The 112,707-nt window shown below is 69.4% G+C and overlaps 13 protein-coding genes across 25 annotated transcripts; 7 read left to right on the forward strand and 6 right to left on the reverse strand.

Annotated features, from left to right (window-relative positions):
* Nucleotides 1-10,451: 10,451 nt before the first annotated feature.
* On the forward strand, nt 10,452-16,002 carry ZNF710 (zinc finger protein 710). 3 transcript variants are annotated; one of them, XM_075431327.1, is made up of 5 exons: nt 10,452-10,707; nt 11,400-12,816; nt 13,835-14,026; nt 14,441-14,615; nt 15,733-16,002. In XM_075431327.1, exons 2-5 carry the CDS (start codon nt 11,428-11,430, stop codon nt 15,903-15,905), a joined length of 1,929 nt encoding a protein of 642 aa, XP_075287442.1. In that variant the 5' UTR covers nt 10,452-10,707; nt 11,400-11,427; the 3' UTR covers nt 15,906-16,002. The 3 variants fall into 3 exon arrangements, with proteins under 3 accessions (XP_075287442.1, XP_075287444.1, XP_075287443.1); XM_075431329.1 differs by lacking the exon at nt 10,452-10,707 and having other exon boundaries at nt 10,847-12,552; nt 12,649-12,816; XM_075431328.1 differs by lacking the exon at nt 10,452-10,707 and adding an exon at nt 10,862-10,939.
* Nucleotides 16,003-17,849: 1,847 nt separating this feature from the next.
* On the reverse strand, nt 17,850-22,040 carry IDH2 (isocitrate dehydrogenase (NADP(+)) 2). 2 transcript variants are annotated; one of them, XM_075431330.1, is made up of 11 exons: nt 21,932-22,040; nt 20,762-20,853; nt 20,237-20,402; nt 19,680-19,840; nt 19,449-19,592; nt 19,196-19,332; nt 18,910-19,061; nt 18,728-18,840; nt 18,553-18,650; nt 18,333-18,425; nt 17,850-18,140 (listed from the first exon to the last, which is right to left on the reverse strand). In XM_075431330.1, the coding sequence occupies exons 2-11, from the start codon at nt 20,810-20,812 to the stop codon at nt 18,053-18,055; spliced, it is 1,203 nt and encodes a 400-aa protein (XP_075287445.1). In that variant the 5' UTR covers nt 20,813-20,853; nt 21,932-22,040; the 3' UTR covers nt 17,850-18,052. The 2 variants fall into 2 exon arrangements, with proteins under 2 accessions (XP_075287445.1, XP_075287447.1); XM_075431332.1 differs by lacking the exon at nt 21,932-22,040 and adding an exon at nt 21,794-21,810.
* An 8,384-nt stretch (nt 22,041-30,424) lies between these two features.
* SEMA4B (semaphorin 4B) lies at nt 30,425-38,415 on the forward strand. The gene is made up of 14 exons (XM_075431591.1): nt 30,425-30,542; nt 33,329-33,489; nt 33,828-33,890; nt 33,992-34,090; nt 34,209-34,320; nt 34,449-34,565; nt 34,675-34,832; nt 35,312-35,493; nt 35,620-35,770; nt 35,902-36,112; nt 36,200-36,315; nt 36,499-36,662; nt 36,735-36,829; nt 36,987-38,415. The coding sequence occupies exons 1-14, from the start codon at nt 30,440-30,442 to the stop codon at nt 37,760-37,762; spliced, it is 2,508 nt and encodes an 835-aa protein (XP_075287706.1). The 5' UTR covers nt 30,425-30,439; the 3' UTR covers nt 37,763-38,415.
* A 1,718-nt stretch (nt 38,416-40,133) lies between these two features.
* Nucleotides 40,134-43,721, reverse strand: CIB1 (calcium and integrin binding 1). Of its 2 annotated transcripts, XM_075431601.1 has the most exons (7): nt 43,646-43,721; nt 43,519-43,553; nt 42,414-42,516; nt 42,031-42,184; nt 41,620-41,738; nt 41,451-41,539; nt 40,134-41,196 (listed from the first exon to the last, which is right to left on the reverse strand). In XM_075431601.1, the coding sequence occupies exons 1-7, from the start codon at nt 43,694-43,696 to the stop codon at nt 41,175-41,177; spliced, it is 573 nt and encodes a 190-aa protein (XP_075287716.1). In that variant the 5' UTR covers nt 43,697-43,721; the 3' UTR covers nt 40,134-41,174. The 2 variants fall into 2 exon arrangements, with proteins under 2 accessions (XP_075287716.1, XP_075287715.1); XM_075431600.1 differs by lacking the exons at nt 43,519-43,553; nt 43,646-43,721 and having other exon boundaries at nt 42,414-42,656.
* Nucleotides 43,722-43,834: 113 nt separating this feature from the next.
* Nucleotides 43,835-44,932, forward strand: GDPGP1 (GDP-D-glucose phosphorylase 1). The gene has a single exon (XM_075431310.1). The coding sequence runs from the start codon at nt 43,835-43,837 to the stop codon at nt 44,930-44,932; it is 1,098 nt and encodes a 365-aa protein (XP_075287425.1).
* TTLL13 (tubulin tyrosine ligase like 13) lies at nt 44,896-62,411 on the forward strand. Of its 3 annotated transcripts, XM_075431867.1 has the most exons (16): nt 44,896-45,304; nt 45,621-45,661; nt 46,866-46,984; nt 47,521-47,651; nt 50,575-50,731; nt 51,002-51,148; nt 52,273-52,358; nt 52,500-52,725; nt 53,243-53,427; nt 54,319-54,507; nt 54,959-55,142; nt 55,449-55,646; nt 60,468-60,825; nt 61,442-61,756; nt 62,146-62,247; nt 62,322-62,411. In XM_075431867.1, exons 1-15 carry the CDS (start codon nt 44,976-44,978, stop codon nt 62,220-62,222), a joined length of 2,742 nt encoding a protein of 913 aa, XP_075287982.1. In that variant the 5' UTR covers nt 44,896-44,975; the 3' UTR covers nt 62,223-62,247; nt 62,322-62,411. The 3 variants fall into 3 exon arrangements, with proteins under 3 accessions (XP_075287982.1, XP_075287979.1, XP_075287980.1); XM_075431864.1 differs by lacking the exons at nt 50,575-50,731; nt 51,002-51,148; nt 52,273-52,358; XM_075431865.1 differs by lacking the exons at nt 50,575-50,731; nt 51,002-51,148; nt 52,273-52,358 and having other exon boundaries at nt 61,472-61,756.
* Nucleotides 62,412-62,587: 176 nt separating this feature from the next.
* On the forward strand, nt 62,588-63,803 carry HDDC3 (HD domain containing 3). 2 transcript variants are annotated; one of them, XM_075431869.1, is made up of 4 exons: nt 62,588-62,790; nt 63,107-63,162; nt 63,289-63,478; nt 63,657-63,803. In XM_075431869.1, the coding sequence occupies exons 1-4, from the start codon at nt 62,679-62,681 to the stop codon at nt 63,785-63,787; spliced, it is 489 nt and encodes a 162-aa protein (XP_075287984.1). In that variant the 5' UTR covers nt 62,588-62,678; the 3' UTR covers nt 63,788-63,803. The 2 variants fall into 2 exon arrangements, with proteins under 2 accessions (XP_075287984.1, XP_075287983.1); XM_075431868.1 differs by having other exon boundaries at nt 62,592-62,790; nt 63,238-63,478.
* Nucleotides 63,804-63,857: 54 nt separating this feature from the next.
* Nucleotides 63,858-71,647, forward strand: VPS33B (VPS33B late endosome and lysosome associated). The gene is made up of 23 exons (XM_075432043.1): nt 63,858-64,055; nt 64,195-64,275; nt 65,222-65,283; nt 65,440-65,489; nt 65,776-65,843; nt 66,066-66,111; nt 66,466-66,560; nt 66,952-67,056; nt 67,515-67,611; nt 67,769-67,846; nt 68,107-68,180; nt 68,596-68,682; nt 68,764-68,854; nt 69,079-69,153; nt 69,490-69,554; nt 69,636-69,690; nt 69,773-69,819; nt 70,052-70,184; nt 70,511-70,584; nt 70,877-70,978; nt 71,132-71,207; nt 71,278-71,394; nt 71,492-71,647. Exons 1-23 carry the CDS (start codon nt 63,960-63,962, stop codon nt 71,569-71,571), a joined length of 1,854 nt encoding a protein of 617 aa, XP_075288158.1. The 5' UTR covers nt 63,858-63,959; the 3' UTR covers nt 71,572-71,647.
* Nucleotides 71,648-71,903: 256 nt separating this feature from the next.
* PRC1 (protein regulator of cytokinesis 1) lies at nt 71,904-78,283 on the forward strand. Of its 3 annotated transcripts, none has more exons than XM_075431322.1 (14): nt 71,904-72,152; nt 72,296-72,428; nt 72,756-72,878; nt 73,235-73,468; nt 73,548-73,718; nt 73,956-74,105; nt 74,269-74,416; nt 74,552-74,688; nt 74,978-75,073; nt 75,236-75,382; nt 75,698-75,808; nt 76,148-76,258; nt 76,700-76,885; nt 78,196-78,283. In XM_075431322.1, exons 1-14 carry the CDS (start codon nt 72,142-72,144, stop codon nt 78,271-78,273), a joined length of 1,836 nt encoding a protein of 611 aa, XP_075287437.1. In that variant the 5' UTR covers nt 71,904-72,141; the 3' UTR covers nt 78,274-78,283. The 3 variants fall into 3 exon arrangements, with proteins under 3 accessions (XP_075287437.1, XP_075287436.1, XP_075287435.1); XM_075431321.1 differs by having other exon boundaries at nt 72,062-72,152; nt 76,700-76,808; XM_075431320.1 differs by having other exon boundaries at nt 72,062-72,152; nt 75,698-75,799.
* Nucleotides 78,284-79,071: 788 nt separating this feature from the next.
* RCCD1 (RCC1 domain containing 1) lies at nt 79,072-84,627 on the reverse strand. The gene is made up of 7 exons (XM_075431323.1): nt 84,392-84,627; nt 83,639-83,993; nt 80,393-80,514; nt 80,153-80,257; nt 79,894-80,046; nt 79,752-79,781; nt 79,072-79,566 (listed from the first exon to the last, which is right to left on the reverse strand). Exons 1-7 carry the CDS (start codon nt 84,552-84,554, stop codon nt 79,289-79,291), a joined length of 1,206 nt encoding a protein of 401 aa, XP_075287438.1. The 5' UTR covers nt 84,555-84,627; the 3' UTR covers nt 79,072-79,288.
* A 102-nt stretch (nt 84,628-84,729) lies between these two features.
* On the reverse strand, nt 84,730-91,513 carry UNC45A (unc-45 myosin chaperone A). 2 transcript variants are annotated; one of them, XM_075431317.1, is made up of 20 exons: nt 91,434-91,513; nt 90,853-91,011; nt 90,646-90,682; nt 90,367-90,542; nt 90,167-90,259; nt 89,708-89,875; nt 89,264-89,432; nt 88,832-89,002; nt 88,530-88,701; nt 88,009-88,309; nt 87,760-87,854; nt 87,540-87,681; nt 87,207-87,347; nt 86,881-87,008; nt 86,617-86,683; nt 86,342-86,455; nt 85,714-85,829; nt 85,508-85,625; nt 85,254-85,409; nt 84,730-85,061 (listed from the first exon to the last, which is right to left on the reverse strand). In XM_075431317.1, the coding sequence occupies exons 1-20, from the start codon at nt 91,443-91,445 to the stop codon at nt 84,801-84,803; spliced, it is 2,796 nt and encodes a 931-aa protein (XP_075287432.1). In that variant the 5' UTR covers nt 91,446-91,513; the 3' UTR covers nt 84,730-84,800. The 2 variants fall into 2 exon arrangements, with proteins under 2 accessions (XP_075287432.1, XP_075287434.1); XM_075431319.1 differs by lacking the exon at nt 91,434-91,513 and adding an exon at nt 91,389-91,396.
* Nucleotides 91,514-94,788: 3,275 nt separating this feature from the next.
* Nucleotides 94,789-103,397, reverse strand: MAN2A2 (mannosidase alpha class 2A member 2). 2 transcript variants are annotated; one of them, XM_075431970.1, is made up of 22 exons: nt 103,183-103,397; nt 102,810-103,043; nt 102,517-102,661; nt 102,238-102,409; nt 101,402-101,529; nt 101,085-101,258; nt 100,596-100,782; nt 100,333-100,510; nt 99,963-100,165; nt 99,459-99,641; nt 99,161-99,275; nt 98,889-98,956; nt 98,576-98,741; nt 98,026-98,262; nt 97,801-97,923; nt 97,589-97,703; nt 97,360-97,493; nt 97,111-97,252; nt 96,761-96,894; nt 95,879-96,073; nt 95,641-95,751; nt 94,789-95,185 (listed from the first exon to the last, which is right to left on the reverse strand). In XM_075431970.1, the coding sequence occupies exons 1-22, from the start codon at nt 103,312-103,314 to the stop codon at nt 95,033-95,035; spliced, it is 3,429 nt and encodes a 1,142-aa protein (XP_075288085.1). In that variant the 5' UTR covers nt 103,315-103,397; the 3' UTR covers nt 94,789-95,032. The 2 variants fall into 2 exon arrangements, with proteins under 2 accessions (XP_075288085.1, XP_075288083.1); XM_075431968.1 differs by having other exon boundaries at nt 102,810-103,064.
* Nucleotides 103,398-104,908: 1,511 nt separating this feature from the next.
* Nucleotides 104,909-111,773, reverse strand: FES (FES proto-oncogene, tyrosine kinase). Of its 2 annotated transcripts, none has more exons than XM_075431275.1 (19): nt 111,686-111,773; nt 110,729-110,979; nt 110,453-110,626; nt 110,284-110,380; nt 109,684-109,867; nt 108,891-109,028; nt 108,663-108,782; nt 108,461-108,583; nt 108,209-108,395; nt 108,033-108,110; nt 107,600-107,809; nt 107,032-107,154; nt 106,724-106,777; nt 106,485-106,603; nt 106,176-106,270; nt 105,938-106,061; nt 105,647-105,804; nt 105,312-105,434; nt 104,909-105,147 (listed from the first exon to the last, which is right to left on the reverse strand). In XM_075431275.1, the coding sequence occupies exons 2-19, from the start codon at nt 110,951-110,953 to the stop codon at nt 105,005-105,007; spliced, it is 2,475 nt and encodes an 824-aa protein (XP_075287390.1). In that variant the 5' UTR covers nt 110,954-110,979; nt 111,686-111,773; the 3' UTR covers nt 104,909-105,004. The 2 variants fall into 2 exon arrangements, with proteins under 2 accessions (XP_075287390.1, XP_075287388.1); XM_075431273.1 differs by having other exon boundaries at nt 105,647-105,813.
* Between the last annotated feature and the right edge of the window lie 934 nt (nt 111,774-112,707).

Below are 112,707 nucleotides of genomic sequence, written 5' to 3' on the forward strand. Positions count from 1 at the left end.
GCCGTCCCCTGGGCCGCGGAGCCACGTGTCCTTCCCGGGTGGCTCTCGTCCTTCCGCCACCCCCATGGCCAAACTGATGCAGCTGGGGCTCTGGCTTTCAGAAAGCATCTTTTCCCCATCAGTTTTAGTCTCCCCTGGTTGCTTTGAAACAAAGTCAAAGTTGAGGGCTGATCTAAGGCACGCGAACAGGCGTTGGGCTGGAGCCGCCGGCTTGGGTCTTGGCTGTGTTGGAGGGGGCTGGAGGACGGGGCTCGGGACCAGCTTCGCCCAGCACCCCGCAGCCGGGTCCTGCTGTGGGACGCGAGACCGAGAGCGTGGGTGTGTGCCCGGGGCTGCTCCTCTCCGGCGAGAACGGCGGTGCTGGGTGAATAGCGTCTGCACGGAAAACGCGGCGGAGCGGGCGCCCCGGCACGGCAGCCCCGGCGGCAGAGCGCGGGCCGGTGAGCCCCGCGGGCAGCTCGGGACGGGGGTCTGCCTGCCCCATCCTGAGCGTGGTGCGGTGCCAGAGGAGAACTCTGCTTCCCCTTGCTTCGGCGGGCCGTGGAGGAAGGTGGGCACGGCCCTGCCGAGGCACGGTGACTTTACCGTCCTCTGGCAGAGGGGCACATCGGGGCGCGGGCTGGGCAGGGGTCCGGGGCCGCGCGGGTGGGCTGTGGGAGGAGCGGGAGCCGAGCTGCTGGCACGGCGGTTAATGAAGTAGATGATTTTTTTTCAAGTGAGATTCAAATAATTGTAACCCCGAGATAGAGAAGACATTGGAGGAGATGAAAAGGGAGAGAGAAAGAAAGGAAGCAGAGGACAGAGGTTTGGAATAGAGAGGGAGATTAGGAGATAGATGAAAGAGAAAGGAGAAAGATAAGAGGGAGAGAGGGGACAGATCTCTGGCGCGAGATGGGCGTTGCCAGGGAAACGGGAAGAATGAGGGAGCGACGATGGAGGGATGGAGGAGGGATGGAGGAGCGGAGGATGCTGGGGGCGGGGAGCGGCGGAGGGATGGAGGCTGCGTCTCTGGTGGAGGAGGAAAGTGGGTTCTCAGCAGAAAGGGAAGCGGGAGCAGGACGTCCCGGGTCGGCGTGGGCGCGTGTCTGCTGGGAGCATGGCTCTGTGCCTCCGCGGTGAACGGCTGCGGCGCCCGCTGCTGCTCCGGGCTGACCGCGCTCGCCCCGCGTGTCCGTCGGCCGAAACCTGCTGTGCCCAGCGCCGGGAGGCTTTGCTCAGCAACGGGACACCGCGCTGCACCCATGCCAGACCAGCAGCTGGATCTTCTGCAGGGCTGGTGGGAGGTGGGAGAGCATCCGACCTGGGAGGGAGAGCCCTCGCCTCTGCCCTGGCCCCCGTTTCTATATTCCACTGCCAGGTGGGGCGGCTGCGTTTCAAAGATTAAAAAAGGTAGAGTGTGGCGGTGAGGCCGAGAGGGCAGAGCAGTGACGCGCTCGCAGGGCAGACGGGCACCGAGGAGCTGCGCACGCGGTGCCGCCAGGCGAGAGCAGCGCCGGAGCTCGGCCAGAGCCGCCTGCACCGGTGCCAGCCCGGCCGCCGCGCGTGCCGGCTCCGGGCCGGTGCTGGGCGGGCAGGAGCAGCCGAGCGTCCCCCGCCTCGCCGGCAGCGGGACGGTGGCTTCCCGGCGCTGCCACCCTCCTCGCTGAGCAGAGCAGTGCCGAGTCCCGTCCCGTGGAGCGGAGGCTGCCCAGCAGAAATCGAGTGCTGGAGCCGGGTAAATCCCGGTGTGATTTATTGCGGTCGCGGGCAGCTCCCGCAGGCAGAGCCCAGCCCCGCGGCGGCGGTGACGCTTCCCTCGTGAGCAGGGCTCCGCAAAGCAGCACCCTCCTCCCGGGACCCCACGGGTGTCCTGTCAAGGCGCAGAGGGAGTTCGGTGCTCAGCAGCTTCGGCAGCTTCCTGGGAAGGTCCCGACGGTGCCGGCCGCTCTTGCGTCCCTGGGCTGGCGACGGCGGGGACCAGGCAGCTTCGTGTTCCGCACGCATTTATCCTGCAGAAATGGTAATCTCCAGTTATTTGAAAAACATCCCTTTTTCCCTTCCAGAGTTTGCCACTAGCCTGGTGGCTACAGACATAAATACTTACTTCTCACCGCTGAAGGCAATGGTTGGGGTAAGAGTCACTGAAAGAAACAGGAACGGGTCGGTCGGGGAAGGGTTCAACGAGACCTGGTGAGGCGGGTGCCGCTCCCTTCCCGGGACGTTGTCCGTCATACGGACCTGGAGTCGTCATTCCCCCCAGCCGTTTTCCCACCGAATCTAACTGAGAAACGTTATCTGTATCGTGCTGCAAATTTTAGGTTGCGTGCTTTTATTTAAAAATAAAATCAAAGCCCCAAAGACGAGAATTCCTCCACCCAGAACCACTCCACGTGACACACGTGCTGTCAGATGTGTCTTTCCGTGTCAGAAAGCGTACCCAGGGCTGCCGGCAGCGGTTCTGCTTTCCCACCAACCGACACGGCGCGGGTCCTCCCCGGCGGCGCGGGGCAGAGGAGACCCCCCCTCACCCGTCCCTCGCTCGCCCCAGCGCCGCGCGGAGTGAGACCGCGATGAGCTCCGCGTCCGCGGGCCTGCTACGGCACAAACGCTCTGCGTCAGTTTTATGAATAATTTTCGTTGTTGTGATTTTCAGGGAGAACAATCTTTCTGTGTAGAATTGTTGCGGGTGCTTTGAGCAGCTTTCTGTGAAAACTGCAGAAAAGATGAAAGGCTGATTTTTTCCTGTATTAAATTTAAATGAAAGCTTCTTTTAAGAAAGGAAGAAACGTAAAATCAAAGGTACTTTCACAAATATTACAGATCTGTTGATCAGCCATTTTCCATTAAAAACTGGTGAAAAGTTTTGCTGCTGCCTCCCCCTGCGAGATCTCCCCCAAACCCCCAACTTCACCAACTTGCTTTCAGCCCACATTCATGCCCGGGCTTGAGAGCTGCGGGGTGGGGGGGCTCCGCAGGGGGGTCCTGCACAGGACCCCACACAGGGGACCCCACAGAGGGTCCAGCAAGGGGGACCCCCCCCCAGAGGGTCCATCAAAGGGCTCCTGCACAGGACCCCACAAAGGGGACCCCACAAAGGGTCCCGCAAAGAGGCCTGGCAGCCGCCCACCCTGACGGCCCCTTCCGTGGGGCGGGAGCCCACCCGGGGCCGGCCGGCGCTGGGACGAGGGTTGGGGTCCCACAGCGCTGGGACCTGCGGCCGCACGGGGTGAAAGCCGAGGGGCTCTGAGGGAGGTGCTCTCTGCCGGGACAGCCCGGCTGCGTTGCTCAGGTTGCACCACTGGTTTTCTCTCAGCGGGGAACAGGTCCTGAAGGTCCTCCCGGATTGCTGTGGGGTTTGTCAGGCAGCCGGTAACCCCGAGCTCGGGCACGAGGCGAGTTAGGTGAGATAAGCTGCTGCTGGTACCAGCTGGGCCCTGGCACCTGCTCCTGTGCCCGCACTTACCCTCTGACGGGGCAGAGGTAGCACGGGGCGGCAGCCGGCGGTGGGAGGGCTCCTGCGTCCCCGCAGAAGGGGTCCCTGCTCCTGGGGAGGGCTGCGAACGGTAAATCTCGCAAACCCTTTGGATTTCGGGTGCCCTTGACGCCTGTTGCTGCAGGAAGGGCTGGGTGAAGGTTGGCGTTTGCAGCCCTGACCGAGCTGCCCCTGGGGCTCAGGCAGAGCAGTGGAGAGAAGGGCGTCGGGTCAGGAAGAGGAGCCGGGAAGAAAACAGGGGTTTTGCAATAATTCACCCCTCGGCAGAGCGCAGGGGTGCGGAGCGAGGCGGTCGGAAGCCGCGGTCCCTGCAGGGCACCTTCGTCGGGGGCTCCAGGCGGGCGAGCAGTCCGTGGGAGCGGGTGGTCTTACCCTGGTGTCCCCCGTCAGAGCTGGGGTGTGCCGGCAAACCTCCTCTGGGTGCACAGGCGAGGCCTTTGTGAATCAGACGTCGTGTTTTTAGGCTGCTTAATTTAGGATTACTGCGAGCGCGGTGTTCCGAGCGGTTGTGCTGGGTCTGCCGAGGCTCGGCTGCCCCTGGCGCTGGTGGGACGGCGGCGTGAGGTGGGGGAGCCGCTCGGGAGAGGCCAGCTGGGACCTGGGGGGTTAAAGCGGTGAAGGGAAGGGGAAGGTGTCCGGAGACGGACAGCTCTTAGTCTGCTGCAATGGCTGGAAAGTCTAGAACCCAGTACTGGGGGTGAAGCGGCTGCTGGGCAAAACGCTGTGCGGGAGGGGACCCGTCTGGGGTGAGCGGCCCCAGGTGAGCGTGAGGTGTTTGGGGGGCTAAAGGTGAAGCGAGGGAGGAGAACAGAAGTAAAATTACGTAAGGAAGTGAAAGCTATGTTAAAAAACCAGGCTGTCTTAGGTGGCTGAAGCCCGGGAGGTGAGCGAGGGGGTGGTGGGGGCTCTGGGCAGGCAGCCGGTCAGCCGGGGCGTGCAGGACCCGCGGGGATGTGCCGGGGCAGAGCCTGGCTCTTCCCAGCTGCGTTGGGAAAGACGGGAGCAGAGGAGAGATTGCACCGAGACAAAAACCTCCCAGGAGTGGGAGGAGAAACGCTGAAAGAAAAACCGAATTTCACAACCCCCCGAGGAGCAGGGACGGGCGCCGGGTGCCTCCTTCCCACGGGCGCCGGAGAAGGGACGCCGGCCGTGGCGGCCGGGGAGACGCGGACGAGGGCACCGGGAGCACGGCACGCGCGGCTTTCCCAGGGGACGCCGGCACGCGCGGTCGTGGAACCCCGCGGGCGGGAAAGGTGCGGGCGGGCGAGCGTCTCCATCAGCAGACGGGCTGGAGAGCCCCCAGCCCTGAAGTGAAGGTTGGCTTCAAGCCCGGAGCAGGGCTCGGTTCCCAGCCACGGCACGCGGGCGGGCACGGCTGGGTTCGGTGAGCAGGTACGGCCGCGGGAAGGGGCTGGAGACTCGAGCTGGGGAGGAAGAGGAGTTGCTCTTGGGTCGCTGCTGAGATCAATATGAAGACACATTGAATTTATTTTCTGTTTTTCTGATCTGAGGGGTGGGACAGAGGGATGAGCTGAACACACAACAGAGTAGTTGGAAAAGGGGATCGGGGAGGCCGGCGTGGAGAGGTGTAAAGGCGACGGACGGAGCGGAGGGCGGTGGGAGAGCAGACCCCTCCCCGGCGGCGCGTGGCACGGCACCCGGCAGAGGGGCTGTCCCCTTGGCAGGGCTGCAGAAGTGGTGTGATACCGCAAAACCAGGGGTGTTTGAAAAGTCGGTACCCACGGCAGAGCCGGGAGCCCAGCCTGCAGCACTGCTGTGCGTGGGCCTGTTGGCGGCAACACCTGCAGCCCTTCCTCGGAAATGGATCTCGGCGTTGCACGCAGCGGCGTCGATGGGGGCTTTGCCCCCAGAGGAGGGGCACTCGAGGGGCAGGACGGGGTGAGCAGGAGGGGACAGAGACGCCAGTGCCTTGCCGGAGCTGCTCTGTCGCTGCGGGGCGTCGGCAAGGCACGGGCGTGCTCCCAGAAGAGATCTGAAGAAATGGGTGCGGTAGCAGGTTTTTGCATGGAATTCTTTCCATGAAAAGTTGTGAATTTGTTGAAAAACAGGGTGATGAAATTTGTCATTGTCGGTGCGGTTGTTTGTCACCAAGCAAGGAGAGATGGGATGAGAAAGGGCTCAGAGAGCGAGCGGCCCGTGCCTGGTGGAGTCGAACGATGGGAGGGAGCAATAGCGGGGTGACAACGAGAAGTCAGCAGCACGGCCAGCGTCTTCCACCCGCCCGACGGGAGCAGGACGCTGCCAGCCAGCCCTGCACCGAATCCAACCGCGGAAGGGTTGGCAGCTGCTGAGAAGTTTGGTTTGTGGGCATGGAAAAGAAGGGCAGATCTGGGCTTGCACGAGAAGCTGGGGCGCGGGCGGGGGAGGCCAGCGGAGCAGCGTGTGGGATGGCGGGTGTGAAGGCAGGAGAAGAGGAGATGTTCGCAGGCCTGGGGCGGGGAGGGGAGGTGGTTCAGTTTCAGGCTCAGCCTGACATCCTGTGCTCTTCGTGGGGTGGAAGGTGGGGGGGGGGGTGGGAGGTGCCCGGCTCCTGCTCTTACCCCCCGCCTGCCAGCTTGCCCCTCGGGTGGTGTGCCCGTAGCCCACCTTCCCGCTCAGCTGCGCGGCCCCTCGGGCAGAGGGACGGGCACGTGCCGCTCGGCCCGTTGTAACGCTCGTGGTGGTCTCCTCTTCCTCAGAGGGGTGGAGTTCACGTGTTAAAGCTCCTGCAGACCCAGCCTGGTGCTCTGGCACTGGAGCGGTGCTGGGGCGGTGGTTTTGCTGGGACTGACTGGCAGAATCCTCTCCTGTCCGTGCCCCGCCGCGTCCCGGTGTGCCCGGTGGGGGATGCGTCTCTGTAACGGCTCGGCACCAGGAGATACCATGCGTTTGTGCTCATCTTCTGCCCCTGCCCGTTGTCGTGCAGCCGAGGTGGCTCGGCAGAGCGGGTGCTGCTGGGGTGAGCTCCCTCTGCCCCGGCCGGTGCCTGGGAGGGGGGAGCAGCAGCAGCCCCCAGCCCTGGGCTCCCCGGGCAGCTTGGTCGCTGCCGCGCAGGGCTGCGGAGGGCTCCTGCGCAGGGACCGCTCTGGGACCTCCCAGCAGGCCGAGCTCTCGGGCTGGGTGCTGGGTTCAGCTGCTCTGCCCGGCGCCTGCGTGCTCTGCGTGCTTCCGCCCCGGGCTCGCGTCGCCTTGCTTCACCCGGGAGCGGCGGCTTCACGCGGGGCGGGCCGCGGCAGGTCGGTGCTGAGCTGGGCGCTGGACCCGCGGCCGCCGCTGCGGCTGCTTGGGCGAGCTTGGAAGCGGCTCCCTGGAGAGCGGAGGTTTGGGCAGTGCTCTGCACCCCGGGGGTGTCGGGGTGGTTTCTGGGGGAGAGGAAATACGTGACCCAACCTCACTGGCCAGTGTGTTGGGAAACAGCGTTCCCAGCCTGCTCTGCCAGACCCCGGCCGCCCGAACAGGGAAGCGAGAGCGAGAAGTGAAACAAAAGCGTCTGTCCCGCACCCTGCTTCTCCCTGCGGCGTCTGCGCAGCGGCAGCGGCAGCGGCAGCGACAGCGACAGCTCTGCGTGCTCTGCGAGCCGCCCTGGCCTCTCTCGAGTAGCAGAGCTCCGTTTCCCAGGTACCAGGGCTCGCACGTTCGATAAAGTCTGCAGAGTGATTTGTGAAACACGAGGCTTTTATTTTCGTGCTGAGGGCCTGGAGGAGTGGAGCTCATCCCCTTTCTTGGAGCGCCCCGGAGCAGGAATCCACTGTTTACTTCTGAAAGCCTCTGGTTAAAGGTTGTTGTTCTTAAAGCGTGCGGTGCTGGTCTCGGGAGCGCGTGTGAGCGTGTCATTCTTCCACCATCCCTGTCTTCTGGTGCTCGTATCGGGGCAGAGACCTGGGGCTGTGCTGGGGGTCCAGGTGACCCCTCCGCAGGGCTGGAGACCTGGGGAGAACACTCGGGTCCCATCTCGGGTCCCCTCTCCTGCTCTGGAAGCCGCTGCGGGACCCCCCGTGCGGGGGGTGTGGGGCTGCCCGGGTCGCGTGCTGCCCACCGGCCCCTGCCGCGGGAGCAGCGTCCGGCGGTGCCGGGAGCGGGGTGACAGCACCGTGCCGCAGGACGAGGCGCGTGGGTGTTCATCGTCCTGCGTACGCGGCCGTGGGGGAACGCTTGGGAAAAGGAAGATCCGAGCTGGCCTGCAAGAGCCACGCGGTGCGTGTGGGAAGGGGAACGGCCAGGCCAAGGGGGACGGGCCAGGGGGACAGGCCAGAGGGACAGGCCAGAGGGACGGGCCAGAGGGACAGGCCAGAGGGACAGGCCAGAGGGACGGGCCAGAGGGACAGGCCAGAGGGACAGGCCAAGGGGGACAGGCCAGGGGGACGGGCCAGAGGGACAGGCCAGAGGGACAGGCCAGAGGGACAGGCCAGAGGGACGGGCCAGAGGGACAGGCCAGGGGGACAGGCCAGAGGGACAGGCCAGAGGGACGGGCCAGAGGGACAGGCCAGAGGGACAGGCCAGAGGGACGGGCCAGAGGGACAGGCCAGGGGGACAGGCCAGAGGGACAGGCCAAGGGGGACAGGCCAGAGGGACGGGCCAGAGGGACAGGCCAAGGGGGACAGGCCAGAGGGACAGGCCAGGGGGACGGGCCAGAGGGACAGGACAGATGGACAGGCCAGAGGGACAGGCCAGATGAGGGACGGGCCAGAGGGACAGGACAGATGAGGGACGGGCCTTCCCTGCTGCCCAGCCGCCGCCGGCCCCTCGCCGGGGAGAGCAGAGGGACCCCGGCGCCCTGCCTGGGCTCGCGCCCCGGCAGCGGGCTCGGCGTTTCGGGTTCCTCAGTTCCGGCAAGGGTTCGACTCGCAGATCCCCGGAGACGGCGGTGCTGCTCGCAGGCTCCTTCCAGGAAACCGTGGCACCGCCCGGCACCCGAGCTGCGTCCGGCGACCGGCCTTGGGACACAGGGCTGGGTGGGAGCGAGGACGGGGAGGAAGAAGAGGAGGGGGCAGCCGGGGAGTACTGGGCTGCTCCCTCCTCTTCTTCCTCCCCATTCTTCTTCCTACCCCTCCTCCTCCTCCTCCTCCTGCTGCTGCCCTCCCCCGCTCCTTGCTTTGTTTCGCTGCCTCCGCACTCCCCCTTCCTCTTCCTCTTCCTCTCCATCTCCTCCGTGCTGGGGGCTGGAGGTGTGAGGGCCTGGAGCCACCCCCTCCCCTCCGTTTCTTTTCCCCCTCCATTGCAGGGTGTGCCCGGCCCTGGGCTGGGGGTCCCCAATCCTGTTTCCGGACCCCGCGCGGGGGGATGCCGAGGAGGGACGCGGTGCCCCGGGTGCTGAGCCCGTGCTGCCGCTGTCCTCCCCTCTCTGGCTCCTCGTTCCCACCGCGGCGGCTGCCTCCTTCCCCGGGGGGCTGTGGCGTGGTGCTGGGGTGGGCGCAGAGCTGGCGTGGGGGACGCACAGGCCACGCTCCTCGGGGCCGTGCGGGGACCAGCGAGAGCGGGCAGCTGCCGGTGGCTCTGCCTGCGGGGCAGAGGCTGATGTCCCCTCGGCTGGGGCTGGTGGGACGTGGCGTGGAGGCCGTGTGGGTGCCGCGGTGAGAACCGTGGGCTCGGTAACCTGATGAAGCGGGGTCTCTGCGCTCGCGGTTATCTATCCCAGGATCGCCGCCCGCGCCGTGCGGGTGCTCCTGGGACTGCGACATAATCTGGTTTAGAGTTTATTCCTGTTTTACCTCCCCCATAGGATTTCTCTTTGTTGTAGCTGCAGAAATAATTATATTTAGGAGAACATTCTTCACCGCGGGAGGAAGCAGCGGCCTCCTTGCTCTCGTCGGGGGGTGGCTCTCCAAGCGCCGCACTGCCCGTCCTCACCGGCCGCACCAGGGCTGCTGCGGGGGGGCTGCTGGGGGTCCTGGGCTGCACCCCACCAAGGGGTCCTGGGCTGGCTCGGGCTGGGGGAGCCGGGCACCGCTGCTCCGGCTCTGCATCCCTCCGGGACCCTGCCCCATCCTCGCTGGGGCGGGCACGGGGCTGTCGGGTCCCTGGGCACCAGCGAGCCGGGCGCGAGCGCGTTCTCCGCGTGTTGCTTTAATCCTCACAAACCAAACTGCCCAGCGACCGGCGGGCTGCTCCGCTGGCAGCCCTGCCTGCGCCTGCGCAGCTCTCCCGCTCCTCGCCGCGCTCTGCTTGGCGTCGGCCGGTGGGCTCCCCTCCGTGTCCCACCCCGCATCGCCGAGGAACCCGCGGCCGCCAGCCGGAGGGGTCTGGGGCCGGAGGGCGAAGCAGCCTCCCCGAGGCCGGCAGCGCCTGCCCCGCTCCCCCTGCGCAGCTGCTCCGCCGCGCTCCGCCGTCCCGCATTCCCGGGCTGTTTATGGCAGCAATTCCTCGCCCGCTGGCCGGCTGCCCCTGCGCTCCCCAGAAAGGGCTGCTGGTGGGGCGGGCGCGGGCTCCGGCTGCCCGCTGAGGAACGCCGGCTCTTCCCAAGGGCCTCGTCCCTCTCCTGCTGGTCTCCATTGCTGTCGGGATGATTCGCTCGGGGGACCTGGCGGTGCCAGCACGCCCAGACGGGCTGTCCTGCCGGCGCGTCCCGCGGCGAGACGCTGCTGCTCGCACGAGTGAGCATCCGCACTGCGTGTCGTCCGTGAGCAGCTCGCGGGCTGTCTGCCTGCAAACAGCTGCAATAGTTAAATATCACGAGGTCAGGACCAGAGTCGCGCAGGGTCCCGTCACGAGCCCTCCCGGAGGGCGGTGGGGCTGTGGCTCTGGGTCCCAAGAGTCTGACCGGTGACAAACCCGTTGTGGTCCCTCCGCCGGGCGCCCCAGGGGGGCCTTGGCGTCGGGTCGTCCTGCTCTGACCCCGTCCGTGTCCTGCTCCTCTTCCCTGCGTACCTCGGGCACGCGGTGGCCCGGTGCCAGCGTGGGCATGAGCGCTCGGGGGGGGCTCAGAGCGGGGGGCTCAAGCCCTCACAGCGTGGGGGGCTTTGGCTGCTGCGCTGCCGTGTCTGCGCTGGGGCCCTGGGGGTCCGTGGCTGTTGCAGGGGTTTTCGCTGGCGCCGTAGCCCACTCCTGACAAGGGGCTTCGTAGCTCTGTGAGCAGGCTGGTAGTGCGGCCGCGGGAGGGAGACGGGAAAAGTGGGAACAAACCACTTATAAAACCCAAAGAAGCACTGCTGGCACCTGGCGTGCTCGCTGCTGGGACAAAACAGCACCGCTGCGAGGCGTTCGGAACAGCGGAGAGGAGAGCAGGCGCTTGCGTGGCGGTGAGGGGGCTGGAGACGAGAGGGGTGGGCCAGGCAGGGAGGGCAAAGCTGGAGCCCGGCAGGAGGGTTGGGGCAGCGGGGGGGGCTCATGGGGCACCAGCACGCCCGGACCCCGAGCTGCCTCCCGTGCTTGGGACCCCCAACGGCGCTGGCACCGAGCCGAGCAGAGCCTCGGCCGTGCGCGTCGCGGGCTGGCGAGCCTGGCAGTTTGGCCGCTTGCGAGACGTTCCCGGTGAGGAGTGGGTGGGCTTTGGTTCCTCGGGCCCCCCGCGCCCTCCGCTGCCGCTGCTCGCTCCTGCGAGGAGCTCAGAGCAGAGCGGCGCGTTTGCCTTCCATGAGTGGTCCCCAAACCGCACGGCACCCGTCCCCAGGAGTCGCTGCCGGGGGGCTCTGGGGCACGCGAGGAGCCAGACCTCGGGGGTTTGATAGCCTGGCCAGAAAAACTGGCAGCGGGCACAGAGCTGAGCTTCCCGTTCCCAGGCCCCTGCCCCTGCCGCGGAGACCCCCAGGGGCCCCCATCCTGCGATGCTGGGGACCCCCACTGTCAACACCCACATCGGGCTGGGGTTTGCTGGGGCTGGTGATAGGGAAGGGGGTGGCGGCTGGCACGAGCCCCTCGCGGAGCGGCGTCCCGGCGGCTGTGTGGTGCCGGGGCAGCGGGAGGGCTAACGGCCGACTCTCTCCCTCCCCAGCCATGACAGCGTAGGCAGGCGGCGAGAGATGGATCGCTTCACCGAGTGCGGGACGCAGACGGACGCGGTGGTGGTGCTGTCGCTGGCGCAGGCTGCGGTGCTGGGCTTGGTGTCGGAGAATGAGCTGCTTGGGGCCACCGTCAGCCCCGCCGGCTTCTTCCCGGGGCTGGGAGCGGAGCTGCCGGACGCCGCCGCGGCAGAGCCCGGGGAGCCGGAGGGCGAGGGGCAGGCGGCGGGGGACGGGCAGGAGGAGGACGCCTTGGAGGCAGAGAGCTCCCTGGAGAAGCACGCCCGGAGGAGGAAGCGGCCTCCGGTGAGGCTGGTGCCCAAGGTCAAGTGCGAGAAGGTGGAGGCGGAGGACGAGGTGCCGTGCCAAGCGCCCGTGCCCGGGGACAAGGAGAGCGAGCGGCAGTGCGGCCCCCCACCGCGGGAGCCCGGCCAGGAGCAGACCCTGCAGAGCAGTGCCGTGAAGATGATCGACCTCGGCGCCTTCGGCAGGAAGCCCCGGCGCCTGCGGCACCTGCGCCGGCACGCGCGCCGGGAGCCAGAGGTCACCGAGCCGGCGGGCGCAGCGCAGGGCGGCACGGCGGGGGCCCTGCGGACCGAGTGCCCCTTCGAGGTGGGCACCCCGTCCCCCGGCGAGGCAGAGCCCGCGGCGCCGGCGTCCCCCGAGGCGGTGAAGAGCGAGCAGGGCTTGGCGTGGCAGGAGCCGGGCGAGCTGGAGGCGGAGGCGGCGGGTGCCACCAGCGAGCGCAGCAGGAAGGCGCAGCTGGACCGGCTGGACATCAACGTGCAGATCGACGACTCCTACCTGGTGGAGGCGGGGGACCGGCAGAAGCGCTGGCAGTGCCGCATGTGCGAGAAGTCCTACACGTCCAAGTACAACCTGGTGACCCACATCCTGGGCCACAACGGCATCAAGCCGCACTCCTGCCCGCACTGCAGCAAGCTGTTCAAGCAGCCCAGCCACCTGCAGACCCACCTGCTGACCCACCAGGGCACGCGGCCCCACAAGTGCGAGGTCTGCAGCAAGGCCTTCACCCAGACCAGCCACCTGAAGCGGCACATGCTGCTGCACACCGACATCAAGCCCTACAGCTGCCGCTTCTGCGGCCGCGGCTTTGCCTACCCCAGCGAGCTGAAGGCGCACGAGGTGAAGCACGAGAGCGGCCGCTGCCACGTCTGCGTGGAGTGCGGGCTGGACTTCTCCACGCTCACCCAGCTGAAGCGGCACCTCTCCACGCACCAGGGCCCCACGCTCTACCAGTGCCTGGAGTGCAGCAAGTCCTTCCACTACCGCAGCCAGCTGCAGAACCACATGCTGAAGCACCAGAACGTCCGGCCCTTCGTTTGCACCGAGTGCGGGATGGAGTTCAGCCAGATCCACCACCTCAAGCAGCACTCGCTCACGCACAAGGTAGGGGCCGGGGCGCGTCGGGCGCCCGGGGGTGCTGCTCTTGCTGTGCCGGGAGGAGATGTGCCGGCTCTGGATGCGGGTGCTCGGGGTGTCCCGGTGTCCTGGAGTCCTGTCCAGCCCTGGGAGACGGTGTGGGTGGGCAGGGGTGTCCGCGCTTGGCGTTTGCTAGGGGCTGTTGATTATCATCGTTACGGGTGGGGGCCCTGGGCTGCCCAGGCTCCTTTCTCCCTGGGGGTTTCCATCCTCGGGGAGGGGGTTCAGACCTGCTGTGGGTACTGCAGTGGGGTGACTTGGGGGTCCCTGGCCACGCGCTGCCACAGCCCCTCCCAGCACGCTGTGAGTGAGGGGTTTGCCCTTATCCCGGGGGACCAATTGGCCTGAGCCAGCAGCAGAGCTGGGCTGGCAGCGCCCATCGAGCCACGCTGCCCGCAGCCCACCTCCCGCGCGCTGCGGGGCTGGGGCCGGGCTCGCGAAGGTGCCCTGTGCCAGGCCGCTGCCATGTGGCAGCCATGCTCCCCGCCAGCTCCTTCCCGCAGGCACCGCTGCCCGGGGCTGCCCTCGCTCCGGCAGCGCTGACCTGACACGGGGTTTTCCAGGCGCTGCGGATGCATTTCCAGGGTGAGCGAGAAGATGGTGCCCGCAGGCGAGGCAGGAGGCAGGGTCCTGCCCGCTGCAGGACCAGGCAGTGGGAATGGCCCCCAGGCAGTGCGGGGACAGCCCCAGGCTCTCGGTAGTGCCCACCCTGCACTTGCAGGAAGGGCAGGGAGAGGGGAGCAGGAGATGCTCTGAGGAAGGTGCAGCTGAGCTGATGAGGGTAAATCTCCCCCCAGTTCCTCTGGTCCCGTCTGATGACGGTCCCCGCAGTTCAGCCTGGCGACGAGGACCCTGTCCCGTGCCCCTCGGCTCTGCACTGTGCCCGGCCCCGCTGCGGGGTCCGTTGGGAGGCCCCGAGCGCGGCAGGCAGAGCCCTGCCCGCTGCTGCCCTGCCCGTGCTCACGGCTCTCCCAACCCCTGGCAGGGCGTGAAGGAGTTCAAGTGCGAGGTGTGCGGGCGGGAGTTCACGCTGCAGGCCAACATGAAGCGGCACATGCTGATCCACACCAGCGTCCGTCCCTACCAGTGCCACATCTGCTTCAAGACGTTCGTGCAGAAGCAGACGCTCAAGACCCACATGATTGTGCACTCGCCGGTGAAGCCGTTCAAATGCAAGGTACGGTCGGGGGTCCGGGGGGGTGAGTGGACGCCTGGGGGTCCCAGAGACACCCGGCCAGGCTGGGCTGGGTCCTTAGTCACAGGAAAGCAGTTTTGTGATGCCTCCCTCTGTTCGCTCGGGCAAACAGCTCGTCCTGAAGCCGCTGCCCAGAGCTGTGCGGCAGCAGGGCTAGACCTGCTGGGGTTCCCAGCAACACCAGTCCAGCCTCCCCGAGGCCTCCCGTCGCAGGGGAGGGGAGGGAAGCGGCCCCGTTGCTCGTGGAAGCTGGTGGGAGCAGCCGGGGACCCCAGGAGCAAGGTCTGCTCCGAAAAGCCCACTTCCCTGTGGAAGCACGGGCTGTCGTGGGCGAGCGCCTGCCGCTGTCCCCCTGCGCTGGAGAGCCCTTGCTGACCCCAGGAACGCTGCCCGCAGGTCTGCGGGAAGTCCTTCAACCGCATGTACAACCTGCTGGGCCACATGCACCTGCACGCGGGGAGCAAGCCCTTCAAGTGTCCCTACTGCTCCAGCAAGTTCAACCTGAAGGGCAACCTGAGCCGGCACATGAAGGTCAAGCACGGGGTGATGGACATCAGCCTGGACAGCCAAGGTGGGTGCAGGCTGTGGCCAGTCCCTGGCCCTGCCGGTCGCAGGCTGGGTGCCCCGGTCGTCCCGGCTGCGGGAGCGCCCGGCTGGTGGCTTCGGGAGCTGGGCCGTGCCGCAGCGGCTCCAGCAAGCGCCTTCTGGGGGGCTGTCCCCTGCGAGCTGCCCTCGGCTTGCTTGTCCTGCAGCACCGCGTGGTGACGCGTGCTGTCCCCCCAGCCTCCCCTGTCCTCAAGCTCCCATCCCCCGCAGAGGTACCGAGTGGGAGCTGGAGTAAGCGTAATAAACTTGGTACAAATACAAGTAAATAAACTTAATTAAAAAGTAAGTTAAAACAAACAGCTGCTCAAGGAGCCACAGGGGCTTCGGCGTCTGGGCAGGACGGTGCCCTTTGCTGATGCAGTGGCCGTGATCGTGGCCAAGGGCTTTGCAGGGTGGAGGGGTAAATGCTGCTGGTCTTGCCCCGGCTGCCCCCTCTGCAGCTGCCCAAAGGCACCCTGGGGGGACGGAGATGCCCCTGCCGCAGGTTTCTGCTCCATCAGCAGCCTCGTGGTGGGACCAACCCTGCTTCACACAGACAGAGCTGGAGACAAGCTCTGGCTGCCTCATCCCCTCCACTGCCTTAGCAGCTCGATGCCCACCTCGAGCGCATCCTGGGGGGCCCGGCAGGATCCCCTGTTCCTGCCGCCTTCTCGTCCTCCCCACCTCGGACAACTCTCACCCTGGCCTAGCTTCAGCCGGTGCCCAGCACCGTGGCGCGGGCAGGGAGTGCTGGGGCGGCGCGGGGAGGACGCCCGTCCCGCGCTGCCGTCCTGTCCTCATCCCCCGGCCCCCACGGCGCGATGGGTGCTGCGGACCCCCGTGTGCAGCACAGGCACTGGCCAGAGCCAGCACTCCCGTGCCAGCGCTCGGGTCCACCAGCGCTCTGCCAGCGACCTGTCCCTGCTGCGGCGTGTGGCTGGGCACCCAGTGGGCTGAGAGCCCCACGGGCAGCCCGGCTCGAGCAGGGCTGTAGCTCCTGGGGAGCCTTGGGCTCCAAAGCCGAGGTGCCCGGGGAGGAGGGTGCTGTTGGCCGTGGGCCTTCACGTGGGTCCATCATGGGGTGTCCATCTGCTGAATCCTAGATCCCATGATGGACCTGGCCGGGGCCGACCACGCCGAGCTGGACGGGCAGCAGGAGATGGACGACTTCGAGGAGGAGAACTCTTACGGCTATGGGGGGGTGGGCAACCCCCCGGACGAGCATGCCCTGACCGAGCAGGCCATGAAGGAGATGGCGTACTACAACATGTTGTAGCCGAGGCTGGAGGCTGCTGGAGGCCTGCGTGGGCTTTGCGTGGTAAGAGGCACCCGGCCGGACCCGCACCACCGCTCCGGAGAGGGGGGCTCCAGCTGAGCTTGGTGAAGGAGAAAACAGGGATGTCCGAAACCCTTTCCCGGGGCGAAGGCAGGAGCAGGGGCAGGAGGTGGCATGGGGCAGCGGTCACTGCCTGCCCCGGGCACGCGATGGAGCTGGGGCGGCGAGGGCTCGGCTCCAGGCGCCTGCCAGACCCCTGCCGAGCCCCGGTGGAGCTCTGGCCACCGCTGGGGTCCTCCCCTCCTTCCCCGCCAGCCGCGCAGAGCGATCGCCGGGCTGCACGCCGGTGCCTGCAGCTCCCCTGCCCGGTGCCGCCCTCCCTTCGCCCCGCTCCTGCCCGCCGTCGGGGCAGCCGGGGCCGCCGTCTTCTCCCTCGCCCGCGGCCCCGGCCGCTGAGCCTGCGGGCAGGGGAAGGCCCGTCCCAGAAGATGATGAGCATTACTGATAATTCTACCTCCTGGGTCCTTCCCCGCGGCTGTGCGGGGGCTGCAGCCCGGCCAGCCCCCCGCTCCCCCCGTGGGGCAGCAGCCCCTCTGCCCGCGGGAGCCGGGGGGCTGCGTTTCTCGCTCGCCCCTGTCTCCCAGGCAGGGACAGCCACCCCACTCGTGCTGGCACTGCCCGGGAGCTGGCGCGGGCAGAGCTGTGCCAGCCTGCGCCAGGCCCTGGGCGCATACAAAGCAGAATATTTTCTTACAAGCTAGCGGCAAAGCCCCGCGGAAGCAGCAGCTCTGGGGGCCGAGCGGCTGTAGCGAGCGCTGTGTTTAAAGGAAGGCAAACCCTGTTCCACTTGAGCAAATGATGGTATTTTGAAAGTAATTTATTTTTTTCAGATGTGCCGCGTGGTTGGATTTATCTTTTCACTGAGTTCGGTTTCCTTCAACCAACGTGCTTTGTAAACCTGTGTAACGTGTGTGGTCTGTGCGCGGGCAGCGGCGGGGGCTGCGATGGGGCGGGGGGTGCTGAGGACCAGAGGGGGGTCCTGCAGGGAGGGGCAGGGCCCTGCTACCGAACCGCAGCCCCTCCTCGCCCCCCGAGCTGCTCCGGGGCTCAGGAAGAGGCTGGTGCTGGGGCAGCGCAGCCCTGGGGAGGGGGCTTGCCTCCTCCTCCGCGCCCAGGTGCTGGGGGGGGGAAGGGGCTGGGGCCACACTGGGTCTGGGCTCGCCCCCCTGGCTGTCCCCCTTCCCTGCCGCGGGGCCGGGGCCCGGCATCGCTCCCCCCGGCATCGCCTGTGCCGGGCAGGGCCCTGGCAGGCACCGGTACCCCCCGCGCAGCTGCGACCGCGGCGCTGGCACAGGGTCCAGGACCCCCGAGCTGCCTCCCCCCACCCGACACCGGCCCCACCATGCTCCCCGGGACAGGGACCTGTCCCCAAACCCCAGGCTGGTGCTGAGAGGGGGGGAAAGGGGCATCCCAGCCCCCAGCAAGACAGAGTGCCCCCCACCCTTGCTGCCACCTTCCCACCCCCAGCTCCGGCCTCGGGGCAGGATGGAGACAGCCGCAGCGCTGGCCAGCCCGGACCCCCTCCCCACCGCCCCCCCACTCTACCTCACTCCTGTACCAAAAATCTGCGCGGTGTGGCCCCCCCGTGCTGAGCCGAGGGGTCTTGGCCGCTGCGGGAGGCAGCCCCGGGCTCTGTGCTGCAGGGCGAGGGGGGGTCACGCCGGTGGCAGCGGCCGGAGGCTCCCTGGCGTCCCCCCCCGCGTGCGCAGAGCGTCCAGCCCCCCTCGCGCAAAGCCCCGCTGCCTCGTGGTTCTCTCCGATCTCCTCGGTTGGAATTGCTGTTCAGCAATAGTTCTAATAAACGCGCATTCGTCAGCCGCTGGCTGCCTGCGGCGGCCGGCGCCCGCCCCGTGCCCGCGCCGCGAGCGCCGTGCCACCACCACGCGCGGGGCCGAGAGGCGTTTAATGGCACCGGGGGGGGGAGGGTACATGATGGGAGCGGGACGGGCCCCCCAGCCCTGCCAGAAAGGCTTTAAAAACACTGGTAAGAAAACTGCTTATGAAAATTACGGAACTGTTCCTGAGCTATGTCGGTGAGCTGGCGGCGGCGCGGGGGCCCCGTCCGTCCGGGTGGCCCCCCCACCCCGTTACTGCTTGCCCAGGGCCTTGTCCAGGTTGTTCTTGATGGCGTCCAGGAAGTCGGTGGTGTTCACAAAGTGCTCGTTCAGCTTCACGCTGCGGGGGACGGAGAGGGGCTGCAGGGGTCCTGCGCCGGCGGGGTCCCTGCCCACCCCCCACCGCGGGACGTGGCCCCTGCCCGGCTGCCCGTCCGCTGTAAAGAGACGCCCCGAGTCCCCAGGGACACCCCGCGGGCGCCCAGCCCGCCCGGCCGCCGCGGCTGCCCCCCGCCCCGCCAGCCACTCGTACTTGGGGAGGCCGTGGATGCAGCCGGCGAGGTCCTTCGTCATCGTCCCGCTCTCCACCGTCTGGACGCAGACCTTCTCCAGCGTCTGTGCGAACCTGGGGACGGCGGCGGCACGCGCGGCTCCAGCAAAGCCGGCACTGGACCGCGGACCCCGCCGCGGCCGGGACCGGGCTGGCTGCCAGCAGCGTCCCCCCCCGGGGTGCCCCGTCCCACCCCACTCACTTGATCAGGTCCGGGTTACTGTCCAGCTTGCCCCGGTGCTCCAGGCCACGCGTCCAGGCGAAGATGCTGGCGATGGGGTTGGTGCTGGTGGGTCGTCCCTGCGCGGGAAGAGCACTCAGCCGGCGGGCGCGGGCAGCACGCCGCGGGCAGCACGCCGCGGGCGAAGCGCACCCACCTTCTGGTGCTCCCGGTAGTGGCGGGTGACGGTGCCGTGGGCGGCCTCCGCCTCAATGGTCTTCCCGTCCGGACACACCAGGACGGAGGTCATCAGCCCCAGGGAGCCAAAGCCTGCGGCAGGAGGGGGTCAGGGCGGCCCCGGGAGGGCGACCGCGCGCAGCCCACCCCCCGCCGCCCCACCTTGGGCCAGGATGTCCGACTGGACGTCCCCGTCATAGTTCTTGCACGCCCAGACGAAGCCGCCGGAGGACTTCAGCACCTGGGCGACCATGTCGTCGATGAGCCGGTGCTCGTACCAGATCTTCAGCTTGTCGAACTCCGTCTTGTAGTGCCTGCCAGCCCCGGGCGGGCGTCAGCCGTCAGCCGTGCCCACCCCAGCCCGGGTCCCGCTGCCGTCCCTGGGCAGCGGCCCCCAGCCCCCCCGGGGCAGCTCCCCCCAGCAGCCCCAGCTCCTGTGAGTCCGTACTTATCGAAGATCTCCTGGAAGATGTCTTTGAAGCGGCCGTCGTAGGCCTTGAGGATGGTGTTCTTGGTGCTCATGTAGAGAGGCCACTTCTTCTGGATGGCGTACTGGAAGCAGCTGTGAGCGAAGCCCGAGATGGACTGCAAGGGAAGCGCACGGACCCCCGTGGGACCCCCGCCCCACCAGCCCGGCCAGGTCCACCCCGCGTGGCAGGGCGTGCTGCCCGCGGGGACGCTGCCCTGGCCCACGCCGCTACCTCATCGGTGTTGTACATGCCCATGCCCACGCCGCCGCCGGGGAAGTTGTACACCTCCCACTCCTTCGCCCCGCTGCCGTCCTTCGGCGTGAAGACCATCTTGAACGTCCCGGACTTGCCCACCACGAAGTCGGTGGCTTTGTACTGCGAGGGGCAGGGCAGGGCATCGGGCAGGGCCGGCAGGAGCTGCCGGAGGCCCCGCGCCGCGGGCAGCGGCTGCGCCGCGCTCACCTGGTCGCCGTGAGCGTGCCTGCCGATGGTGATGGGCTTGGTCCAGCCGGGCACCAGGCGCGGGATGTTCTTGCAGATGATGGGCTCCCGGAAGACCGTGCCCCCCAGGATGTTTCGGATGGTGCCGTTGGGGCTCTTCCACATCTTCTTCAGCTTGAACTCTGGGGGCGCGGAGGTGAGGCCCCCGAGGGACCCCCCCGCCAGGCACAGCCCGGCGCCCGGCCCCTGCCAGCCCCCCACTGCTCCGTGCCGTGGGCTGCTGCCGGAGCCCCGCTGCCGGGCCAGCCCAGGAGAGGGACAGCGGCGCGGGCTCCTGGCTGGCACTGGGCAGAGGCCAGTCTGTCCCCAGCCCCACGCCCGCAGGTCCCCACGGCACCCCAGGGCGGGGGGGACAGCACTGAGCACGGGGCCCCCAGCCCAGGCAGCTTTGCAGCCCCCAACCCACCAGAAACCTGAGCCGGTGGGGGGGGCACCGCTGACCCGGAGGGGCCGGGCACACACGGGGGGCTCAGCACCCCACGGGGCTGCCAGGACCACCACCCCCACCCCCGGCCCACCTTCCACCCGGGCTTCGTCCGGTGTGATGGTGGCACACTTCACGGCCACGCTGTACTTCTGGGTGGCCAGCGCCGAGTCGATGGTGACCTGGTCGTCCGTCTTGTCCCGGTGCGGCAGGCCCAGGTCAAAATACTTCAGCTGGATGTCCACGTTGGGCAGGATGAGCTGGGGGGGCCCACGAGAGTGTCGGAGCGGGGGGACGGTGTGGGGTGCCTGCGGCACGGCGAGCCCCGGTCCCCAGCCCAGCCCAGCCCTGGCTGCCTGCCCGAGATGGTCCCCCTGCCCGGGAGGGTCCCCCTATGCGGGAGCTCCTCGCTCCCAGGTCCTGCCGGAAGCCGTGCTCTGGTTTCACCACCTGCTTCCTGCGGACAGGCAGACAGACTGACAGACTGGCAGAGGACGGGAGGACAGGAGGGCAGCGCGCAGGGGCTGCTGTCCCCGGTACAACAGCCACCTGCCCCCCTGTGCAGCCCCCCCAGCCCGCTGGCGCGGCACCCGCCCGTTCCCCGGGCAGGACCCCCTACCTTCTCCTTGATGAAGGCCCAGATGATGCGCGTCATCTCGTCCCCATCCATCTCCACCACCGGGTTGGCCACCTTGATCCGCCTGTCGGCATCTGGGGAGCGGCGGCGCGGTGTTAGGGGTGCACCCCCCGCCCCGGCGCGGGACCGGGCGACGTGCCGCGGGGACCACGCACCAGACCCCACCCGGCAGGGCCGGCTGCGGGCCAGGGCACGGGACCTCAGGCGGGAGCGGGACGGGGAGCGGGCACACAGCCCTCTCGGGGCGGGACGTGGGTGCAGAGCCCCACGTGAGACCCGGACCGGGACCGGGTGCAAACCGGGTGCAGACCCCTCCGGGGCCAGACGCCCCGCGGGAGTGCAAAACCCTGCCTGGGACCGCGGCCGGGAGCAAACCCCGCTGAGACCCGGGCGGGAGCGAACCCCTCCGGGTGCCGAGCCGGGCTGCGGGGACCGGGACCGGGACCGGGACCAAGGGCAAAGCCCCGCTGGGGCGGGAGCTGGGCTGCAGGACTGTGTGGGACCGGGACTGGGACCAGTAGCCAGCCCTCCTGGGGGCCAAGCTGGGCTGCGGGTCGGGCTGCAAAGCCCCGCACAGGGCCGGGAGCGGAGCCCCCCGGGGCCAGCCCGGCTGCGGACCGGCAGCAGCACCCCGCGCCGGAGCGGGACCGGGACCGGGACCGGGACCCGGCCCGCCAGGGTCACGCCAAGTGCGAGCTCGGGGGAGAAACCCCGGGCGGGGCCGGGGCCCGCAGCAACCCCCGCCGGGGCCGGGCCGGGCTGCGGGACCCCACGTGGCACCGAGACCGGCAGCAGCACACACCCCCCCCCCCCCCCCCCCCGCCCCGGGACCGGACCCGGGGCAGAACCTCGCGCGGCTCCGCCACCGGCAGCGAAGCCCCCGGGACCGGCACTAAGCGGGGGGTGCGGGTCCGGCTGCCACCCCCCGTCGCCCCCCCCCACCCCGGGGGTGACCCCACTCACGGTGCCGGCGCGGCCCCGCACCCCCCCCCACCCCGGGGTGACCCCACTCACAGTGCCGGCGCGGCCCCGCACCCCCCCCCGGGGTGCACCCACTCACGGTGCCGGCGCGGCCCCGCACCCCCCCCCGGGGTGACCCCACTCACGGTGCCGGCGCGGCCCCGCACCCCCCCCCGGGGTGACCCCACTCACAGTGCCGGCGCGGCCCCGCGGCGATGGCGGGCAGGGGGCTGCGGGCCAGGCGGCCCAGCGCGGGGGCGGCGTGCGGGGGGCTGCGGGCCAGGCGGGCCAGCGCGGGGGCGGCGCGGAGGCAGCGGGCGGCCATGGCAGGGCGCGACGGGGCGGACGCGGCGGCAGCGCGGGGACGCGCTCGGGTGGCTCCGCCCCGGGGCGGCGCGTGCCCGCGCACCCCCCCCTCCCCCCCCCCACCCGTGGGGCCCCGGAGGGGCGCGATCGGGGCCCCACGGGGGGTCCCGGGCCGTTGCTTCATCCCTCCCCCGCCCCATCACGCAAATCCCCCCCGCAGAACACCCCCGGGGGGGGAGGGGATGCGCTGCCGGGGTGTCCCACGGGCGGGGGTGGCCCCGGGGGGGTGACCCGGGGCGGGGAGGTGCCGCTTGCCGGGCGCAGCCGGTGCCAAGGCACAAGGTGACCGCGGGCCCGGGATCGGCTTTCACCGGGGCCCTTGGGACGAGGTGCCAAGGGCGAGCGTGCGAGGCGTCGCCTGCGGCCCCCCCCGTCGCGGTGTGTGTCCCCCCTGTCGCGGTGTGTGTCCCCCCTGTCGCGGTGCGTGTCCCCACCGTCACAGTGTGCAGCCCCCCCGTCGCAGCGTGTGTCCCCCCCATCACGATATGTGTCCCCCCCGTCGCAGCGTGTGTCCCCCCCATCACGATGTGTGTCCCCCCTGTCGCAGCGTGTGTCCCCCCCATTGCGGCGTGTGTCCCCCCGGCTCTGCTCGGCGTGGGGCGCAAGGAGCAGGGGGTCTGTGGTGGCCCCTGTTCCTACCAAAGGGCCGTGGCCCCCCCGGGCACACCTGGGTGGGCGCACGCTGCCCGCGGGGCTGGGGTCCGGCTCAGGCCTTCCCCGCACCGCTGCGGGCGCTGGGGCATCGCCGGCGCGTGACCCGCGGCCGCGGGGCCCAGCGGGACGGGGGCTGCGGGGTGCGGCAGTGCCGCCACTTCCCGGGGGACCCTCACCTCGCCTGGCCCCAGTGTGGGGAGCGAGGGGGTGACGCGCCCCAGGGGCACCCCCAGACCGTGCTCGGGAGCCGGGAGCCGCGCTGGGGCGGCCGGGAGGCCGCTCGGCCGGGCACGGTGCCGTCCCTCCGCACGGGCCAAGCCGGTGGCTTTTTTTAGCTGCGGGGGACGGGCAGATGCCGCTGCGGGAGGGCAAACGGCCGGGTTCTGCCGGAGAAGGGGCCGGGGGGGCAGGGTCGGGCGCGCGGACGCCTGCCTGGCTTTAACAGCAACCAGAGCAGAACCCGCGGGGCTGCCCGCCACGGAGGGGCTGGCACCCGCTGCCCCCGCGTCGCCGCGGCCCCGCTCCCGCCGCCCTCCCCGTGGCACCCCGTCCCCCCGGCAGCCATGCGGCCGCTGCCACTGCTAGGGCTGCCCCGCAGCGGGGCGGGGGGCGGTGGGCAGCGTTGCCCCCCCCGGGGCAGGGCCTGGGGGTCTGCCCACCCAGCCGCAGCCGTGCCCCCCGGCCGCCCTCACCCCGGCCCTGCGGTCGGAGCCGCCCGGTGACCGCGGCTCGGGCAGGGCCGAGGTCCCGCCAGCGCGGCGGCCATGCCCCCGCGGAGCCCGGCCATGTGGCCCCGGCGCAGGGCAGGGCCGCCCGCAGACGAAGGAGCCCGTCCCTGGCCGCAGCCCAAGCCCCACGCCCCGGGCCGCTGCCAGGCCGGCCCCCCCCAGCGTGGCTGGCCCCGGGGGGGTCCGCGGGGCTGGCAGGGCCGGGGCCGAGCTCCGGGGAGTGACGCGTCCCGGGAGGGACCCGACTCTGGTGGCTTGTGGCACCGAGAGCCCAGCCAGGGGGAGGGCGGGGGGCTGGGGGGGGGGTCTGCCCATGCCGGCAGCCCCGTCTCTGCCCGTGGGCGGGGGGCACCCAGGGGGCTGCGGGGGGCTGCGGGGCACAGCTCCGCGGTCCCTTCTGCGAGCGGTGCTGCCCCCGGCCGTGGGCCTGCCTCGCTGGCACCGCTCCGAGCGTGGGCCAGGGCTGAGGCAGAGCGTGGGGCGGGGGCACAGCCCTGCCAGCAGCCCCCCCCCGCGCCCCCGGCCCAGGGGTGCAGGGAGCAGGCAGCTGCCCGCGGCACAGCCCTGCACGCGCCGCTGGCTCGGCCGCATCCTGCCCGTGTGCGGGGCGAGGTGGCACGGCCGCGTCGGTGACGCGGTGCGACGTCCGGGTGCCCGGGGGCTCGGAGGGCCAGCGGCAGCGCCCAGGGACAGGAGAGGCGGAAGGGGGGTGCAGGGCCACAGCTGGCTGGTGCTGGGACCCCCGCCCAGGACCCCTGCCCAGCCCAGCACCACCCGTGCCCACAGCACTGGCTCCGGCGGAGGGCTGGCACCACTGGGACCCCCACCCAGGACCCCTGCCCGGCCCAGCACCAGCAGTGCCCACGGCACTGGCTCCGGCGGAGGGCTGGCACCACTGGGACCCCCGCCCAGGACCCCTGCCCGGCCCAGCACCAGCAGTGCCCACGGCACTGGCTGCGGTGGAGGGCTGGCACCGCTGCCACCGCTGCGCTGGCAGCTTTGCTCCGGGGCAGGGGGCTCTGCCTGCCAGACCCCCCCCCGCCACACAGCAGTGTGTCCTGCCCAGCCCACCCGTCACCCCCTGCCCAGCGCACCCGTCACCCCCCCGCGGCACAGCCCCCTGCCCACTCCCCACTCTGTGCCCGGGGCACGGTCATCTCCAGCTCCCCCCCCTGCCCGGACCACCGGCACCCCCCGCACCCCGGGAGCGCAGCACGGCCGCCCCGGTGCCCCGCGCACCCCGACACCCGGCCAGCAGCCCCCGGCTCCGAGCGCGTCGCCGCGGGGGCACCTGGAGCCGCGGGCTGCCCCAGGACGGCGGGGCCGTGCGTCACCGCGCGGTGCCCGCAGCCACGAGCCGCCCCGCGTCGCCGCGAGGCCCTCGCCCCGACGCCCGCAGCCACGCGCGCCGCTGTCCCCGCGGCCGCCATGCTCCCGGGCTGCCGCCCCGCCGCCCCGCAGCAGCCCCCTGGCCCGGGCAGGGGTCCCGAAGCCCCCTCCCCGCTGTCCCCCGGCGGCGCCGAGCCCCTCGCTGGCGTGCGTGTGGGGGGGACAGCGTGGCCACCCCCCCACCCCAAGCCCCCCTCCAAGCCCCCCCCTCCCCCCCGCACCCCGTAACCGGGGCTGCCCCCCCCCGAGCCAGGAGCAGCCCCCCCGGCGGGGCACGCCCGGGGCGGTGCCGCTGCCGGTGCCGGTGCCGGTGCCGGTGGCGGTGCGGGAGCGGCGCGGGGGGGGGGGGGGCCGGGCGGGGCGGCCCTTTGTTGCGAGCGGCGGGCGGAGCAGCCGGAGCCGCCCGGAGCCGCCCCGCACCCCGCCGCGGGCGGGGACCCCGCAGCCGCCCCCGCCGCCGAGCTGGTGAGCAGCGGGCGGGCCGGGCGGGGGGGCGCGTGTGCGGGGGGGGCGCGTGTGCGGGGGGCGTGCGCGGGCGGGGGGGACGAGGGAGACGCGTGTGTGCGTGTGTGCGCGGTTCCTGCCAGGGTGCGTGTGCAGCGGGTGCGGGGTGCGGAGGGGGGGGTGCGGGGGTGTGCGGAGGTGCGCGGGGGGGTGCGGGGGTGCGCGGGAGTGTGCGTGCACAGGGGCTCTGCAAGGGGCGGTGTGTGCACGTGCACGGGGCTTCCCGCGGGGCGTGTGCGCGGGGGGGGGGGGTGGCGGGGAGCCTGGGGGTGCGGGGGGGGTGTGCGTGCGTGCGCGTGTGTGCACAGTGTGTGCGTGTGTCTGCGTGTGCGTGCGTGTGTGCGCACATGTGTCTGCGTGTGTGTGTGCACACTGTGTGCATGTGTCTGCGTGTGCGTGCGTGTGCGTGTGTGCACAGTGTGGGTGTGCACGTGTGCATGGGGTGTGTTTGTGCATGCGTGTGTGTCGGTGTGCGTGCATGCACGGTGTGTGTGTGAGGGTGTATCTGTGTGTGCATGCGTGCATGGGGTGTGTATCTGGGGGGGGGTGTACGGGTATCTCTGTGCGTGTATCCGTGTGCGTGTGTATCCGTGTGCGTGTATCTGCGTGTGCGTGCAGGCCGCGGGCGTGCTCGGGCGGGCCTGCGGCTGGCACCCCTCCCCGCAGCGCGGGGCTGTCCCCGCGGGGTGTTCCCAGGGGTGTGTTTGCCGCCGGGGTGTGCGCAGCCCGTCACCTCCCTGCGTGTGTTTACACGCGTGCTGGGTGTGAGCCGCGCGCGGTGCTCGGCGGAGGGTGCGGACGCGCACGCGGTGCTCTGCACGCGTGTTACGGGTCGCTCGGGGGGGGCATGCGCACGCTCAGCGCCAGGCCTGGGGCACGCGTGTGCGCTGCGTGTCCCGCGGGTGTGGCCGTGCCCTGGGCGCTTGCGTGCTGCACACGTGCTGCGTGTCCCCGGCACGCAGCCCCTGCCTGGTGCCGCGGGGCGAGTCGGGGCCGCGGGGGCTGCAGGACCCCCGCGCTGGTCCCGGGTGTCCGTTGCGGCTGGGGCTGCGGCTGCTTTTGGGGTCTGGCACCCCCTCCTCCCCCGGCGGCACCGCACCGTGCCGGGGCGAGCGGGGCCGAGGAGCGCGGCGCGGGTTTGGGCTCTGTGGGGCCGGGGGTGGCTGGGAGGGGATCGCGCGTCCGAGCCAGCCACCCTCAGTTCCTGCCGCCCGGGGTGCAGGAGTGCCTGCGCTCGGGGTCCGCCACGTCCCTGCCATCCAGGGGTGCTTGCTGTCCCCGTGTCACCCCGTGCCAGGGGTGCCCGACAAGCGGCGGGGCTGCGGGCTAGCGCTGAGCGGGGAGCTGGACCGCGGCGGGACCCCGAAGCCCTCAGAGCCGAGCCCAGCGTCACCCAGGAGTGTGGGAGCGCTGGGAGCGCTGGGACGGGTGCAGGTTGTGCCGTGGGGGACCCCCGCAGCACGCCCTGCCTGGGCGGAGGGGGGCTGCTGCGTGCCGCCGTCGGACGGGCACCGGCACCCCGGCCGAGGGAGCGGGGAGGCCCTGGCAGCGGGGTCAGAGCTGACCGGGGGGCAGGGTGGGTTGGGGGGCTGCTGGAGGGGCAGAGAGCAGAGCTGTGGCCCCGTGGGAGGCCCGCGGCCCGGGCAGGGTGGCATGGCCGCTGCCCATGGGACAGGGAGAGGCCCCGGGGTCCCCGGGCCCTGCGGGGACCCCGGGGTGCCCTGCCCGGCTGGCCGTGCCCCGCACCGGGGCCAGCGCCGGGCTCTGCCCTCCTGCACCGCAGACGCTGCCCCGGCCCCTGCTCCTTCCCCTCGCCCTGAGCGGGGCCTCTCCGGGGGCCGCGGCTGCCGGGGCGCAGCGAAGCAGAGCGTGGTGCCTGCGCCGCGCTGCTGCCTGCCCGCCGAGCGCGGCCGTGCCGCCCGGGCACCCCGGCTGCTGCCAGCTGCCGGCGCCGGGAGCGTGCGTGCGTGAATCAGCACGGCCGGAGCCTGCGCGGCTGCAGGTGTGCCCGCCAGCGTGCTCGCGCGCAGCGGCTGTGCGCGGCCCGGACGAGGCCGTGGGCGGGAGGGGGCTCGGGGGGAGCTGCCGCGGGGTCTGGCAGCCTCCGGGCGAGAGACGAGCCGGGGGCGTGCGGGAGAGTCCCGACACGTGGGGCGGGAGGAAGAGCCTGGGCGCGTGGGCTGTGTGCGAGACCGGTGCTGGGCTCTGAGCAGGGGACGTGCCTGCGCCGCTGCCTGTGCTGCTGCCTGCGCTGCTGCCTGCGCTGCTGCTGCTCCGTTGCTGCCTGCACCGCTGCCTGTGCTGCTGCTGCTCCGTTGCTGCCTGCACTGCTTCTCCGCTGCTGCCTGCGCTGCCTGCGCTGCTGCCTGCGCTGCTGCCTCCACTGCTGCCTCCACTGCTGCCTGCACAGGGACTGCTGCGGAGGGACGGGGCGAGCACGCAGGCAGCAGCAGCCGCCGCAGCAGCGGGGTGCAGGCAGCCCCGGCCGTGCTCCTCGCAGGCAGCAGCACCCATCTCCGTGGCCGACCTCCCAGGCGCCGGCCGCCCGCGGGGACAGGGCGGAGGGCGCTGGCATGGGAGTTCGGTGCAGAAACCACCGCCCCGCCTGCCCGGTGACCCCGGGCCGCAGGTTTTGGCGCTGCCGGGGCCCAGCACCCCGAGCAGTTTCCCCATCGGCAGCCGCCGTGGCGGGCGGAGGGTGGGCCGGGATGGCGGCCGCGCTGCGGCGGCCGGGCGTGCAGGTACCTGCAGCGCGGCGCAGGGCACGCCGATGCCGGCCCGGCCGGGCGCTGCGCCCGCGCGGGTGCGGGAGCAGGACAGGGTGCTGGCGGGTGCCCCCGGCGCTGCCCCGCGCTGGCAGCCTGCGTGGGCAGGCGGAGGAGAGAAATGGGAGTTTGTCGTAAACAGGCCTGGCTGCCAGCAGCGCCGGGGAGCGACTCGCGGGCTGCGCTTAAAGGCGCAGGCTCTGCCTTGGCTGCCCTGCCTGCGGTGGGGCTGCTGCCCCCCTGCCCCTCCTCGCTGCCCCCCTCGCTGCCCACCCCCCCTGCCCACCCCCAGCAGCTGGGCTCCCCGTGGGGGGCTCCCGTTGCCGCGTGCCGTCACACCGGGGCGTTGGCGTGACGCTCCCACGGCCGCGCGCCAGCGAGGGACGGGTCCCCAGAGCCCCCCCGGGACCCCCGAGGCGCGGTGGGGTGGGGGGCATGGCTGCGGGGGTGGGCGTCTGCTCCCACCCCACGCGGCGTGACACGCTCCGTGACGTAGAGCCGCGTCCCGTCTGCGGCACTTCCCGGGCAAAGGGTGCTGATAAGGCAGGTGGGGTGGAGCTGGGCCCCACGAAGGGACGGCGGCCGTGGCGAGCGCGGTGGGAGCGGGAAGGGAGCCGAGCCGAGCCGAGCCGAGCCGAGCCGAGCCGCGGAGGGAGGCAGGGGCACCGCCGCCACCCCAGCCCCTCGGTGCCAGGTACGGCCCGGGGAGCGGGCACCGTCCGGCAGCGCCGAGCGGGCAGAGCCGGGGAGCGTGGGCGCAGCCATGCCGGGGGCGTGGGGTGCGCTTCTCCCGGGCGAGGGGCTCACGGGGGGCCCACCGGCGGGGTGGCAACGGCCGGGGGCACCAGCGGAGCTGGGCGTCGTGGAGCCCTGCCCCGCGCGGGGAGGGCAGCAGCGGGGGCAGCCCCGGCCCCAGGATCACTGCCTGCTGCGAGGAGAGACCCTTTCCCCCCGTTGCCATGGCAAAATCAGCAGCTGTCATTAATAACACGTTGCCATGGCGGCCGCTGGACGAGCCGGCCGTTCTCTGGGGTCTGCAAATGCTTCTGCCGGGGGGCTGCGAGCAACCCCCGCACCCTGGCCGGGGTGCAGAGCCCACCGTGGGCCCGGGCAGCCGGTCCTGCCCAGCACTGCCCTCGGCGGCGTGCCCACGCCGCCCTGCCCGCACCGTGATCCCCACGCTGCCCTGCCCGCACCGTGATCCCCACGCTCCCCCCGGACCCCCAGGGACAGGCCGCTGGGGCTGGCAGGGACCGTGCCCCGAGCCGACACCGTGCCAGCGAGCTCTGCCCCCCGGGTGGGCTGGCATGGGCGTCCTGCTGCCCGCCGGGGCCGTGGGAGCCCATCGCTCCCCGGGGTGGGCAGGGAGCGCTGGGCTGTGCCGGGGCAGGGGCCACGGCCCCCCGCAGAGACCCCAGCCCCCAGCACTCGGGGCGGCCGGGGAGAGCCCCTGAGCGAGCGGGGACGGAGGGGAGCTTGAGCCGAGGGGCTGTGGGAGCCGGAGCAGCACCGCCAGCACGGCCACGGCGTCCGGCAGCAGCCTTCGGGCCAGGGTGTCCCCGGGACAGACACCCCCGGGACAGACAGACACCCCCGGGACAGACACCCCTGGGACACACGTCCATGGGACAGACACCCCCGGGACACATGTCCATGGGACAGACACCCCTGGGACAGACAGACACCCCCGGGACAGACACCCCTGGGACACATGTCCATGGGACAGACACCCCCAGGACAGACAGACACCCCTGGGACAGACACCCCTGGGACACATGTCCATGGGACAGACACCCCTGGGACAGACAGACACCCCGGGACAGACACCCCTGGGACACATGTCCATGGGACAGACACCCCCGGGACAGACAGACACCCCGGGACAGACACCCCTGGGACACATGTCCATGGGACAGATCCCCCCAGGACGGACACCCCCGGCACAGACACCCCCGGGACGGACAGACACCCCCGGCACAGCCGTTGCTCCCAGCTCGGCGGGGGGGGTGGTGTGTGGGTGCGGGGACCCCCGCGGCTGCCGGGGCCGGAGCACCGTGTCCCCCGGGCCGGGACCCGCGGCCGCTGCCCGGGGCGGGGCGGGGCGGGGCGGGGGCGGTCCCGGTGCCGGCGGGGAACCGGCCGCCTCCTCCTCCGAACCGCCCGCCCGCCCGGGGCTCCGGTGCGGCGGGGCCGGGCTCGGCGCGTGGCCCCTCCCCGCGGCCGCCCCGCTGAGCCGCTCTCTCCCCGCAGGTCGCAGCGCCCGGCGGGAGGCGGCGGGCCCGGCCCGGCCCGGGATGGCGGCTCGGCCGGCTCTGCCCGCCCTGGCGCAGGCGCTGCTGGCGGCGGTGCTGCTGGCGGCGGCGCAGGAGCCCGTCCCGAGGGTCAGCCTGCCCTACGGTGAGTGGCCGCGTCCCGCGGGACCCCCCCGGGACCCCCCCCGGGACCCCCCCCCGGGCTCCCCCGGGCTCCCCCGGGACCCCCGGACCCCCCCGGGCTCCCCCGGCCCCCCCAGAACCCCCCCCCGGGGCCCCCCTGCGACCCCCCAGGCCCTCCGGGACCCCCTCCGGGACCGCCTCCGGGCTTCCCCGGACGCCCCCGGGCTGCGCACGCCGTGGGACGGGGCGGCGGGGAAACGCCTGGGGAAAACTGGTGGTGGTGGGCTGCGCAGCCCACCCGGGCTGCAGCCGGGATCCGAGCCCTGCCGTGGGGCCGGGGTCCATGTCCCACCGTGGGGCTGGGGTCCAAGTCCTGCCGTGGGGCCAGAGCCTGAGTCCTGCCGTGGGGCCGGGGTCCGTGTCCCACCATGGGGCCGGGGTCCGTGTCCCGCCATGGGGCCGGGGTCCAAGTCCTGCCGTGGGGCTGGGGTCCATGTCCCACTATGGGGCCGGGGTCCGTGTCCCGCCGTGGGGCTGGGGTCCAAGTCCTCCCGTGGGGCCGGGGTCCGTGTCCCACCGTGGGGCTGGGGTCCGTGTCCCGCCGTGGGGCCAGGTCCAGGACAGCCGTGCTGCCCGGGGACGCAGGGCGCAGGGACACGCCGCTCGGAGCGGGCAGAGCCGCGGGTCGCTGCGGGGCTGTGCGCATGGCAGCTGGGGAGCAGGGGGTCACGCTTCCCCGCGTCAGGACCCGCGCCGGGGGCGTGAGCGGGGCTGGGGCGCCCGGGGGTTCTCGTGTCCCCGCACGCGGGGCAGCCGTGGCGGCCGCACCGTGTGCGAGCGTGGGATGCGGTGAGCCCTGCCCTGCTCTGCCGTGCGGTTTCACCCTCGTTGGGGCAGCCGGATGCCTGCGGACCCCCTCCCCTCTCAGCTGCAGCCCCTTGCTGCGCTGTGCCTGGCTCCGGGACCCCCGTCAGCAGCGTGGCCCTGGCAGCGCTCGGGGCTGCGCTGGGGCAGGGGGCTGCACTGGGGCAGGGGCTGCCCTTAGCCGGGAGGCTGCTCGGCCAGGCAGAGCCCCTCGTGGGGGGGGCTGGCCTGCAGACCCCCCCCGCCCTGCAGAGAGCCCCTGGCAGCTGGCGGGGGGTGGGGGAGCCGCAGGGCACGCTCCACGGGCAGCTCGGGCTCCGCACCAGCGGCTCCTGGGTCGGCTCCGTCACCCGGCGCCGGGGCGGTGGCGTGGTGGGGCTGCCCACGTGTGTCCGGGGAAGGTGGCTAAATCCAGCTGCCGCCGGCCAGCGGAGCCGGTCCCGTGCTGGCCGCCGGCGGGGCAGCCGGGGGGGTGCAGTGGTTTGGGCCGGGCCGGCCCTGGCAGCGGGCGCGGGCAGCTGGGAGCTCCCTGGCTCAGCGCGCTGCGGCTCGTCGGCGTGGACGTGGCCCCGCCACGTGCTCCCGTGACCACTGTCCGCGGCTGTGGTGGCACCAGCAGATGTGGGACCCGCCGAGCTGGGCAGGAGGCCCGCGAGCAGCAGGACGGCCCAGCGGGCGTCGTGCCACGCTGCGCCGCGCCGCATCGAGCCGCACGGCCCGGCCCTGCCTGCACAGACCGGTTCTGCCCGAGCTCTGCCCGCCCGCAGGGGCTGCTGCGGCCGCAGGGGCTGCGGCTCGCGGGCGGTGCCCGGGGGTCCCAGCCTGGACCCCCGCCGCTGCTGAGCGGGGGGCTTGGGCTGGGGGCGGCTTGCGCCCGGCGTTTGGTCCGGGGGAGCACGGCCGTGCGGGAGGGAGGAGCGGGCGGGCGGGCGAGCTGCTCCGCGGGAGCGCTGGCCGTGCCCGCAGCAGGTTTGTCTGGAAGAAGCAGGTCTTGTCCCAACAGGTCTGCTGGCACCCGGCACGGCCCTCGCAGCTCCCCGGGCCGGGACAGCTCTGCAGGGTGCAGGGCACCGGGCCGTGCCCGCCGCGGGCGGCATCACCCTGGGGCTGGGGCGTGGGGACCCTCCCAGGAGGGTGCCCTGGGGGTCGGCGTGCCCCCCCCACTGCTGCGGGAGAGCTGGTGCGGGGCGGTGCTGAGCGCCCGGGGACGGGGGAGATGCCAGGGCGGGGGGAGAGGAGCGGGGTCCAGCACCGCAGCACCTCGAGCCCTCGCGGCGACTTGCACCCAGCAGAGCTCGCTGGAGCCCCAGGGCCGTGCCGGCAGGGATCCAGGAGCGGGCAGGGGGTCGGGGAAGGTCGGGGCGTCCCCGGGGCGTGGGGGGTCAGGGGTGAGGGAGTTGGCAGCGTGAGTCAGCCCGACGTGTCCCGCTGACACAGCCGGGCCCGTCTGATTCAGAGCGGCTGCGGGAGAGGAAGGGCTTCCGGGGCCAAGCCACCCACGAGGGACGGCCATGACTCAGCCGGCGGCCGCTGCCCCGGCACCCAGCGTGGGCTGCCCCATGGGCCGGGGCACGCGGCCGCTCCCGGCACCCGGCTCACCCTGCCACGAGCTCGGGGTCCCCACGGGGCTGGGCTGGGCTGGGCCACCCACGCCGCAGGGCCGAGCCCCGGGGCCGTCCCCGGGGCCGGGACGGGGCAGTGGCTCATGCTGGCAGCAGCGTGGAGGCTGCCCTCGGGCACTCTCGCGGCCGTGCACGGTTCGCTGCGGTGCGGTGCTGCGTGCGTCTGACCGCACGGCGAGAGCCGGCTCCAGCCCGGGCAGCACGGCCGAGGTGCGAGGCCGGGCAGAGGGGCCGGAAGCGAGCGGTGGCGCGGGGCCCCGGGGGGTCCGGTGCAGACCCGTGCGGGCTGCGTCAGGCTGATGCCCGTCGCTCTCCCTCGCAGACTCCGCCGAGCGCGTCGTGCAGCGGTTCGAGGTGCCCGGCGTGTCCAACTACACGGCCCTGCTGCTGAGCCCGGACGGCGGCACGCTCTACCTGGGGGCACGCGAGCTGCTCCTCGCTGTCAACACCAGCCGCTTCCAGCCCGGCGCGCCGGCTCGCAGGGTGAGCCCCGGACGGGCCGAGCCCGGTGCGGGACCGCGGAGCCCCCGGGGCCGGGCTGCCCTCGGCGGGGAGGGGGGCACCGAGCCAGCTCTGGTGCAGGGGTCCCCTCCGCAGCACTCCCCGCAGCGGCCGGGGTCTGTGCGAGCCGCTGAACGCTCGGCGTCGCGTGGGACAGCGTGCGGCAGCTGCCTGGCCGTCCCCGCGCCGCGTGCTTGGCCCCAGCGGCCGCCTCACCAGCGCGGTCAGGGTGGGGAGGGCGTTGCTGCCGGGGGCCCGTGGGGTGGCGTGTGGGGAGCAGCCGGTGACGGGGGCTCCCGGTGACCGTCCCCTCTCTGCAGCTGCTGTGGAGCGCGGATGAGGAGAAGAAGAGGCAGTGCGTGTTCAAGGGCAAGGACCCCCAGGTGAGGCCGGCGGGCGTCGGGGGGCTGTGGCCACAGCGGGCAGTGCCCGTGCCGCGTGCGTGCCGGCAGGAGGGCTGAGCCGGGTCCCCTCGCCCCTGCAGAGAGACTGTCACAACTACATCAAGACGCTGCTGCGGCTGAACAGCACCCACCTCTACACCTGCGGGACCTGCGCCTTCAGCCCGGCCTGCGCCTACATCGTGAGCACGGGGAGCGGGGCTGGGGGCCGCAGATCCCGCCGGGGCCCTGCGGCGGGGGTCCCGGGCGCCGGGGCGGGCGCTGCTGGTGCTGGTGGCTCACAGCCCAGTCCCGTTGCAGAATGTGCAGCGCTTCAGCCTGGAGCGGGACGTGGCGGGGAAGGTGCTGCTGGAGGACGGGAAGGGACGCTGCCCCTTCGACCCCGAGTACCGGTCCACAGCCGTCATGGTCGGTAAGGCACGCGGCCCCGGGACCCTCGCCCGCTCTGCAGCGCGCGGCCGGGCTGGCTGGACCGTGGCGGGCGCGCGGGCTGTGCCGGGTGGCGTGTGCCGCGTCGCAGCGGGAGCGTCTCTTTGGCAGACGGCGAGCTCTACGCCGGGACTGTCAGCAACTTCCAGGGCAACGAGCCCACCATCTCCCGCAGCCAGGAGAGCCGCATCGCCCTCAAGACAGAGAACTCCCTCAGCTGGCTGCAGGGTGAGGGCCGGCACGCCGGGTCGGGGTCTCTGTCCCCCGGGATCGGGGGGTGTGGGGACAGGGGCCGGCCCGGGCGGCGCGGCGATGCTGAGCGTGCCCGTGTCCCCAGACCCCGTCTTCGTGGGCTCAGCCTACCTGCGGGAGAGCCTGCCCGCCGGCAACCCCGAGGGCGACGACGACAAGGTCTACTTCTTCTTCAGCGAGACCGGCAAGGAGTTCGACTACTTCGAGAACACCATCGTCTCCCGCATCGCGCGCGTGTGCAAGGTGGGCGCGGGGCAGCGGGGCTGCGCGCGGGGGCCGTGCCCAGGATGTCACTCCCCGGGTGGGAGGGGGCGTGGGACCACCCTGTGCATCTCGGACCCCCGTTCCTGGACACCCCGGAAGGGGACCGGTGCCCCTGGGAGACCCGTCTGGGGCAGTCACGGCTCCGAAGCACCCAGCCCAGGGCTGCGGCTCGAGCCTGCTGCTCCCGCCAGCCCCGCTGGTGCCAGCGACCCTTCCCCGTCCCCTTTGCCCCTCACCAGAGGGGACACGCGCCCCGTCCTCCTCTCGGGTTGTGTTTCCCTTCCCCTGGCTGCCTTGGACGCTGCTTCGCTTGCACCTTCCCGATGTCACGGCTGCTCTGCCGGGGTCCCGGGGCTGCTGCGCGGACAGACCGACCGCGGCTCCGCTCGCCGAGCCCGGTGGGACTCCCGCCCGCTGGGCAGCCGTGGCGGCGTGCCCTGACCCGCCGTGCCGCACAGGGCGACCAGGGCGGGGAGCGCGTCCTGCAGCGGCGCTGGACGACCTTCCTGAAGGCACAGCTGCTCTGCTCGCACCCCGAGGACGGCTTCCCCTTCAACGTGCTGCAGGACGTCTTCGTGCTCACCCCGGGGGAGCTGCGCTGGAGGGAGACGCTCTTCTACGGGGTCTTCACCTCGCAGTGGTGAGCGGGGTGGCGGGGGTCCCGGGAGCGCTCTCGGCGAGGTGCGGGTCGGTGCCGGCCACGCGCGGGGGGTTCGGCGGAGCCGGGCGCCTGACGGAGCTGCGGGTTCTGCCTCTCCCCGGGCAGGAACAAGGGTGGCCTGGGCAGCTCGGCCGTGTGCGCCTTCCCCATGCGCAGCGTGCAGCGAGCCTTCGGCGGGCTCTACAAGGAGGTGAACCGCGAGACGCAGCAGTGGTACACGGACACCGGCCCCGTGCCGGAGCCCCGGCCGGGCACGGTGAGTGCCTGCTCAGCACCTCCCGAGCGCAGGGCACAGCGCCGGCCCTCGCGCCCTCCTGGTCCTGGCGGCTGCCACGGCCGCCCGCCCGCTGCCCCGTGCCCCTGCCGAGCCCCTGCCTCTCTCCCTAGTGCATCACCAGCCACACACGGCACCTGAAGATCAACTCGTCCCTCCAGATGCCGGACCGGGTGCTGAACTTCATCAAGGACCACTTCCTGATGGACAGCCCCGTGCGCAGCCAGCCGCTGCTGCTGCAGAGCCGCCTGCGCTACCAGCAGATCGGCGTCCACCGCGCGCAGGGCCTCCACGGCACCTACGACGTCCTCTTCCTGGGCACGGGTGGGTGCAGCCGCGGGCTGCCGGCGGGGCGGGTGCCGGAGCGCGGGGTGCCCCCCGCCCCGCTCAGCACGGCCCCTCTGTTTGCAGACGACGGCCGGTTGCACAAGGCTGTGCGCGTGGACCACGGGGTGCACATCATCGAGGAGATCCGCCTGTTCCCCGCCGGCCAGCCCGTTCTCCGGCTGCTGCTGGACCCGGACCAGGCAGGAGCCGGGCATGGGGGCACCGGGGCGGGGGCGGGGAGCGCCGAGGGCTCAGCCTGCGTGGGGCAGGTCCTGCTCGTGGGTTGGGGACCCGGGGAGGAGGGGGGGGGTGCAGGAGCTGACCCCGCTGCGCGGCGCCGGGGCCAGGGCCGCCTGCTGACCCCGCTGTGCCCCCTCCCGCAGGGCCTGGTCTACGCAGCCACCTACACAGCGGTGGCCCAGGTGCCCTTCGCCAACTGCAGCCTGTACCGCAGCTGCGGGGAGTGCGTGCTGGCGCGGGACCCCTTCTGCGCCTGGAGCCGGGGCGCCTGCCGCAGGGCCACCCTGCACCCCCCGGCGCACCCCCAGTAAGTGCTGCACCCCTTGCACCCCCCGGCACCCCGCAGTGCCCTGCTGCCCTGACCCCTCTCTGTCCCCAGGCTCTGGGCGCAGGACATCGAGGACGCTGACACGGAGCGGCTCTGCCCGCTGCCCAACGCCTCCCAGCCCCGGCCCCGCATCCTCCTGCCCCCAGGTGAGCTCCTGCGCCTGCTGCCCCTGGGGCTGCAGCCGCTGCTGGCCTGGGGCGTCCGGGGGGTCCCACGCGCCCCAGGCACCCCCATCGCCGTCGTGCCCCCCGCCGCGGCCCCCACGGCCTCGCTGACGTCCCCACGGGTTTTGTGTCCCCGCAGCCTCGGGCACCCCGTGCCAGCGGATCCAGCTGCTGCCCAATGCAGTGCGGCCGCTGCCGTGCCGGCTCCTCTCCAACCTGGCCTCGCGGCGCTGGCTGCACGACGGGGCGCCCGTCAACGCGTCCTACCTGGTGCTGCCCGACGGGGCCCTCATCCTGGTGGGCAGCCCCGAGCGCGCGGGCACCTACGAGTGCTGGTCGCTGGAGGAGGGCTTCCGCAAGCTGATGGCCAGCTACTGCGTGGGCGTGCAGGAGCTGGCCCACGGGCCGCCGGACCCCGGCAGGAAGGTGCCCGCCGGCCGGGATGGCCTGGAGACCGTCAGCACATCCCGGAGCACCTCTGCGGTGGGCAGCGCCGCGGCGCGGCTGGACGGCAAGACCTACTGGACGGAGTTCCTGGTGATGTGCGTGCTCTTCGCCACCGCCGTCTTTGTGCTGGTCCTCTTCCTCCTGCACCGGCACCGCGACGGCATGAAAGCCTTGCTGGAGCCCGGCGACCCTGGCCGGCACCAGAAGCCGCCCCGCAAGCCGGTGGAGAGCCTTCCCCTGAACGGCAGCAGCCTGCCCAGCGCAGCGCCCGAGCACAAGGGCTACCAGGCCCTGCAGGACAACTACATCGTCAGCACCCCCGTGCACGAGCCCCCGGGCCCCCCGCGCGCCTTCTCCGAGTCGGAGAAGAGGCCCCTCCACATCCGGGACAGCTTCGTGGAGGTGTCCCCCGCCTGCCAAAGACCCCGGGTGCGCCTGGGCTCCGAGATCCAGGACTCGGTGGTGTGAGGGGGCCGAGAGCCGAGCCCTCGCCCACGACCGCCTCTGCTCTGCTGAGCCTTGCTGGACCACGGCACCGTGGCTGGGGTCCACGTCGTCTGTGTGTGCATGCCCGGAGCCCGTGCCTTGCTGCGGCACCCGCCTCGTCCTGTCGGGGCTCGGCTCCTCCGGGAGCCCCCCAGGCATCGCCTGGGCTGCTCCAGCCCCGCTCCTCGGGACGGTGCTGGTGGCTCCGGCTGCCGGGGGTGCTGCGTGCCTTCCAGGGACGTGCGGGACTCTTCCGCCAGCCCGGTGTCTGCACCGCAGGGATGGACATGGCACCTGGCTCAGGCCCCGGCTCCGCGGGGCCCCGGCCCGCTCTATGCAGGGGGCAGGAGGGGGCGGCCGCAGCCCCCTCGCGCCCCGACTCACTGTGACGTCGGCTGCGGGACCCGGAGCCACGCGTGCGGCCGGGCGGTGCCGGCGCAGCGGCCCCGCGGCATGTGCTGTGTGTCTGTGCTTGGTTCGTTTTTAATACGTTGGAAATGTGAATCGTGTCCCGGGGAGGGAGCGGGGAGCGGCGCTCGCCCCGCGCCGGGCTGGGCAGCGGCTTGCCCCCGCGTCCCCATGTGCGTGTGCAGAAACGTCTGTGGTTTTTATATAAAGTCCAGGTGTCTCCTTTGGATGCGTGTGTGCCGCCCTGTCTGTGCGCCGGCGGGGCTGGGCGCCTTCGCGGGGCCGTGTCCGGGACCGTCCCGCAGGCCCCGCGGAGAGGAACCACGTCCCGTGTCCGGCTCACACTGCGATCGGGGGAAACCTGCCTGTGTCCGGCCGCTCCCTGCCCGGGTGGGGACGGACGGATGGGTGGACGGATGGGACAGAAGAGGAGGGTTGTGCTGGCGGTCAGCTCTGCTCCTTGCCTGGGTGGGGACGGATGGATGGACGGAGGGATGGATGGATGGATGGATGGATGGATGGATGGATGGATGGATGGATGGATGGTGTAGAAGAGGAGGGTTGTGCTGGCAGTCAGCTCTCCTGCAGTCTGCGACGTCCTGGTGTGCTTGACCGCACGCTGGGCTGGGGCAGACGGGGCCCGGCAGGGAGGTGCCCGCGTGCCCAGGCAGTGACGCTGCCCAGGGCTGGGACCGAGGGTCCCTGTGACCCCGCTGTCGGGGGGCCGTGCACCCGCAAGCTTGGGCAGCGCTTGGCTGTTTCGGGGCCACACGTGAAGGTGGCTGCCGCCGCAGGCAGTCTGGGGGGGGCTGCAGAGCAATGGGGCGATGCCGTCCCAGCACCGCGAGAAGCCGAGGAAGGCAGAGGTGACTGGGAGGAGGAAAAGCGGGTGCCTGGGGCTGGGTGCTCAGCAGCCTGCGGCAGGTGGGGGGCTGTGGCAGCCCCTTCCCCAGGGTCAGGGCGTTGTGCTGCGCGTGGGGACCCGCTGCCAGCCCCGGGAGCAGGCAGGTCCTCGTCCCCGTCCCGCACGGCTGCAGGCTGACCCCTTGCCGCAGAACCCGACGCCGTGACGGCCAGGGCTGGGCCCTGCGGTGCGTGGCTGGTGGTGCCTGGGAAGCGCCGGCAGCGTGAGCCCAGGGCTGGGGGAGCAGCGAGCTCCACGCCGAGCTGGCGTGTCGGGGCAGGCCCCCCCGGGGGCCCGGTGCTGCTTCGCTCGCGGCTGGACCAGCGCACCGAGCTTCCTGCCCAGCCTGTTCTGGGACATCAAAAAAGCCACCGGAGGCGTTGGCTGGTGCCGTGCCAGCAGACATGGCCGCAGGCCGCGGTGGGCAGATAGCGTCGGGGCTGCGGGGCACCCAGCTGGAAGGGCCGGCGCTGCCGGCAGCGAGGGCTACGTGAGAAACGGCCGCGCCGGTGCCCCCAGACAGCTGCCAGCCACCCCACCCCGGCGCGGGGGCTCCCGCGGGGCGAGCCGGACCCCCGGCACGCGGTGCCGCAGCCCAGCCATCGCCCTCCGCGCGGAGGCTGGCCGGGGCGGTGGGCGCGCTGCCGGGGCGGCTGCGGGGCGCAGGCACGGACGCTGCCCACGGTGGGCAGCCGGCCTGGGCAGAGCCTGACGGATGGACAGACACGAAGGGCCCCGGCGCTGACGGATGGACAGACAGCAAGGGCCGCAGCAGAGGTGGCTGCGTGATTCCGTGTGAGGCTGCTCGCCTGCCCTGGATTTCCCTTTGTGCCTTTGGCCGCGGAGCCAAGCGCTTTGTGCGGGGCCGCTGAGAACAGCCCCCGGCTCCCGAGGAGGGGGTGGCTGGCGGACGGGGCTGTCACCCAGCGGGACGTGGGGCCGGGCAGAGGGGCCTGGCAGGCGGCCACGTCCCCAGCACCCTGTGGCCCCGGCCCGCAGCAGCCCCTCCGCAGCGAGACAAAGGCGGCACAGAGCGGGGGGTGAAACCAGAGCCCTTTATTTGTGTCCTCGGCGGAGCGGAGGGAGGAAGAGGCCGGGGCAGGCAGAGCAGCTGCTGAGTGGGAGCCAGAGGAGGGAAGGAGAGGAGGGAAGGAGAAGGAGAGCAGGGCCGGCGCACGGCCAGTGCCAAGGCAGCGCGGGGCGAGCCTGGCTGCGCTGCCCGCGGGGCTGTGCCCGCCGGCGGGGAGGACGGCGTCCTGCGTCCCGCACAGCCGTGGGGCGACGGCGCTGCTGCCAGGGCGGCACCTCGCTGTGCCACTGGGGTTATCGCTCCGAGGAGCGGAGCCACGGCTGGGTTATTGCTTAGAGAAACGGACCCATGGCTGGGTTATTGCTTAGAGAAAAGGGTCCCCATGGGGGTTATTGCTTGGAGAAATGGACCCACAGCTGGGTTATCGTTCAAGAAACTGGTCCACGTCTGGGTTATCACTTAGAGAAACAGATCCAGATAGGGGTTATTGCTTAGAGAAACGGACCCATGGCTGGGTTATTGCTTAGAGAAACGGACCCATGGCTGGGTTATTGCTTAAACGGGTCCATGGCTGGGTTATTGCTTAGAGAAACGGGTCCCCGTTGCAGCAGGGAGGCCCCCCGGAAGCCGGCAGAGCCAGGCAGGGGCTGGGCAGGGGGAGGCAGCTCCCTGCCTGCTCGCGGAAGGCACGAGTCGGTGCTGAGGGCAGAGAGGGGCTGTGCCCGGTGCAGCGTGGCCCCCGGCCAGGAGCGCTTCTGTGTGCTTCCCCGCACCCACAGCGCTGCCCTCGTTTTCCTAACGAGTTAAAATCTGATCCTGAGCAGAGTGGCTGCGGGCAAGGCTGCTTCCCAGGGGCCCGGCTGTGCAGGCTGTGGGAACGCCCGCCACGGCGACGGGAGCAGAAGGGGGTCCTGCCTAAGGCACGGTGCGGCACGGCCGGGCTGGCGAGGAGCAGGGAGCGCGGCCGCTCTGCGCGCGGAAGGGGAAACGTCTGAGACTGCAGAGAGCTGCGACCGCCGGAGGAGCGGTTCTGCTGCAGAGCCACAGGGCGCTCACAGGACGATCTTGAAGGAGCTGCAAGAGACGCGACCGGCTCTGCACCTCCTCGCTGGGTCACGCGCAGGCTGCATGCGAGCGCCCAGTGCTCCGTGCAGGCAGCGCTGCCCTGTGCGGGAGAGGCTCCCTGCGGAGCCGGCAGGGATGCGGTTCCCGCTGCCGCTACAGGAGGCCTCGTCCCGGGGAGCCTTGCCACACCGCCACCGAGAGCCGTGCCCCAGCGCCAGTGACGGGGTCCCCGCGACAAGCTGCGCCGCTGCAGACCACGGTACCTGGCAAAGTCCGGGGAGCGGGAGACAACGTGCTGGAACTCGGAGAGGTTGATGGTGCCGTCCTTGTCGATGTCGGACTCCTCCAAGATCTGGAGGGGAGGGAAGGGTGAGCGGGGAGCTCTGTGCCCGGGACCACGCAGAGACCCGTGCCCAGCCGGATGGTCCTCACATTTTGGATGAGCTGCTCCATCTCCGCGCTGCTTAGCCGGGACTCCTCGCCCTGCCCCGTCAGACAGTTCACCAGTTTCTCCAGGTCGTTTCTGTCCAGGGTCCCATCATCGTCAAAGTCTTTGGGGAGAGGAAAGTCACGTTTCAGCAGGGCCACAGCAACCCAGAGTCACAAGCACCCGTGCTCGGCGAGGAGAGGGCCTGGGCGACCTGGGGACAGGGTAGGCTCCACGCCGCGCCCCTCGCTGCACGTCACCGCGCCAAGCCAGCAGCTCCCACAGGGAGCCCCTAAAGCCGCCGTCCCCGTGGGCGCTCCGAGGGCACGGCCAGCCCTCGCGAACAAGGCTTCGTCCCTGCCCACCCCCCCGAGGCGCGGGGACCCCAGGACACGGCATCCGCCCCCCAGCCTCACCAAAGATGCGGAAGGCGTAGTGAGATTTGATGTCCGAGGTCGCGGCGTCGCTGAAGACGCTCATCATGTCGAGGAAGTCTTCGAAGGACAGGCTGTCGTCCCCGTCCTCCGCGGTGGAGAACACCCGGCAGATGCGGTGCCGGAAGGGGTTTGCCTGCCAACGCAGGGAGGGCTCAGGGCAGGGTGGGCAGCACCGGGCCGGCTCCCTCCCGGCAGACAGCGGGACCCTCCGCGGCGCGGCAGGGACGTGGAAGCTGTCTGCTGGCTTCCCGGGGTGGCTGCTGGCGCGGCGATCGGGGGCAGAGCACGGCACGGCGGCGGGCAAAGGGCCCTGCCCGGCCCTGGGGAGCGGCAGGGGCCCCGTGCCCGGCCAGGCGCCGTACCCGCAGCTCCGGCAGCGTCAGGACCCGGCTCCCGGGGACGCGGGCCGAGCAGGCGTTGTCCCGCTGCTCCCTGGGCAGCAGCTCGCTGAACCGCTTGTGGGCACTGGGAGAGGCCAGAACGCGGCGGCTGCGCTGAGCGGAGCGGGGGCAGCCCCGGGCAGGGCAGCGCGGGCGGCCTTCCCCGTGCTGCGTGGGGGCGGACAGCCCGTGTCCCCGTGCCCCCATGTCACCTGTGCCCCCCAAGTCCCCTGTGTCCCTCAAGTACCCCGTCCCCCCCCGTCCCCATGCCCCGTCTCCCTGCCAGCCGGGCTGCACGGAGGTGGACAGCCCCTGTCCCTGTGTCCCCTATACCACCTGTATCCCCATGCCCACCATGTCCCCGTGCGCCTCGTCCCCCCATGTCCCTGTGCCCCCCATGTCACCTCCATCCCCATGTCCCCATGCCCCTGTGCCCCCCATGTCCCCTGTCTCCCCCGTGCCCCCATGTGCCCTGTCCCCCCTGTGCCCCCATGTCCCTGTGTCACCCATGTCCCCATGTCCCCCATGTCATCTCCATCCCCCGTGTCCCCATGTCCCCGTGCCCCCCATGTCCCCTGTCCCCCCCGTGCCCCCCATGTCACCTCCATCCTCCGTGTCCCCGTGCCCCTGTGCCCCCCATGTCCCTGTGCCCCCACGTCCCCTGTCCCCCCGTGCCCCCCATGTCCCTGTGTCACCCATGTCCCTGTGTCACCCATGTCATCTCCATCCCCCGTGTCCCCATGTCCCCATGTCCCCGTGCCCCCCATGTCCCCTGTCCCCCCCGTGCCCCCCATGTCACCTCCATCCTCCGTGTCCCCGTGCCCCTGTGCCCCCCATGTCCCTGTGCCCCCCACGTCCCCTGTCCCCCCGTGCCCCCCATGTCCCTGTGTCACCCATGTCCCTGTGTCACCCATGTCATCTCCATCCCCCGTGTCCCCATGTCCCCGTGTCCCTCTGCCCCCCATGTCCCCGTGCCCTTGTGCCCCCCATGTCCCCTGTCCCCCCCGTGCCCCCCATGTCCCCGTGCCCCCTGTCTCCGTGCAGCCGGGCCTCCCGCCCGCCGCCGAGCGGCCCCGGCGGTGCTCACAGCAGGATCTCCTGCTTGCTCAGGAACGTCAGCTCCTGCGGGGAGAGCGCGGGTCAGCCCCGGGGGACCGGACCCCCGGACCCCCCGGCCCCGGTGCCCCCGATCCCCCCCCCGGTGCCCCTCCCACCTGGTACTCGCGCAGCGCCTCGCGCGGCAGCAGGCTGGCCGAGCCCCCCATGGCGCCCCGCGCAACGCCCCGCCCCGCCTCGCTTCCGCCTCTGACGTCACTCCGCCGCTCCCATGGCAATGCCCCGCCCCGCGCCGGCGCGCCCCGCCCCCCTGCGCCGCGAAGCCCCGCCCACCCTCGGCAGCCGGCATGGCGGCGGCGGCGGCGGCGGCGGAGGAGGCGGCGGCGGCGGGCGCGGAGCCGGGCGAGCCGGGCCCCGAGGACTTCGTGTACGGGGAGGAGGACTTCGTGCTGCCGGGCGCCGGCTGGGAGGGCGAGCCGGGCGCCGCGCCGTCCCGCTTCGACCGGGCGCTGCTGGCGGCCTGGAGCGACCGGATGGAGCGCGGCTTCTTCCGGTACCGGCTGGGCCCGCTGCCCGCCCGCCTCCTGCCCGGCCCCATGCGCCTGGTGGCCCAGCTCAACGTCCAGCGCGGCGCCCAGCGCCGCCCGCCGCAGTCCATCACCAGCCTGCGGCAGCCCTTCGACCCGCGGGCCTTCAACTTCACCCGCCTGCGCCCCGGCGAGCTGCTGCTGCGGCTGCGGCGCGCGGCCGGGCCCCCCGCCCCGCTGCTGGTGGCCATCAACGCCAGCCCGCTGGAGCGCGGCCACGTGCTGCTGCTGCCCGAGCCGGCGCGGGGGCTGCCGCAGGCGCTGACGGCCGCGGGGCTGCGCGCCGGGATGGAGGCCGTGCTGCTCAGCGCCCACCCGGGCTTCCGCGTGGGCTTCAACGGGCTGGGGGGCTGCGCCTCGGTGAACCACCTCCACCTTCACGCCTTCTACCTGGGCTGGCCGCTGCGGGTGGAGGCGGCGCCGGCCCAGCCGCTCAGCCCGCGCCTCGCCCTGCTGCGCGACGTCCCTGCGCCCGCCTTCCTCTTCTATGCCGCCGGTCCCGCCGAGCTGGAGGCGCTGGCCCAGGACGTGTGCCGGGCGGCGGAGCACGTGGCCGATGCCGGCCTGGCCTACAACCTGCTGGCCACACGGGGCGACCCGCCCGGGGGCACGGCGGCGGGCAGCGGACGTGGGCTGCGCGTGCTGCTGTGGGCGCGACGGCCCAGCTTCGGTGCCAAGGCGGGCGAGGCCTTCAACGTGGCGCTCTGCGAGCTGGCCGGGTACCTGCCGCTGCCCGCCGCCGCGCTGTACCGCGACATCACCGAGGCCGAGGCCCTGCGTGCCATCCGCCAGCAACTCCTGCCGGAGCCGCAGCTGCTGAGCCTCGCACAGGACCTGGCGCAGCTGCTGGACGGCTGAGTGGGGCCGGGGCCGCTCCGAGCACCGGGACCGGGACAGGGACATGGACCAGCACCGGGACCGGGCGGCCTGCCTCCGTACCACCGCCGCCCGCCAGGGGCGCTGCAGGGCGGCTCGTCACGTGACCACCCGCGGCCGCTCTGGGCTGGCGGCGCCGGGGTCTCGCTGGCCGCCCCCGCGCGCCCGTCGCCATGGGAACGGGCGGCCCCACCCGAGAGCGGCGGCGATGGAGGCGGGCGGCACGGGGAGGAGGGGAAGCTCGGCCCCGGGATCCCCCCCGGGCGGGGAGGCGGCTGTGGCGGCGCCCCGGGCCCGGCCCGCTGCCCCCGGCGGCCCCCCCGGCCCCGAGCCGCGGAGGCGGCGGAAGCCCAGGCAAGTGCGGCGGGCGGGCGGGCCGCGGGGCCGTCGGGCCGTGTTCCGCCGGGGGCTCGGGGCTCGGCCGCCGTCGCGCTGCCCCCGGGGCCGGGCTCCCCGCCCTGCCGAGCCCCCCACCCCGCCGGACCCGGGCCCGACCGGGGCCCTCCGGAATCGAAAATAAACGCTGCGTCCCCCCGTTGTCCCAGTAACCCCGGCGTGGCGCGTCCCGCCCAGGCCCCCGGTGCCCGCTGGCTGCGTGCCATGGCGGCTGCGCCCGGGCCGGGCCCCGCGCCCCGCTGAGCGGCTGTGCCGCTGTCTCTTTCCGTTCCAGCGCTCCCTCCATCAACCTGACCAGCTGCAAGTACGAGAGCGGTGAGTCTGGGGCGCGGCCGGGCATCCCCTCGGGTCCGGTGCCCGCCCGGGGACGAGCGCTGCCCCTGCGCCGTCGCCTGCGGTTCGTGTCCTGACCCCGCGAGAAGCACGGAGCGTTTCGCACCTCGGGCTGAGGGGCCCTCAGGTTTAGAGAGATGTAAAATGCACGGCAGCAGCGCAAGCCCCTGACCCCCGTACATCTGCAGTTGCCATACGGTGCTAATTGGTGCGAAGGGTTTCGTTAGGGGCGGTTACGATGCGAGACTGGCTCCTGCGCTTGGGGAAGTGGTGTGGGAGCTCTCGACTTTTAGCGTGAAGCTGGTGGTGGAACAGGGAGAATCGGCGCTGGAGCCGCTCCCTTTGCCGGCCGTCTCCAGTGACGTGCTCCAGGGAGCTGGTCCGCTCTCCAGTCTAGCTCTCCTTTGCTGCCACAAGCTGCACCTGATAAGAACAGATCCCTGTCATTTGATGGATGCTATTAGCCAATTTGCTAACGGCTGTTCTCGCAGTGCAACTGCACGTGCGTTGTTGAGGGTCAGGGCGTGGTCAGCGGCGTGAGGAATGCCGTTTTCGTGTAGAGGGACGGGCGCTGCGTGTTTCGCCCAGGGCCGTGCTCAGGCGGGCTGGTACGGGGCGGTGGATGGGGACCCGCAGCCGGACGTGGTGTGGCAGCGCCGGCGCCGCAGAAACCGGAACCGTCTCGGTTCCATTGTTCCTGCGGTGCATTCACCTTCATCACCTCCCCAGCCCGGCAAGGCCAAGTTCAGACCTGGCACTAGCACGAACCATCCCAGCAGCGACGTTCTGCTCCAGAGCTTGCGTGTTCTGCTGCCAAATAGCTTTTGGTTTTGAAGATGAAACTCATCCCATCAGAGGACTTGTATCTGCCCGTGTGGTGCCCGACCCACAGCGGACCCAAGCCTGCTGTGGCTGAGGAGGGGCTCTGGGACCCGCGGCGTGTGGACGCAGGGGGCCACTGTCTCCCAGCACACCTGCAGCCAGAGGCTGGGGTGAGTTTAGCTGGGTGGAGCATGTGGTTGTGACACCTCCCGAAGTGCCCTGGCGGTATCTTGCGTCTCTGAGAGTGGAACTGCAGCCTGGAGAGCTTTGCTCCACGCTCCGTCCTTGGTTACTCTGGGATTCGACTGGCCCTAGTATGTACACGCTCTGCATGGCCTCCTGTCGTCTGCTTGCTTTGGTACAGTGCGGCGGGCAGCGCGGTGCTGCGGGCTGAAGGAAGCAGGAGAGAACGAGGAGTGGACATTGTATTGGACGGACCACTCGGTCTCCCTGGAGCGTGTCATGGAGATGAAGCGGTTTCAGGTAAATATCTCCGTGTAAAGGCTGCCCAGCAGGAAGAGCTCGGGGAGGAGGGCGAGACGGGGGCTGTCCGTGGGACAACGTGCTGTGAGTGGAACAGAAGCGTCCAAGCTAGTGCCCTGCCCCCTTCTCTGCAGCAGTCCCAGAGGGCGCGGGGTTCACAAGCCTTTACTGCTGTTGTGTCGCTGGTATGGTGCCAGCAGCAACACTCTGGCAGTTAGTAGCGTGAACTGGAAGGCCGCCAACCCCTTTAATGTAGCGTGAAATAAATGGTTCTCGATGACAAACGGCTCCCTTCCTGAAGCGGTGATGTGCTAGGGAGGGAGAGCTTCAGGGCCGAGATGGGACGAGCAGATAAATCACGCTGCTGACACTCAGACAGAGCAGTGGTAGCGTAATCTTGTCCCTCAGCAGACGTTCAAGGCAACCACGGGCCCAGCTTCCTGTTCTGCGTGCCGGCACAGGGGCTTTCCTCGGGTCTCGAGGAGGATCCCTGCTGTTCCTTCGCTGATTCTGTTTCTCATCTGCACCTCTTTCAGAAAATCAACCATTTTCCAGGCATGATAGAGATCTGCCGTAAGGACCTGTTGGCTCGCAACCTGAACCGCATGCTCAGGCTCTTCCCCGAGGAGTACAATATATTTCCCCGCACTTGGTGCCTGCCAGCTGAGTGAGTGATACGCGTTAACGCAGCTGAGGGCAGGGGCATGACATTGGGAAGAGGGAGCCTCTATGCCCGACAGCCAGAGCTGGGGGGGGCTCGCTGAGCTCTCCTGTCTTGGTTTTGGGCGTTTGTAACCCTCCTTGGAACTGAACGGGGTGTTGAGACGCGTGGAGGCCATCATGAAGCAAGTGGAAGAAAAGAAGGTTATCAGGAGTAGTCAGCATGGATTCACCAAGGGGAAATCATGCCTGACCAATCTGATAGCTTTCTACGATGACATGACTGGCTGGGTAGACGAAGGGAGAGCCGTGGATGTTATCTACCTTGACTTCAGCAAGGCTTTCGACACAGTCTCCCATGATATCCTCCTAGGGAAGCTGAGGAAGTGTGGGCTGGATGAGTGGTCGGTGAAGTGGATAGAGAACTGGCTGAATGGCAGAACTCAGAGGGTTGTCATCAGCGGCGCTGAGTCTAGTTGGAGGCTGGTGACAAGTGGTGTCCCTCAGGGGTCAGTACTGGGCCCAGTCTTGTTTAACTTCTTCATCAACGACCTGGATGAAGAGTGGGAATGTACCCTCAGCAAGTTTGCTGACGACACCAAACTGGGAGGTGTGGTAGATACACCAGAAGGCTGTGCTGCCATTCAGCGTGACCTGGATAGGCTGGAAAGCTGGGCAGAGAGGAACCTGATGAGGTTCAACAAGGGCAAGTGCAGGGTCCTGCACCTGGGGAGGAACAACCTCATGCACCAGTACAGGCTTGGGGTGGACCTGCTGGAGAGCAGCTCTGCGGAGAGGGACCTGGGTGTCCTGGTGGATGACAGGTTAACCATGAGCCAGCAGTGTGCCCTGGCTGCCAAGAAAGCCAGTGGGATCCTGGGGTGCATCAAGAAGAGTGTGGCCAGCAGGACAAGGGAGGTTCTCCTTCCCCTCTACACTGCCCTGGTGAGGCCTCATCTGGAGTACTGTGTCCAGTGCTGGGCTCCCCAGTTCAAGAAAGATGAGGAGCTACTGGAGAGAGTCCAGTGCAGGGCTACGAGGATGGTGAGGGGACTGGAGAATCTCCACTACGAGGAGAGGTTGAGGGAACTGGGCTTGTTCAGCCTGAAGAAGAGAAGGCTGAGAGGGGACCTTATAAATGCCTACAAATATCTGAAGGGTGGGTGTCAGGAGGATGGGGCCAAGCTCTTTTCAGTGGTGCCCAGTGACAGGACAAGGGGCAATGGGCACAAACTGAGGCACAGGAAGTTCCGTCTGAACATGAGGAAGAACTTCTTCCCTCTGAGGGTGACGGAGCACTGGAACAGGCTGCCCAGGGAGGTTGTGGAGTCTCCTTCTCTGGAGATATTCAAGACCCGCCTGGACAAGATCCTGTGCAGCCTACTGTAGGTGACCCTGCTTCGGCAGGGGGGTTGGACTAGATGACCCACAGAGGTCCCTTCCAACCCCTACTATTCTGTGATTCTGTTTCTAGTCTCACACATCTTTAATTCCTATCAGCCCGTGGTATGGCGTCCTCTGCGACGTGTGCCTCGCTGCTGGGCCGACCGCGTACCGAAGGGCTACATGTGGGGAGAGGGACCCACCCGGGAAGCCAAAGGGCAGTGGGCGAGTGAGAAGTGTCGACCTGTGTTTCGGTGGAAGGTCTCTGCAGCTCAGGGTGAAGGGGAGAGGCGACCGCAGGGCAGCGTGGCAGGCTGCGTCGGTGCCTGTCGCTCGCGCGGGACAGGGGCCCGGGTTGGTTCCACCCCACCGACCGCACGGCCGCCCGCACAGCCCCCGGCACCTCTGCGCCTGCCGCAGGAGGGCACGCTGATGGCGGAGGGTGTACGGTCAGCACCGAATTGCTCACGCTTTGGGGCAGAAGGCCTGGCTGCGCTGATCATGTGCAGGCAGGCAAGGACAGAAAGGTAGCTGAGAGAGACCAAAGGGCGCTCACAGTTCGGGTGGCTGTGAGGAGATGAGATACCCATTCTCAGACAGATTTTATTCTTACTGTTTCCTGAAGACCTCAAAGTAGGGCTCCTGTCACCTGCTCTGTAGCTGAACTCTCCTCAGGGTTAGAATGATTTTCTTAATTCCTGACCTAAAGCATCTTTGAGGAAATATCAGCACTGAGCACTTCTCCTGTTTGCACTGGCCCTGGAGAACAGCGGTTTGCTGCGTTTTGCTAAGAGCGCGTTGTGTCCAGGAAGGCCATTGCCACGTGTCCTCTCAGTCTTCCCATTTCTGGAGAAGACGGGCCTGGTTCTCTCGTCCGTCTTTCCAGGCTGCATTTCCTGGACTCGGATTGCTCTTGGCACTGCTCTCGGGGATTTGCTCAGTTTGCCTCTCTCTTTCCCTAAATGTGGTGCCCGCTAGAGAGATGGTGCTTCTCCATCTACAGCGAAATAACTAACTGGCACATGGGCTTGGCTCTTCAAAGCACCGTACTCCACTGGAGCTGCTCTTGACGATCAGCCACGCGACATGACAGGCGTGCTCCATCACGTAGGTGCGAGCCTCTGCGCCCTGCTTAGAACGCTCTGGCCTGGCCTCTTGCCTGCCTGCTGATGAGCTGGCATGAAAGGGGCTGTAAAGACTTGTACTTCCTCTTCCTTTGTGGCCAGGGCTTGTTTTCTCCTGCTCTCTCTGTGGCAGCAGAGCCAAAACCTTGCTGGCTCCTGTATGCGTAGTGGTGACCACTTCCTATGAGCCTCCCGGCAGAGGTGGAGGTGTGTGCCAGGAAAAGATGGAACCGGGACGGCTTTGTCAGGTTGCACAAGCACCGATTTGTAACTGATGTAGGTCAGGAGTAGGTGTACTATTGCTCTGCTGCGGAAGCGTGGTCTGTACTGGCCGGCAGCACCAGAGCTAGAGTTCCCAGCTGTTGTGAGAGAGTTCAGAGGCTGTTTTTTGCAGCTTGTAACAGTCACCCCTTCCTTGCACAGCTACGGAGGTTTCCAGAGCTACAGACGCACAAGGAAAAACAGAACGTACATCTGCAAGCCAGAGAGCGGCTGCCAAGGGAGAGGTATCTTCATAACACGTAATCCAGAGGAGATCAAACACGGAGAGCACCTGATCTGTCAGCAGTATATCTCTAAGGTAGTGGGGACCATCTCGAAACACAGGTGGAGGACTGCAGCCTCCCAGCTCTTCCCGCATCCTCCTCCATCTGCGCCCTCCTGGACCTGCCAGGGGCGTGGGCCGGCGGCAGCGCGGCAGAGGCACGGTGAAAGCCTGCCTTGCTCCTCGCTGCCGCACCACCAAGGAGCGGCACACGAAGTGCAGATAGAGCAGCTGGCCTCAAGGAATCGGCGGCAGGCCTAGCAATGTTTCTTTATCTCATGCTTTCTCCTGCCTTTTTCCTCACAGCCTTTCCTTATTGACGGCTTTAAATTTGACATGCGTATCTATGTGCTGGTCACGTCTTGTGACCCGCTGAGGATTTTTGTCTACAAGGAGGGCCTGGCCCGGTTTGCCACCACGAGGTACATCGATCCCAGCAGCAGCAGCAGCCTGGTAAAAATGGGAAGTTTCCAAAAAACTTGCATCGTACCTGTAGGTTTTAGTCCCCAATTTATCCTAGGGGCATTCCAGACCTTGAAAAGACAGGGACTGGTGGGTTTCGTGGGACCCAGCTTTCTTATTCCCTGTTTTGCCCTCCCTCTGTACCTCCTCCTCCTCTTCACAGGAGGTATTTCAGGAGTGTCTGAAGTAGATCTGCTCCCAGGCCCCACGTTTGGGCTGTTTACTGGCATTATCGTAGAATCATGGAGTTGTTTTGCTTGGAAGGAACCCTGGAAGGTCTCAAGTCCCACCTTCTGCTCAAAACTCGGTCAAGAATAAATGCAGATCTGGTTTCTTGGGGTTTCACCCAGTCGGGTGTTGAAAACCTGGTGGGACAGAGACCCCGTGGCGTTCCTGGGCAACGGTCCTACTGCTTCTTGCCTTTGTGAGCATTCTCAGTCTGCACCACGCCTTGTCTGGCTCTGTGCTTCAGGCAGAAAAGAGGCACCTGGGGATTACCTGGTGGTACTGGGACAGCCTAGGAGAGGCAGGGAGGGGAACTGGGAAAGCAAGGTGCGGAGTATGGCCATGCCCGTCTCCAGCCAGGGGTCTGCAGGCTGTAAAGTCCCCACAGAAGATGGCCTGTAGCGTCGAATTGCTGTGCTCCAGTCACAGCCTGGCCTGACAGACCCCACGCTTCTGGCTATCTGCCCACCTGTTCCAGAGCTGCATAAGTGTATGCCCTCCCTCACGCTGACACGTGCGTGTCTTGGGGAGGTCGTCTGCTCTGGGTGAGCAAAGGAAGACAAGGAATCTGCAGAGATTTGCTGCAGCTTCTGTGCTGAGGAGCCCCTGGTCTATCAGAGAGACCACGGCTGGAATGGCACCTGTGGAGCTGACTCCTGTGCTCTCCCCCAGAGATAAGCACAGAGGTGCAGAGAGGGTAGAGCTCTGCTGGCTCTGACTCTGGCTAGAGAGGGAATCACCAGTGTGATTAACTCCTTGCTGCAAGGCACCGCCACGGAGAAGAGGCGGCAGCGGGTGGAGTTGGTGGCTAGATCAGTGCTAGTGGGGCTGTTTCGATTGACGCTCTGTGGTCCACAGTAAATGTAAGTCTCTTGCGGTTCTTCTCTCAGGATGATATCTGCATGCATTTGACCAATTATGCTATCAACAAGCGTAATGAAAACTTCATCCAGGATGACACGATGGGCAGTAAGAGGTATTGTCTTGTCCAGGTACCGCAATGCGCTGTGCACATCCCGCAGGAAAGCTGCGTTTGGGACACTGTTTTACTTCCACCGTTCTCGGGGCAAACATGGTATGACAGGTCAGCTCTTACCATCTCCCGTCCTCCACGCAGGAAACTGTCCACCCTGAATGCCTGGATGACGGAAAACAGCTACAACACAACAAAACTCTGGGAAGATATTGACGACGTTATTATAAAGACTCTTATTTCAGCTCACCCTGTTGTGAAGCACAATTACCAAAGCTGCTTTCCGAACCACACTGCCAGCTGTGCCTGCTTTGAGATTCTGGGTTTTGATATTTTGCTGGACAGAAAGTTGAAGCCGTGGCTGCTAGAGGTGAGGAAGGAGTCTCCTGCTGTGCTGGAGCAACTCTGGGAGCAGCAGATAGCCGAGCGCTGGCTTGTCTGGGGAAGGCTCCGGAACAAGGGATGGTGGGATGAGCAGAACTGGTTAAAAAGGGCCACCTCGTTCACAAAATTAAACAGGCTGTGAAGACAAGTAGCCAAGCGACCTGCTGCAGGCTAAGCGGGGTCTAAGAGCCTGTTCCCTGCACGCCCTCTCTAAGAGCGCGGAGTTTCCTGAACCGTAGGACTCGACCTGTAACAGCATCCTGACTTTACGATAGCTGCCCCATGCCCGTAGTCCTGCTGGGTGGGGATCTGAGTGAGCTGCAGTGCGGGTGGGCATCGCGCTGCAGGAGGACAGAACTGGGTGCAGCCTCCTGCTTTCTGCCGCTGTTCCAGGGAAGAACATCCGTGGGAAGTGTGCGGCGGGGCAGACTGGGGCCAGCGAGCTGGCTGCTGGCAGCGCTTGCTGGGAGCTGCCAGGTTAGATTAGCTGCTTGTTTTGGCAGGTGAACCACTCTCCCAGCTTCACCACGGAGTCTCGCCTAGACCACGAGGTGAAGGATGCCCTTCTCTGTGATACCATCAACCTGATCAATGTGCATGCCTGTAACAAAAGGAAGGTGCTCAGGGAAGACAAGCAGCGGGCAAAGGAACGGCTCCTCCAGGCCCATCAGACTCTCCGTGCATCCAGGTATTGTTCTTCCCCATAGTGCTGCAGGTCTCCAGCGAGAAAAGACAGGGAATAGCGGAGCAGGATAAAACTAAGGCTGGCTGTCTCCAAATCGGAGCTCCCAGAGGCCACGGCACTACGTAGCCTCTGAGAAGAGATCGCCCAGGCCATCTGCATCCTGCAAGGAGGAGCCAGGGCTGGTCTCTGGGCACCAGGAGGTCCGAGATGCCTGATGCTCTGTACCGGGCGCTGCATGGAGTCATCCCCGTCAAGCTGCGCCTGCTTGTCACGTTCCTTCGGTGCCGGCGGGCTGTGCCGCGTGCAGAACAGACCCCAGCGCTGCGGCAGGGACCGGGAGCACCCGGGGGCATGGGGCCCTTCTCCAGAGCAGGGTTCCTATCCCAGGGTTGAGGGTTCCCCCCTTGCTCTGTCTGCATGAGGCCGTGTTAGATGAGCCTGCTGCCCGGGCTTTTCCTGCCATGCAGGGCGAGGCAGGAGCTCCCTCCAGCTCCCGTTTCCATGAGGAGGCCTGAGATAACCCCGGGCTGGAGACGCTGCGCATTAGCCCTGTGGCCTCGGCTGCTCCGAGCTCCCCGCCAGCGAGGAAAGCTCCCAGCAGCAGGCACATTTTAACTGAACTCCTCGTGTAACTGGGTCAGTTGGGCGAGAAGGCTGAGGGGCAGGGTGTGAGCCCGGGTGGCAGGGGAGAGATCTGGAAATCCTTCGCCAGCACTCTACAGGTCGAGGATGAGGAAGCATGGGATGTGCTGGTCCCCTGCAGTGCACCCACGTGAAACAGGCTCCCAGATGGGGAAGGAGCGGGGAAAGTGCTAGCCAGGCCCTGTCCTCAGCCAGGACAGCACCCAGAGCCTCCCGTCACAGCTCCTGCCTGTGCTTTCTCCCGGTCTGCAGGCGCAAGGAGTTGGAGAACAACCAGGCTGCCTGGCTGTCTCAGGCAGAGCAGTACGAGAACTCGCACCTGGGCGGGTACCAGCGCATTTATCCGGCGTGCGGAACAGAGAAGTACGAGCCGTTCTTCAAGCAGAGTGCCTCGCTCTTCCAGGAAACGGCGGCGTCCAAAGCCCGAGAGGCGTGTGCCAGGTACGCTGCTCCTGCAGAGAACCCGCTCCTCGCAGGGGAGCATGGAGACCGCTGGCTGCTGGTCCCCCCGGGAGCAGCTCTGCTGCGTAACAGATGTGAGCTGGTGAGAGCTGGAAGGGAAGGAGTCACCGCAGCAAAGCAACGTCCCCTGGCATTGCCCGTGAGGGGCAAACGCAGCATTCCACTGACTTTTGGACTCTGGAGGCACCGTGTCGCAAGCGTCCTCCACCCTTCTGGCAGGCACAGCCTCATTCGAGGGCATTTCTTACGGTGGTGAGAGGCGCTTGTAAAAGCCCTCCTGGCCCAGTTCTTGGCACACTTCTCTTATGGTCTATTCACTACAGAACTTCTGGCTGCAGTAAAATGTCCTTGGGTTGAAGGCTTCATAATAGCCTTTTGCTATTACGGCTCTTACTGAACTAGTGACTACTGAACTACTGTTCTACGGCAGGCAGCAACTGGAGGAAATTCGCCTGAAAAAAGAAAAGTTGGAAGCTGTTACCAGGAAGAAGAAAACGCAGAGGAAAGAGGAGCTGCATGGAGAGTCAGCTGGCCACAAACCCCAGATCCATTGTAAAACCACAGCTCCTACAGCCCGCCTCGCCTATAGAAGCACCCGGATGTGGGACAGAAAGGTACCCTGCCCTTGCCAGTGGCTGTCCCTGGGGCTCTGCGAACACTGCTGAGCCGTGGGTGTTTCCAGGGAACAGAACTGCGAGGTTTGACTCCCCTTCCTGAAGTCCAGGGAGTTGATATCTTGTGCTGAGAGGCACTTGCAAGCACCGTGTCCCTTCCCTGTTGTGGCTTCCACTGGGATCTGCGTCCCACTCCATCCCAGAGCCTGCGGTTCTCCTTAGGGCACGGAGCAGTCTGTGGCTTTCTCTCTCTTGCACATTACTACAGCTGCAACTTTGCTGTAACACCGGTCTTTTGTTCCTAAGCTACAGCGCCTGCAGTACGACTCTATGCAACCCCAGGATATTGTGGAAGACGAGGAGAAGAAAAGAGTGAATGCTCTGCTGCAGCGCGAGAACCTTATCCGAGGCCTGGGCATCATAGATCAGCTCTCCCAGCTGCTCCCCACAACTGGCAGGCCAGCTGACGCCCCAGGACCCTGCGCCGTTATCCCCGAGAGCCAGGTAACTGTGGGCTGCCCAGATCCAAGGCCAATGCAGGGCACAGCCATTCGCAGGAGATCGCGAGGAACCAGGCACGGCGCTGAGCACCTCTGGAGTGGCTCAGTTAAACGAGATCTGACGTAGTGTCTGGGTCCGTGGGTTTTCACTGTGTCCCCTCACAGTGGGCGCGCGGTCAGCCGCGTAGGGCCCCTGAGCACCCTTCCCCAGCAGACCCCTCACCCTGGTATCCCAGAGAGCAGACCACCAGGGCACTGCTGTTTGGACACTGCTGTCCCCAGCGTGCGGCTCGGTGTGAGCTGCTGCCTCGGGCAGGAGGGCGGTTCTCCTAGCCCAGCAGTACCAGTTCCAGGGAGGGCGGTTCTCCTAGCCCAGCAGTACCAGTTCCAGGGAGGGCGGTTCTCCTAGCCCAGCAGCACCAGTTCCAGGGAGGGCGGTTCTCCTAGCCCAGCAGCACCAGTTCCAGGGAGGGCGGTTCTCCTAGCCCAGCAGTACCAGGAGCGCGGTGCAGGAGCGCGGTGCACGAGCACGCGCATGTCACTTCCGTCTGCTTACGTCATGGGCTGAACGCTATTGGTTGTCCGGAGAGGGGCCCTATCTTTCCGTACAGCGCGACATCTTCCGACCGCCAAGCCCTAACTATCCACGTTTCCCCCCTCCTTATGTTTTAACGAAATAGGTTAATATGAAAATTTTTGTACTCAGGGTTAAGATTTAAGTTTAATATTTAGTTTTGAGATTTACTCGCAAGACACAACTAGAAGACTTAACGTTAACTAACTTTAAGTAAAGAATGTAAATATCAAAATCTTATAACAAACATAAGGTACATTAGACAAATGTATTTCTCAATTGACTGAAACATAACAATCTTAACAATTCTATTGTTTTTCTTATTCTATTTTTGTTCTATATTTTATAACACTCTTAAAAAGTATATGCCATAAACTTGAATAAAAAACATAAGGCACAGTAAACGGGTGAAAGCTGGGGTAACCTTAGGGATAACTGGGGGTAGAACTGGGTAGATAAATTTTTAAAGTAACTGTTGGTGTTCTACTAACATAATGTTAACTTTCTCTAGTTGACTCTTGACAAACGAGACGATGCTATTTAGTATACAGGGTCCAAAGACCAGTGTCATTATGATCATGGCGATCGGCCCTACTGTTATGTTTTCTCTTATCACTCGATCACTTGCAAGGTCCCGTAGGATCAACCTGTATGGCTGATGGTGATGGTAATCTAATTCTGCTTGTCCTATAGTGACAAGCTCCAAAATCAGGATCACACAAAGGCATCGTAGCCCCTCTTTGCGGAGGCTGTTCTGCCATTGTCTGGGTTCTGCCAGTCAGGAACTTCCAGGCTTGGACAGGACATTTGCCGACTTGTCATCTTCTCTTGTCACCGGGGTGTACAGGTTACGGGGGTGTCCGATGATCCGGCCCAGTGAACAAAAACTCACAGTTTTCATTAGTTTTATTCTGGAGGTCCGGTTAATGGACTTAAGTGGACACCACCTAACTTTTCCATTTTTTTTGACAGCGGCAGGGTTAGATGCTCTTCCTTCGCGACATGCTTAATCATGTCCGCAATGCTTGACCCCGCCGGTAGCGACCGCAGGATTTCTTTGGTTGTCAAATTACACTGCTGATGTAAACATTCTGCTACGACTGGGCCTTTTGCCTCCACACGCAGGGCCGAAGAGTCGACCGCTGCTTGGAGACGATCCACAAATTGTGTAAAGCTCTCACTTTCACTTTGCTTTATTGTGGACCATGGCGATGGTTTGGCAATGACTCTAGAGGCTGTGCGAATAGCTTCTCTGGCCGCACGAGTAGTTGTAATGACTTCATGGGCCTGCAGGCCCCGGGCTTGCGCCTGGGGGGTAATCATTGTGGGATCTGTGCCCATTAACCGCTGCAGGCTGGAGCCGTGCAGTGGATGATCCGCCCCAGTTACTTGGGCCAGTTGCCTCGCACAGTAGTCCTCCCATTCTTGTTTAGAAACGATCATCCCTGCCCCGTCAAAGATCAATCTACAAGTTTGTTTTATATCGAACGGGAGCATATCGTCTCCCCCGAATACACCATTTATGAGGGTGGAGACCATGGCAGATTTAAGCCCTTTATCCGCGATTGCCTTAACAATCGCTTGTATGTCCTTAGGGTTTATCGGTGTGTGGACCCTCTGTCCCCCGTCCGTCACCCGGACCGGGAACGCTAGCGTGGCCGACGGGGCCCAGCCGGCGCACGCAATCTTTATTTTCCTCCAGTCTGTGAGAGGGATTTCTCCCCCTCGCGGTTCCTCTTTAATTTGGATGGGGATATTTTGGCTCTTGACTTTGTCTCTCTCTGTTTCCTCCTCTGCTAAGTCTGAATCAGTTGCGAGCCACTCGTCCCAGCTGGTGTCTGATTCGGAGTCGGAGCTCGACTGACCGGTTACTTCCGGTCTCCAGAACCTGTCTGCCTGGCTTTGGCCCCGCCCACTTCCCTTGTGGGCGGGCCGCTCCTCCCCCCCGGGCCCGCCCCGCCCCCGCTCGGCGGGGTGTTTACCCGATAAGGGCGTTTTTCGCAATGCACATTCGGATCGGTTCTCTGCCCCTCGCTCGTTTCCTTGTCCCCTTCTTGGTCGCTCCTATCGCCCTTTTCCTTCTTGTTCTCCTCCCCCGCCCGTCTGTGCGCGCTTGTTAGTTCCAGCGCTTCCTCCTGTTCGCGCCAAGGGCGTCTTCGCCCCGCCCTTCCCCTTCCTGCTCGGCGCCATCTTGGGGCGCACAGGGCGCTGGTCTAGCCCAGACTTCCTCAGACTCCGTTTCTTTCGCGGTGCCCCCAGCCTCCTCGGCTAACCCGCCCCAGAAGGGTTTAACTCGTTTCTGTCCCTCCGTAAGCGGGTCGGGGTCCGGGAGCGGAGGGGCCGTGCCGCCCTCTTGCTGATCTTTAGGCTCAGCAGAGTCGTCACCGTCTGGGGGGTGCAAAGTCTGTGTGGCTGCCCCGATTCCCAATTCTGGGGTGGCCAACAAACAGTTCTTTCCCGCCCTCCAGGTCTCCTGCTCTTGTCTAGCTTTCTGCAGGGCCTGCACGACTTTCCCCCACGACTTAAGGTTTTTCCCACAACCCGAGGACATCGTCTCCTCGGCCAACGCTTTAGTGCACTTATCCCACACTTCGGGCTGGAGAATATCCACCGGCTGGTCAATGACCCCGGCTTGCAAAAGCCTCGCAACTGCGAGAGTAAAATCTTTGGGCTTACGATCAATCCCCCACTGCTTATGTAATTGCGATACGACCTTCACAAGGGGCTTCCATCCTCCTTGTTGGTGCGGGAGCGTCCTCCCCGCCGGGCTGGTCCTGCCGCTCCGGCCGCCGTTCACCCGACTCCAGGCGAGTGTCCCGGGTTTCGGCACCGCTTGTTGCCTTCAGAGGCGCGGCGACCGGCCCCAGGCGCCCGGGCCATCGGCTCGCAGACACCAATGTGGTGGGCGGCAAATGGCGTTTATTGGTGGGTAGCGCAGCCTTATATAGTCTCGGTTTACAGCGTCACTTCCGTCCGTTACGTCATGGGCTGAACGCTATTGGCTGTCCGGAGAGGGCCCACCTTTCCGTACAGCGCGGCATCTTCCGACCGCCGGGCCCGGACTGTGCGCACGCGCAGCAAAGCGGGACCGAAGGGATGGCCGTGAAAAAATAAGTCTTTAGGTGAACTCTGCCCTGCAGACAGTGCCCCTCCCTGGACATCTCCCGTCTGCTTGCGCCGCTCCCCCCGCGGGGCAGGCGACCGGCCCGCGCACGGGCCCGAAGCCCCGGGCTCAGCGCTCGGGCTGGGGCTCCGTTCGGAGTCATCCTCGCTCTGCAGCAGCGGGCTCCGGCGCGGAGCCTGCGCGTTGCTGCGGCCGCGTCCCAGACGGCCTCGAGGTGCGCGGCTGAAGAGCGCGGGGCTTCGCGGAGGATTGCACCAGGGAGCCGGGGTCGGGTCCTAGAAGGGAAGGAGACCAGCGTGGCCGTCTCAAACTGAGTCTCGGCTGCCACGGCCGTTCCCAAGCCAGGCTCCCGGTCTGCAGCCGAGCGAGGAGGAAGCCCGCAGGCTGTCGTCCGTGGGCTCCGTTAGGCTACGAGGGCTCTTCTGGAGCACTGAGGGTGGCTGTCACCGGCTGTGTCGGGGAAGGGCTAGTTCTGGACCCACAATTAACGAGAAACCTTGCGAGGTCCATTGCCTCTTCCAGTGGCAGCGTCTGTTTCCAGAAAGGCCTCTGCTCCTGGCTGGAAGGGTGACGCACCTCAGAAGGGTGCTGACCAACTCAGGGCACCAGAGCTGCAGGAATTATTCAGGACCTAGGAGTCTGCTAGCACCTTACAAGAAACTGGAAATAGTCAATTTAATTTAACAAAAGAAGTCTAAGATAGGATTTGATCTGTAAGAACTGATGGTTGCTGCCTTTTCCTCGACCAGACAAAGCAGAACCTGAAACCCAAACTCTGCCTAAGATCTGGATAACTTTTTCAGCAGCAAAGGGTTGCCCAGGGTGGGTCAGATCCTTCATGGTGCAGTCTTCCCAGCCTGCTCTGGCATTTCTTCCCACAAGCCCTGCTCCAGCTCAGCCCAGTGTCACGGGCAGAGGACGGAGCCTCAGCACTGCTGCGGGCGCATCGGGCAGGCAGCTGCCATGACCCCTCGGGTGATCTGAATCCGGGACGGTGACTGTTGTGTCTGGGGAGAAAGCGCAGGGCGACGCTGTAGTGAGTGCCCATAGATGACGGAGAAGACTCTTCTTCCCGACTCTTGCCAAGGCCTCCGGAGCTAAGCGGCGGCTGCTTTCTTTCCTTCCAGCCGCAGTCCCTCTGGGAGGTGCTCAGGACGCAGGACGCCCACGGCTTAACGACGCTCACCCCCGTCTCGCTCCCGGGAGCTGCAGTCCGGCCTTCGGGACAGCGGTTCCTGCACAACCCCAGAGCCGGGGCCCAGCTGCCGGCTGGCCTGGGCTCGGACCCTGCCGCCGCGGGCACCCTCTTGGTTCGAGGCCAGAGCATCCCTTACCATCAGCGGCACGAGGTGCCGCGGGGCCGCTGGGCACCGGGCGTGGGCTGGCTGCGGGGCCACGCAGCATGGACGGCAGCGGCCACTGAGCCCAAGGGGCTGTGCGCGAGAGGCCGGCTGCTCCCTGGCATCGCGAGCAACGCTGAGCGCGGTGAGTACCCATTGCCTTCCTCTGGCTCCGAGCGTCTGCGTCGCGGGGGCTCAAGGCAGCGGGCCGGAGCCGTGGGCACACATTGGGAGCTGTGGATGTTCCTGGGCGTGCCAGGGTGGGAGGAGTGGGGGGGCTGGATGGACCTCAGAGTCCCTGGGGTGCTCAGACCCTGCAGAGGGGACACCAGGCTCTCCTCTGCACACCGGTGACCGCTGGAAGTCTGTGCCCGAGGCCGGCAGTGCCCTGTTGGCAGGGCCAAGGCAGAAGGTGGGTGGTTTCCCAGGACCAAGGGTCGATGTGCTGCGATGGGGGAGTGGGAGCAGCCCACAAGTGCTTGCGAGCAGGGTCAGAAGCGCAGCAGATGGGAGAGCCGAAGGGGCACGCTGGCTGTGGGCAGTGCGGAGGAGACGCTGGGTGACACAGCGTGGCCCCCAGCCCCTCCCCAGGCCTCGCTCCCACCACCCACGCCTTCACCCAGCCCTCCCCGGCTCCCCCGCCATCGGCTCCAGCCGTTGGCAGCCCTAGGAGCGGGGCAGAGGGGATTCTGTGGGGTGTCGCAGGGCTGAGCGCTGTCACGGAGGGCTGCTGTGCCCCACGTCTGCCCGCACTCTTCCAGGTGAAGCTGGCAGCCTGTCCTTCTGTGCAGGCAGCGGTCCCCTGGCGTCCCCAGCCAGCGCGGGGAAGGCCATGGGCAATGGCGGCTTCAGCCCTGCTGCAGCCCCGGAGCTCCCCGCGGCCTCCAACGCCCATGTACAGCGCACGTGGCCCTTGCACCGCACCGGCATCTCGCACCGCACCGGCATCTCGCTCCGCACCGGCCCCTCGCACCGCACCGGCATCTCGCACCACGCCAGCATCTCGCACCGCGCCAGCATCTCGCACCGCGCCGGCCCCTGGCACGCCGGCAGCGCGGGCATCGTGGGCAGCGCAGGTACCGCGGCGCAGGGGACCCCGCGCTCAGACGTCGTCCCCCCGGTGCTCGCCGCCGGACCGCGGCTGCCGGGGGGTGGGGGGCTGCCCCGGCCGGGCCCGGTTCCCGGCGCCCCGGGGCCGCAGCCCGGGCCCCAGCGGGACCCCGCCGGTCCCGCCCCGCCGCCGGCCCCGCCCGGCTCCCGGCCCCGCGTCCCGGCTATGGCGGCGCTGCTGCTGCGGGCGCTGCGGGCGGGCGCGCTCCGGGCCGGGGCCCCGCGGCGGGCGGCGGCGGCCTGGCCCGGGGACCCGGAGGCGCCGGACCCGGCGGTGGAGGAGGCCGAGAGGTGCGGGCGGGGGCCGGGGCCGGGGCCGGGGCCGGGGCCGGGCCTCTCACGTCTCTCCCCGCAGGGCGCGGCGGCGGCGGGTGGCAGCGCGGCTGCAGCGGGAGCTGGGCGGGGGGCGCGGCCCCCCCGAGCGCACCCTGACCTGGCAGGCGATGGAGCAGATGCGGTGAGCGCCGGGAGGGGGGGACCGGGGGGGGGGCACGGGGGGCCGCGCCCCGCTCACCGCGCCCCTGCCCGCAGGTTCCTGCGGCGGGAGCTGCCTGAGGAGTGGCCCCCGGAGCGCCTGGCCCAGGGCTTCGGCGTCAGCCCCGACGTGGTGCGGCGAGTGCTGCGGGGCCGGGGCTGCCCCCCGCCGCGCCGCCGCCTGCGGCAGGACCGGACGGCGCTGACCGCGGCACCGGGAGCGGGAGCGGCACCGGGAGCGGGAGCGGCACCGGGAGCGGGGGGGGGTGGCGAGGTGCGCGCGCCGGACGGGACGCTGCTGTATCGGGTGCCGCGGGGCCTGGGCGGGCCGGGGCCCGGCGGGCAATAAACGGCCGGACCGGACCCGCCTCCGCGCGCTGCTTCCGCCGCCGGCGCCGCGGGGTCGGGGCCGCCATGGGCTCGGAGGCCGCCATGCTGCTGGAGGCCGCCCACTTCGCGGCCGGGAAGCACAAGGGGCAGCGGCGGAAGGACCCCGATGGCACCCCCTACATCAACCACCCCATCGGTGCGGACCCCCTCCCCGCCCCGCCCCGGGCCCCTTCCCGCCGCCCGACCGGGGATCGGAGCCCGCGGACCACTGACCAACCCCCGCCCCCAGCCCCGCGTTCTCTCGCGGGGGCTCCCCCCACGCTGCTGCCCTGCCCAGCCCGGGGGTCCCTGTCCCCACGCACCCCCCCTGCCACCCCCGGGGACCTGCCTGCCCCAGGCTCTCACCCCGTGGTGCCCCCCTCCCCTCCCCGGCAGATCTCGGGGGACCCCTCGCTGCCCTGGCCCGCAGCCGCCCGCTCCCCCCCTTCCCACCTCTCCCCTCTGCGTCGCAGGCGTAGCGCGGATCTTGGCCCACGAGGCCGGCGTGACCGACATCGTCGTGCTGCAGGTAACGCCCCACCCTCCCCTGCCCGCTCCCCGCCACGACGGGGACCCCCCGATTGTCCCCCTCCCCTCGTCCCAGGCCGCCCTCCTGCACGACACGGTGGAGGACACGGCCACCACCTTCACCGAGATCGAGGAGCGCTTCGGGGAGGAGGTGAGGCGCGTGGTGGAGGAGGTGACGGATGACAAGACGCTACCCAAATCGGAACGGAAACGCTTGCAGATCGAGCGGGCGCCCACCAGCAGCCCCCGAGCCAAACTGGTCAAACTGGCCGATAAACTTTACAACCTCCGAGACCTGAACCACTGCACCCCCGAAGGTAGAGACACCCCCCCCCCCCCGTTGCCAACCACACCGGGTGGGTTTTGGGGGAACGGGGTGGAGACGTTCAGCCGAGAGCCTCCCGGACCCGGTGCCGCCGTACGGCGGCACCGGGTCCGGGAGGCTCTCGGCGCAGCGCGTCCACACCGGTGACCCCCGCCGCCATGTCCCCGCAGGGTGGTCGTCGCAGCGGGTGCAGGAGTATTTCCAGTGGGCAGCGGAGGTGGTCGCCGGGCTGCGGGGGACGAGCCCGCCGTTGGAAGAGGCCCTGCGGCGGCTTTTCGAGGAGCGGGGGCTGGGGCCGTGACCACCGGCGGCACCGGGATGGGGGGGGGGGGGGGGGGGGGAATGGCGGGCAATAAACGTGTGCGGGAACCGAGGGTTCCGCCTCCTCGAGTTGCTATGGCGACGGGTGCTTCCGTCGTTCCGGTGTCCGTCGTTCCGTTCCGTTCCGTTCCGGTCCTCCCCGCTCCTCCGCCATGGCGTTCGCTGCCCGCCGCGACGCGCCCGAGCCCCCCGATTTCGGCATCCTGAAGCGGCTGGCGCGGGATCAGCTCATCTACGTGCTGGAGCAGGTCCGGGACCGGGACCGGGACCGGCGGGGGGGCGGAGGGAGGGGACCGGGACCGGGAGCGGCGGGGGAGGGCGCCTGGCCCCGCCGCAGCCCGGCAGGGACCCGGGGGTCGCCGGCCCCAAGCCCCCGCCCGCCCCCAGCTCCCCGGGAAGAAGGACCTGTTCATCGAGGCCGACCTGATGAGCCCGCTGGACCGCATCGCCAGCGTCTCCATCCTGAAGGTACCGCCGGGACGGGACCGGGCCGGACGGGACGGGACGGGTGGCTGCCTGCTGCCCACCCTGCCCGCGCTGCCCCTGCTGCCCACCCTGCCCCTGCTGCCTTGTGCTGCCCGCCCTTCCCACGCTGCCCGCGCTGCCCACCTTGCCTGCACTGCCTGTGCTGCCTGCACTGCCCACGCTGCCCGTACTGCCTGCACTGCCCACGCTGCCCCTGCTGCCTTGCGCTGCCTTCCCTGCCTGCTACCCGCCCTGCCCATGCTGTCCACACTGCCCACACTGCCCATACTACCTGCCCTGCCCATGCTGCCCACCCTGCCTGTGCTGCCTCTGCTGCCTGCCTTGCCTGCTGCCCTCCTTGCCTACGCTGCCTCTGCTGCCTGTGCTATCCACCCTGCCTGTGCTGCCTCTGCTGCCTGTCTTGCCTGCTGCCCGTACTGCCTACACTGCCCATGCTGCCTGCACTGCCTGTGCTGCCTGTGCTGCCCACCTTGCCTACTGCCTGCACTGCCTGCTGCCTACCCTGCCCACGCTGCCTGCATTGCCTGCTGCGCATGCTACCCCTGCTGCCTTGCACTGCGTCTGCTGGCTGCCCGCACTGCCCACGCTGCCCCTGCTGCCCGCACTGCCCCTGCTGCCTGCCCTGCCTGCACTGCCCGCCCTGCCTGCTGCCCACCCTGCCTGCATTGCCTGCTGCCTGCACTGCCCACGCTGCCCCTGCTGCCCACACTGCCTGCAGTGCCCCTGCTGCCTGCCCGCCCTGCCTGCACTGCCCGCCCTGCCTGCTGCCCACCCTGCCTGCATTGCCTGCTGCCCGCACTGCCCATGCTACCTGTGCTGCCCACACTGCCCCGCTGCCTTGCGCTGCCCGCACTGCCCACCCTGCCCACACTGCCCACCCTGCCAGCCCTGCCGTGCTGCCCGCCCACACCCCGGCCTCTCCCCGCAGCAGCACGAGGTGGACAAGCTGTACAAGGTGGACAGCCGCCCGGCTCTCAGCACCAGCGACCAGTGAGTCCCAGGGCCGGGGGGCCGGGGGGCAGCGGGTGCCTCTGCTGGCTCAGGGTCTGGACGGGTCCCCAGGCAGAGCTGCCAGGGGAAGGCGCCGGGGAAGGCAGGGCCGGGCCGAGGGGCCTCTCAGCCCCCTCCGTCGCTCTGTGATGGCAGGCTCTGCTTCCTCGTCCGGCCGCGGGTCAAGACGATGAGGTACATCGCTGGTGAGTTGGCCATCGCCCGCTGACGCCTCAGCCCCGCGCTGGGGCTCGGGTGCGGCTGCCTCGTGGGGAGCGTCCCGTGCTGCTCTGGGCTGCCGGCGTCCGGCGGGCTTGGGAAGGGCTTTGGGCAGCTCCGCAGCCTTGGCAGACGGGCCCTGTGCTGGGGTTTTTCTCCCTGCCTGAGGTATTTGGGTCCTGTGAGACGTGGGTGGGTCCCTGCACCTTGTCAGACGAGAGGAGTTGTGCTGGCGCGGGGGGTGGGCAGAGCCTGCACGGTTTTTGTCCGCAGATATTGTCAATGCTGACAAGATGTCAGGGAGGAGCAGGAAGTACAAGATTATCTTCAGCCCCCAAAAGGTCAGTCTGCCCGTGCTCTGCTGCTGCGTACCCCGTCGCTCCATGTCTGCCCACCCTTCGCCCACCCCTTCTATGGGCACCAAAACTCGTTTCTAACCCAGGAACATTTAATTAAAAGCAAACATGGCAGTGCCTGGGAGTGAGCCGGTCCCCTCGCCTGCCAGAGCTCTGCCTGCGCGCTCGGAGCCCACTGGGCCCTGAAGGTCTCTCCTTCTCTTCCAGTTTTACGCATGTGAGATGGTGCTGGAGGAAGAGGGAGTCTTTGGTGGTGAGCGGGGCTGCGGTGCCGGCCCCTTCCCCTCCTCAAGGGCCGGCTCGTGGCAGCTCTGACACCGCAGAATCCCAGTCGGGTCCCAGTACTGGGGTCCCTGTGCTGCAGGGGCAGGACCATGAGCAGGAGTCGCAGGTTCCCTCGTGCCCGGCTCCCTGCCCGCAGCCGTGTGCCTGCCGCAGCGTCGACACCTCGCCCCGTCTCCTGGGAGGGGGGGTGGTCCTGCCACGGACCCCCGTGGAAAGGCCCCGTCTCTCGGCTCCCCAGAGCTCTGTGCAGGGATGTCGCGATTCTGGGGACTGCTTCCGCCGAGGGCTGGGTAACTGTCGCCTTTCCCTGTCCCAAACTCAGATGTCACCTGCGACGAATGGTCCTTCTACCTGCTGCCCCTGGACGAAGACATCATCAGCATGGAGCTGCCCGAGTTCTTTCGCGACTACTTCTTGGTCAGTGGGACGATGCGGGCGGGACGCTGCCCTGCGGGGTCGCAGCCTTTCCCTTGCTCGTCTGTTGGGCTCAGGACAGAAGAGCTTTTTTCGGAGGGCTGATGCGTGACATCCCACTCCGTCCCCTCAGCCCTCACCGCAGGCCCTTCCCTGCTGTCCCAGGGTGGCTTTTGCCAGGGGTGGCTGCTTTGAGGGGCTGTGATGCCTCCGCACGCAGCCCCCCTGCTGATCCGAGCAGCTTCGGGGCATCCTGGCACGTTCCTTCCCTCTGGAAGTGCCGAGCCCAGGGCCCGCGTCACCCCCAGCCCCTCTCCCGCCGAGTCCCCGACGTGGCGGCCGTTTCCCAGCAGCCTGCCCGGACTCACTCCCCAACGTCTCGTGGTCCCCGCAGGAGGGAGATCACCGCTGGATCAACTCCGTCGCTCGAGCCCTGCAGTTACTGAACTCCCTGTACGGCCCTTTCGGCAGGGCCTACGGCATTGGCAGGTGTGCCAAGGTACGGCCCACACCGCGGGCTCGGCTGGCGTGTGGGGAAGCGTCCCTGGTGCCCGTAAGGGGTGCAGCTCGCGGGGTTCGGCCCCGCCAGCCGCGTGGCACCGCGTCGCCATAGAGGTGGCACCGTGCTGCTGCCCCATCCCGGGCAGCCCCGGGGGCTCGGCAGATTTTACCGGGCACGGCCGTCCTGTGTCCCCGGCCAGCGCTGCGCGTGCGGCGGCAGGGCGGCTGCGGCCATCGGCTCCTTGTCGGGGTGTTGCGGAGCACCCCGTGCCTGGCCCAGCCTCGCTCAGCAAGCCCCCGGCCCGCGGCAGCCGGTTGTCCCCGTGGGACGCCTTGGCCTGCGCCCTGGCTGCCCCGGCGCGGCACAGCGGTGCGGGGGCTGGTGCGGGGCAGGCTGCGCGCCGTGGTGGGAGCCGGGCTGCTGCCCCCGGCCCTGGCACGCTCTGCCCGTCGCAGATGAGCTATGAGCTGTGGCGGGACCTGGAGGAGGAGAGCGAGGGCGATGGCCAGGGCAGGAAGCCCGAGATCGGCAACATCTTCCTCATGGACAGAGGTAGGCTGGAGCGAGGGGCGACGGACAGGGCAGGGAGGAGCGGTTTGGGCCGGGAGCAGGGCCGGTGCTGGCTGCAGGGAGAAGCGGGGCGGCTGGCTGCGGCGAGGGGAGCGGGCAGGGGAGCAGGAGGGCAGCCGGATGCCGGCTCTCATTGCAGACACGGACTACGTGACGGCGCTGTGCTCCCAGGTGGTCTACGAGGGGCTGGTGGACGACACCTTCCGCATCAAGTGCGGTATGTCGCCGGGGCGGCACGGGGCTCCGCACACGGAGGGTCTGCGGGGTTTGTGCCCAGCGTCGTCAGAGCCTGCGTGCCGCAGCCCAGGCTGTTCCCCGCGGGGATGGTCTCCGTGCTGGGTGCTGCCGGAGGACGGCCCTCGGTCTGAGCGAGCGGCTGGGTGGGCATCCCCCATCTCTGCTGCCTTCTGCAGCAGGGCCAGCGTGTGCTGGGATGTCACTGGCTGGGGCAAAGCAGCTCCTCATCCTTCTCTGCAGGGAGCGTGGATTTCGGGCCAGATGTCACCTCTTCTGACAAGAGCATTAAGGTGCTGCTCAACGCCGAGGACAAAGTGAGTCCCTGCGTGCCTCGGGGAAAGCAGCTCCCCGCACGCTCCGTGCCCGGGTGGCACCGGGAGAGGCTGAGCGGGGCATTTCCCCCCTGAGCCTGAGCCTGAGCCTGAGCCGGGACCGGCCGGGTGCTGCTGGGCCTCGGAGCACAGGTTGGGATGGGCCAGGGCACAGAGACGGGGGAACGTGGTCCGGCACGGCTCGGCTCCTGCAGTCAGCAGGGTCCCTGCGTGCAGGCCCAACGGTCGGTACTTCGGGCCATCGACCGCCCTGGCAGGGAGACCACCGCGTCTCGCTGTTGAGGCTGCTGGCAAGCGTCAGCTCCGGGGGCTGGGGACTGGGGCTGGGTGGGCCCTGTGCTGGCGCGGGGAGCGTGGGGCGCACGCCTGGCACCGACGGCTGCGGTGCTCTCTGCAGGTCTTCAGCCAGATTCGGAACGAGCACTTCTCCAGCGTGTTCGGCTTCCTGAGCCAGAAGTCGCGTAACCTGCAGGCACAGTACGACGTGAGTGTCGGCCCAGCGCGTGGGACGGCCGCGGTGCTGTCCCTCCCCGCCGGGTCACCTCCCCGGACGCTCCTTCCGCAGCGGCGCCGCGGCATGGACATCAAGCAGATGAAGAACTTCGTGTCTCAGGAGCTGAAGGGACTGAAGCAAGAGCATCGCCTGCTGAGCCTGCGTAGGAGCAGGGGCTGGGACACGGGGAGGGTGCCTGCAGCGGGTGCCTGGGCTCTGGGGACACGAGGGGGCTTCGAAGGGTCCCCAGGATGGGCAGGTGGTCTGAGCGGCAGGCAGGGGAGCAGAGGCTGTGACTTCGTGCAGGTGCCCATCGCAGGCTGGGGTGACGAGCTGCGTGCGGAGCCTGTTACGCCTCCAAAGCGGCCGTCTCTCTTGGCTGTGCAGATATCGGTGCCTGCGAGTCCATTATGAAAAAGAAAACCAAGCAGGACTTCCAGGAGATGATCAAGGCTGAGCACTGTGAGTGCTGCTCCCTGCCCCGCGTCTGTTGTTACCCCCGTCCCAACCCTCGCGCCCCCACCCTCCGGCCCCGCGTGCCCCGGGCCTGGGCAGCCTGACGCCCCGTGCCCCCGGCGTGGCCGCAGCCCTGCCAGGCCGTTTGTGTCGGGGCGGGTCTCCAGCTCCTAAACGGGGTCAAGCCGCGTCTGCAAAGGGTTGGTGCGTGGTGGGCTGGGGGCCAGCGCTGCAAGCCTGCCCCGTTCCCTGGAGCTCAGGGAGGCCGAGTCCGGGCTCCAGCCAGGTTAGCTGCTGAGCCTGGGGATGGGTGCAGTGATGCTGCCTCTTCCCGCGCCGTAGCTCTGCTGGAGGGCTTCGACATCCGGGAGAGCACCAGCTTCATAGAGGAGCACATCGACCGGCAGGTGAGGGACGGGCTGTCCGGCCGCGCCGTCCCGCTGCGGGGACGCGGGGACGCAGGCGGCTCATGGCCCGCTCCCACGCAGGTGTCACCCATCGAGAGCCTGCGCCTGATGTGCCTCCTGTCCATCACGGAGAACGGTGGGGTGGCTGCTGCTCGGGGCGGGGGGCTGCGCCGGGGGCCCCCAGCCGGGTGCCGAGCTCACCGCCGTGCTCCCCACAGGGCTCGTCCCCAAAGACTACCGCTCCCTCAAAACCCAGTACCTGCAGGTGAGCGCGCCCGGGGGCACAGCGCTGCGTCGGACGGGCGGCCGTGCTCCCCGGGGACACTCGGCCGTCTGCGGGACAGCCCCTGCCCCACGGGCTCCGCAGGGCCCGCGGCTCTGCTTGCCCCTGCCCTCGGCCGGGTTGCTCGGAGCAGTGGCCCTGGGGAGGCGGCAGCCTGCCACCTTCCCCTGCTCGCGGCCGGGGGTCCGCGCTGATCCGGTGCCCCCTTCCCCAGAGCTACGGGCCCGAGCACTTGCTGACCTTCCACAACCTGAAGCGCATCGGGCTGCTGACCGAGCAGTCGGCTGGCGAGACCCTGACCGCTGTGGAGAGCAAAGTCAGCAGGCTGGTGACGGACCGCGCCGCCGGTGAGAGCCAGCCCTCCGCCCGGCGAGTCCCCGGGGAGCCCTGCGGCAGCAGCTGCCCCGTCGGGAGCCGCGGCTTCAGAGCTGGCTGGGAGCACGTGGCGAACGCGGACACTGTGGGCGCAGGGACGGTGCCACGAGCGGGCAGGGGGCTCTGCCACGGTGGCAGCAGGGCTGGCAGACGCCGCTGCCAGGCCTCTTCTCGAGCCAGGAGCTCTGCACATCCCCCTGCCCAGCCTGCGGCTGCGTTGTCCCAAAAAATGGGGTTTGGCCATCGGCTGTGATTAACCCTGAGGCTCTGAGCCGCTTCTCCTCATCTTGTTTTCCAGGAAAGATCACAGATGCGTTTAATTCGTTGGCCAGGAAGAGCAATTTTCGAGCCATAAGCAAGAAGCTGGGGCTGGTACGTCCCCATGGGGCTGCTGGCCGGCCGCACTGCCCGCGTGCCCGCTGGTGCTGGGACAGCTCTGGCATTTTGTGCCCAGGCCTGCAGGCTCAGCACCCCAGAGACCCAGGGCACGGGGCCAGAGCTGCTGCTGCCGCTCCAGGCAGCAGGGGGGCTTCTCCCCTGGTCAGGGGCTCACTGCGGGCTTCCCGGTCTGTGGGTACACCAGCAGAGGCTTGCCCCGAGTGCCCATCCCTCCTGCAGCCCTGCGGGGCCGGGGCCGTGCCCTGAGTATCGCCCCTCTCTGCAGATCCCCCGGGTGGATGGCGAGTACGACCTGAAGGTGCCCCGGGACATGGCTTACGTCTTCAGCGGCGCCTACGTCCCCCTGAGCTGCAAGATCATCGAGCAGGTGAGCCCGCCTGCCCCGGGGAGCACGGCATGCGTCCCCCGCGCCCCGGCCTCCTTGGGGGGCCCGGCGGGGGTCCCTGGGGCTGGCAGTGCTCATCTGCCGGTCGGTGCCTCCCTGCGCTGGGCCTGCGCCTGACCCCCACCCGTCCCTCAGGTGCTGGAGCGCCGGGGCTGGCTGGGCCTGGAGGAGGTCGTGCGGCTGCTCAACGGCAACGAGTTCTCCGTCTCAGGTCGGGGCCGGGCCGGGCTGGGGCCGGGAGGGCCGGGGTCGGTGGGTCCGACAGCGCTCTGCCTGCGCAGACGGCGCCGGGGAGGACGGCTCTGCCGGGGAGTCCCAGCGCGTCGTCCTCGCCGTCTTCCTGGGCGGCTGCACCTTCTCCGAGATCGCTGCGCTTCGGTTCCTGGGGAAGGAGAGAGGTAGGGGCGGCGGCGGGGGAAGCTGCCGGGGGTGGGAGCCGGGGGGCGGCCCCGGCCCGCAGCCGAGCGGGGGCTGAAGCGCTGGCGTCTCCCGCAGGGCTCAAGTTCATCTTCCTGACCACGGCCATCACCAACAGCGCCCGCCTGATGGAGGCCATGACCGAGGCCAAGGCCTGAGGCGCGCCGGGCCCTGCCCCCGCCCCGCCCCGCCGCAATAAACAGCTCCGTGCCGCAGACCCGGCTCGGCCTGGCGCTGCGGCCCGGGGGGGGCCCGGCGGGGGTCCGGGGGGCCCTGGGGGGGGGGGGGGGGGGCCCTGCCGGGGGGGGCGGGGGCGCGGGCGGTGCCGGCGGGGGGCTCAGGCGCATGCGCAGTGGCGCTCCGGCGCCGCCCGGGGCGGGGCGGGGCGGGGTCCTCCCGCGCGACGTCACGTGGTTGCTGTCAAATACCGAGCGCGCGCGCCCAAGCGCCCCGCGGCGGAGTGCTGTTAACGGTGACAGAGCCGCGCCGGTCTCGCTTGTGATTGGTTAGAAGCCCCGAAGGCTTTTCGCTGTCATTGGCTGGCTGTTGGCTTGGGGCGGGGCCGGCCTCGACAGCGGCGGGTAGGGAGAGGCGGCTGCCGGAGGGGGCGCGGCCCGAGCGGCGGTTGTGGGCGGGGCCCGCGGTCGCCGGCGGTAGCCAATGAGCGCGTCCGGGAGACGAGTTTGAATCGGCAGAGCGAGCAGCGGACGCAGAGCGGAGCGGCCGCCATGAGGAAGAGGTGCGGGGCGGACTGGGCGGCGGGACCAGGGCCGGGGGCCCGGGGCCCCGGGCGGGCGGGGGGCCGGGGGTGCCGGGCAGGGGGTGCGGGGGTGCCGTGCGCCCGCCGCGGGTGCTGACGGGCGGCGGCCCCGGTGCCCTCAGCGAGGTGTTGGCGGCCGAGGCCGTGTCGTGCTTGAACCGAGCCATGGCGGCCCTGCGGGACATCTGGGAGGAGATCGGCATCCCCGAGGAGCTGCGCCTGGAGCGCACCGAGGTCGTCAAGAAGCACATCAAGGTGAGGGGCCCGCTGCCAGGACACCCCCCACAACCCCCCCCATCTCCGGCTGCCAGGATCCCCACCCTCCCGGCTGCCAGGACCCCCTCCTCTGGGCCTGCGGCTGCAGCAAGACCCTCGGGGCCGGGACCAGCCGGGTCTGCGGGAGCACCCGGGGGTACCTGCGTGGGGTGGGGGCACCCGGGGACACCGCTGCAGCCCCCTGCGCTGCCGGCCCCTCGCTCGGGCTGGCCCCAGCCGTGGCTCCCTGTCTGTGGTCCCTCCCTGCGTGGTCCCCCCTCGCCCTCCATCCCGTGCCCTGCCCGGCTGACCACGGCTGTGCCGCAGAGCCTGCTGGACATGATGGTGGCGGAGGAGGAGAACCTGAAGGAGCGCCTGCTGAAGAGCATTGCCATGTGCCGGAAGGAGCTCGACACCCTCTGCAGGGAGCTCCAGCTGGAGCCCTTCGAGGTAAGGCAGGGCCTTCGCTCCTGGGGTGCTCCTGGTGATGGTCTTCTGCTGCCGGGCCTCTGCCCGCCTGTCTCGGGAGCCCAGAGCTCGCCGGTTCCCAGACGGCCTTTGCCGACGCGCGGTGGAGCCGGAGGCGTTGCGGCTCCTCGCAGGCCGGGCGCGGGGCGGTGGCTGTGAGGAGGCTGGGTGTCTCGCAGCATCTCGTTTTGTGCGTTGCTTCTGCATTTGCACCTTCCTGGGGGACGTCTCCCTCGGAGCTGGGGCGCATGTCTCAGGTCTGCGTTTAAGAAGCCTCAGTACGCGAGTCAGGTGTGTGAGAGTTGTGGAGAAGAGAGCCGATTTCTGAACTCCTCTAGGTAGAGGAAAAGAGCACCATTCTGCAGATGGAGAAGAACTTGCGCACCCGCGTGGAAGTGATGCTAAAGCAGAAAAGGGACAGGAAGCAGGAGCTGAAAACCCTGCAAGAACAAGATCGAGACCTGTGTGACATCCTCTGCGCGACCCCATTCTGCATTGACAGCAACGCCGTGCCCAGCCTGGAGGACCTGGACCGCTACAGGCGCCACTTGGCCTCCCTGGCCGCCGAGAAGGTGAGCGGAGAGGGGCGAGGGTCTCGCCGGGGGGCACGCGGGCTGCTCACTGGTCTCCAACACCTCTCGTTGCCTCCAGGAGCAAAGGCTGGAAGAGTTTGTCAGCAGCAAGCGGCAAATCATCCTCCTGATGGAGGAGCTGGACCACACTCCAGACACGAGCTTTGAGCGGGACGTGGTGTGCGAGGACGAGGAAGCCTTCTGCCTGTCCTCGGACAACATCGCCGCCCTCCAGAATCTGCTGCAGCAGGTAGGTCGGCACTGCCAGGCAGCGCTGCTCGCCCGGGCGGCTCTCGGTGGGCCCTGGCAGCAGCTGGCATCGCAACGTGAAGAGCGGCTGCGCAGTTCTCAGCACGCCTGTGTTTGAGCTGCTCTGGGGAGCTTCTGCAAGGGGGCGTTGGAAGATGAGCGCGTGGCTGCGCGAGGTGCGGTGGAGCAGACGGGCTGCCCTGACCCTGACCCTGACCCTGTGCTCTCCCTCCGGTAGCTGGAGGCCCGGCGATCCCTGAACGAAGCTGTGTGCACGGAGCTGCGCTCCAGGATTGCCGCGCTCTGGGAAAGGCTGCAGGTTCCTGCGGAGGAGAGAGAGACTTCTGCGGTGCACACGGCCGGGTCCAGAGCCAAAACCAGGAAAGCGGTAAGGACCCTGCCGTGCCCTTGGAGGGGGGGCTGGGGAGCCCTCGCGGGCGGAGGAGCTGCGAGTTGGTGCTGCCCACCGCCTCACCTTGGCGGCTTGTGCAGAAGACGAATCCTCTTCTCATGCTGCCCTCTCTGAGTCTGTGCTCTGGTCTCGTCGGCAGCTGCAGCTGGAGGTGGACCGTCTGGAGGAGCTGAAGCTGCAGAACATGAAGTCTGTGATTCAGGCCATCCGGGCAGAGCTGGCTGACTACTGGGACAAATGCTTCTACAGCCAGGAGCAGAGGGAAGCCTTCAGCCCCTATTACGATGGTGGGTGCCGGCTCTTCGCGCTCGTTGGCTGCCCTGTGGGAGCTGCTGGCAGGCCGGCTGCCCAGCGCGGCTCCCTCAGCTCGCAGGGGCGCGGGGATCCCGGTTGCCTCCTGAATGTGGTTGTGCCCTCTCCAGAGGACTACACAGAGATCCTGCTGGAGCTCCACGATGCTGAGGTGGAGAAGATGAAGAGCTACTACAAAACGCACAAAGATCTGTTTGAGGCTGTCCAGAAGTGGGAGGAGAACTGGAAGCTGTTCCTGGAGCTGGAGGTATCGTCCGGGCAGGAGCGTGCTGTGCCTGGCTCAGCACTAGGTCACCGAGCAGTGCACACCTCCGCGCCCGCGTGCAGCATGCTGCTGGGGCAGAGCAGGGAGGAGCTGGGGAAGCACAGTGGGTTGGGGAGGGCTGGGGAGCTGTGTCTGGAGCACTGGTGTGGTTTGGGGGGGGGGGGCTGCGCAGCAGGGGTGCCTTCCTCCAGGCTCTGTGTCCTGGGGGGGGTGTTGGGCTGTGAGACCGGGCGGTATGTTTGGTTCTCTCCTGACCTCCCTTCTGCACTAGAGGAAAGCAACTGACCCCAGCCGCTTCGCCAACCGCGGGGGAAATCTGCTGAAAGAAGAGAAGCAGCGAGCAAAGCTGCAGAAGACACTCTCCAAGGTAGGTTCGGCCCTGGAGAAGAAGAAGGAGTCCCGGACAGGCCTTCATGGCCCTGGCCGAGGAGAAGTGCCGTGTCTAGAGCCGACGAGGGGCATCTCTGAGCACGGAGGTGCCCGCCTCCAGGAGGGCGGCCGCTCTACACTGCCCTTGTGTCCTGATCAGCTGCAGGAGGAGCTGGATGGCAGGGTCCAGGCCTGGGAGCAGGAGCATGAGGGGGCTTTCCTGGTGAAGGGGCAGCAGTTCATGGAGTACGTGATGGAGCAGTGGCAGCTCTTCCGCCTGGAGAAAGAGAAGGAGAAGCAGGAGCGGGTGAGTGCAGAGCCAAGCGTGCTGTCTCCTGGCCTGGAGGAGCCTCTGCGCCATCGGACGCCGGCCGTGCCCTGTGCAGGGGGGAACTGCCCCAGCCGCTGCCCAGGGCTCGCTGCCTTCTCGCTGTCTCACGAGGAGCAGCTCGGCGTGTCGTCAGCTTCCGGCAGCGGGACCGGTGTCCATTGCTGTCGGTGTCTGGGGGGGCTGAGCCCTGGCTGTGCGTTGCCTGCCCTACCCTGGCAGCGAGCGGGCTCCGCGCAGCCAGCGCTGCCCTGCTCCTCCGCTCGGGTTTGTGAGCGCAGATCTCTCTTGCAGCACCTGAAGAAAAGCCGCCAGATTGAGACAGAGATGATGTACGGAAGCACTCCCCGGACACCCGTCAAGCGGCGGGTGCTTGGCCCCCACACACCTGGCAAAGTAAGGAAGGTAAAGCTTGCGGGGCAGCGGAGGTGTGCTGGACCCCGGGTGCTTGGCTGGGACCCCGCCGGGAGCTGAGCGCTGTCGCTGGGCTAGAGCCGTGCCTGGGCTTGGGCTGGCCCCACAGAGACGCGGGGAGGGTTCGGGTGCTGCGGCAGCGTCCGGGTGGCGGGGAAGGGGCGTGGGCCCTGGGCAGCTCCGTTCCCCCTGGGTACGGCCCTGCCTCTTGCGCTGCGGTGCTCTGGAGGCAGAAGGCTCCGTGCAGCCGGGACTTCCACTGTGGTTTCCCTGGCGCAGTGCAGCCCCGGCTTCCTCCCCGTCTGACGCGTGCTCTGCTTCTCCCCGCAGCTCAACGGCACTTCCATCTCCAGCGCCACACCCAACAGCACCGTTCGTTCGGCTTTCGGGGGAACCATCTTCCACTCGCCAACATCCCGGCTGCCACCTCCCGGAGGGAAGGTGAGGAGCTTCCCAGGGAGCCCCGGCCAAGCCGGGAGCTGGGACGGCACAGCTCCGGCTGCGGTCACGCTGTGCTTCCCTGCCTCCCTGCCCAGCATCGGGGGTGCAAAAGCCCCGGTCTGTCGGTAGCCTGCTGTGCTGGGCTGCTGCTGCTGCTGCTACCCTGACAGGAAATTTCTGGGACCTGAGGGAGGAGAAGGGTAGTAGCAGCGTTCAGGCAGTCTTCCTCCAGCCCAGATTTCTAGCGTACCTCTGTCCCTCTCTGGGGACCTTCAAAACGTGGGTGCGGTGCTGTGTGTTTCTGGGGTCAGAAATGGGCCCTGGACCCTGGAGGGCTCCTGGAGCTGCAAGCTACGGTACTGCAAAGCAGCAAAGCTTGCACAGCTCCCCCAGCTCTGCTTGATTCTTGTGTCCCATCTTAACTGTCACTTCTTCCCACAGTTTGGCCAGGCTCGGACCCCCAGCCGTGCGGCTGCGAAGCCCCCCCGTCCTGGATACAGGGAGCGGAACAAGGAGAACGTGTCCCAGCTGAACGGAACCACCCTGAGCGGTGGGTGCACCCCCACAGTCCCTGCCCAGCGTAACCACAGCGTTAATTCTGTTGCCAGCACCTATTCTGAATTTGCGGTAATTCACCTCTTCTAAACCCACCTCCCCTCGCTGGGCAGCACAGGGGCTGTGTCCCCCCTCCCGCAGCACCCCCCAGGGCTGCAGCTCTGCACAGCCCTCCCACCGACCCCACGCAGAGCTGCCGGTGCCCGTGGCACCAGGGCTGTTGGCTCTGCAGCAACAACTTCCAGCTGAGGCGTGGTGGCTGCGGCCAAGCGCTGCTCACATCGCACAAAGGCCCCGAGCAGCGCAGTGGGGAACAGACACAACCACCAGAGAACGGCTGGGGGCAGGGGCACCTCCCAGCCCCGTGCAGGGGCAAAGCCATACGTGGCCTGGCCCCTCGGGACGGCCCCGCTGCAGCGGTGCGGCCGCTCTCCCGGGCTGGGTCTGTCCCCGGCTGCTGGAGCAAAGTCTCCCTCCCGCCCTGAGTCACTGGGCTCAGCGTGTCTGTGGGTGGTGACACCCCACACCCCCCCCCAGCCTCTCCAGGGGCTGCAGGCGGTGGCTGGGGCAGCTGGCAGCAGCAGCAGCAGCGTCCTGTTACTGTCCTAACCAGGGCTGTGGGAGAGGGCGGGGGGGGTCTCCCAGCCCCCCAGGTGGGGGAATCCTTTTCCTGCTGCCCGCACAGACTCGTCCGTCGCATGCTCACACGGGACTCTGATTCCTGTCCCCCTGCTGAGCCTGTGAAGGGACCCCGACATCTGTCCCACCTCCTCTGCTGGTCTCCAGTGTGCCGGGTGAGCCCAGGCTGGGGTCTGCCCCGGCTGCTGATGGAGGGGGCTCTGCTGTCCCCGGCTGCCTGGACATCCCTTAGTGGCCTCTGCCCTTCTGTTGGGAGGGGCTGAGCCCAAGCTTTAACACCTTCTGACGCCGGGCAGCCCCGAGCCCCTCTTCCTGGGGGCAGCTGAGCCTGGGGGTAGTGCCCCGTGCCCCTGAGGCTTTCCCGGCAGCGGGGGCCTGGCTGTCCCCGTCCTCCTGCTTCCCTGGCTGAGGGCAGCCCAGTGACCTGGGCTCGGTGCTTCCCGGGACAGCCAGCCTGCCCACTGCCGGAGGGACGTGCTTCTCAGCCTGGGGCTGCTGGGGCAACAGCTGCCCCCGCTTCTGGGCTGCCGACAGCTCCCAGTTCTTTCTTGGCTACTCAGTGCTGATGCTTTCTGCCCTCTCCTGCAGCAGGGCAGAGGTGGGAGCCCAAACAGATCACCAGGAGTGGCCTGCCCTGCCCTCTCTGCTGCCCTGCAGCCGTTCCTGCTTTCCCCTAAAGCCACAGCTCTGTCCCTGCTCCCATCTCTCCCCTCATCCCTGTTTCCCACTTCTTGTTTCCGCAGCGCGAACTTTCAAAGGCTTCCAGATCTGACAGCAGCTCCCGTGTCCTGAACTCCACCACCACCCAGGCCTTCTCCTGAGGCGCTGCCGCCGGGCTCCAGCCGCTCCTCTTCGCTGTGAGTCGCCGCTGTGCTCCGGCCAGCCTGGCTCTGCGGGGCCGGGGGGGTCCTGCCTGCAGGGTGGGCTCTGAAAGGGGCTTTTAAAAACTTGCTTTTATTTAGGGAATTCTTGCAAATGTTTGTGATTAAAGATTTGAGTTCTGGTGGTGTTAGGGTAGCACAGCGGTGGGTGCTGGCTCCTGCTGCAGCCCGGCTGCCTGGGCTGAGCCTCAGTGCTCAGGCGCAGGGGCTGGGCCGGGCTGAGCGTGTTCGGGGACAGACAGGACCTAGGGGAAGAGAGCCCTCCGGTGCCTTTGGCCGCAGGCTGCCGTGCCCGCAGGCTGCCGTGCCCGCCATTGCTGTAGCCGTTGTCCATCATCGCAGCAGGCTTGTTTCAGCAGGGCCTGGCTGCAGGCTCTGAGCACGGGGCTCACCCCTGTTGTGGGCTGGGGTCTGTGCTGAGCCCCCCCCCCTCCTGGCAGCAAGGCTGGGGGCCCAGGACAGAGCAGCAGGGCCCGTTGTGGGAGGCCAGCCCTCCCTCGCCCTGCGCTCCGGCCGAGGACAGTGAGCCCCCTGCTCCGGCAGCATGGCACAGCCCTGGGCACGGCTCGGCCAGCCTCTCTGCACCTTTGTTAACGAAGCTCTGTCTGTGTCTGTCCCCGATCATGACAAATTTGCACCTTGTTAGCACTACAGTCCCCCACTTGCTGTTATTTATTCCCCAGGTTCTGTCCCCTTGTTCTGTAACTCTGTATATACTGTTCATGGGAATAATACGTATGTGTATATAGCCACTGGTGTCTGTGTGTCTGTGGGGGGCCGAGGGTCGGGCAGGGCTTTAAGCCGGGGCTGGGGGAAGCTGGGACCGGCCTTTGTCCGCAACACGAAGCACCACAGCCGTTACAGAAAAGCAGATGTAATAAACGCCTTCGGTCCTTCTCGGGGGTGTCCTCAGCACTCACACGGCACCAGCCCCGCTCCCCTCCGTGCGTTCAGTTCACTGTGGGCTGAACCTGGCCAGATCCTGTCCTGGGGGGCTGCGTGCCCCCTCGCCGAGGGGAGAGGGGCTGGAGCAGAGCTTGCCTGTGTCTTCCTCCCTGCCAGCAGCCATCGTGGTGGGGGCCGGGGGTTTGGACGGCTCCAGCACGCAGACGTAGGTGGTCCAGGGCCCGCACACCACCTCCTCCGCCCGCAGCCCCTCGGCCACCAGGTACTCGACCCGGAGTGGCTGGTCAGAGCTGGTGTTGTCACCATGTCCCAGCTGCCCGTATTTACCTGCGGACAGCACAGCCATGCCATGGCGTAGCCCTGGGGCCTCTGCCCTCGCTCCCCAGGCATTTGGGGGGACAGGGGAGCACCCTGTACCAATGGCTCCCTTACATGAGCAATAGCAGCCAAGGATAAGGAATCACAAAAAAAGCGGGTCCGGGGTGGGGAGGAAGGTTGGTTGCGTCACTTACCCCAGCCCCAGGTGTAGAGCTCGCCACCCCCTGCGAACGGGGCAGCACCATCAGCCAGCGCCCGCCCTGCGGCACGGGGCTGCCGGCCTCTGCCCCCCGGGTCCCAAAGCGGGGTGCTGCCCACCGCCTGCCGGGCACTCACGCGTGACGACGGCTGTGTGCCGGGAGCCGCAGCTGACCTCGCTGACCTCCAGGTCCTGCGGCAGATCCAGCAACGCCGGGAACGCCTGGATGGAAATGAACGCGGCGTCCTCGGCAGCCGGCTGCTCGCGGCGGGGCGTCAGCTCCGCATCCCCTGGGGAGAGCCGACCCTCAGCGCCCGTGAGCGCCCGGACCCTGCCAGGCGCCAGCCGCAGCACCGGGACCCGGCCCCCCCCGCCCGCGCCCAGCAGCACCCTCACCTGTGCCCGTGGCCGTGTCCGGCGCCCGCTCCTCCGCCAGCGCCCTGGCGGGCAGGCCCAGCTGCCCCGACTCGTTCCAGCCCCACACGTAGAGGTCTCCCGCCTCTGCGGGGGGAGCGCGTCAGGGGCGGCTGGCGCAGGGCTCAGCCCCGGCGCCCCGTGCACCCGGCTCCCCGCGAACACGTCCCGCCAGGGCCGTACGCTGCCGCCAGCCGCCCCCCGCCCGGCACGGCCCCTCACCGCTAACGCTGGCCGAATGCCACCCGCCAGCCGCCACGGCCCGCAGCGGCACGCCGGCCAGCGCCTCCACCAGCCGCGGCTCCCGCTCCGACTCCAGGGTCCCGTGGCCGAGCTGCCCATGCCTGCAGGGAGACGCACACGGACAGACAGACAGACAGACAGACACCTCCCGCGCCCCACTGCCCTCCCAGCCCTGACTGAGCCCCTCTGCCCCGCTGCTGCCGCCCACCCAGCCCCAGGACCCCGCGACGGGACCAGCCAGGGGGTGTGGGGGTCCCTGCGGCCGGGCTGGCGGGAGGCTGGGGGGGGCTCGGTGGCCCCGGGGCCCACGGGGTGGGGGGGGTGGGGGGGGCAGCAGGCCGGGCTGCAGCTCAGCAGCATCTGCCCAGCGTGGGACGAGTCTGTGCTGGTGCGCAATCACTGCGCAGCGCTGGAGTGAACGAGACAACGCAATTAACAAATGTGCTGATGAGGCAGCCCACTGACCACCTCCCTGACCGCAGTATCAGCAGCCCAGCGTCGGCAATCAGCTTGGCCCTGAGCCCCAAGGTGAAAGTGTGTGTGTGTGTGTGGGTGGGGGGGGGGTCCCACAGGGGGACAAGTTTGTGCTCACCGGGGGCACCAGCTGCCACGACGGGCATTTCGCAGGGGGGGCACACGAAGGGGGCTGAGCCCAAGTGGGTGTGTGGGGCAGGACCCGGACCCACACGCTGAGCTGTGCCTGGGCGGGGGCTGCCAGCAGCACCCACCGCCCCGGGGCGGGGGCCAGGACGGGGCAGGGAATCAAACCAAATTTCACATCATTAGGAGCTTGGCGGAGAGCCGGAGCGCTGCTGCTGCGGGGCCCGACAACATTTTGTCCGTCATGGGGAAGGGGCAAATCCCAAGCACCAAAACCGAGTTCCAGCAGCGCTGGGCTCGCTGCGCTGCTGGAGCGAACGCAGCGCTGGCTTCTCGGGGATCACCCGGCCACTTCTTAACCTGCTGCGGAATGAGAGGGCGTGGGACTGGGCCGCACAGCACACGGGAGCCCTCACGGTCCTAAGGGATGAACTTCACCCAAGGACTCATCCCCCTGCACCCACGAGAGCCTCTGCGAGTGGAACGGGGATCTGCGGCTCAGGCCTCGAACCGCAGCGGGTTCCAAAAGGGCCTGGGCCAGACCTTTGTTCCTCCACCTCACTGCAGGAAACCGAGCTGCAATACTCTGCTTAGGAGAAGGGAGTCCTCTCCCTTACCAGGGCAATCGAGGAGGAAAAACTGTGTGCCCCCCAGGTCACAGCGCAAGGCCCTTGTCCCCGTGTGACTCCAACTCTCAGTGGGTCCCCCCCAGCCGAGGGTGCAGCCCCAAAGCCCTCTGTCTGCAAGGGGCACGCACACACAGAGGGACTCAGTCGGCTCCCACCGCTAGCAGAGGGCCCAAACGCCCAAACCGCAGCAGCCCCTGAGCCAGACCCAGCCCCGCAAGCCCCATCCCAGTCAGGCGGCACCTGCAGCCACCGCGGACGCGGCAGCCGGAGATTCACACCGGGAGGACCTCGGTGGGGAGGACTGGGCAAGGGAACTGGGCACCTCCGGCAGAGAGACCCCCACCTCGGGGCTGCCAGACGGCAACTCAATGCAGGCAGACAAAATGCCACCTCTGCGGTCGTACCCTCCCGCTCGGGGAGCTTCGGCGCAGGGTTGCCTGTGCCGTAACACCAGCTGCCCCCGGCCGCTGCCCTAATGCGAAACGCCGGCCCCTTGCTCCCGCAGCGCCCGTGCCGAGCACCCCGTGTGCCCGCGGCTCCCAGCCCGGGACGGGCACGCTCTGACGGCCGCCCGCGTTCCCGCCTACACCCACCCGCTCTGAACGGCCGGCTCCTTCGTCCTGCCCCCCTCACCGAGAGGGACCCAGACCCCAGAGGTGCTGGGATCGCAGCCCCAAGAGATGCAACCCCTAAAGCAAGGAACGCAGCAGAGAGCAAAAACGCAACTGGGGGAGGGAGCCGCGACTGGGGCTGGGGACTGCGTCTGCCAGCAGCCGAGGGGCCACCGCCGCCCGAGCTTTGCGAGGCTTGGTTCTACCCAGCCCCGCATCCGACAGCTCGGAACTCCGACACGAGTGACCGCAGCACACCCGCACACCGCCCACCCGAAGCCGAGCTGCGCTGGACCTACCGCTGCGAAAGGACAGGGCGTGTGCGGGATGCTGAACGCTCACAGGCGACCGCTGCATCCCCACCCCACGGGGACCCACGCTGCCCCAGGACCCTGGTGCTCAGGCAGACAGACCCAGGGTCCTTGGTGGCTGCCCAGAGGGGGCTGCAAGCTGGAGGCCCCTTGGGAGCCACAGCCCCAGCACCCAGGGAGGAGATGGGGCTGCCCCAGGGCCCAGGAGCAGCCGTGGGCCGGGCTGCCGGCGCCGGGGGGCCGAGCTGGCACCCGGTGGAACGCGGCATGGGCAGAGGCGCGATGCCACCAGCACCGGGGTGAACACCGAGCGGGAGGGCAGCAGGAGCACCCTCCAGGAGTGCACAGCGGGCACCAGCAGTGACGAGCGGGGCTGGGACAGCTCAGCAGTGGTGTGAGAAACGCCACTGGGGTCCGGGCAGCTGAACTGGGACCAGCAGGGAACAGCACTGGGGACAGGGTGCCGGCCCCCCGCCACACCGCCGGCCTGAAGACGTGGCGAGAGCCGAGCTGGGCGGGTGGACTCGCACCCCAACGCCCAGGGCCGAGGGAGGGTGAGGAGGGGTGGGCTTGCGCCCCACTACCTCTGTCCCTGCACCCCCAGCCCCTCTCCGTGCCCCGCAGCCCCCCCAGCCCAGCCCAGTGCGGGGGACAGACTGGCCCCCAGACCAGGCAGCGCCGGAGCCTGCAGCCGCGCGTACCCAGGCCGACTCCGCGGTGACCAACTGCGGCCCCACCAGCACCCGCAGCAGCAGGAAGGGTAACGGGGCCACGAGGCAACGAGCGCCACGTTCGTCAGTCGGTTCGTTTACCGGTTGTGATCGATCGCTTTATTAATTCCGCTGCGCTGACGGAGCAGCCAGCGCCGCAGCGGCTGGAGCCAGCGTGCCTGGAGCCTGCAAGCTGCCGGGGCCAGGGGGCTAGGACCCGGCGGCGACCCCCCCACACCCGCGCCACGTCCCCCCATCCCGCCCAGCGCCCCTCCCGCAGCCCCCACCGTGCCCCCCGACCCCCCCTCCCCCGACCCGCAGCCCCACACACCCCCCCGCAGCCCCGCAGCCTCCCGCCCCTCACCTGCCGCCGCCCCACGCGTAGGCCTCCCCCGCGGCGCCCAGCGCCAGGGCGTGCTCGTGGCCCAGCGCCAGCTGCCGGGCCCGCACCGCACCGGGCAGCGCAGCGAAGAACGGCGGCCGCGGGCGGGCGAAGCCCCCGGGCAGCAGCGGCAGCGGCGAGGGGTGGCGGGGCCCCGGCGGCAGCGCCCGGCTCCAGGCGGGCGGGCCCCGCAGCGCGCCCCGCAGCGCGGCCTCCCGCGGCCAGGCCCGCACCGCCGCCGGGCCCCGCAGCACCAGGTGCGTCTCGGAGGGCAGCGCCTCGGCCCAGCCCCGCAGCCGCCGCCGCCGCCCCGCGCTCCGCAGCTCCAGCCCCGCGCCTGCCGCACCGGCCGTCAGACGCGGGGCGGGGAGGGGGGCACCGGGGGAGGACGCCGGGGGGGGAGGGAAGGCACGGACGGGACAGCCCGGCGGAGGGGGGGAGCCCCGGAGGACCGGCACCGCGGGGACGCGGGGAGCACCCCGGGGGGCTGGGGGGAACGGGACGGGGAGCGACACCGCGCGGAGGGGGACCGGGACGGGAGGGGGAGCGCCCGGCGGGCTGGAGGGGGAGGGGGGTGTCAATCCCGGGGGTCTGGAGTCGGGGGCCGGGGTGGGACCGGGGGGGTGGGTTGGGGGGGGACCCGCCCTCCCGGGGGAGCGGAAGGGGGAACCGGGGGGCGGCCCGGGGACCGCGGGAGGAACCGGGACGCCGAGCACCGGCCCCGGGGGCGCTCACCGGTCTCCACGACCACGTAGCTCCAGGCGGGCCACACGCGGCGGATCCCCCCGGGGCCCGGCTCCAGCCGCCGCGGGCCTGATCCCGGCCCCGGGCCCGGCTCTCCCGCCGCCTCCTCCGCGCTGAACCCGAAGACGAGCCAGGCGCGGCGCGAGGCCGCCATGGCGGGGCGGGGCCGGAGGGGCGGGGCCGAGGTGGGCAGGGCCGAAGAGGGGCGGGGCCGAGGTGGGCAGAGGGGCGGGGCCGTGTCCGCCAGCAGCGTTAGCGCGGTGTCCGGGTGCGGGCGGGCCCGCTGCCGTACCGGGCCGCACCGGCCCGCACCGGGCGCAGGGCCCCGGGCCGGGCCGCCCGGCGGAGGCAGGCGGTGGCAGCAGCGTGTGCGTGCGTGCAGCCCCGGCGCGGCCCCCCCTCACTCCCGGCCCGGTGCGGGCTGGATGAGGCCATAGGCCACGGCCCGGGCCAGGCTGGCCTCGGCCGCCTGGGCCACGCGCGGCTTGTCCCGGTCCTTGGCCAGCACCGAGAGGATCTCCAGCGTCTCGCTGGCCACCAGCTGCTCGGCCAGCTCCCGCCCGGCCGCCACCATGTTCATCACCACGACGGCCCCGCGGTGCTGCAGCTCGGCGCTGGGGCTGAGCAGCAGGGCCTGCAGGATCTCCAGCCAGTGCACCGTCTGCGGGGGAGGGGGGCCGCGCTCAGCGCCGACCCCCACTGCCCCCCGACACCCCCGGCCCCGGCGTGGAGGCAGGCTGGGGTCAGGACAGGTCGTCCTGGCTCCCGGGGCCAGCACCGGGACACGGCCACAGCACCCCAGGGGAGGGAACACGGGACACCAAGTGCCCTCGCCCCGCCGCGGGGCACTCACCACCTGCGGGATCCGCTTGCAGATGGGGGGGTGCAGGGCGGTCAGCATGGCCAGGGTCCCGGAGGCTGCCCGCCGCAGCTTCTCGTCCTCCTCCCCGCTGTACAGGACCATCAGCTTCAGCCGGTCGCTGCCCTCGGCCAGGAACAGCTCCTGCACCTGCGGAGGAGGAGGAGGAGGAGGAGGAGGGGGGCGGGTGGGATGTGGGGGGTCAGGAGCCCAGCGCAGACGCCCAGCCTGCCCGGCCCAGCCCTCACCTCCTTGCTCATGGCCATGTTGCACATGCACTCGGTCGCAGCCAGCCGGATGAGCTCGTGCTCCTCAAACATGTACCCCTCGATCATGGGCACAGCCTTCTCCTTCAGGATCTTCTGCCTGCGGCGGGCTGTGCGTGAGCTGGACAGGGACAGGACCCCCTCTCCCCCCTCCCGGTCCGGCTCCACGCCGGCCCCACCTCCCCTACCGCAGCCTCTCGCTGATGCCAGCCAGGTTGGTTAACGCCATCAGACCCTCGAAGTTCTCCAGGCCGGTGCGCTGAAGGTGCAGAAGGCTGACCAGGGGCCGGACCACCTCATAGATCTGTGGAGACAGCAGCGCAGGGCTCGAAGCCTGAGCGCGGCAGGGACTCTGCGCCTGTGGAGCCCCGTGCCCAGCCCGCAGGCAGACTGCTCCCGCGGTCAGGCCTAGGCCATCAGGTAAGACAGCAGGGTCTTACCCCACCCTGCTCCCCAGCAAAGCGCAAACTCACGCTGGGTTTCTGCGCACAGATCCTGCCTCGGATCACCAGTCCTGTGGCCTTCAGCCCCAGGGCTGCTGAGCCCCTTCCCAGCGGGCGAGGAGGAGCAGGAGCCCACCCTATCCCAGATCCCGCACGCAGGGACCGGCGCAGCTCCTCCCAGGGCAGACCCTCCTCGCGCTGCTCAGCCCAAAGCCTCCCCAGAGCAGACACATGCCCGGCTGCAGCAACCCAGGTGCACATGGGGCGCTCTGTCCCTGCTGCTGCTCCCACGGGAGCCCCCGTGCAGCCCCGAGTGCCCACGCAGGCCCCTGCTCGGCAGACCCGTCCCCCAGCCCACAGCAGCGACACTCGCCCGCTCTCCGGGGAACGCCATCTCCGGGTTGGAGGTGATGGTGATCTTTGCCAGGGCCTGAGCTGCCTTGGTCTGCCCCACCTCAGTGCCCTCCAGGGACAGTGGGATGAGAGCCTGCAGACGGAGACACAGCGGCCAGGTCGCAGCAGCCCCAGGTCTCGTGTGCGAGGGAGCCAGCCCTGCCAACCCGCAGCCACCCCCACCGGAGCCCCGGCCCTCCCCAGAGCCCCTCCACACGGCGCAGGCCAGCAGCGCAGCGAGGCCTGTCCCCTCACCTTGCCTCCTCCCTGTGCAACCACACCGCCCCGGTCCTCCGCCTCCTCCACCAGCGCCAGGAACACCCTGGGGACAAAGCGGGAGCAGCTGGGGTCGGGGACCTGCCACAGCGGGTCCCAACGGCACCCAGACACCTGCAGCGGGCTCAGGCTGTATCAGACTCCCAGACACCCCCTTTCTGCTCCTAGGAGCTTGCATTCACCACAGTTTACCGGCAGGACACTGGCAGGACGCCGGCAGCCTCAGAACCCAGCTCCCCGTACCTGGAGATCAGCTCCCGGCAGGAGTTGGTGAGCGCCGGGTTCTCGCTCTTCACCATGCACGCCAGAGCCGACACCACACCAGCCGTCAGCAGCTTCCGCACCCGCCGCTTCACGAAGTCCGGCTTGTCCTGTCGCAGAGCCAGGGTCACTGCTGGGCTCAGAGCTGGCACCCAGCCGGCCGCTTGCCGCCATCCGCCGTGAGGTCTCCAACCTCACCCCTGAAGTCCCCAAGGACACCCCTGTCCCCAGCAGGACCCCAGGCTCTGTCCCACCCACGCGCTCTCCTCCAGGGTCAAGGCTCCCGACAGCGGCCGTGCCCTGCTCACCTTGGGGTGCTGCTCCGGAATGTGCTGCTTGGCGTACCTGGCCAGCTCCAGCATCTGGGGGTCTGGCTCCTCGTGGTCATAGCTGTTGGTGCAGTTCACTAGTGTGGAGGCGACAGCGTAGAGCACGCTCCTGTCCTCCGACTGCGGCGATAACGGGGCACCCATCACACCCGCGATGGAGAGGACAGGCCAGGGCTCGAGCCCACCCAGCACCACCGGGCCCTTCCACACACCCCAGCCCCGCAGCGCGAGCCCCGCAGCCCCCTCCGGCACGGCTCCCCTGTGCCAGGACGCCCAGCACCCAGGCCCCCCGCCGCAGCGCTCGGCACGCACCTTGGCCAGGTGGAACATAGCCTGCATGGCTGCCTTGTCCTCCACAAACTCCTCCTTGACGTCCGCATCGAAGGTGAGGTAGGCCAGGCCCTCCACTGCCCAGCGCCGCGTGCCCGCGTCGATCGCCTCGTTGCAGAGCCACCTGGGAGTGGGTGCCCATGAGCCCCCGCGGCGGGCACGCTGCCCACCCCCCCCCGCCCCGCGCCCCCCAAGCACTCACTTGCGGCACTGCTTGGCCAGCTTCATCGTGGAGCCCTCGGCAAACTGCTTCATGCTGAAGTCGGTGCCGCCGGCAGACCCCAGCTTGCAGAGCCCCTGCAGCCAGGAGCAGAGCGTCGGTGCAGGAACAGCCATGGTCACCCTGACGTGCCTCTGAGAGCCCCCCAGCAGGGAGCGGACACCGCTGCGGACCCCCAGGCCCCGCAGCCAAGGGCTGGGCACAGCCGCTCTCCCGTCCCGCCATGCTCACCACCAGCGCCCGGATGCGGATGCTGTCCCTCTCGCTGTGCTTGTAGATCTCCTTCAGCAGGCTGACGCCGTTGGTGGTGATGAAGGACGCGCGCTTGGCCTTGTCGGCAGCGTGGATCAGCGCCTCCACCGCTACCAGCTGGTGGGCCTCGCAGACGGAGGCGCAGAGGGACAGCACGCCGTCCATGATCCCCTCCAGCTCCAGCACCCTGTTCCCGGCATCCGCGGGGCCCTGCAGCAGGCACGACACTGCCTGGATGGCCCGCAGCTTCCCCGCCAGCTCGTGGCCCTCGAACCAGCTCCTGCAGGGGAAGACCGTTGGGAAGAGTAAGGCTGGTCCCAGCCACCACCTTCAGCCCCACACGCTGAGCCCCAGCCCCGCAGGTCTCTGGTGGGTCGGCAATCTGCTCTTATCACAAAGAGCAAACAGGTCTGGGGATTGGGGTGCTGCCACTTCCCCAGAAGGCTGCTGGCTGTATGAAACTGAACCCCCCCTCCACACCCAGGGACACCCAGGCTGACCTCACGTAGTCCTCACACAAGCGGTGGAAGTTCTCCCTCTCAGCATCGCATTTCAGGTCATCGTAAAGTTTGCTCAGCAGAACCGAGGCGCTCATCCGACTGTTCTCCGTCACGGGCAGGCTGCCCGGGGCGCCGCACACTGTACTTCCCACCTCCAGGATCTTCTTCAGGCCTGGAAGGACGCAGAGGTCAGACATCCGGCGAGGGGCAAAGCGGGGTGCGCAGGCAGCGCCGAGGGGCTCAGCACCCCGAGGCAGAGGGGCGTGATGCCCCAGCACGACGTCGCAGGCTGCTCTGCTCACCCTGGTCGATCACCCAGAGGCTCATGCTGTTGTTGGTCTCCTTCGGCGACTTCCTGGGCACCACCTTGATGAGCAGGTTGAGGGCATTGTCACGGCCGTGCGCAGAGGCCCCTTCCAGTGCCAGCAGCTCCAGAAGGTGATTGATCAGCAGTTTCAGGTCCTTAGAGGAATCTTCCGGAAGAGATGGTGCCCAGCAGTCAGCGCCCCCGGCACAGGCCTCACCCCCACTGCAGTAAGGCTGGCAGGAGATGCTGCCATAACCAGGGGCTCCTGCCTCCCAGCTCTGCCTCATGCCATCTCTGGGCCGGAGCCACAGCTCTGCGGCAGGGAGCGGTGACACGGCGGGCACTGGGAGAAGAACCCGCTGCAGCCCAGCACCTCCCCGGTGCTCTCCCCACCCCACGCCAGACAGCCGGGGCAGCAGGCACTCACCCAGCACCACCGCATCCTCCTTGCCACGGAAATCCTTCTGCAGCCCCTCCTTCAGGGAATCGAACATCACGTGCAGAAGGTTGCAGGCAGCCAGGGAAACCTGCTCGTGCTCCACACCCAGCACCGCTGAAACACGAGGGGCCCCCAGCTCCGCCAGAATGGCCGTGGTCTGTGGGCACAAGCACAGCCGTCCACTGGAGACTTCGGGGAAGCCTCGGCGCTTCCCAGCACCTTATCATGACGGTTCCCTGTTGCAACAAGGCTCTCACAACCTCAGGCCTGGCAAGCAACAGCTCAGAGCTCTTCTGCCCAGCAGGGCTGCAGCCAGCTGCAAGCAGAGGCCAGCAGTGCTCCCCTGCCTGACACACTCCACAGCCCCCCGACACCGACCTCTCCCGGGCCAGGCCCTGCCACGTGGCAGCGCTGGGCTGCGGAGGGACCTACCCGGGAGCGGTGCCCGGAGCAGAGCCCCACCAGCGTGCGCAGGGCTGCCAGCATCAGGTCAGCCTTGGCCGTGTCCAGCAGCTGCGTCAGCAGCTGCACACCATCGCTTTGGAAGATTTTCTCGGCTCCAGCCTCCTCTCGCGCCAGCACAATCAGGTTCTGCGCAGCCTGGGAAAGAAGAGTCGCGTCTGGGTCACCCGCCCAGCAGAACACAGCCCGCTGTGCACAGGAACCTCCCCAGCAGGAGCCAGCTGGTTGGCCAGGGCAGCTGCAGCCGCCTGCCTCCCGCCCCCCATCCCCGGGGAGCACCTTCTGCTGGCGGGAGGCCCGGCCTCTCCCGGGCAGCACCGATCAGCCCGCAGCGCTGACCCGGGACTGCCGTTCCTCCCCTCCTCGCCTTCCAGCCAAGCAGCGTTGCCCTCCACTCCCCAGAGCTCCTCCACTCCCCAGAGCTCAGACCTTTTGCTTCTTGTCCGCATCCTTTTCCTCAGGATCCAGCAAGATCTTGAACATCTGCTCCACTTTCGAGTCCGTGCAGGACATGGTCTTCATCTGAGACAGACGAGAAGGGGTTGCTCAGCCCTCACCACCTCCCCCAGCCCACCACCCCCGCGGGGGCCCACCGCGGCCCCCGCCCCCGGCGCTGCCCCCCCGCTCACCTTCTCGTGCATGCTGCTCCCCAGGGCGCGCAGGGCCTCCTGGAAGGCCTTGTTCTTGGGCTCCAGGCTCACACACCGCTGCAGGTCGCTGACAGCCTGGTCCAGGCGGCCCAGCTTCTGCAGCGCCTGGCTCCGGCGGAACAGCGCCTTCATGTCCCGGCCATCGGCTTCAATGGCTGCGGGTGAGCGGGGGATCTATCGCAAAGGCCCCGCACGGCTCCGGTCTGCCCAGACAAGCAGCGCAGAGGCCGCTCCCCCGCCAGCCGCCACTGACAGTACCTTTAGACGCATCAGCCTCTGCCTTGGCGTAATCCTCCTGCGGGGAGAGTGAGTCAGCGAGAGGGAAACGCCTGACGCGCTGCCCGAGCAGGCCTCGCTCCGCGCACCCAGCCCGGGGGCAGCGGGCAGGCCCGGGGGAGCAGGGGAGCGGCGGCGGCAGCGCCCTGCCCAGCAGGGTCCCGCGGGCCGTGCCCGCCCCGCTCTCACCAGCTTCAGGTAGCAGGCGGCCCGGTTGCGGTGCAGCACGGCGCGCTCCGGCCCGGCGTCGCAGAGGCTCAGCGCCTGCGTGTAGGCGGCGAGGGCCGCGGTGTGGTCCCCCGCCTGGAAGAGCGCGTTGCCCCGCTCCCGCAGCTGCCCCGCCGTCACCTGCGACAGACACGGCTGGGACAGCGCGCCGGGGCTGCCGGGCACGGCCCCGAGCCCCCGCGGGCGGCTGCCGGGGTGGGCCCGGGACAGGCCACTGCGACAGGGCCCCGCCAACCCCGGAACGGGCCCCCGGCCCCGCTCACCACCTCCTCCACCGCATCGCATCGCCCCCGGCCCCCACAGCCCCCGCAGCCCCCGGTCCCGCTCACCGCCTCCTCCGTCCCCCCGTCCCCGGCAGCCCCCGGCCCCCCTCACCGCCGCCCCCGGCCCCAGCAGCCCCCGGCCCCGCTCACCGCCTCCTCCGTCCCCCCGTCTCCGGCAGCCCCCGGCCCCCCTCACCGCCGCCCCCGGCCCCCGCAGCCCCCGGCCCCGCTCACCGCCTCCTCCATCCCCCCAGCCCCGCAGCCCCCGGCCCCGCTCACCGCCTCCTCCATCGTCGCCCCCGGGACGTCACCGCCGATCGCCGAGGGATCCCAGCCACCGCCACCCGTGTCACGTGACAGAGGCGGTGGCGGAAGGGGCGGGGCGGGAAAGAGCCTCCAGCGCCGCCCCGCGGCCCGGCGGTGCCGGCACTGGCCACGTGCCACCCCGTGCGCGTGTCCCCGCGTGCCCCCCCCGCCGCCCCCCCCGCCCTGGAAGCCCCGCCCCCCGCCCCGCCCCCTCAGCAGGCCCGGCCCGGCGGCGGCGCCCCCCCGGGCGCGCGGGAGCCACGTGTCGGCCGGGAGCGGGTGTGGCGCCCCCCCGTGGCGCCGCGGCGGCAGCGGCGGGCGCAGCAGAAGTGTCCGAGGTCGGCGGCCATGAGCAGCAGCACCAGCAGCCCGTAGAGCCCCGCCGCAGGCACGGCCGGCCGGCTCCTGCGGGGACGGTGCCTCAGCGTGGGCCCACCGGCACCGGGGCCTGTGTGGGGCCCCGTGTCCACCGCCCCCAGCCCACTCACCGGAGGAGGCCCGGGCCGGCCAGGCCAGAGAGGTTCCTGCCGGCGAGGGCCTGCAGCGCCAGCCGGGAGCAGCAGGACTTGAGGGCGCGCGGGCCGGAGCGGCAGCAGTAGCGGTGGCCGGCCGGGTCGCTCAGCCGCGGGCAGTAGAAGCCGGGGTGGTAGCGGCCGTCAGGGCCGGTGTAGCCCTCGCAGAGGTGCAGGTTCCGCACCGAGACTGCGGCAGGGAGCGGGCACTTGGCAGGCGTTGGGCGCAGACCCCGCTGCACGCTGCCATCAAGCCCGCAAAGGGGGGCTTCGCCCCGGCGCCAAGGCGAGCCGGCGTGGTGCCGGCTGCGCAGTGCCACTGAGCCCGCAAAGGGGGGCTTCGCCCCGGCGCCAAGGCGAGCCGGCATGGTGCCGGCGTGGTGCTGGCGGGACCGGCTGCCAGCTCCGGCGCGGTGGCCCTCGCAGGGACGCTGCGGGGCGGAGCCTTCCCAAGCCCCAGCCCCATGGAGCCTTGCTGCCACCGCACAGGGGCCCTCGGGGTGGGCTCGGGTGACGGCGGGGCCCCAGCCCAAGGGGCAGCACCAGCTGAGCACCCACAGCCCCCCTGGCGCCGCCTGCCCTGGCCCCATGTGTGCCGTGACCCCCAGCACTCCCCGTCACCCGGGCAAGGGCAAACACAGGCGAGGAGCACGATGGCAGGAGAGGGGAGGGGACAGCCCCGGGGCCAGCAGGTCAGCCCTGATCTCCCCATGCTGAACGCCCTCCCCGTTCCCCACCTCCCCACAGCGACAGCACTTCTCACCCCACAAACATGCCGCAGTGGGACCAGCCCTGGCACCACCACGCCTGGGCCACCATCCCCAGCACGGACCACCGCCTCCCGGCCCAAACCCCCCCAGGCTCCACCCTGGGCACCGGGAGCAGCCCACAGGGGACGAGGCCCCAGCAGGGGGAGGGAGGACGGGCTGAGGGAGCAGGAGGGGTGGGAGCGGGGCTGTACCTGTCCCGAGGAGGCCCGGGCACAGAGCCGTGGCGAGGAGCAGCTGGAGCAGGAGCCCACCCAGCATCTTCCCGGCCGACCCTGGGCAGAGGCAGCTCTGGCTCCGGCGGAGGCAGAAACCACAGCCCCTCCTGCTCCCGCCTCCATCGCGGCCCATCAGGAGCCGCTCGGAGCCATTAGAGCCTCCTGCGCTCGCTGCCCGCTCCGCAGGGACCAGGGCGGGAGCATCGCTAATGAGCTTCTCGGGGCGAGCGCGGGACGGGAGGTGCCTTCCCCACCCCGCAGCCACCACCGGGCCGTGGCTGGGCATCTGGGCCTGCCTGGGGACCCCAGTGTGACAGGGCAGGGGGCTGCGGGCGGGCTGGGGCCTGGGGCAGGGGGCAGGCGGGCTGCGCTGCAGCCCCTCGGCCGCCCAGCCCTGGCGGGCCCTGTGCCGGCAGCCTGGCCCCCCGCCAGCCGTGCCATTAGCCAGGCTCTGGCAGAGCTGCGGGCGGCACGCCGTGCCGGCACCGGGCTGTGGTCCCCCGCTCCCCGGCGCAGCCCTGCAGCGCACTCGCAGCCCAGCCGTGCGCCAGGCCTGGGGTCCTGCGCTGCTGCCCTGCTGCCCTGCCCTGTGCCCAGCCGTCCCCAGCCGTCGAGGGGCTGAGCTGCCGGGGCTGGTCCACGCCGGCTCCACAGCTCGGTGCCATGGGCGTGCAGGGCCGTGGCCGAGCCCGGGGGCTGTGCTGGCGGCTGTGTGCAAAACCCAGAGAGCTCAGCTGGCATCGCCTCCTCCCCGGGCCTCCCTGCAGCACCCGTCGCCGTAATTAGCCCCGGGGGGCCGGGGGAGCATGGCAGCCCCTGCGGTCCCCACAGCAACCAGGATGCTCCTGGCGATGCGGGTTCCTGCAGCCCCTGGGGCACTGCTGACCAGCTGGAGCCCCGGGCTCCTCAGGCACCCCAGCATCGCCCGAGCATCACCACAGGCTTCGCAGCACCCTGCCCGAGCTGGCTGTGCCCAGCTGGGCCCGGCCGGCAGCGCCCACGGCCCCGTGCGCAGGAGCAGGGCTGGCTCCCCAGCAGCACAGGGCTGCACACGTGGCTGCTGCGGCAGACAACGGCCCCCGTCTCCTCCATGCTGGGCTCAGCCCCCTTCCCCAGTGCCCGTCAGCACCAGCCCCTCAGCAAAGCCCAGGCTAAAGCGGGCGAAAGGCACCGAATTTGGGAGCGGCCATCCCCGTGCTTAACCCATGTGCTGCTGCCCGCACGGGGAGCCGGCTAACTTCGGTCTGCACCCTGTCCCCTCGCTCCTGCCCCTGCCAGGCGCTGCTGGCCCCGAGCGCGGCTGGGTCCAGCCACACCGCCGGCCTCTCCTGCGTGCCTGGGGCCCCACGGCCAGCTCCCCACAGCGCAGAGCACGGCACAGCCCCAGCACCCACACACACTGGCCCTGGCCACAGCTCCGAGCCTGCCTCCCCGCAGCCTCGGGGTGCTGCCCTGTGTCCCCACGGAGCACCGTCCCCACCACCCCACGCCACCAGTGCAAGAACCACAAACCAGACACAGTCCAGGGCCCTCGGAAACAGACTCGTGTTTCCTACAGTCTCCAGGCGAGCTGTCTCCAGTCCACACCACCTCCCCGGCCAGCTGCCCTGCCGCACCAGGCTCCTGGCAGCCCCCCATGCTGCTCCACGGGTCCGGGGGGGCCCAGCACGGTCTCCTGCCCCGAGACACCGGAGCGGGGACTCTCCCGGGGCAGCCATGCGAACGCAGCAGGGCAGCTGTGCCCACCCCACCGGCAGCGGCAGAGCCCAGCCCGCTGCCCCCGCCAGCCGTGCTCTGCTCGGAGCTGCACCCAGCCCGTGCCCTCTGTGCCCAGGCAGCGTCCATCAGCCTCTGCACAGCCCTGCCACGGCAGTTCACTTCTGAATCTATCTGAGAACACAGGACTAATAAATTAGAAGGCAGCAGCCTCTGCAAGTCCGGCACTTCCTGCCCAGCGCCCGCCTGCCTGCCGCAGGCCCCCGACCCAGCCGCTCCCGGGCCGCGCTGGTGCTGCTGGGCTCAGCGGCTGCTCCCACGCTGCCCAGCCCGTCTGCTCCTCCCCCGCTCCGGAGATGCTACCCCAGGCGGATGCGGAAAGTGGCAATTTCCATGGGGTCCAGGCGGATGTTGGTGCTGTTGGAGGCCGTGCCCAGTGGGTACATCAAAGTCAGCGAGGTGGGCTGCAGGGAGCTCAGCTCTAGCCCCTGGAACAGGCTGCCCAGGGCCAGCTGGAGAAAGAGGAGGGAGAAGGGCGGGTGGCCCGGATGAGCGGGACGTGATGCCTGCCTGCGTGTCACCGTGCCCAGGGCAGCCCCACACGTGCCATGCCGGCAGCCGGCTCGCAGGCCCCCCAGCACCCGGGGCACCACGCTGACCCAGCCCAGCTCTGCCCTTCCTCGCCGGGGGATGCAGGGCTCATGGAAGGCTCCAGACGCGCTCCGTGAGAAACCAACACCCTCCAGCTTTGCCCGGACAAGGGGCAGCGTGGGGCTGCACGCTGCGCCATGGGACTCGTGACCAGCCACTGTTTCTGGGACGCTCGTGCTGGGGGGCCTGGGGACCCCCCGCTCCAGCCTCCGTCCTGGCCTGGCACAAGCGCAGGAGGCAGGCCTGGCAGCAGAGGTGCCGGGGCCCCAGCCTGGCTCTGGCCCAGCGGTGGGTAGAGGCGGCAGCCCGGTCCTACCTTGCCTTGGCTGGTGGTGCAGTTAAAGCCCAGGTTCTTGGCCTCCAGGCTGCAGTCAAAGCCTTTGCGGTGCAGGATCAGGGCTGCCTCGGCCGAGGGTAGCGAGTCATCCTGCCAGGAGTGTGGGTGTGAGGTGCAATGCTGGGGACAGTGGGTGCAAGACGCACCCCCACCCCATCCGCCCCGAGAGTCCTGCAGCCCCGGGCCGTGCCTGCCCCGCTCACGGGCCGCAGCTCACCTCTGCCTGCAGCATCCGCAGGTTAAGGATGTGGAAGTCGCAGGGGAAGGTGGTGGAAAGGGGCAGAAAGGAGCGCAGAGCTGGTGGGGCCAGCTTCTCCTGGGCCACAGGCATGACCAGGACCTCAGCGTTGAGGTGCATGGAGGTGATGTGGCTCAGCAGGGAGGGGAAGCTGATCGGGCGGCCGTCCTGCACCTGCCAAAGAGCACAGAGCTGAGCGCAGGCCAGGGCAGCGGCAGGGCCAGGCAGAGCTGGACAGGGACTACAGGACCTCCCGCTCCCTGTGGCCTCTCCAGCAGTGCCCGGGGAACAGGCATCTGCCAGCACCCGAGCAGCGAGGGCGGCTGCCGGCCGGGCAGCCTGCACGGACCCCGGCGAGGCAACGGCCAGACTGCGGGCCTGCTACGGGGCCTGGCTAGGCTAGGAGCTAGCAGCTAGTGCACGAGACAGGGAGCGACGGCGGGGCCAGGCTGGCCGTTACCTCTGGGCTGCCAGTCCTGGCGCCGGGGAAGCCCAAGGCTTTAAGCACGGAGGCCAGTTTGGAAAAGAAGCTGGAGCTCTGAACGGGTGACATGGCGCACGCATAGCGAGCAGCGAGGGGACGGGACAAGAACACCATGATTATGAGGGCGCGTGACTCCGCACCCCGTCTGCGGGACAGACCCCGGTGCCCGGTCCCACCCCGCCCCAGCCCCGTCCCGTCCCCGTGCAGCGCCGGTGCGACGGCCGGGGGCCACGGGGCAGCAGGGGAGGAGAGCCCGCACCCAGCTGCACGCACGGCTTGCCGCGCCGCCTCCGCCCTGCTCCGTCCCAGGGCAGCGCTGGGCTCTCCGGGCCGGCGGCACCGTGCCCGACGGCCCTGCAGCCCCACAGCCCACGCACCGTGCTGGCCGTAGCGCGGCGCTCCAGGAGGAGGCGGAACCGGTTGCAGGTCCGCTTGTTGTCCTTCAGCCCTTGGCCCAGGCCCCGGTTGTCATCCTGCATGAGGCGCCGGTCCAGGATCACCTCCAGCTGGCCTGCAGAGAGCGGGTCCCAGCGCCCCGGGCTTGAACACGAGCCGGCTGCCCTGCACGGCCCCTCCATTGCCACGCACAGAAATGCTCCCGCAGGACTGGGGGCAGCGGGGGAGCCCCCAGACAGCAGGACCGGGGCACCCTGCACCCACCTGGCAGCCCCCTCCCCCCCAGCATCCCCCCTCCGGCAGCCCCACGGCCCCGGTGGGGCCGGCTCACCGCTGCCGAGGCTGGAGACCCCCAGGGCCTGGGCTGTGTGCAGCGTCAGGCGGCTCTGCGTGTCCTGGATGTAGCCCATGGTGGGCATGGGGTAGAAGTTGGCCTGCAGCGGCAGCTTCCGCTGGTACCTGCGGCGCTGGATCTGCCGAGGGAGAGGGGCGAGAGGCTGGAGGTAGCTCCTGCGGCGCCGGGCAGCAGGGCACTGTCCCCCCTTGGGCAGCTGCTGTCCCTCCCCAGGCTGGCGCATACCTGGAAACCGTTGAGGTCAGTGAAGAAGGTGTCGTCGCTCTCGATGTCGGTGCTGAAGCGCAGGGCCAGCTCCTTGTTGATGTGGTCGCGGATGTCCACCAGGCAGGACACATCCAGGGACAGGCCCTCCACCCCTGTGGGCAGGCAGTGAGCGGCTGGGCCCCACGGCCAGCATCACCCAGTGCCCCCGCGCCAGCGACCGCCCCGGCTCAGCCTCGCACTGCCTCACCTGGCACGTTGTAAAGCCGCACCGTGGTCTGGACATGCTGGTAGTAGCTGGCGACCTCTGAGAAGAGGGGTCCTTCTGTCACCCGCACCACTGGGGGGTCCTTGGAGGCGTAGGGCTGCAGGGGAAGGAGGGCTGCGCTGCGGTGGCTGCCTGCAGGGCTGCTTGTGGCTGCGGCATGGCGGCCAGCTGGCCCTCGGCGGCAGTCCCCGTACCTTGGCCTCGCCATCAGGCAGGAAGAGGTAGGCTCCGCTTTTGTCCTTGGAGGTCCTGGTGCCGTAGACGAGGAACTCGCTGCTCACCCTCTGCTCCTGCTCCTCCCCAGCTCGGCGGATGCTCTGCAGGGCGTGGGCCGGCACAGCAGTGAGCACACCCCGCACAAGGCAGTGCTGGGTGCCCCTCCTTCACCCCGCACCCCCCCACCCGACCCCTGCACTCACCTGCAGCAGGCCTGAGCGTCCCGTGAAGCAGGCCTGCAGGAGCTGGCTCTCCAGGCAGAAGTCATCAGCGGTGCCCGGGAAGACGTGCACAGGTACGGCCTCCTGCTTGCGCACGGGCAAGTCCCGGCCGTGCAGGTACAGACGCACGGAGGACTTCAGCGTGGCATGGTCGTCGAAGGACTTGTGCAGCTGCAGCACGCGCAGCCCCAGCGCAGGCAGGCGAGCCAGGACAGACACCTGCGGGCAGCACGGAGACCTGAGCCAGCCCCGCCGCGGGCAGGCGGCCGGCGCGTGGGGACCTGCTGGCTGTCGGCACAGCAAGGACCCCGGCTCGGTGCTTCCGGGGCCTCTGCTGAGGGGTACGTGCACGGGGGCCTGGTGGTTTGCGAGCAGTGGGAGCTCGTGTGGGATGCAGGGACCGTGGCTGCCGCAGAGGAGGGCTCACGGGGCGGTGTCCCAGCTGCGGGAGCGGTGTATGAGGACGGGCGGCTGGCACGCGCGGGCTGTGCGGCTGAGGACGGCGGGTAGTGGGCACGTGGGCACCCCGTACCTGGTAGACATCAGGCACCACGTCGGTGGCCGAGCCCCAGTGCGCACTGAGCTGGGTGGGCAGGGGCTGCCCCTCCTCAGAGAGCACGCGCACGTGCGGGGAGTTCACCAGCACCGGCACGACGCTCAGCCGCTCCTGCTCCAGAGGGTTGAACACCACCAGGAACCTGGGGAGGGGTCACACAGGGATGGCCATGCCAGCCCCACACCGGGCCAGGTGCCCCGCACCCCCACCCACTGCTGCAGAGCCCCAGAAGCCCCTCGCTGCCGCCCCCCGGCCCCGCCGGCCTGAGAGCAAGGCAGGCAGCGCCTACCGGGGCGAGGCATCCAGCCTGACCACGGTTCTCTCCGGGAGCGAGTCCTGGCTGGGGCGCGTGTCGTCCTGGGGAGAGGAGCAGGCAGAGCTGGGGTGCGCCCACCACCCCCGCCAGCCGGGCCCAGGGACACCGGCGCAGGCTGGGACACCTTCCCCGGCCCCTGCCCGGCACCGAGCAGGCAGGCAGGGCTGTGTGCCCCGGGGCCATGGGGCCGGCTGCCCCAGCATGGCTCAGGGACGCGGGGAGCCACGGGGCAGGGCGCTGCTCACCGTGCCGAGGAAGGGTGCAGCGGGGTCGTGGCGGTAGGCGTCCTTGTCCCCCAGCACGAGGTAATGCGCAGCATTGACGATGACACGCTTGAGGTTCGTGAGGGAGTGGAGCAGCCTGGGGCACAGCCAGAGTGAGCCAGGCGGGACCATCCCGGCCTGTCCCAGCATCCCCCCAGCATCCCCCTGGGAGAGGGGCCCCACAGGACCCCCACACCCAATCCCGCTCCCAGCCCTGTGCCCACCAACCCCCCTGCCCCAAGACAGCCCCCCCGGCTGCACCCCGGCCCCCTGCACGCACCGGACTCCATAGTCAACGGCCACGGCCTCCTTGGCAGTGCCGGTGATGGCGTCGTGGTGCTGGAAGAGGGCGAGGTTGCGGCGGGCGTTGCTCAGCAGCGCGTAGTCGGAGAGCGGGTACCTGCCGTCGGCGCCGGCGCGGCGGGCGTGGGCGAGTGCCAGGCTGTACAGGATCTCTGCCCCCCTGCGCAGGGACAGTCACGAGGGCCCTGCCCGCCGCCCAAGCGCCCCGGCCGAGCGGGTCAGGACGGCGGGCAGAGCAGGAGCAGCCCGCCCGCGCGCCAACGCACGCTCTCCACGCCCCGGGGCCTGGCTCTGGGGAGGGCAGGTGGGGGCACGCAGCGCCCTGGGGCCGGGCGAGGGCTTGGCACTGCCTGCGCCGTGCCGGGCCAACCCCCACGCTGGTGGCTGTGCGCCGATGGGGACTGCCAGGCCTCCGGGCCACCCCCTGCCCGCGCCGCCTGCATGCAACCCCTGCCCCAGGGCCCAGCACAGCTCTCCTCACCGGAGGTGGGCCTCCAGCACCCGGTCCAGGCTCTTGTAGAAAGGCCGGGAGGTGTAGTAGCCTGTCCAGTAGTGGTCCTCCCGGTCCGCGTAGGAGAAGAAATCCCCACTCAGCACCGGGAACCCGGGCGGCTTCATGCCCGGCACGATGCCCACCTTCTTGTACAGAGCGTCAAAGTAGTCGGAGAGCGTCCCAAACTGTGCCTGCGGGAGACCACGTGCAGCCCTGAGCGCGACGGGGAGCCACCGTGGCTCCCGCAGCTGGGGGCTCCCACCACCCCTCCCGGCACTGCCCACCCTCCGATGGGGCTCCCCACAACCTCCGCCCGTGGGGCCCCGCTCCCCCCAGCCCCAGCCCTCCCTGCGCCCACCTGGACGTGGAGGTTGGGCTGAGAGTTGAGGAAGTCGAAGATGCGCTGGTAGTTGAGGAACTGGGCATCCCACTCCTGCGGCTTGTCGTAGCGGAAATCGTCTCCCAGGGGCACCAGCAGCACCTTGCTGCGGTACAGCTTGGACTTCTTGCGGTACTGGTCCAGCAGCAGCTGGGCTCTGCCGTGGGGGACCAGGGCATGAGGCTGGCTCCCGGACAGGGCCGTGGGGCTCAGCCGCTCGCCCCTGCCGCTGCAGCACTCACCGCTCTGCCACGTTGGCATCGGTGATGGCTCGCGGAGGCACCTTCCACGGGCAGTTGATCCGGCCACCTGGCAGGCGCTTGAAGTCGAACTGGCAGCAGATCTTGGGGTCTGGCCCACAGGTGTGGGGCACGTCGTAGCTGTAGAAGGGCATCATGTGGCAGAAGATGTCGGTGCTGGCGTCCAGGTCTGCAGGACCAAGGACAGATGAGCATCAGCAATGGCTCTGCCTCGCCTATGCCCAAGCAGGGGTGCCCACAGGCACTTGGACATGGGGACGGCTGCTGGGGCACAGCAGCCTCCCAAGAGCGCTGGGCACAGCTGGGGAGTCACCCTGGGGCTGTCCCACAGGGCAAAACTGCTGCAGGGCAGAGCCATCGCCTCCCAGTGCTCGGCTCACCATCCGCACAGGAAGGTGGTCGGCAGCTGTCCCCTGCTGCCACCACCGCAGCGGGGCCCCCCCTGCGGCCACCTCCCCAGCAGCCCCTCACCCCACGTCTGTCTCCACATGAACTCCAGGTTCTGCGTGGCAGCGAAGTGCTTCTTGATGGCGTAGTGCACGCGCTGGATAAGCATGCCCGTCAGGTTGGAGCGTTTCAGCAGGTAGGGCATGGTGGAGCTGTACCCGAAGGGGTCCACAGCCCAGCCCGACCGCGGCGTCACGCCTGCGGGCACAGAGACCCGTCAGCCCCACGCCCGGCCTGGCAGCACCTCCCGTGAGCCGGCTGCTGCCAGGGACGGGGGTGCCCGCCGGCGCACCAAGCAGGCCCCCAGCCAGTGGCCTGCCCGGCATCTCGCCAGCTCTCACCGATGTTCTTCTCCAGCCACTGGTGCCCCTCGATCAACTGGTCGATCATGGCGAAGTAGTGGGAATTGGCCTCATCGGGCATCACCCAGCCACCCGTCACCATCTCCAGCTGCCCGTTGCCAACCAGCCTGCAAAGCGGACGCACGTGGTCAGCTCCAGGCAGATCCCTGCGGTGAGCTGTGTGTCCGCAGCAGAACGTCCCCCCGTCCTGGAGCCGCACGGGTCCCACCCACAGCCCCCGCAGCCACCGGCTGCTGTACCCCACAGCCCGCACCGTCCCCACACCGACAGCACCACGCTGGGTGAGCCCCCAGCCAGAGACCATCCCCACACAGGCCAACACCTCCCGTGGTGCCCCGCAGCCCATGTTCCCTCTGCCCTCCACTCCCAGCCCTCCGGGGGCAGGGGAGCTGACAAGCGGGACCTCTCCCCCCACTCAGTCCTGCTCTCCAGGTCTCCCACCCCCCCAGGGTGCCCTGGGCCTTGCAAGGCGCTGGCACCGCTCAGGCTCTGCGGCAGGGCTCGCGTGACCAGGGTTACAGCCATGATGGAGTTTCCCAGCTCCAGGAGCACGGGGAGCGGCGCAGCACGAGACCTGCCTCCCCCAGCCCCCGCTGCGGAGCCCCGGCAGCACCCTGCCTCTCACTGCACACTGCTGCGGTTTTGACATCTCGCGGCACTGAGAGGCCAGGGCACGCCACGGTCAGCAGCGGGCAGCCCACCGATGCTGCACTGCAACCAGGGCAGCCTTGGTCTCCCTCACACACCCCCTACTCGCAGCCCGCGCCCCCAGGCAGGGACCGTGCCGGGCAGCGGGGCCAGGCGGGCGGCCCTACCTCCGCACCGCAGCCCGCTTCTGGGCACTGATGTTGTCCCACCACTTGGAAAAGAAGGAGATCTCAGACCAGATGAAGCGCCGGCGCGGGTCCTCCTGCATCTTCAGCACCATGCTGTTGAGGATGTGCTGCGTCTGGTCGTAGTAGTACTTGTCGAAGGTCTTGATCCAGCCTGCCAGCACACGTGGGGGTCACTGTGTGGGGCCCAGCCCTTCGCCACCAGCAGCGTGGGGCAGCAGGGTCTGGGCTAGCCCTTCCCCTCCCCTGCTCGCCGCTCACCGGGGTCGTTGTGGGAGTGTGGCACCACAAACACCTGGAGCGGCTCCGCGTCCCACTCGCTGGGCTCATAGGTGATGTCGAAGCCCTGCTTCCACACGCCGCCATCCTGGTTGTCAAAGGGCAGCAGGGAGTACACGGCCAGCATCTGCAGGTGGGAGACAGGGCTCAGGGCGGACACCAGGCTGAGAGACCCTCCGCAGAGCAGGGCCACGACCCCACGGACGCCCTGGTACGGACCCCTCGCGCTGGCAGAGGGGGTCCTTGGCTGCTGGGCCAAGGCACTGGCCCCTCACCTGCAGGTCTGGGCTCTGGCCCTTGCCCCCCAGGGCAAACTGGCAGTCCTGCGGGGAGACCGAGAGGAAGCTCGGGCGACTCTCGGGGGGCAGCACCCAGGAGCCGTTGGGCGCGTGGCGAGGCAGCGCCGGGGGCCCCTCTGCGTGGGCCGTCAGCTCCAGCACCGAGTCCTTGATGTGGCTGATGATCTCGTGGTTCTCCTCCAGCAGCTGCTCCAGCTGCTCAATGCGGTTCTGCAGCACCGAGATCTGACTCTGGGGACACGGCTGCCGCGGTCAGAGCCGCCGGTGCCCGTCGCCAGGCCCCGACACGCCGCGGCTGCGGCGGGCAGCGAGCCCCGGCTGCGCCCCGCCGGCCCCCGGCCCCGCTCACCCTGGGGAAGTTGCCCCCGCTCTGGAGGCGCGCGGGGTCGTGCTGCACCCGGTCCAGCATCAGGTAGAGCGAGAAGACGGCCACGCAGAAGATGGCAGCTCCGCACACCGTCACCTGCTTCTTCAGCTTCATCCCGCAGCGCCGCGGGGACGGGCCCGCAGCGGGCGGAGCCGCCGCTGCCCCGCCGGGACGGCCGGGGCCGGCTCGGGAGCGGGGCGGGGGGACGGGGCGGGACGGGGCCTGCGGCCCCCGCGCTGCGCTGAGCCCGGCCCCGCGCCCAGCCCCGCGCCCCGCGTGGCTCAATCCGCCGCCGGTGTTCACGGCCCGGGCTGCGGCGGCAGGGCCCGGGGCGCGGCGGGGCCGGAGCCGGGGCCGGGGCCGGGGCCGGAGCAGGCCGCGGCGGCACCGCCAAGCCGGGCAGCCCGGGGCCTCTGCGCCGCGGCCCGGCGCGGGGAGCGGAGGGAGGCAGGGGAGGGCCGGGGCCGCCCACCGCGGGACGGCTCCGGGGGCGCGGCCGCCCCGCTCTTACCCTGGGCCGGGCCCGGCTGCTCGCACCGCCCGGCCCGGGCCCGCCGGCTGCCGCGGCCGGAATGGGCCAGGCCCCGCCCGCCGCCCCGCCCCGGCCCGCCCCGGCCCGCCCCGGCCCGCCCCGGCCCCGGCCCCGGCCCCGCCGGGGGTGGCTCCGCCGGGCAGCGCCGCGGGGCGGCCCCTGGGGCGGGACCGAGCGGGCCGGGACCCCGCGCTGGCAGGGACGGCCCCGCCGGTCCCGCACTGCCCCGGGGACCGGCCCGGGCACCCCCTGCGGCCCCGGGGACAGGCCCGGCCGTGCTGGTCCCCGCGGCCCCGGGGCTGGGTGCATCACGAGGAGCGTGGGCAGCAGGGCGAGGGGGGGTCTCCTCCCCCTCTGCTCTGCCCTGGGGAGGCCCCATTTGCAGTGCTGGGTCCAGTGCTGGGCTCCCCAGTTCAAGAAAGATGAGGAGCTACTGGAGAGAGTCCAGCGGAGGGCTACGAGGATGAGGAGGGGACTGGAGCATCTCTCCTGCGAGGAGAGGCTGAGGGAGCTGGGCTTGTTCAGCCTGGAGAAGAGAAGGCTGAGAGGGGACCTTAGAAATGCCTCTAAATATCTGCAGGGTGGGGGTCAGGAGGACGGGGCCAGACTCTTTCCAGTGGTGCCCAGCGACAGGACGAGGGGCAACGGGCACAAACTGGAGCAGAGGAAGCTCCAGCTGAACCCGAGGAAGAACTTCTTCCCTCTGAGGGTGACGGAGCCCTGGCCCAGGCTGCCCAGGGAGGCTGTGGAGTCTCCTTCTCTGGAGATATTCCAGCCCCGCCTGGCCGCGGTGCTGTGCAGCCTGCTCTGGGTGACCCTGCTTGGGCAGGGGGTTGGGCTGGGTGACCCACAGAGGTCCCTGCCCACCCCCACCATGCTGTGATTCTGTGGGTCCTGGGGCTGGGTCCTGGTGTGCAGTCCCGGTGCACCCTGTCCTGGCTGCAGCATGGGTGCGTGGGCTGCTCGCCGCCGTAACCCCATGGACGCGGTGTGGCAGAGCTCGTTTGTTTATTAGACGGGAGGGAGCCCGGCAGGATCCGCGGGTGCCGTGTCCCCAGGCCGTCTCGGAGCCCCCTGCCTGGGACCAGGGAGGGGGCACAGCCGCACCGGCCACCCCGCAGCTTCCCGGGCCGGCCCTGCCCAAGGGACGGTGCTGCCAGCAGGACGGACGCAGGGCACGCAGTGCTGAGTGGGGCCGGTGGGACGGACGCGGGGCACGTGGAGCTGCGCTGACGGGGCCGGTGGGACGCTCCCTCGGTCCGGCGCTGGCTCTCACCGGTGCCGCTTGCGGATGGCGATGAGATCCTGGTGGATGGCACTGAAGCCGGGCCGCTTGTGGGGGTCGTACTCCCAGCAGCGCTGCATCAGCTGGTACACCTCCTCCGGGCACTGCTCCGGGGGGTCCAGCCGCATGCCTGGGGGGGCAGGGATGGGGACGTGGCAGCCTGGGCCACCGTCCCCTTACCCCCACGGCCCCATCCTGCCTGTCCCACGGGCACGGTTCCACAGCGGACCTGCAGTGCTGGGCCCACGACCCCGCAGTGGCCCTCGAGAGCTGGGCTCCATCCGCATCCCTCACCCTGCTCCACCGCCTCCCTCATCTGCTGGTTGCTGAGGTTGGCGTAGGGGACGGCGCCCAGGCTGAAGGCTTCCCACAGCAGGATCCCGAAGCTCCAGACGTCGCTCTCGGAGCTGTACCGGCCTGGGGACACGGGGCGGGATGGATGCTGGCGGCTGGGGACGCCCAAGGCTCGGCTGCCCTGGCTGTGCCGGCGCTAGCGAGGGCTGGGCTGCCCCAGCTCGCTCTGCCTCCCTGCCCAGGACCGGGCGTGACGGAGCAGGACGGTGTGCCCCGGACTCCTATCTCCCAGCTGTGTGCGAGGCCGCCAGGTCGTGCCCGGCTCCATCCCATACCATAACTGAGTGCTTCGGGGGCGGTCCACTTGACAGGGATCTGCTTCATCCCCCCTGTGGAGGCGTAGATGCCATCCTCCTCCTCCCGTGACATCCCGAAGTCGCTGATCTTCAGGGTGTTCTTCTCCGTCACCAGGCAGTTGCGAGCAGCCAGGTCCCTGGGATGGCTGAGCCATCAGCTGCCCACCTGGCCATCCCCAGGGGCCTCCAGCGGGCATGGGGCGGGGGGCAGCGAGGACTCCGGGGTTCCCCCTGCCCTGCCCGGTGCCTGCCCGCGAGGCCAGAGCCCACCTGTGGATGCAGTGCTTGCTCTCCAGGTACTCCATGCCGGCAGCAGCGTTCTCCGTCATCTTGATCAGGTCCTTCACGCGCAGGTGAGGCCCCTCGCTGCGCAGGAAGCTCAGGAAGTCCCCCCCTGCACCCGGGATTGCGGAGCTGGCGGGCGGCTGCCCCAGCACATCACGGCGAGCTTGCCCCCGCACGCACCAGCCGCCCGGCAGCGTGGGGGCTGCAGGACGGGGCCGCTCACCCTGCACAAGCTCCATGACAATGTAAATGGGCTGCTTCTGGGTGCAGACGCCGATGAGCCGGACGATGTTCGGGTGGTTGTACTGCTTGAGGATCCTGTGGGGACGAGGAAGGGGGGCACTGTGAGTGCCGGGGGGCCCAGCTGCCCCGGGCACGGGGCCACCTCCCTGCCATCCCCAGGACGTTCTGCCCGGCCAGCCCCGGGACACGGCCCTCAGCGCAAGGGTGCTGCACTCCCAGAGGGGTTTTAACAGCCCCAAGTCCTGAGGACGGACAGACGGGCTGGGACAAGCGCGACGGCTGCACAGACCTGGCTTCCTGCAGGAACTTGGCCTTGAGCTCGGGCGGGAGGGTTTCCCGGCAGGATTTCACAGCCACGGGGGTGTTGTCAGCACGCAGGCGGCCGCTGAACACCTCCCCAAAGTTACCCTGCCCAGAGACACGGGGGCACTGGCCCAGCTGGCCGCGGCACAGCCCACGGCAGCTCCTGCCTCTCCCAGACCCACGGCGACAGCCCCGCGCTGCCCTCCCGCAGAGCCCCCCACTCACCCGGCCGATGCGCTCCCCCAGCAGCACGTCCTCGTGGTTGAGCACCCACTTGTCCTGCAGCGAGCAGACACCGAAGGCGGTGAGCTGTCCCCCAGCCCGCTCCAGGCACACCCCCCCCCCCCGCCCCTGCAGCTCCCTCTCACACAGCCCTGGAGGGGGGTCCCCAGGCCCCCGCTCGCAGCTGCGTCACCACATCTGGCTGCAGAAGCGTGCCTGGGGCTCCCAGCCCGGCTGTGGGCAGGAAAAGGGGCCAGACAGGGCTGCTCCATGCACAGGGGACTCGTCCCCCTCCCCCTGCCTGCCGTCACCTTGGGCACAGCCCTGGCCAGGACGATCCCACTCTTCCGGGTGATGGGCTGCTGGCTCTGCAGGAGGTGCTCGACGAGCAGCGGGATGGTGGGGAAGCCTTCCCCCTCCAGCCGGTACATGTTCTGTGGGGAGGAGACGCAGAGCGGTCCTGTATGGACACGTGGTGTGCTCACCATGGCCGGTGTGCACACGTGGAGGAGTGTGGGTGTGTGGGTGTGCTCACCATGGCCGGTGTGCACGCGTGGAGGAGTGTGGGTGCGTGGGTGTGCTCACCATGGCCGGTGTGCACGCGTGGAGGAGTGTGGGTGCACACACACGGCACAGGACACAAATGCACACCAGGCAGGGCAAGCACACACAGGTGGGCGTTGATGCGCGCGATGCCGGGCTCGCACCGTGCGCTCCATGCGTGGCCCGTGGAAGGACGGGTGCACACAGCTCACACCGCACACACACACGTCCCGTGCACTCACACCAGGACCCCACGGCTGCAGAGCGCGGGCGGGGACCCTCGCCTGCCTGCGCAGGGCCACCCCCAGCCGCCTCTCCCCGCCCGCGGTCACTCACGTCGGCAGCCTGGATGATGAAGTGCCGCAGCTGCCCGTCCCACAGCACGCTGAGCACGTACTCCTGCTTGCCCTGGCTCTCCCGCACCAGGAAGTCCCCGCTGCAGCTCAGCAGCTCCTGCACCTCCAGGCGTGGGATGGCCCCGTGGTACCAGACCTGCTGGCACAGCGGCTTCTGCACCTCCGGGATGAGGGGCACGGGGGGCGGCAGCTGGACAGAGACGGGGGTGAGCCCAGCCGTGCCCCCGGGTCATCCGGAGGTGGGGGCATCCACGGTGGCAGACAGGGGGGAGCAGAACCTGGAGGGGCTGGGGCACGGAGGGGAGGGGGCTGAGGGGTTGGAGAGGAGAGGGTAGGGGATGCCGAGGGTCCGGGAGGCTCGGCAAGGCGGCCGGGTGGGGGGTCAGGGTGGCTGGAGGTGCCCAGGGCCTCACCGAGTACTTGGGGCTGAAGATGCCCGAGATGTGGTTCTTGAGGGTCTCCAGCGCGGTGGCCCCGCTGCGCTCCTGCTCCTGGGGGGGACGCGTGAGCGGTGCGGCGGGCGGGGGGGGACCCGGGCCCGGCCAGCCCCTGCCCTGCGGCTCGCGGGGCGCGGCGCGGCAGGACTCACCGCGGAGCAGACCGACTGCCGGTCCTCCTGCAGCGGCAGGGCGGGCAGCGGGTCCCCGGCACCCAGCTCCGACAGCTTCCGGGCCAGCAGGTCCCGCTGCGCCTGCAGCTTGGCCTGGGTGCAGATGCAGCCCTCGAGCTGCTGCTGGGCCTCCTGCAGCCCCTGCCGCTTGCCCAGCACGTGCACCCTGCGGAGGGACGGGCGGTCAGCCCCTGCCGCCCCGGCCCCTCGCCCGCGCCCGCCGCGCCTCACCGCTCCCCGGGGCTCCGGCCCTGCTCCTCGCCCCGGATCTCCGCCTGCAGCTCCCGCACCCGCTGCTCCCTGCCGCTCACGGCCTCCGCGGCGGCCGCCAGCTCCTCCTCGACTGACGTCAGGCTGCAGGGGACAAGGTGCTGGACGGTGCTGAGCTGCGCTGCCTGCAGCTGCAGCCCCCGCCGCGGCCCGACCCGCTCACCAGTGCTGGACGCTCTCGACGGTCAGCTCGTTCAGCTGCAGCTCCCCCGGCGCCAGGCACTCCGTCTCCTCCAGCAAGCTCTCGTCGAAGGACACGGCCGGCGGCACCTCGGAGCCGTACCTGCAGACCGCAGCGTGGCTCTGGCTCCCGCCTGCCCGCGCTGGCCCCTGGCCCCGTGACCGGCAGCGCCGTGCCCAGCAGCGGGGCCACAGCCGCGCGGGACCGTACCGGTGGCTCTGGACGAAGCCGCTGTACTCGGTGGCTGGGTCGATGGCCTGGATGGCGCTGGCGATGTCCTGGTGCACGGCCAGAACGTCCTTCTGCACCAGGCTGCTGATGCTGTGGTACTCCCCGAGGATCTCCTTCCTGCGGGCACGCGGGCACTGGGGGCTGCCGGGCTCCTCTGCCCCCAGCCCAGGGTCCCCGCGGCCAGGCACGGCCACCCTACCCCGGCCGGTCCCCGCGTCCCTCTGCCTCGCGCCCTCGGTCCCCGCATCGCGTGCAGCACGGCGGGGCGTCACCGTGACTGCTGCGGGTGACCGAGCAGGGATGGTGCCTGCGGCTGGCGGGACTCTGGCGGGAGCAGGGAGCAGCGCCGGCTCTCAGGGGCTTTGGGGTGCCCGGGGCAGGCAGCAGAGCGTGAGGCAGGCAGCGGGATGTGGGGCGGGCAGCGGGACGCGGGGTGGGCAGTGGGACGTGGGGCAGGCAGCGGGATGAGGGGCAGGCAGTGGGATGCGGGGCAGGCAGAAGAGCACAGGGCAGGCAGCAGGACACGGGGTGGGCAGCGGGATGAGGGGCAGGCAGCGGGATGAGGGGCAGGCAGCGGGATGAGGGGCAGGCAGCAGGACGCGGGGCAGGCAGCAGGACACGGGGCAGGCAGCGGGATGAGGGGCAGGCAGAAGGACGCGGGGCAGGCAGCAGGACACGGGGCAGGCAGCGGGATGAGGGGCAGGCAGCGGGATGAGGGGCAGGCAGCAGGATACGGGGCAGGCAGCGGGACGTGGGGCAGGCGCGTTCTTACAGGATGAGGACCATCTCCTGCTGCAGGCTGTAGAGGGACTGGTGGAGGCTGGGCAGCAGCCGCTGGTAGTGGTGGTGGTGGTGGAGCGCAGCTGCCTGCACGGCCAGCACGTACTGGTTGTGCAGGGCGTAGAGCTTCCAGAGGCTGCGCACATACTTCTCCTTCGCCTTGTCCCGCTCCTTGTCTGGGGGGAGAGGCCGTGGAAAACACTGGCTGCCACTGTGCCACTGGTCCCAGCGCCGCAGCACATCCCCCCGAGCAGCCAGCGAGGAGCACGGGCACCTGGCGGGGCTGGGGCAGGGGGTGGGGGGGGGTCCCAGGCCAGGCAGGGGTCCAGGGCCAGGGTGGTCTCACATCCCCGTGCAGAGGGATGCTCCCGACCTGCAGTGTGGTGTCCCAAGTCCCGAAACCCACTGGAGCTCTGCCTGGTTCCCCAGGGGCCAAGCTGGGCTCTCCCCGTGCCCCCAGAGCTCCTGCCCGACCCAGGCTGTGCCATGTCTCCGGCCATCCCTGAGCTGCCAGGGGCCGCGGAGAGCCGGGAGGGGACACAGCGGGATGGGGACAGGCGAGGTGGGGGGCCGAGGCCGCGCTGGCAGGCACCTTTGCTGGCCTCCTGGTACTTGCGCTTGGCCTGGGCACTGTCGCGTGCCAGGCTGCGGTACTGCGCCTTCAGCTTCTCCATCTCCTGCTGCGTGGTCTGGGGGGGAGACGCTGTTAGGGGAGTGGGGCCAGGCCAGGCCCCCCGCTCCCCGTGCTGGGACCCCCATACCCGGGTGTACTCCTGGCTGAGCTGCTGCCACTGCTCGCTGAAGGCCTTGCGGAGCTGCTGCTTGTCGCGGATCAGCAGGCTCAGCTTGGCCAGCGGCCCCGCTGCCAGCTCCTCCGCATGCCGGCGCAGGATCTGGCTCAGTGTCTCTGTCCGGCTTGCCAGCACCCACCAGGACTGCGGGGAGGGGGCATCAGCGGCGGCGCGGGGATGGTCGCGCTCTGGCATCGCGCTGCACCGGGCTCTGCGCGGCACGCTCCCGCGCCGAGTCATCCCTACCTCCCCGATCTGGCCACCGTGGTCACTGGCGCGGGGCTGCCCAGGGCCCTCCTGCTTCTCCAGCTGGGAGAACATGTGGTGCAGCATCCCCGCGTACTCCCGGTCGCTCTTGGCGCGCTGCGACATCCACTTCTTCATCAGCTCCAGCAGGCGCAGCTCGCTGTCCTGCAGCCGCAGCAGCGCGCTGTGCCCCTGCGGGCACCACAGCTCCGGCCCGAAGCCCATGGCACCGCTGTCCCGGCCGGAGCAGGCTGCGAGGCAGTGGGAGAGCCTGAGCCGCCAGCCGGGGCCCTTTGCTCCGCACACCCTCCCACCCCACTGCCGCGTCGCGGATGTGGGGCAGAGCCCCCACGGAACCTGCCCTGCAAAGCGCAGTCAAAGCAGGTGACAGGGCTGAGCGTGCCCCAGGCCCCACGGCGGGGACGGGGACGTGGACGGGGACGTGGACGGGGATGGGGATGGGGATGGGGACGGGAGGAGGAAGTGTGGGGTCAAACCCAGCGGCGTCAGCTCCGCCATGCACGATGGGCTGCTCCTGGGGCAGCACAGCTGTGACCCCCCTGGCCCCACAGTGCCCAGTGGCTCTGGCCCCATCCTGCCCAGTCACCCCTACAGCCACGGCAGGGGCAGCCGGGCACGCCGGGACGGGGAGCTGCGGGGGCCGGGACATGGGCAGGGAGCTGGCAGGAGGGGGATGGGGCGCCGAGCCCCAGGGGAAGGTGCCGAGCCTGGACGTGTCGCAGTACCTGGGACTCCAGCACAGCCACTGGGAGCCAAACTGGTCCCAGCTGCAGTCCCTGGGTGCCCTGCCCTGTAGCAAGAGTGCAGCAGCAGGGTGCTGGGACATGTCTCTGCACAGCCCATGACCCCCCCAGAGGGCCAGGGCCCAGACACCCCCAGCCCCACAGAGGGGTCCCCGTCCCTGCCAGCGCCCCGCCGGGGCACAGCCCCTCCAACCTGCGCGTGCCGCGAGGTCCCTGCCGCCGGGCTGGCACTGGCGTCCTCCTGGGGCCGCGGCCGGTGCAGTCTGGACCTGGTGCTGTCGCAGCTCGTGGGGAGGAACAGGAAACCCGGTGCTGACCATACAGCCATTGCGAGATTTCCTGCGCTTCCTCCCCTCCCTGCCAGTCCCCGCGCCCAGGGCCGACACCGGCACACGGCTCTGCCGCAGCTGGGCAGCCCGCAGCCCCGCTGCCCGTCCTGGCTGCCTCGCCCCGAGGCCTGGCGTGGGCAGGACCCGGTCCTGCGGGAGCCCGGGGCTCTTCCTCACCCCGGCTGGAGTCCATCGCCCCTGCGGAGCCTGAACTCAGCCCTGGCCCCGCAGCGGTGTCACCAGCGAATCCTCTTCGGGGTCTGCTCTGTGCAGCCCTGCTGACAGGGGGCCATCCTGTCAGCACCCCTGAGCCTGGCCCTCGCAACCGTGAAAGGCCACAGGACAGCGTATCCACCACACGGCACCATGGGGCTGTGCCCCAGCCCTTGGTGCCAGCCTGCACCCACACGGCTGGGACCCCGCTCTCGGCAGAGCCCCCAGCACTTCCCCCTCCAAGTGCTTCACTGACGCCATGGTGGACCCGCTCGTCGCAGCGGCTGCATCACAGGGGGACCCACCACCGCCCCCGGCCAGCACCACTGCACTTGTCCCCATCGCTGCCGCAGCCCGCTTTGGCTCCGCTCGGCCCAGCCCGGCCCGATGTGCTGAGACCCCTCCCGCGCCTGGCAGGGACCCCCCCGCCCCAGAGGGGTGTCACGGTTGCCTGCGGGACAGCCGAGCTAATTCCACTCTTGGAGGAAGCTGGGGGGGAAAAAACATGTCAGACGGGAGTTTTGCTGACTCGCCTTCCCTGCTGACTCGCCTTTCCACGGCTGAGCAATGCCTGGGTGGTCACACCAAGGAGCAGCACAACGGCACAGCACGGCACAGCACGGGGCTGCCACAGTGCCCTGGGCACAGACCTCCAGCAGCACTCCAGCCAGTG

This window comes from Opisthocomus hoazin, chromosome 10 (assembly GCF_030867145.1).
Source record: "Opisthocomus hoazin isolate bOpiHoa1 chromosome 10, bOpiHoa1.hap1, whole genome shotgun sequence".
Classification (NCBI taxonomy): Eukaryota; Metazoa; Chordata; class Aves; order Opisthocomiformes; family Opisthocomidae; genus Opisthocomus; species Opisthocomus hoazin.

Bases quoted from the DNA above. Each gene is read 5' to 3' on its own strand.
- ZNF710 (XM_075431327.1), top strand. From the start codon at position 11,428: ATGGATCGCTTCACCGAGTGCGGGACGCAGACGGACGCGGTGGTGGTG. The intron at 12,817-13,834 runs GTAGGGGCCGGG...AACCCCTGGCAG, and splicing joins AGCACTCGCTCACGCACAAG to GGCGTGAAGGAGTTCAAGTG. The intron at 14,027-14,440 runs GTACGGTCGGGG...CGCTGCCCGCAG, and splicing joins TGAAGCCGTTCAAATGCAAG to GTCTGCGGGAAGTCCTTCAA.
- CIB1 (XM_075431600.1), bottom strand. From the start codon at position 42,638: ATGGGGGCACGGGGACACGGGCTGTCCGCCCCCACGCAGCACGGGGAA. The intron at 42,185-42,413 runs GTACGGCGCCTG...CTGCGTTGGCAG, and splicing joins TGACGCTGCCGGAGCTGCGG to GCAAACCCCTTCCGGCACCG. The intron at 41,197-41,450 runs GTACCGTGGTCT...CGTCTCTTGCAG, and splicing joins CGCTCCCCGGACTTTGCCAG to CTCCTTCAAGATCGTCCTGT.
- VPS33B (XM_075432043.1), top strand. From the start codon at position 63,960: ATGGCGTTCGCTGCCCGCCGCGACGCGCCCGAGCCCCCCGATTTCGGC. The intron at 68,683-68,763 runs GTGAGTGTCGGC...CTCCTTCCGCAG, and splicing joins ACCTGCAGGCACAGTACGAC to CGGCGCCGCGGCATGGACAT. The intron at 69,154-69,489 runs GTGAGTGCTGCT...CCCGCGCCGTAG, and splicing joins GATGATCAAGGCTGAGCACT to CTCTGCTGGAGGGCTTCGAC.
- FES (XM_075431273.1), bottom strand. From the start codon at position 110,953: ATGGGCTTCGGGCCGGAGCTGTGGTGCCCGCAGGGGCACAGCGCGCTG. The intron at 109,029-109,683 runs GTAAGAACGCGC...GCGTGCCCGCAG, and splicing joins CAGGAGATGGTCCTCATCCT to GAAGGAGATCCTCGGGGAGT. The intron at 108,111-108,208 runs GTGAGTCCTGCC...CGTCCCCCCCAG, and splicing joins GGCAGTCGGTCTGCTCCGCG to GAGCAGGAGCGCAGCGGGGC.
- SEMA4B (XM_075431591.1), top strand. From the start codon at position 30,440: ATGGCGGCTCGGCCGGCTCTGCCCGCCCTGGCGCAGGCGCTGCTGGCG. The intron at 33,891-33,991 runs GTGAGGCCGGCG...TCGCCCCTGCAG, and splicing joins TCAAGGGCAAGGACCCCCAG to AGAGACTGTCACAACTACAT. The intron at 34,321-34,448 runs GTAAGGCACGCG...TCTCTTTGGCAG, and splicing joins GTCCACAGCCGTCATGGTCG to ACGGCGAGCTCTACGCCGGG.
- TTLL13 (XM_075431867.1), top strand. From the start codon at position 44,976: ATGGACCAGCACCGGGACCGGGCGGCCTGCCTCCGTACCACCGCCGCC. The intron at 54,508-54,958 runs GTACGCTGCTCC...GTTCTACGGCAG, and splicing joins GCCCGAGAGGCGTGTGCCAG to GCAGCAACTGGAGGAAATTC. The intron at 55,647-60,467 runs GTAACTGTGGGC...CTTTCCTTCCAG, and splicing joins CCGTTATCCCCGAGAGCCAG to CCGCAGTCCCTCTGGGAGGT.
- MAN2A2 (XM_075431968.1), bottom strand. From the start codon at position 103,314: ATGAAGCTGAAGAAGCAGGTGACGGTGTGCGGAGCTGCCATCTTCTGC. The intron at 102,410-102,516 runs GTGAGCGGCGAG...GTGTGCTGGCAG, and splicing joins ACACTCCCACAACGACCCCG to GCTGGATCAAGACCTTCGAC. The intron at 98,957-99,160 runs GTGAGCAGCGCC...TCCTCTCCCCAG, and splicing joins CTGCACCCTTCCTCGGCACG to GACGACACGCGCCCCAGCCA.
- UNC45A (XM_075431317.1), bottom strand. The intron at 90,683-90,852 runs GTGAGAGCGGGG...CTCTCCCCGCAG, and splicing joins CCGCCTGCTACCTGAAGCTG to GAGGATTACGCCAAGGCAGA. The intron at 88,702-88,831 runs GTGAGCAGAGCA...GCGTCCTTCCAG, and splicing joins CCTCTGGGTGATCGACCAGG to GCCTGAAGAAGATCCTGGAG.
- HDDC3 (XM_075431868.1), top strand. From the start codon at position 62,679: ATGGGCTCGGAGGCCGCCATGCTGCTGGAGGCCGCCCACTTCGCGGCC. The intron at 62,791-63,106 runs GTGCGGACCCCC...TCTGCGTCGCAG, and splicing joins CTACATCAACCACCCCATCG to GCGTAGCGCGGATCTTGGCC. The intron at 63,479-63,656 runs GTAGAGACACCC...ATGTCCCCGCAG, and splicing joins GAACCACTGCACCCCCGAAG to GGTGGTCGTCGCAGCGGGTG.
- IDH2 (XM_075431330.1), bottom strand. From the start codon at position 20,812: ATGGATGGGGACGAGATGACGCGCATCATCTGGGCCTTCATCAAGGAG. The intron at 19,841-20,236 runs GTGGGCCGGGGG...CCGCGCCCCCAG, and splicing joins GGACGAAGCCCGGGTGGAAG to AGTTCAAGCTGAAGAAGATG. The intron at 18,141-18,332 runs GTACGAGTGGCT...CGTCCCCCGCAG, and splicing joins TGCATCCACGGCCTCCCCAA to CGTGAAGCTGAACGAGCACT.
- GDPGP1 (XM_075431310.1), top strand. From the start codon at position 43,835: ATGGCGGCGGCGGCGGCGGCGGCGGAGGAGGCGGCGGCGGCGGGCGCG.
- PRC1 (XM_075431322.1), top strand. The intron at 74,417-74,551 runs GTGGGTGCCGGC...TGCCCTCTCCAG, and splicing joins CTTCAGCCCCTATTACGATG to AGGACTACACAGAGATCCTG. The intron at 75,383-75,697 runs GTGAGTGCAGAG...TCTCTCTTGCAG, and splicing joins AGAAGGAGAAGCAGGAGCGG to CACCTGAAGAAAAGCCGCCA.
- RCCD1 (XM_075431323.1), bottom strand. From the start codon at position 84,554: ATGGCGGCCTCGCGCCGCGCCTGGCTCGTCTTCGGGTTCAGCGCGGAG. The intron at 80,515-83,638 runs GTGAGGGGCGGG...GTCTCCCTGCAG, and splicing joins TACGCGTGGGGCGGCGGCAG to GCATGGGCAGCTCGGCCACG. The intron at 79,782-79,893 runs GTGAGTGCCCGG...CCCCGTTCGCAG, and splicing joins GCACACAGCCGTCGTCACGC to GGGGTGGCGAGCTCTACACC.